The sequence below is a fragment of the Cibotium barometz genome, chromosome 42 (assembly GCF_041138505.1).
Source record: "Cibotium barometz isolate CiBa-2024 chromosome 42, ASM4113850v1, whole genome shotgun sequence".
Taxonomy (NCBI): Eukaryota; Viridiplantae; Streptophyta; class Polypodiopsida; order Cyatheales; family Cibotiaceae; genus Cibotium; species Cibotium barometz.
The window spans coordinates 16469337-16613515 of NC_141087.1; the positions used below are offsets into that span (position 1 = coordinate 16469337).

General features: G+C 42.2%; 2 protein-coding genes across 4 annotated transcripts in view; one reads left to right on the forward strand and one right to left on the reverse strand.

Moving 5' to 3' along the window:
* Positions 1 to 25949: 25949 nt before the first annotated feature.
* LOC147614219 (RIBOSOMAL RNA PROCESSING 5) lies at positions 25950 to 95482 on the forward strand. 3 transcript variants are annotated; one of them, XR_015263091.1, is made up of 40 exons: positions 25950 to 26132; positions 26310 to 26488; positions 27062 to 27238; positions 29541 to 29720; positions 29873 to 29975; positions 31043 to 31158; positions 31255 to 31377; positions 31493 to 31564; positions 32299 to 32391; positions 32485 to 32598; positions 32719 to 32841; positions 32958 to 33143; positions 33245 to 33325; positions 33416 to 33552; positions 33724 to 33858; positions 33999 to 34171; positions 34383 to 34448; positions 34528 to 34631; positions 34727 to 34807; positions 35019 to 35093; positions 35182 to 35283; positions 35405 to 35573; positions 35861 to 36009; positions 66504 to 66575; positions 66747 to 66847; positions 67010 to 67163; positions 67265 to 67339; positions 68058 to 68205; positions 68322 to 68946; positions 69778 to 69838; positions 69930 to 70075; positions 70170 to 70356; positions 70517 to 70615; positions 84269 to 84672; positions 93254 to 93433; positions 93542 to 93638; positions 93759 to 94148; positions 94386 to 94469; positions 94579 to 95159; positions 95324 to 95482. XR_015263091.1 is itself a non-coding variant. In XM_086780763.1 (39 exons), the coding sequence occupies exons 1-39, from the start codon at positions 26045 to 26047 to the stop codon at positions 94684 to 94686; spliced, it is 5757 nt and encodes a 1918-aa protein (XP_086636889.1). In that variant the 5' UTR covers positions 25950 to 26044; the 3' UTR covers positions 94687 to 95272. The 3 variants fall into 3 exon arrangements, 2 of the variants coding, with proteins under 2 accessions (XP_086636889.1, XP_086636890.1); XM_086780763.1 differs by lacking the exon at positions 95324 to 95482 and having other exon boundaries at positions 94579 to 95272; XM_086780764.1 differs by lacking the exons at positions 93254 to 93433; positions 93542 to 93638; positions 93759 to 94148; ... (1 more) ...; positions 94579 to 95159; positions 95324 to 95482 and having other exon boundaries at positions 70170 to 70234; positions 84269 to 84656.
* Positions 95483 to 143049: 47567 nt separating this feature from the next.
* The window catches only part of LOC147614220 (uncharacterized), a 3027-nt gene continuing 1897 nt past the window's right edge, over positions 143050 to 144179 (reverse strand). Inside the window, exon 3 of the mRNA XM_086780765.1 lies at positions 143050 to 143750. Within this exon, the coding sequence (XP_086636891.1) occupies positions 143667 to 143750 (84 nt within the window). The 3' untranslated portion in view covers positions 143050 to 143666. The remainder of the gene's footprint in view (positions 143751 to 144179) is intronic.

The window sequence follows — 144179 nt, forward strand, 5'->3', positions numbered from 1 at the left end:
AATTGAAATTATGGAGACATTTATTTTTAGGGTAGAAATTCACATTAATGATGAATGACCCCAAGAGTCTAAAGGGATTTCTACTTAGAGTTATCTCAAAATGAGTGCCATAAAAGATGGATGAAGACTCTCTAAGAGCCTTGACTTTGAGATCAAGTACATGACAGTAAGGGGAATGTAGTTACAGATGCACTCAGTAGGAAAGCTTCCTTACTTGCTATAACCATGGTCTCAAATCTCTTACTAGGAGAAAATAGAGAGAGGACCAACCAAGGTAGCTCCTTTTCACCCATTATTACTTTACTCTTGCAAAAGAGAAATAATCCTCAAAAAGATAAGGAGGGTACAAATTGGAGGATGGATGCCTATATTTTAATAATCAGTTATGTGTTCCCAATGATGAGGGAACAAAAATGACTATCTTGACTAAAGCTCATGATAGTCCAATTACAAGACATCCTAGTTGTATAAAGACCTATAAGTTAGTAAATAAGAGTTTCTTTTAGCTTAGAATCAAGGTTATACTACCTTGGACATTCCTCAAATAAAATGGGAATACATTAAGTACGGAATTCATCACTAGGTTACCCTTAGTTAAATGTAGGGTTTGACTCAATTTTAGTAGTAATGGATAGATTAACTAGGGTTTCCAATGTGATTCCCATAAAGAAGACTCATACAACCCTTGACGTGGCCAATATCTTCTTAAATAAAGTCTTAAGACTACATGGATTACATTGATAATAAGGACACCAAGTTTACTTCTTAATTTTGGACCACCTTCTTTAAGGTAGTGGGAACTTCATTAGATCTCAGCACTACCTATCACCCAAAGGTTGATGGCTAAAGTGAGAGAGTAAATTAAGTGACCAAAGACATTCTTCAATCATATAATGGCCAAGATTCCTACAGGTGGATGAATTACCTACATTTGGTAAAATTTACCTACAATGCCTCATACCACCATAACATTGGGATGAGGCCCTTTAAAGCATTATATACACACTAGATTCCCTCACATCACTCACATGGTCAAATCTAAAAATTAGGGTTGAGGTGGTATCCAAGCATATGCTAGATGAGATGAACCACCAGCTACTATAAAAAACCATCCGAAAGGAGGTTAAGCCTACTCAAGATAGACAAAACAGTATGTTGACCAAAGGAGATTAAGACTACTCAGGATAGATAAAAGTAATATGTTGACCAAAGGAGATTAAGACTACTCAGGATAGATAAAAGTAATATGTTGACCAAAGGAGATTAAGACTACTCAGGATAGATAAAAGTAATATGTTGACCAAAGGAGATATGGTAGGATATTTGGAGAGGGAGACATGGTATTTCTCAGAGTGCAAGAGAAGTTCTACATCCTTGGGGAAATATAGAAAATCTCTCCTAGATATTGTGTAGTAGATCAAGCTTATAAACTTCTGCTACCGCCTCATTTGAAGGTTCACAATGTATTTCATGTCAACTTGCTTTAAAAATATGTGCCAGACCCCATCCATACCCTAGATGATAAGCAATTAATTTCCCCAATCCAAGGTTAATTAGCAAATAGAACCCACAATAATCCTAGATGCTTGAGAAAACTTCTCAAAAATAGAACGTTAATTGAGTGAGTGCCTACTAGTCCAATGGAATCTTTTCCCTATGAAGAAGATGCCACCTAGGAAAAGGAGAAAGACTTATTACAAGATTTAGAAAACTTCTCAGGAATAGAATGTTGATTGAGTGAGTGCCTACTAGTCCAATGGATGCTTTTCTCTATGAAGAAGATGCCACCTGGGAAAAGGAGAAAGACTTATTACAAGATTTAGAAAACTTCTCAGGAATAGAATGTTGATTGAGTGAGTGCCTACTAGTCCAATGGACGCTTTTCCCTATGGAAGAAGATGCCACCTGGGAAAAGGAGAAAGACTTATTACAAGATTAACATTTACTAACTTTCATCTCCATTCCAATCAAGGTTTGGCCTTCTTGATTGATTTAGTGAGGTTAGGTTTTAAATTGGATCTTATCTTGGACACCCACACCTATTTTATCACTTGATGTGGTAGAGTGGTATTCTTGGGTAGTACCCATTTCAGCCTTCCTTTTCTGTTACCCCTTTTTGTGGCTAGATTGGTTGTGGTGATTGGTGATTGGTGGTAACTTGCAAATAGCCCAAAGCTCCTATGGTTCTTGCATGCACACTTTTAACTCTAGGTGATGTGAGTTCCAACTTGGGTTTGTTTAACTTCACCCAGGTCTCATACAAGAGAAAGTTATGACTTGCCCTCGAGTCAATCATTACGAAGAGATTAGTTGTGGTCTCTCCCACAAAGAGTCCTACTTTAAGCCGTGCAGGCTCTATCTCAGAGTCCTCTTCCTCGATTAAGGTTAGAGTAGCCATGTTTAGCGGAGTGTCTATCCACTTCATTTGGCCTTGGCTTGGGCTTCTATGGACTTAGCCTCATCTTATGCTTCTTTTTTAACCTTTCTTATCTCATTTTTTCTTACTTCTTCTTGTGTTCCTATTCTAGCATGTCTTGGGTTAAGGACCCAAATTATTTCTTGAGTTTACTACCATTTGTGTAGCCTTGCATCTCAATGCCATCAATTGTCTCAATGCAAGTTGCACCTTGGGGGTGAGTTTTGCAACTTTGAATGGCCCTAACCCTTGGTATTTCAGTTTTTTCTGCTTAGAAGAACCAACCCCATACATTAGTACTAAGTTGCCTTCCTGTAGCTCCTTAGATTTTAGGTCATGGGGTTAAACTATCGTTTACATTGGAGCTTTTCGATGATCATGCAATGTAGAGCGATTACTCTAGTCTCATCGAGATTTTTGACAATCATGCAATGTAGACCAATTACTCTAGTCTCATCGAGCTTTTAATAGGTATCCTCAAGATGAGCATTAAATATTCCATAGGCATCACCGCCTCAATTCCATAGAGAGAGCTGAAAGGGGGTTTGTTGTGTGGCTACCTTATAGGAGGTCCTATAGGCCCACATTGCAATTTTTAGCTTATGTTACCAATCATTTTGGCTAGCTTCCATAGTCTTCGTTAGGATACCACAAAGGACTTTATTCATACTTTCTACCTACCCATTAGCTTGAGGGTAGTAGGGTGAAGAATTATGGTGTATCACCATAATTCCCGTTAATAGGTGCTCAATGACCTCATTGATAAAATGGGAGCTCTTATCACCGACGAGCTCTAGGGGACACCCAAATATAGAAATGATGTGCTTGTATAAAAATGTAGCAGTTGCATGAGCGTCTGCCTTTCGTGTATCTTTTACCTCTACTCATTTTGTGAAATAATCTGTAGCCCATAATTATGTACCGATCTTGTATTTATCATGTGGCTAGGGTTATGTGTCAATGAAATCTATTCCTTTTTCTCAAATGGTTGTTGCAAAATGATCGGAACCAATGACATTCTGTCCTATCCATGGGGAATGTGGAAGAGTTAACATTCGTCACACAATGTTTAATGAATTCCATGACATCACCAAACATTGTTGGCCACCATAACCTAGCTTTAAAGATTTTCCTCATTGTTACTTTGCCCACAAAATGCCCTACAGCAATTCTGCTATGGGTTTCTTCCAGGATGGTCAAAAATTCATCCTCCTCCCTGACACACCATCTCAACACGTGATCTTCGCCTAACTTATACAATTGACCAGCGATTGATGGATTAGGGGTGGCTAACTTAATAAGTCATCGCATCCTATCCTTGTTCAATGGCTTGTCCTATGGAAATCCATTGTGGAAATCCATAGGCAAGATATTCAGATACTTCTTTGCTCCATTTCGATACTAGATCCAATTTGTATAGAGATGCATCCGATAATTCATCATCATCAACATCAATGTGGCACTGTTGTCATTAGGTATCCGCGAAACATATGGTCTACCAATACATGTTGTGATCCTTTTCTCACTATGACTATAAAACCAAACTCCATCAATAGTAGTAGCCAATGTGTAATTTAGCCTATCATGCAAGGCTTGTTACAAAGCTTGATGATCCACAAAGAAGATGAACTTATTAGCTAGCAAGTAATGTCTAAAGTTTTTCACTGCACACACCATGGCTTGTCCTTCCCTTTCAGTTTGTGGTATAGTTTATCTCAGCATCACTGAGTTGTCGACTTGCAAAGAAGATTGGGTAATCCAGTTTATGCTCCCTTAGCTGTGCTAAAACACACCCAATTGCAAAGTTTGATGCATCGATATATACATGAAACACAAGGTCTCAATTTGGTGGTCTCAAGATGGGTGTAGTGGCTAATACCTTCTTTAATTCATCATACTCTTGTTGACAATCTTTGGTCCATTTAAATACAATCAAAAGTTTATATAATGGACTGGAAATATCAATATAAAACACAATGAATCTCTAGTAATATCCAACATGTCCCATGAACCATTGTACTCCCTTGTAATTTATGGGTGGTGGTAGGTCTAAGACAAGTTTTACCTTACTATCATTAGTGGAGATCCCATTTTTGCACACAATGTGCCCCAATATTACTCCATGTTTTACCCAAAATTGGCATTTAAAGGATTCAAGGATATGCAATACAATCAACACCTCTCAAACACCTTTTTTAGGCAAGCTAGATGGTCTAACCATTGCAAATGTACACAGAGATCATCAATAAATACCTCTAGCCATTTTTGTAGATAATCCTTGAAGACTGTGCTTATTAATCTTTGGAAGGTTGCGGATGCATTAGTCAATCCAAATGGCATGACCTTATATGCAAAAGTTTCCTAAGTGGTGGGGTGAAGACCATTTTATGTTGGTTCCCTCAAGTGCAATGGATACTTGGTTGTATCTCCTCAAGAACCCATCCAAAAAACTATAAGATTCTATGCTTGCCACTATTCCAGAACTTGCTCTATGTAGTATGACAATGGGTAATAATCCCTATAGGTCATCTCATTTACTTTCTTCAATCCGTGTGCTCAATTTCATAAATGAAATCTACACAACAATGAGTTTATCAATTTCTTTTACAATCAGTGAATATTTTGGATTCATTTGGTATGGATGATGATGGCCTTGATCCTTCCATGATAGGGATGGTGTGTTGCACCACTTCTAGCAGCACTCCCTTCACATCCTTATAACTCCAAGAAAAGCAATCCTTGAACTTTTTTTAATAGAGTTATCACAATGCCTCTTATTCTTGTTGTAAAGTAAGGTCTGTGGGCAATGAAGACAAGTTTTGGGTCCTCACCCAATTTCTACAATATTCACTTCTTTCACCTCTACTGGTCCATCATTTGAGAATCCTGTTTGATCACCCTTCGAACGTTGTGCCTATAGGTGAACTACCTTCCTCTCATCAACATTGAAGTATTTGAAATGGCTAGGAAGATTCCATAAGTTGGGCTCCTCGTCATTCTCCTCCCTTCTTGCCAAAGCTCTCTTTTCTTCTCGTTTCACCTTAGCCAAAGCTTTGTTTTGCTTTCTTCTTTGCTGACCTTGTGAGCTTAGGGCAATCTTGGCTAACTTTTGCCTCTTTTGGGGTTAGTAACATTACCTTGCTTCATTCATTTCCCCAATTCTTAGAAAATTCCTCATCATGAACTTCAATGGCTTCTATGTATCTTAGCCATTCTGCATCAGTGGTTCTTCTTCTTAAAATCTCGTTGTGGTAACGTTCATTCTTCAGTCATTTCTAAAATTTCAATCTTGTGGGGCTGAGATCAAGGTTTCTTTCTCTTCATCAGGTTCAGATTCCTATTCGTCTAAAGATCTCTCCTCAAGGTTCCAATATCTGTATTATTGTGACTGACATCTCATCTTTATCATCAAGTTGTTCCGCAAACTTCATCCCAGTCTTTCCCATGACATCTATCGTAGCCAATATATGCATCCAATTCTCGCAAAAATCATCATTTTGAAGAGAAGCACACAAGATGTCCTCTTCTTATCATGGTTCTAGTGGTTCATGGGTAGTTGCAAACGAGGTATTTCTTTCTATAGTTTTGGCAATAGCCCCCCATCCATGGGCTGCATCTTCTAGGTTTGCACGTCTACTTTCAGAATTTGTGAATCCTTCCATAGATAGATGTGATATGTGGCCTAACCAATTTGGCACTTCTCATGAAAGGCCTTCCGAGAATCACATTGTGTGAATCTACATGTCCAATAAAATTCATCATTGCAAACGTATGGCAAATGAATGTAGAGAAGACTTTTATCTTTAAATTCTAAAGAACTCCCATGGGTTGTGAGATGGTACCATTGGCCATCTTTACAATGAGGCTCATCTACTCTAAGGCTAGCTTTTCCCATTTTTCCCAACATTGTTTTGTGATGATACTCACTCCTTCTCGCCCATCTAGGATATTGCAAGACCTTGATAATTGTTGCGCCTGACAGTGCAATAGCATGACAAAAGGACCAGTGGTAACAAGTGGAGCAGAACCCATGACGCACAATGTGAGCACCACCTCGGTAGCACATGTGTGAAGGTGGGAGATTGTAACCGTCATGGAGCCATTGCTAAGATCAAGAAGGCATTGTTTAAAAAGGGTGACCAACTACTGCCAAAACAGATGTGCCAAAACAGATGATGCTGAGAGTAGAGGAATGTTGAGAGTAGTGTGATCCGACTTACTGTTGTTAGCGTGATGAAGTGTAGTTTTATAAAACCTTCATTGTTAGTTGACGCTTATTTCATTAAGCTTGTAGCATGTAGAATCTGGCAAGTGTTCATCTCTGTTGGGTACCAGTTCTATATGACACTATGTAATCCATCTTAAATGAAATCAAGAACACACTTGCCATTGCTTCCCTCATCTGTGTCACATGTTGTTTTGGGATGTTTGTGTGTGTTATGTTTCTTCTTAACGGTACATCTGAGTAAGAGAGAGAGAGAGTGTGTGAATGTGATGTAGAATAAGAGTTGGGAAACACTATGCATGAGGCTCTCCAGTTGAGCAGAGTCTATAATGTTCCTCACATGACCACGTAAGGGTTGGTGCTTTGAATCCAAAATTTTTGGTGGGACGGGCATTGCTTGACTAGTATAATACACCAGTATTTGATAGATCTACCTTATGGTGGCAAGAAGGCCATTGGTACTAAGTGGGTTTACAAGTTCAAACGCAAAGCAGATTGTAGCATTTATCGTTAAGGCCAGACTTGTTGCAAAGGGGAACGCCCAGCAAAAGGGCATTGATTATGATGAGACCTTTGTACCCACATCTCGTATGACTACCATTAGGAGTCTAATTGCTTTGGCAGCATATTATGGGTGGAATGTACATCATTTGGACATTATGGGTGGAATGTACATCAGTTGGACATTATGGCAGCACATTATGGGTGGAATGTACATCAGTTGGACATTATGACTGCATTCTTGAATGGTGATCTACATGAGGAGGTTTATGTATTGCAGCCTCCTGGTTTTGCTGTGAAAGGAGAAGAGTCTAAAATGCAGGTTGTTGAAAAAGGCCCTTTATGGCCTTAAGCAAGCTCCCAGAGCATGGTATGAGAAGATTCATGCATACTTGGTTACAAATGATTTTTGCAACAGTCCCACAGAGAGTACCCTCTATGTGACGAGGAGTAAGGACACATTTTTGGTCATCCTTCTATACGTGATGACATGCTGCTCATGGGACCTGATGTAGATCAGATTTTAGCCTTTAAGGCTTATTTGCAATCATCATTTGAGATGTCAGATTTGGGGCCCTTGCATTACTATTTGGGGATTCAATTTATGCAACACAATGATGGCATTATTATGATGTAGTCTAAATATATACATAAGCTATTGAAAAGAGGTTTAATCTTGAAGACTATAAACCTGTGTGGCTACACCTATGGAGACAGGTACTCGACTTAGTCTTCAAGATACAAGAGACTCTTTTGATGCTAGTTTGTATTAGCAGGCTGTTGGATCCCTTCTTTATGTGTGCAACATGAGGCCACATATACAATATGCGGTCTCAGAATTGAGCACATTTATGTATAGCCCAGGTACGAAGCAATGGCAGGTTGTTAAGCAGGTTTTCGCTATTTATAAGGCACTTAGTATTTTGGATTATTTTATCCAGAAGGGGGTGCCACAGCTGCATACTTTCAGTGATTCAGATTGGGCTGGACGTTATGACACATGAGTGTCCACTAGTGGGTTTTGCTTTCACCTTGGTGATTCATGTATATCATAGCTTAGCAAGAAGAAGCCTACAATGGCCACTTCTAGATGTGAAGCTGAGTACATGGTAGCTTTTTAGCTATAGTTGAGTGTGTGTGGCTTAGACGTCTTATGGGTATTGGTGTGGACAGTCGTCTAGCATTGCGATTTTCACTGACAGCCAGAGTGCATTAGCAGTTGCGAGGAACCCAGTGTTTCATGCTCGCACTAAGCACATTGAGGTGCATTACCACTATGTTAAGGAAAGATTCTGCATCAGATATCAGCTTGGTCTATGTGCCTACACATGGTAGATTTATTCATGAAGGCTCTTCCTCATGAAAAGTTTGAAGCTTTTCGTAAAGCTTTGGGCTTACTACCTTTTGAGTATTGATCGGCCATACCCTGTACATATTCACATCATCACTCCAGGGGGGATTTGTAGCACTATATGGTAGTGATATGTGTGAACACACCCTAACTAGGAGGTTTTTTCCCCCATGCATATGTACACCCTCTTATCTACTCATTTTGGGGTGTGTACTTATCTTTTGTATCTAGCACACATTTATTAATTCTAATCTAGTGAGTTTGTGTGCTCTGAAGCTTCTCTATCTTGTGTGTGTACACTGTTACAACATTAACCCTAATTCTAATAAACCCAAAAATTTTGATAGGTTGCCCATTACACCCATATTACCATTATCACCATTCACGAAGTGGGGATTGGGTTTTGTGGGACCAATCAAGCCACCCACAAAAGGCAAAAGATGTGAATATGTCATTGTAGCAACAAATTATTTGACCAAGTGGCCGGAAGCTAAGGCTGTGAAAAGTAACTCCACAGAGGAGGTGGTGAAGTTCCTCTTCAAGGACATCATTTCTAGTCATGGGTTGCCAGTGGAAATAATCAGTGATCAAGGGACACATTTCATGAATAAGGTGATGAAGGGATTAATGCCTTCAATGCAATGGCCAAGCGGAATCCACCAACAAAGTGCTAACCAAGATTATAAAGAAAATCATAATTGAAACAAAAATGATTGGGACCAAAAGCTAGATGCTGCCCTATGGGCATTTCGAACATCATTTAAGGTCGCGACGACTGAGCAAACACCATTTAAGGTCGCAAGACTGGGCAAACACCACTCAAGAGCTAGTCGGTGGTTTGGAAGTAGTCATGCCAATGGAGTATGTGGTTCCTAGTTTAAGCGTTGCCATTCACAAGAAGCTTCCAATGGAAGAATCCTGGGAGCATAGGATACAGGAACTCCTAGCCGCCTTAGAGGAATAGAGGAAAATCAACTCTTTAAAAGCGAAGATAGCAACAAAGAAGAAAGGCTTGGATTGATAGGCATCTCAAGCACATAATTTTTGTAAAAGGGGACCTTGTGTTAGTCTACAATGCCAAGTTGTTGGGACCTCATCTCCCGAAGAAAAATTCAAGATCCGACAGATAGGACCATTTATATAGTGAAAGACTTGGTCAGCCAAAATGCTTTCACCTTAGAAAACTTGGATGGCACACCCTTTCCAAAAGCAATCAATGGCTTTAGGATGAGGAAATACAAAGGCCAACTAGTGGAAGTTCCATCGGAAAAAGAAGAAGCGGAAGACCAGGAGCCGGTCCAAAGCATATGTTATGGTATGATCTCACTAGTAGAGGTGGACACGGAAGATGCAAAAAATCACAAAGCCATGGAAGGGTGGCTAGACCGCAAGGATGTCTAGACCACTCAAGCACTGATTTCTTTGACCTATCAAAGCCCGGAAAGCATATGACCAAGCATGCGCCAGCCGAGCCATGTGAACAGTACAAAAGGCCACATAAGCAACCACATGAAAGGCATGAGTCATGACATCATTAAAAATCCACTTGCAATAACAAGAAGGGAAGACGACAAAGATGCTTTAATAGCATTAAACAAAGGTGGCAGGCATGATGTAAATCAAGGGTCACATCAAAATAAAAATGAAGAAGCCAAAAACATCTCAAAAAAGGAAGCTAAAAGGAGAAAACATCATAAAAGAGAACACAAACGCTCACATTCACAATGCTCTCTTGCTCGACACACTCCCTCCATAGTCAGATATTCAGCACGATTTTGGTGATATTTTAGCTATGGAGCAAGCAAAGCTTACTTAAGCTTGGATTAAGCAAGGGAAGTTCTCAATAGCTGCATTTTTTTTCTTGGAGCTTTTTGGAGGTGCATAAAGGCCATGGGAGATGGAAACAAAGGGGGAAACACAGCATCATTCAAGGGCAGCCCTCTTCAACAAAGTCAGCAAATCTTCAAGGTCTTCTATCATTGGTGAGTGCTTCTATCAATCTTTTGATTGATTTGGATGAATCTTGGATCCAACCTCAAGGATTAGGGTTTTGCCTCAACAAGAAACCCTACTTTCTTGAACATTGGTGATTGTTTTCTACCATTGGCATCAAGAATGGGTGGAATATGGTTCACATGTGTTAATCTTGACACTACATGGGCCTATTGTCAAACCCTAGTGCAAGAATTAGGGGTTTAACACATTAAGTTTAAGTTTTTGGGATTCAAGGGTTTAATAGCTTCACCTTATGCTATTGAACACTTTTGGGCCATGTTTACATGCTAGTGGTATGCTTTGGATGCCATTCATACACATGCATTACCATTGGGGTGTCATATGAAGAAGCATATGGATTTTCTTCATGATTCACATGTCTTTTGGCGAGATGATGGCGAGATGACTTGATGTGATTGGAGTCACATGGAGGATAAAGAGGCATGAGTACATGCTAAAAAGATGTTTGAGTAAGCATGAGTTCATGCTACAACTATTGTAAGTGATTCCATCCCTGCATTTTGGATTGTACACCACTCTCACACACACTGTATTTAGTTTGATTCATAGAACCTAGTATGTGTGCAAGTGTACCCTTGGCATTGGTGGAGAGGCCAAGGGGGAGCATGGCATGAACTCTCCTTGTCGCTCGCGAGTGCTTTTGGTAAGCGGGGGATTAGGTACTTGGATGTGAAGACTTGGCCCCAACTTGTGCCTAGAATCGGACTAGGTACAAGGGTGGGAAGGCTTGGCTGGGAGATCAACAAGCATAAAGCTCTTCTCCGACATACAATCGACTATCTTGCAAGCATGCCGAGGCTATGGAAGTCATTGTTCACTTGATTGGATATGCCATGGATGTTTGCTCTACTAGTGGTCAAAGCATAAGGGTTACTTGAGAAAGCCTATGCTTTTGATGATTATCATTTGGGGGCATTACATCATGAGTGGATATTGGGCAATTGCTTTTGCATTTTATTTGAGATTTGGGCCAAATTGCGGGGAAACTATGGCAAAAGTTTTGTGATTTTCTGCACTCTATAGTGGGCAAAGAAGTGCGATTCAATCCCAATTCACTCAAGATCTCTCAAGGGCCTTTATAATTCTTAAAAGGGTGTCATAAGGTAGTCCTAACTAGCCATCAACTGGTTGATTTGGACACCATCTCAGGGTATAAAGTGGACATTTCTGCCTGGCTAAAAACCCTAATTCAGTCATAGACCTTAGGGTTATCTAAAATGTGTTTAGAGTTCTTCATAATACTCTCTTAGAGCTATCTAATGAGCCAAGAACCACTCTATTGATAGGTCAAAACTAACAAGTTGACTTTTTTTTACAAAAAGTCAATTCACTCTTGACTGAAATTTGACTTGGTCAAACCACTTGGATTATAGTTGGTATATCCCTAGTGCTATCCAAAAAGCCAAGAAGTACTTGATTTGGACCCATATTTTGTGTTTGAGGACCATTTTTCCATTCTCTATAGTGTGATAAAAACCATAAAACAGAGAATATTATGGCTATTCGAAAATCTTCTTTTCTTGCATATTTGCATCCTACGTCACACAATAGACCCTAGATCATCAAATTTCGACAGCTTTGAGCCTTTTATAAGCCATTTTCTATTTCCGACCATTATGCCAAGTGGGCGTCCATTCAAGCAAGTGACGGAACTTCAATTCAAGCAAGCGATGTAACTTCAAGAGATGAGGGAAGATACAGAAATGGTGAATGAGGATTTTGTAGAGGATAGTGATGAAGAGGATTTTGGGGACATGCAAGCAAGAAGAAATGCTTTTTCCAAGCAACCTTCTTCAAGCATATTTGGTGTACATGGATAGGACTTCTCTCAAGTAAGGCCAATTGGAGCTTCTTCATTTTCAAAGGCAATGGATGGAAATGCTTATCAAAGGTCTTTATCATTTCACAATCAAAACAAAGGAAAATATGCTTTTGAAGAAGACATAAAAGGTTATAGAACATTATGGCACAAAAGCAAGGCTTAGATTTGCCATGATACATGTACTTGTGCATATACAAGGTTGTTGGAATCAATGAAGGTGCAAGCTTTTCTTGATTATATGGTATCTACTCAAGTGAGTAGTTTATGGTTCAAAAGAGATGAGCCATTTGCATAAATATTATTTGCATTTGATGGTGGCAAAGGAGTCACTTGGATGGGACTCAAGGATTGGACTCATAATTGTGATGCTTATTTTCATGCCTTTCCTTGTGACGAGCTTGCCAAAGTGAAGAAAGTGACTTCTCATTTCAAAGGAAGAGCTAGAGCTTTGTGGTTGAAGGAAATGTACAACTATGATTGGGATTGGCAGAATTTGGCATATGATGTTGTGCAATACTTTGTGATCACTCATGAGCAAAATTGCTTTAGAGATCGATGCATGGTATTCTCACATGAGGACTCTTTATCTAGCTATATGGAAAAATATTAGTACCTTTCCTTCTTCATTCTCAACATCAAAGAGAAGGAAAGTATAGAGAGTTTTGTGCAAAGATTGGAAAAAGATTTCATGCAAGTATCTCAAACTATTTTGCAAATTGATGAGGATATTGGTCTAGATGAGATCATGGTGTTGATGGGACTTGTCCACATGTATGCCCAAAGGGTCAATCATAAGGACAAGTTTGTTGAGCTAAGCAAGATAGAAATGATTCAATTGGTGGTATCCATTCTTGGCTACATTTCATGTTTGAATGGTGAAAGATTTGGATATCAAGATTGATAAAAGAGGTTGCCTACTCACTCAATCTTTTGGTCATTGTATAGAGTATGACTATGCGGACCTTTATGCACACATTGTGGGTGTTGAAGTGGATGAGACACTTGATGTAATTTCTAGATAGCAAGTACAGGAGGAGATCTCGATGCCGATTCTCTCTCAAGACAAGACATCACCAATGTGTTTGTGGCCAATAGGAATACACAAGTTGAAAATGGGAATGCTTGGATTACTTCCATAAGTAATTTGATGGATACATTTTCAGCTTATGATTTGATGCTACAAGATCATAAAGACTTGATCATTGAGGTTATTTTGGGATGTGCATGCAATTGGGTTTGACACAAGGAATCATGATTCATGTGATGATGCACATGCCTATGAGGATGCATTTGACATATGCCTATGAGGATGCATTTGACATATGCCTATGAGGATGCATTTGACATATGCCATGCACATGGGGATGAAGATTATACATATGGTGAAGATATATACATTGTTGGTCATGGTCACATTAGGCATCTTGATGATGATGCTTATGCAAGTGTTGATGATTCATCTACCATCATTATTTGGGATGAGGGGAGCATTTATGTTGATGTGGATGATGGTAGTATGCATACACATGCTACATATGATGAGGATGAGTTTTATGATGCTAGTGTGTGGATGACATTGATGATATGGATGCATCGATGATGAGGTTATTCATGCATCTAGTAGTGAGCAGCTATTGGATATTTCATGGAGGTTCTATGGGAACCCAGTCTATGACCCTTTCTTGAGAGATGAGTGGAGAGTCTATGATTGTGACCTCTACAAGGGTTATATGAATAGTGATGAGAATTATGCCTTAGTACATATGGATTATGCTCAGGTAGTCATTTATGATGTGGGGATCATGCCTATGGACCTATGCATGGTGATGGATGTAATGAGGACATGGATTCACATTTGATGGAGCATGCTATGGAGTATGAGGCATTCTCTTTTGATGATCATGGATGCCTATGCATTGATACATACATAGTCTATCAGTCAGGCATTCACTCTTGGACATGATGTATTCACCTATGATCCAAGTGGGTGGTGTTATATAGGCTATCATGTACCCCCAGTAGGATCCTATGCATGGGTGCATTATCTTTTTGACCCAGAGGGATATTGGATGTATCTCATTGATGGATATGGTGCATTACATCATCCATCTGATCTAGGAGGATACATGATTGATATGGTCATGAGTCAGGCATGTCTTGGATTTCCATTTGATCCAAGCATCATTATCACTAGCCTCACCCCATTGACGACACCCTCCTATCCTTTCCATTCGTTTCGAGTGGGTCGTGGGACATGTTTTGATGGTGGCAGATACATCTAGGTCATGAGTGCATTTTTGGCTTTTGTATATAGCCTCTTGTATATGTTTGTGCACGACCACCCTTCGATTTCGAGAGGATGAAATCATTATAGGAGGGGATGGTTTGTAAACGAAGTAGATTTGGTGTCACATACACATGGGGGATGGGGCTTAGGCACTTGGGTTTAGAGTCATTTACATATGTGCCTTTGGGGGCCTTGGGCTATATGATATATTGGGCTCATGGGCATTGTACACACACATTATTGATCATTTGACTATTATCTTTCTTGGAGCTCTCATGCCCAAGCTTTCATGGTGAACTTCTCCCATATGAGATGTGAGGATGGTGACTCACACCCATGTTGTCACTCCATGCCTTGAGTGGCCAACCCTAGTTTCTTGCACACTTGAGGGAAATAGCCCAAACTATAAGATCGATGGATCAACGGATAGGAGACATCTCTGACAAGCAACAAAACAAAGAAGCTACAGGATCCTTGAGAGTTGCCAAGGTAACCTTTAGTTCATTTAAGAATGATGTGGATGACGACGAAGAATGGCAAAGGATAACCCAAAAAGCCAACAAAAAGAGGAAGAATAGGGTGGACAAAGAAACACTACCCAACCCGGAAGAGGCCAAGAAAAAGAGACCAGAAGAAGAAAAGAAAAGGAAGCAGGAGAAGAGAAAAAGAAACAAGAAGCCGTTATTCACGAAATCTGAGAGGAAAAAGAAATCTAATGAAGCGAAAAAGAAAAAGGAGAAAGAAGAAAAGAAAAGGAAGGAGGAAGAAGAAGAAGAAGAAGAAGAGAGTAGGGGAACAGCAAAAAAAAGAAGCAGCTCAGAAAGGGAAGATGCCCACAATAACAAAAGTGATCATACCAGCGAAATTGTAGCCTTGGGTGGCAGCACTAGCGCAAAAGGCACAAGAAGTTCCGAGTCACAAGGACAAGTTACCTAAAAAAATAGAGGTGGAAATGCCCACCCAACAGCTACACATGGACAAAACACTAATGACCATGGCCCAAAAAATTCTCTCTCACACTCTTTCTTCAATGGAGGAGTATGAAACAAAGGCCCGGAATGCAAATAATCAATTGAGTGCACTAAACCATAAACAGTATGGAATCTTGATGAGTGCCACAACAAAAATGAAGGAGTTGGAATGCAAATCATAGTCGATGGTGCAACTAAATGAGGAATTGCACAAAAGAAGGTGAACATGGCTGAAAGGACCCTAGTAGACCAAAAGGAGCTAAGTGAGGGAAAAATCGGGATTCTCATTAGCGAGAGGCAATTTCTCCAAGCACAGATAGAAAGGCTGCACGCAGAATTGGAAGAAGCTAGGAAGCCAGCAAAAGTCTAGGCGACTGACAAAATCTAGGGATTAAAGGATGAAGTGCTGGACAACACAACGGCCTTGGTAGTCACTCAGTTTGAAATACAAGCCCTAGAAACCTAGGATGAAGAGGAAGTCTTGTGCTTTTTGCTAGATGCAAAAGCAGCAATAATCAATACAGCAAAGGCCAGACTAAGAAAAGTATGGGATCGGGCGTTGCAAGCTCTGGTAGAAATCTAAGTAGTTGTCTTGCAAACCCCAACAAGTAATCCATGACTTGGACGACAATGATGAGGGAGATGGGGAGAAACAACAATAGCAGCAGCAACAACAACTAATGGGACATGGATCTTCCAAGACCAGCACTTTCAGAAAGGAAAAACAAACAGAAAGTGAAGACAAGAGTCTAATGCAGGCATTAAAGGTTGCCTCCTGGAAAGCAGATCATTGGGAAAAAGAAGCAAGAAAGTTATCTAAAAGGAACAAAGTGTTGCAACAATAGGAGTTGTAGGAACCCACACCCACAAAGGAATATGCAAACATATTAAGAGATGCAATCCACAAGAGAGGCAGAGCACAAGACCAGGCAGAGGAATACAAGCAAAAATTTGAAAGGAGCACAAAGTTTGAAGTAGATGCCATCAATGACACATTGGAACTAGAGATGTAAAGATGCATATAAAATGAAAATCAGCTTGAGAAAAGAAGGGCCCAAAGATTGGGAAAATTACAAGGTAGCCCTGTAAGTACAAATAGAAGAAGCACGGAAATTGGCCAAAAAGGTGAAGCAAACCCAAAAAACAAGATTGCAATGGAAGTTGGAGCTAAGGGAAGCAAAAGAGGAAATTGCCAGACTCCAAGTAGAACTTTCAAAAGTAAAAACAAATACAAAGCTAGCCATAGAAAACCCATAGATGCTGATGCCCAGAGTACACAAAAAAGAATGAGGAGAACTGTTGGTTAAGGTCCATAAGCTGTAGGACACCAACCAAGCTTTGCTCAAGGAAAATGAGCGCTTAAAGGACCGACTAGCTTACCAGTTCTTCTCCTCCATGGGCCAGCATGGAAAACCCATTTGTTGAAGCCTCTCATGTCATGTTTTCTGAGTTACTAAAGGCAAACATAGAATTGCCTCAATATTTTAAAAATGCAGAAAGAATAAAGTCCATACTAATCCGGAAACCTCTCCCCCCTGGAGCACCCATGTTGTTCTGAATTTTTGTTTTCATCATAGACATCAAAGGGAAGAAAGATGTTGCCACCCAAAATGCAACCACTCGGAAGCACCAATATGTGGGAATGGGGCACCGGAGAACCAGTTGGCAGCAGAGAGGGCAGAAAGTCCATCAGATAATCTGGGAGAGTATGAAGAAGCGGCCCAGGTGGAATGGAGACCCATAACTATGGCAGAAAAAACAATTTTGGGGCAGACCGGTGGTGAGACTTTTTGATTAGAAAACACCGCAAGCAACAGGGGTTTGGGATGTTCAGAAGAACATGCAGAAAAACTGAAGAGGATCCAAAAAAGAGCCACCTACATCGATGAGGTGTACATCTTGGATCATACACCCCCAAAGATATTGATAAAATTCAAGTAAAGATTTGTCAAGGGTACCGGTTCAGGAATAGAAGCTCAAACATCGAGCATGCCAGGTGTTGCACCTGATAGTGCAATAGCAGTGGAAGGACCAGTGACAGCAGAGCAGGGGCAGAGAAAAACCCACAACACACGATATAAGCACCACCTCAGTAGCACACATGTGAAGGTGGCAGATTGTAACCGTCGTGGAGCTGTTGCCAAGATCAGGAAGGCACTGTTTAAAAAGGGTGACCAACTACTACAGAAACAAATGATGTTGGGAGTAGAGGAATGCTGAGAGTAGTGTGAGCCGACTTATTGTTAGCGTGATGAAGTGTAGTTTTGTAAAACCTTCATTGTTAGTTGACGCTTATTTCATGAAGCTTGTAGCATGTAGAATCTGGCAAGTGTTCATCTGTGTTGGGTACCAATTCTATGACACTGTGTAATTTGTCTTAAATGAAATCAAGAACACACTTGTCACATTGCTTCTCTCATCTGTGTCACATGTTATTCTAGGATGTCTATGTATGATATGTTTCTGCTTAATGGTACATGCTCAATCAGAGAGAGAGAGAGTGTGTGAGTACGATGCAGAATAAGAGTTGGGAAACATTGTGCATGAGCTTGTTCAATTGAGCGGAGTCTATAATGTTCCTCATGAGTGACCACCACGTAAGGGTTGGTGCTTTGAATCCATAATTTTTTGGCGGGAGTCTACTCGGCTCCCACGACATTGCTTGACTAGTCTGATACACTAGACTGTTGTGCCTTGCCATTCCGCTGTTAGGGAAAAGAGCGAGAAATAGTAACCCTTATGCACCATAGTGGAAGTGTTGCATTTATGTCATCACTCTCATAATACTTTCCCATTTAGTTTACTAGAATTTGGACAAGTTCGGGTAGGTTACCTCCCCATTCCTTCATATTTCCATTCTTCCCAAGAGGCAGAGATATTCCTTTGTTGGTTTGAGGATCAGCCTACATGTGGCCATCTAGTCTTTCAAATCAGCCCATAGTCCTGAATTTCCTCTTAGCTAGTTTCTAACTGGCAAAAGGCACAAAAATAAGACTATATTGACAATAATAAGTGAAGAGAGCCTTCTTCTGAAGAGGAAATCCAAAGTACAAAGATAAAGTTCAAGAGTAAAGTCACACATACCACTACTATAGGAAGGTGGAACACACATTTGGCAAAGGATTGTTGGCATAAGAATTGCATTGAGGAGGCTAATATGATGGTCAACAAAGAAAGAGACATCAATGAGGCTTTCTATGAAGGAATCTTGAGTTAAGATGTAAAAGGTCATCACCCTCACCTTCTATAATTGTAACCATATCCCTATCGTTATGTACAATTCCAAATCATATCTTCATGGTGTGTTGTATAAAGGTAACTAGGGTGGTCCATTCATGTCATGCACTTTGAGGTGTAGACTCTAGCACATTGTAGAGATAGGAATTCATCACCTCCTTGGTAATACAAGTGATGAAAGGTGCAATAATTTGGAAATAATGAGGGCATGCAAACTTACGATATAATGGAGCTTATATGCATAAAAAGGAGTGTAATGTGAATAAGAATCAGCCCCAAACTAGTTCAAAAGTAGGTGTCTCTTTCAAGTGGGCTATTGGATGAGTTATATAATTGACACACCTAAAAGTGAAGTGGAGGTGGCCCTTGATTAGTGAGAGCTTGATTAAACATGATTATGAAGCCAAATTAGTGGCTAATGATAATGTACTCACATCCTATTTTAAAGTCACCTAACATATAAGTGTTCTCATATCTCTCTCATATCATTGCCTTATGAATTATGAATTATTATTAGTACTCTATTATGCTAAAACCATGAGTTTAATCCACTTCATATCTTTCTCCCATGTTGGATTCCCACATGGTATCAAAGCCTCCACCATGCCCTCATCAATCTAGAGCATCTAATCTTCTTTATTAGTTATTTATAATTAATTCCTAATTACCCTACTAATGCATTTTTCACTATTCTCTACCCACCTTTAAATCTAGCTCAAAATCTCATCGTTGAAGCATTTGCACTATGCTTTGAGATACTCTTAACCTTTTAACACATTTTGGAGCATCATCTTTGAGTTTCAGAGGTGAATCAAAGCCAAACAAAAGAGCTTGGGGAAGTAGCTTTTAGCACTAACTTTTGCCCTCTTTTTTAGAGAGCTCAAATCTGGCAATATCAAGTGCTTGTGTGTAAACTAAAGATGTAGAAGACTTATTCTTGCTTTGAGTGAAGTTTTCAAAGTCTCATTTACACCCAAACTCCTCCACCTTTGTCTAGAACTTGGCCTCGCTTGATCTCTTTGGTGGGTGATGTTGGTGGTGATGCACTCTGTTGTTTACTTGGGTGAATGGTTTTCTTCCTCCAAACTAATTTCGGTGTTGTCTTGACACATGATACAGCAGGGTCCTGATTCTTCTTGTGTTTGTCTCTATTCTTCTTTTCTTTTGGAGGTAAACCATGTACTGGATTTTTGGTTGTCCCTTGGTACCCATACTTGCACGACTCCTTGATATTATCCCTAGGTTGCTAGTAAGTATTTTCTTACCCACCTCTTTTGATGGTGCTCGGGCTTGTCTGGGTGGCTGATTTTTCTCCATGGCCTGGTTCCCTTGGCTCTCTTGCATGTATCCCTATTTTTCTACTTTGACACCCCTAAGGTGTTGACACTATCATAATAGCCTTGGGCTTTGAGTTGGGACTTGGGAATCCACCGTTGCCTTGCTGGATACATATAGTGCTTTTGCAGCAGTCCTCTTGAGTGGTGAGGTTTGTTAGAGGTCAATGCCTTTTCCATGGATTCTCCTAATTTGCTTGTTATTGGCGTATCCATGTTGCATTCAATTTCTTGCTTTTCTTTATTCAAGGGAATCCATAATGGGATGGTCAGGGGTTCATTGCCATGGTGGAGTTGCACTTTCCTTTCGTCCCATTGGATGATACAGTTGGTGGCGCAAATCTAGGACCTTCCTAGTATCATCTCCTCTTCCATGCATAACAAATACCTTCCCAACCAAGGAATTATTTCTAATGGAGATGTTAACATATTTAAAATCCCCATGGTTTGTGTAACTAACAGATGCACACTATGAACCTTGGTGTTACTTGCCTCTAGGTGTGGTTTGTCCCTGGCACTACCCAACTTTCATAGGAAATCAAGTTGTGACTTGATCCCGTATCAATCAATGCAATGCTCTTTGTTTGACTACCCTTTGTAGAGACATGTACACTTAGGCATGCATGTTCAATATCTAGGTCATCATCTTCTAGCAATGTGAGCGAAGCTGTAGCGTTCTTCCCTGGAGTCTCTATTTTGTTTTGGCTTCCCTAGCCTTGGCTTCCACTTGAGCTTGTATGATTTTTCCTTTTTCTAGCTGTTTCTTTTGTTTTAAAATATGCTCTTGTGTGAGCATTTCTTGGGTTAGGGGTGGGTCCATAATAACTTTTTAGCTTGCTTCTATTGATGTAACCCTCCATTTCTACCCCATCGATAGTCTCGATTCTGACTAACCCTTGCGGGGTGATCTTAGACACTCTAAAGGGTCCTAACTCTCGATATTTCAATTTCTTTTTCCTGGTGCTTCCAACACCATACATTAGGACAAGGTCCCCTTTTTCAAGTTCTTTCTATTTTAGGTTATGGTCAAACCAATGCTTCCTTTGTAGTTTCTCGACCATAAGCCCATGCAATGCAATTAGCCATGTTTTATCAAGTTTCTCCAAGTCAATCAACCTCTCGGCTAACACATTCTTCGTGAGCCCTTCTTATGCCGCAATACATAGGCTTGGAACTAAGAACTCCATAGGCACTACCACATCGATGCCATAAGTTGGGTGAAAGGGAGTATATCCCATCTCGCTACCTTATACGTACAATCTACGATGACCCATAATGATGCAAACAACTTGTGCTCCCAATCTGTTTGACTGGCCTCTAAGGTCTTGGTCAAGATAGCACATAGAATCTTGTTTGTGCTCTCAGCTTGGCCATTTTCTTGTGGATAGTAAGGTGATGATTTATGATGTACCACAAGGAATCCCATGAGTAAATGTTCAATCACCTCATTGATGAAATACAAACCCCGATCACTACAACCAAACCTGGAAATGATTTGTCATATAAGAACTTAGTTATAGTCTGAGCATCAACTTTTTTAGAGGCTCTCATCTTTGCCCACTTGGTGAAATAATCTATGGCCACCACGATCACATATCGAGCTTGTGATGGATGCGCTGGTAGTTTGAGCATCAACTTTTTTAGAGGCTCTCGCCTCTACCCACTTGGTGAAATAATCTATGGGCACGATCACATATCGCGCTTGTGATGGGTGTGCTGCTGGAGTAATGGGTCCAACAAAATCAATGCCCCATTTCTCAAAAGGTTGTCTCACAATTATAGGGGTAAGTGGCATCCTATATTTTTGTTGTAAAATAGCAAATCGTTGATATTCTTCACATCGCTTTACAAATTCTATGGCATCCCAGACAACGTAGGCCACCATAGTCCTTCTTAAAAAACCTTGCAAGCTGTAACTTCTCCAGCAAGACGTCCTCCGACTATTCTCAAGTGTGCTTCTTCCAATACTGTATGAATGTTGTTTTTGAGGAGGCGTACTCATCTTACATGGCCTACATCCAATGGTCATTTCCATGTGCTTTCTCAATGGAAACATGTTCCTCTTCATTGCACATATTGGCAATGAGAGCATGACTCACAAAAGAATAAGATACACGATGAGAACTTGCACGTGTCCTAGTAGGTAAAAGGAGTATCTAATTTTATATCCTGCAATGTCTGCATCAACCATTTTGGCATATGCTTGGATGCCCTTTTCTCATCCACTACATCATCCATAATTGCCTCATCAATAGGCTAACCTATGGGCTATAATTCAAGATAATTTTCAAGCGGGTGTGGGCTGATTTGCAACACCTCTTGTTGAGCAACAAAGATGTCCTCTGAGCATAAATTTTGCTATTTTTTAACTTGTACAAAGGTAGGAGTGTAACAAAGATGTTATGTGAGCATACATTTTGCTATTTTTTTAACTTGTAAGCATGGGGTCAACTGAGTTCTCAACAAAGACAACTATATCCCACAAAATTAAAAATTTTAAACCTTATTATCTACCTTACTGCATTGTTGCTCAAGTATAAGAGCATAAGCAAGACAACTAAAAACATGCAATTGAACCACATAATCATGCTATTCCAAGCTTCATAAGGGGTAATTATTTGCAAAGCCTTGGTGGGGCATCTGCTTTAGCACACAAGTGGTACCTCCAACAAAAAAAAATATGAGGCAAATTCTAGCCTTTAACCATGTAGTGTGCCATCTCCACGAGAGATACGTTCTTCCTCTTAGCCACACCATTTTGGTGACATGTGTAAGGCAATGTGTATTGATGTTTTATACCTCTTTTAGCCATATATGCATGAAACTCCTTTGATATATACGCCCCTCTTGATATGTACAAAGGGTGCTAACTTTAAAACCTTTTACTTTGCCTTTAATGGATACACCTAGGTAGTCATCCTTCAATTGATGGTGTCCTCATAGGACCAAATACATCACTATATATAAGTTGTAATTTATGGAAACCCTTATTGATTCATCTTTCAAGAATGATGCTTGTTGCATCTTACCTAAAATGCATCCCTCAGATACATATTTGATAAAGGGCCTCAAGCTTAGGTAAATCTAACACCATCTCTTGCCTTTTAAGGCACAAGAAATGATCAAAATTCAAGTGGCCAAAGCAGACTATGTCTCCTTGAGAAGCAGACTCAAGAGAGGAAAACAAACCATGCTGAGAAGTAAAGTGCCTGGTAGCACTACTATCAAAAGACCAGACATGCTAATTTGTCATTGGCATGCATACATCATGGAAAAAATGCACAATGAATGTCATCCTATGCATAGTTCGTTGATGACTCCTCCTTTTTAAGCACTTGGTGTGCTGATGCATCAACCACAATGCCAATCTCTTTCTTCTCCTTAGTTCCTGACTCTTTCTTCTTGTCTTTCTCTATCCTTTTTCTACATTCTACATTCATTGATATAATGGTTAGGCATTTAACTTTTTCCTTAGGCTTATCATCCCCCTTCTCGATATCCTTTTGCTAGAAGACTGGGCTGATTTTGCCTTTGGCTTGTAGTTGCCTTGAGAGAAGGCTTTCTCTTTACCTTTTTTGACTCACAGTGAATGCCTGATCGCCCACATGCATACTAGCTTGATTTTGCCAAGATTTATCTTCTTAAAAGATCATTGCAAATCAACTCATCAAACGTAAGGGCATTGGGGTTGTCCTTCATAAGCCAAAGTTTGGATATAATACCATGGTATGAATACCCTACTATGAGAATATTAGACATAAATGAACTACCCAAACATGCCTTATCTCAATACATACAAGTTTCTCTCTTAGATATTTCCTTGTGAGAAATTTATCATCAAGTCTCCCTCATTTATATGATGAGACTCTATCTACTCGTGTAAGTAAGCCACCATGCTTTGTTACACACTTGGTAAAGCACTGCAATCCCTATCTTGCTTGGGAGTTTTACATGAGTAAATATGAAGAATAATGCTCCTTTTCATGGAATGTGTCACCAATGCATCTGCTTGTGCATGCTTGCCATTGTTTTGCTGTGAGAGGTGTGGAGGCAGATGCCACAGTTATAGTATTCTAAAGTACATGCATTAACGAGACATGGCCTGCATCAATAACAACATCCCAAAACCCTTTGGCAACCAATACCATGCATCATATAGTACCACAAACGGGTAGTTGGTCCCATGAAGCTTATCCTCAGTGGAAAGCATCCAAAATATACATCACTATTGCTTGCCATTTCTGCAACGGGACCTTTAATTTTCTTGAAGAGAAATTAATCCAAAAGACTCATAAAAATTATATCAAATATCAAAACCACTATTTGAATTGAATTGAAAAATTAAAGCACAAAACAAAACATAAGATAAGAGAAAGAAATACATCACCATCAACACAAGACTGGGTGCAATCTTCCCCCCCCAACGTGAGTGGCTTCTTCTCGCGTGGGTATTTTTATATATTCCAAAAAGCAGGCTTTAAGCCAAAAATAAAGTATACATCCATATTTGGACTTTGCCATTTAATTAGCCTTTGTCCTCAATTAACCTTTGTCCTCAAACCTTCTAAGGTTTGCACTATTTTTCTAATTCAATAATCTAACTTGTGCACATATGCACATTACAAAATAAATCACTAATGCTCGTACGCACACTGTACAATAAATTGACACGTGCACACACACACACATCACACTGATGTCAAAATAATTTCAAATGCCATAATACAGCCACAAAATATTGTGAGATCAGTCCACACACCATGACTCAGTCCACCATCCGTGCGACACCTAAATCGGTACCCTCGCACTGTGCAACACCTAAATCGGTACCCTTGCACACCTCATCACCTAAACTCATAAACGTAAACCACGTCAGTAGTAACAATCAATTGACATCACATCAATCAATCCTAACGTGTTCATGATGAGAAATAGGCATCATAAAAAATATAAATCAAATATTAAATGACCATGATTATCATTCAAATAACATGGGTCATAACAGTCCTCCCTGTTGGGAATCAACTGTCCTCAGTTGCGTAATCAATGAGTGGATGGCTTCATGGTACAAGTGGAGGACAAAATCATCACATCAAACAATTTCTAAAAATAAAACCAAACAAATGAACGCATGTAAAAGGGATCTAAGTGTCCCATACCACATAGGTACCTTCCACATACAAATTTTGAGGGGTCTTCCCGAAATTTTTTGAGAGGGGTTCTCCCAAAAGGTGCCCAACAACAAGGGAGGATCGCAACGATAGCACTATTAACTTTGGGAAAAAGGGCATTAAACAATCATATCTTTGGGTGAAGCTCTAGTGAAGGATACCTTTGGCTACGAATTTTAAGAGGTGTCCTAAAGAAATTATTGGATAACATTAGGATAGAGAATGTATAGGGGAACGGGCCAAACAAGAAGCTCGGGTCACAACCTTTGGCTACAAATTTTGAGAGGGGTCCTCGCTCGTGAAAATTTCTCATATGTATTTGCAAGTTTGTTTCCTCTTCGTAATTTTGTTGTAGAAGACATGTCCTTAAATTTATTATTAAAAAGTTAGGTTTGGGTTTATAATTTTGCTATTTGTATCTGCAAATTTTCTCTTTATTTGCAAATTTTCTCTTTCTCTGTCTCTATCTCCGTATTTACATGTAAAGATATTGGCAAAAACTCCTCCATTGTAGTATAGTATAAAAAAAAGGTAAAACTGAAAGAGACTATTTAAAAAAAAAATGCCAGTTTTTTTTCTTACTCTTTGTTATATTTGCCAATTTGCCAATTTCCAGCCAAGCCAAAAAATAGAAAATAAAAAAATCATTATTCCAGACGGACTCAAAAACCCTGATAAGCAAACCCTCGACACTTCCTGCTGCTTCAAAAACCATGGCAAAGAGGAAGGCTACACAGGCAACGACCAAGCAAGTCTCAGCAGCTGCGAGCTTCCAAGACGAAGAACCCGATTTCCCAAGAGGTGTGTCTGCTTTCTTCTTCCTCAACAACAGGCAATTTTTCTTCGCCAGCGATGGAAGCTCTTTCTGTGTTTAAATGTTGTTTAATGAGAGAGAGAGAGAGAGAGAGAGAGAGAGAGAGAGAGAGAGAGAGAGAAAATAGCCTCAAAATGTGTGTGCGCACGCACGTGTGTGTTCAGGCGGTGTCCCTGCCCTCACCCCCGCAGAGGTGCACGAGGCGAGGGCGCAGGCCGAGGCCGAATTCGAAAATGAAGGTATAACCAGACGAAAAAAGCAGAAGAAGACGGGAATCAACGATGACCAGGACAGAGCCTTCATCGGCAAAGTCCCCAAATCTGCTGATCTCCTGCGTTTCAAGGTCTTTTTTCAATTTCTAATAATAAATTAACGTCTCTAATTTATTATTAGAGAGGTTAATATTTGTGTACTGTTCAAAAAAAAAAAAAACATTTTGGTGCCACGCATTTTTCTCTCTACCTTGTTTCCGATAAATTTTTTTCCCGGAAATATCATATTAATTTCCTATTTTGGAAGTATCTCATATTTTCTAATATTGGAAAATATCCCGTTAATTTGGAAGTATCTCATATTTTCTAATATAAGAAAATATCCTATTAATTTTTGTCATCAATTGTAAAATATCCCAGTAATTTGCATCTGATTATCACTCTATTTCGTTTCTTATTATTTTCTGTTGATTAATCTCTGTGAATCCAAAGGTTAAATGAAAACATTATTTCTTTTCTTCTCATGCAGGTGAAAGGCATGCTTTTGAATTTGCTAAACCTAACTATCATGTGAATGAGAAGGCTCAAATTTAAGACTTCCTTTCTTGTTTGTGCGCGCGCGCGCGTGTGTGTAAGGAAGGGAGGGGATAATCTCCTTTTATAGATTCGCACAAGCATTTTTTTTTTTGCTTTTCTTTTTGTAGAGTTTGTCTATTGGAATGAAGCTTTGGGGGGTTATCTTAGAGATTGGAAGGAGAGACATGGTCATCAGTCTTCCTGGAGGATTACGTGGTTTTGTCAAAGCAGAAGAGGCTTCGGATTTGCTCTCTAGCACACATGCCAACGAGGCTGCGGACGAGGAAGTATCTACAGAAGAAGAGGTAGTCCACACTCTTTGGATTTTAATGCATTCAAAGCATTTTTTTGAATTTCCAAACTTTCTCATGTATACAATATGTACATTGTCATGTGACATGACTTCATTGAACATGTGTGATCTTGATTGCATGGACTTTTGCATACATTAGAGACTACAACATGGCACATCACTCCATTAGAATTATATCAGGTTGGTCTTTTGTGATCGTGAGAGAGCAATGCATCCCTTGCAAACATTTAGTAATCAAATGTATATATAAATATATGTGTATGTGTACACACACACACACACACACACACACACACACACACACATATGTATGTATGTATGTATATACAAATATACAAATATCTATGTGTGTGTGTTCATATATTTACACACACACACACACACACACACACACACACACACACATATTTGTGTGTGTGTGTTCACCTAGGCCAGCCAATAAATGTGTGGCTTCCCGATTGTCCATGATCAAGCTTGCAGCTATGAGCCGAAAGACGCCCGCTATTGGCCTTGAAGCCTCCTTAACGTATATGTTATCAAAAGAAGAAGTCAAGGTCCGTCCAAGCCTTCCTGAATGTGTCATGCCCTCCTCTCCTAGGATCAATGGGTAACAAGCTCTAGAAATAAAACATACAACATCAAAGCTTTCCTTCTCTTGCTCTCTTTGCTCAATACAACCTATTCCCCATGCAACAATAAGAGCTCGTTAATCACCATTCTCTCTCTCTCTCTCTCTCTCTCTCTCTCACACACACACACACACACACACACACACACACACACACACACACACACGACCACCTCATAAAACAATGGGGCTTCCCTCCTCCATACTTTGCTTCCATTCAAGCTTTTTTCTAAAGAAGAACCAACAATAAATATGAGCTTTTCCACTCTGTCCATCAAGCAAGAAAACCCTCGAGCCACTCCACTCCTTTATGCGTGCTCTGTATTTTTCCCTCCAAAAGACTATGCATGCGAAAGTTGGTTTACTCCCCATGAAAGTCATGAGCATTTTGCATGCAAAGAGATCATGATCCTTCATGGTGGTGAGTCCACCATTCACATGCACCACACTTGATTCGTGGCCCCGGCCCCCTATGCACCATTGCTTTACTCCACCACCATAGATCTAGGAACTCCTCATCTCCCCCCTCTGGCACTGTGGAACACCACCAACAAACCTCCTGGGAGTTCTTCCCGATCTGTGTTCTTGCCTTGGGCTTTGAATCCGTGTACTTTCGTGTACCTTGGACCTGTACACCATCATATGGGACTGAATCAGCGTTTAGCCTTGCTGAGCCTGATGCTCTGATACCAATGTAACGCGCGGAAGCTCTGGGAGTCTTCTTTCAGCCCTAAACACTCTTGGAAACCATCTGATGCAAAAATGCAGATATAGAGAGAGAGTAGAGAGTGAGAGAAGTGCTGGAAATTCAGTATATTTCTATGATACAAAAGGTATCTGAATCTGCAGCCATGGGCTGCCTTACATAAAAGGTGATGACACCTAAATCTGTCCCCTATGGGACCTCTAATGATCCAATCCCCTAGTGGGAGAGAATGATTGAAACAATGAGCAAGTGGGCCTATTTATAGGTCCCTTGGACAATGTAGGAGCTGGCCGACTGCTGGTCGGCCAGTTCTGAATGCATTAAATGATATTTAACTCAGCCGACTTGGTCCTCCTCCTGGATCTTGATGCGCCTGATGCTGCCCCTGTTTGCTGGTTCAGCCGACCACCTCCATGAGCAGACGACAGTCCTTTCTGCAGCACCAATATCCTGCAGCCGACACACTTCTGATCTTCAGCTTGTTCTCCACGCCGGTCTCCAGTCTACACTGCCGCAAGTGCTCTGCACTCTTTCATCTTGGTTCTACTCTTTATCTGGCTGCCTCTTCTGGATCTAGCCCTGAGAATGTCCATGCCATCTATGATGCACATGACACCTCCCGTCTAATCTTTCAGCCTCGACTTGCCACACCAATGCCTCCTTTGCTCATGGTGGTGGAATGGGAACCACTAGTAGCAAGGCACTCACAACCTCGAGTATGGGTGGCGCGCATATCTATCTCCTCTAGCTCTCTATGGAGCTCATATATAGATGGCATTTTCCTCGGTCTCTTCCCTCGGTTCAATGCTTCTAAGGTTTTGTGCAGTGAGTTCGATGTCATCGGGATTTACCTATATTCATATGTTCATATGGTGGTATTTGTGTTATGAGAATGCCGAATTATATGGCTAACAGTGAGAAGGTCTCTCTTTTTGCTGAATGATGGAATTGGTGGTGCAGGGAAAATACAATGTCCCATTGAATGAGTTATTCTCCGAGAGACAGCTAGTGTCATGTGTGGTGACTAAGCTTGACAATTCCAAGTCGAAGAACAAGAAGAAAAGCAAACGAATCGGCTTGTCTTTAAGGCTTAGCTCTTTGCACAATGGTTTGACAATTGATGCCATGCATGAAGGTTTGGTAAGGCTCATAATTACTCAAATAATAAGCTCTATAGATGGACATGCTCTTACGAAAAGGTGGAGGAAAATTTGTTTTGATGTGGCATGCTTGAAAATCAATAAGCGGAACTTATTTTTTGTGCTTTTAAAGATATGCTCATTAATGTGTAGGTGGTTCAAGCTTTTGTTACTAGCATAGAAGATCATGGCTATCTTCTATCATTTGGTGTTCCTGGGATTATGGGATTTTTGCTTTATTCGGCTCATGAGGCAGGTTGGTTCACTATGCCCTTTACCTTATTACACTGCTCCTTCAGGGGCTGCACTCAAAGTTATGTTTAAAGAGAGCTGAGACAGGCCCTAGGTCAAGGGTAAGTTTTGTACGACTAAATGTGGTGTAAATAAGGTCTTATAGGCATTCTGCACTTGGGCAATGAGAGAGAGGACTTCATGCTTGTTGCAGGATTTTCATGAGGCGTTGCTTGGTGTAAGCTGTTTGGTGTCGTATTTGACTCATTAAGCTTTTTGTATGTGAACTTTGATGCTCTCTCTCTCTCTCTCTCTCTCTCTCTCTCTCTCTATGAAGAGTAGAAAACAGAAGCAATGAGGAATTTTGTGACATCATAACCCTAAAAACTTAAGAGAGTCGAACCACAGTGATCAAGAGTTCTCAGATTTCTCCTAATAGGTTTGAGTCTCCTCTTCCCCCCTCTCAGAAGCCACATACATCTACTTGGCAGTAACCCTAGAAAGCATACATCCAGGTCACGATTAATTTTGCTATCCACTTTGACCCCATCACATTCTATAAATGTATTGTTGACATTCATAGGGCTATATTTTTCCCTTTTGAGTTCTAGTTTCTTTTTATGTTTTTCCACGATTCTGTCACTTCATGGATATAGTGTAACACTCTTGGTCTCAGAGACCCTTTGGTTTTTCGTAGATTCTTTCTTTCTTCTTCTATACATGCACGCTTGCACACACACATGCTCTCACACACACATGCGCACACACGCGCGCACACATACCTGTGGGAAGATGGTGCTCAAAGTAACTTCTGCCCAGTAAAAAATAGTGAGAGTTATAAAAAACATATTGAATTCGAGAAATCAGTGGTTAGTTTAATTTAGTGATTTATTGCTCAACCATATGAAATTCTTATTTGTGTGAATATTATGATGCAATTGTAAGACGGCTGGCTTTCAAAAAAAGATAAGAACCAAGGACAATTTGGTTCTGTCCAAAGTTTTTTGATCTGTCATGACTTATAGGTTGTTACTCACAAAATACTAAAAGGAACCATGTTCTGACTAAGCACATTGATACTATGACCATTAGGTGGCCTTCCAAGGTTAAGGAAAGGCCAATTGGTGCAAGGTTTGATTCATTCGATTGACAAGAAGCGTGGCATGGTGATGTTGAAGGCTGATCTTGATCTAGTGGCTTCTAATGTGGTATGCACATCAGCTCCTGATGTGGTTCACATTTATCATGTTGCACGTGCATGCCTGATTGTTAAAGCATCTTTTTGTTTGTTATTTTCAAATCAGACCAAGGAGCTTGAAGGCTTGACTATGGAGCTTCTAGTTCCAGGCACCTTAGTGAATGCCAGAGTTCGAGCAGTCTTAAAGAATGGGCTATTACTTTCTTTCTTGACATATTTTACGGGAATGGTAAGTACTTTCTAGAGTGCCTGTTGCAGCTATGCATACAACTGCCTGAATGCAATCATCACGATCACAGGTAGTGTGTATGCCGTCAAGTGATATGGGTACTTACTTTATGCAGGTGAATATCTTTCATCTTGAGGATCCATTGCCTCACTCCAACTGGCAAAAAAATTATTCTGAAAATCAGCGTGTACATCTCTCTCTCTCTCTCTCCCCCTCTCTCTGTCTTTTTTTTGTCAGTTTTTTCTCACGACTCAGTATTCTCATGGATTCATTGTACTACTTTTTGGTCTCATAGACTGTTGGGGTCTTTTGAAGACATTAATACGACTCTCTCTCTCTCTCTTTCTCTCTCTCCCTCTCTCTCATGTGTCTGCACGCATGCGCACACAATTAAAATGAAACATCCACGTAAAAAATAACAAAAAGGGTATTTATAATATGGATTACTCTATATTTGAATACTGTCTCTTTAGTAAAACAAATAACAGAACAAATTTACTCTATTATTATTATTATTATTTTGATGAGTATATGTGAGCTAATAAGTGAATTATTAGTATATGTACTACTAAGTTATTAAAATGTTGCCAACGGGGTAGCAGTGCAGCGGTGTGGGTTAGTGACTCTTGATGTGGGGGTCATAAATTTGAATTCTCTTGGTGCACCCCTTGGTGCGTGGCCTTGGCCTCGGCATAAACATTGCCTATGGGCAGGCGCTTGGTGCCTAGGTGCAGAGGAAAACTGCTACTATCGAAGGATCTGCTCAAGGGAAAAAAAATAGAAATAAAAAGTTATCTTGATATGAATTTCATTTTAATCGTTGATATTTTTCTCTAAATTTACATTTTTTAAAATCAAAGGCAGGTCCATTGAGGGTATAAATGTGTAACTTTACTAACTAAGCTATTCATCTATCCACAGTTGAAGGCAAGGATTCTGTACGTGGATAACATGACTAAATCAATTGGTTTGACATTAAACACACATCTCATTCAGAACAAGTCTCCTACCATTGTAAGTAGTAATGCAACCACCATGATCTTTTGTGATGTGTTTTTGAAGAGGTTTGGATCAGAAATGGGTTAAAGAGGAAGCCACTGTTTACAGGATGTGAACATAGGTGAAGTTTATGAAAAGGCAATTGTTCGTAGGGTGGATTCTACTATTGGTCTTCTCTTGGAGCTCCCCTCAAAAGAAGCTTCACTAGCGGGTTATGTACATGTAAGATTAAAGTAGTCATGTTTCATGTTGGTAACAATGTTTAATTGCGGTGCTGTTCTTGGTGAACCCATGACTGGTTTTTGCACGGTTTTGATATTGTATGCTTTTGGATGTTCACAGATATCAGATGCATCAGATGACTACATAGAAAGGTTGCAGGAAAAGTTCAAAGAGGGGAAAGTGGTCAAGGGAAGGGTAATTGGAAAGAGACTGATGGATGGGTTAGCAGTGGTTACTTTGAAAGTGAGTATCCTAATTGCATGCACCACCATGTAGAATTATTTATTGGATAGCTTGATAGATTCTGGCCCTGAGAAGGCACACATACTCTTGAAATTCACAAAGAAATGTGTTTTCAGGATTCTAAAGTCAAGCAGCGTCTTTTGAGCTGTGTGGATGTTCAGCCGGGAATGACTGTTCAGGGTGAGATTACCAGTGTGGAGCTCTTTGGTGCATTTGTAAAACTTTCGGATGGTGTAAAGGCTTTATGTCCACTGCAGCACATGTCTGAGTTTCAACGGACAAAACCAAGTGCCAAGTTTAAGGTAAAGAAACGCCCAGAAAGCTTACTCTTTGCACATGTGTTCATCATGAATCATATGCTTTTGGCTTACAGTGGTGTGCAAATCACTCTGAATACAATCAGGTTGGAGCAAAGATGAAGTTCAAAGTGCTAGCCTGTGATGCAGATGCGAAGAAGATCACTGTGACACACAAGAAGACTATGGTTGTTTTTAAGTGCTTTTCAATGCACAACTTACATAGCCTGTTCAAGACAGACTTAATCTAGTGTGCTAACTTGATGGGTGCATGACAGCTCTCTTCTAAGTTGAAGCCTGTGATTACCTATGAGGAGGCTGTTGAAGGCCTTATAACACATGGATGGATTTCGGGCATTGAAGACTATGGATGTTTTGTCTGCTTTTACAACAACGTCAAAGGTCTTGCTCACAGGTAAATATGAAATCTCTGGAGCCAGGATAAAATAAAGCTTCACAAGCCATTTTTGTGTCTGTCTATTTGTGCTCCTTTTTGCGCTTTTTCGTCTAGCTTGCATGATCCAAGAAAAATGTTTCTTTATTTGATTTTTCTCAGATTCTTGGTGGTCTTGATTTTGTCTTACAGAACGGAGCTGGGCCTTGATCCTGGTGTTAAACCCGAGTCTGCATTTCAAAATGGGCAAGTTGTAAAATGCAGGGTCCTCAGAGCAGATCCTGCAGCTCGAAGGCTGTCTCTCAGCTTTATCTTATCTCCGAACAGGTCCAATTTTATTGGTGTTAATACCCACTTTTTGTTTTTGTTTTTGTTTTGACAGTCTTAATTACAATAAATGACACTACCTTCTTGTGTCCATACCCCAAGGGATGAACTCCTTACAATTTGTGCTCTTCATCCTAAAGGTTTCCTGAAATACAGCCATCCAAAAACAGCACTGTGAAGACGGTCTCTGTAGGAGATGAAGTTTGGGGTCTTGTTGCACATATATCAGACACATTGATAACTTTGGATGTCCCCCTATCTCATGGCGTGGCCAGGGCTTTCATGAAAGTGGAGCTTTTGTCAGATAGCCCAGGTTCGTGAGAGTACAGTAACCCTTCTTATACTCTTTTCCGAAGAAAAGGGTGGGGTCCGTGTAGTTTCGTGAAAGCTCAACTTTTGTCAGATAGTCCAGGCTTGAGGAATACAGTGATTGTTTGTGCTTATGCCCTAAGAGGAAGGGTGAGATGAAGTTTGTCTAGGATGGAATCAGGGTGGCTGGTAATGTACATCTGGTCTTGTTGCAGGACATGTTGAGCATCTAAAGTCTGTGCTTTTCCCTGGCTATAAATTTGAACGGCTGCTAGTTCTAGGTGAGTTATGGATATCTGTGGCTTCAAGATTGTGTTGGGCTTAAGTAGTCGATGCGTTATAACGAGTTTGCCATCACAGAACGTGATGAACAGAAGCTAGTCGTCACATCGAAGTTCTCGTTCTTGTCAGCCAAGTCTGTTCCTTCTGACATCTCCCAGTTGAATGCTCAGGAAGTCATCCCGGTAAGTTTATGAGCAGATGCATGTAGTTGCTTTGTTTCAAGCTGAAAATGTGTTACTTCATGCTTAATGTATGATACGGATAAACTTTATTGCAGGGATACATAGCAAGCATCACAGGAGGAGGTTGTTTTGTTCGTTTTTTGGGTGGGCTCACTGGACTTGCCAGTATCCCACAGGTGACTAAGCTGTTGACTCAATAAAAAAACCGTAGTGTTGTGCTTAGAATAAGTTCTTGAGCTGTCATATCAGCAGGATTTGGGACTATATAGGATGGTTTGACTATGAGTTCAACATAGAAGATTGAGTAGTGATCAAGCTCTAGAGTGTCAGGACTGGAAGCAATTGTTTATTTCACTGATGTCCTCTCTCTTAAACTTTTTGTGAAAGTTGTTGGATGGCTTTGTACACGACCCATCCCAGCATTTTTCAATAGGGCAGTCAGTGCGAGCCCAGGTTCTAGAGGTCAGTGATCTGCAGCTACCTTTTGAAACTTCAGCTAAGTTGTCTTATTCTGTGGCATTCAAGAGATGTTTGTTCTTTGATTTACCAGGTGAACTTAGTGTCTGGAAGGTTCACAGTATCTCTGAAGCAATCACAGTGCTTTTCAACAGACGTGTGTTTGTTGCAGGGGTATTTTCTTGAGGAGGAAAAGGTAATGCATGCTTTTCTTAAAAAGATGCACGTGTGCTTCTATTGTTGTGTTTCCGTATCTAACATTTTCGAAGGATGAAGGAAATGATGTAAACCCTAACTGTTTACTTGATTGGAAGCAGATTGCTGAGCTGCAAGCCAAAAATTCAGATGGTGCTGATCTCGATTGGGGAGAAAGTATGGACGTGGGAAAATGTGTAGAAGGGGAGATACAGGATATAAAAGATTATGGCGTTATTGTTAATCTACAAGATCACAAAGATGTGGTTGGATTTGTGACACATCACCAATGTAAGCTGCCTTCATCATCTTTTTGTCCACAATCTGAAGAGTTGTTATCAGGTTTGAAAAAGGTAAGGTAGGCTGGAGCTTCTGAAGCTCTACATATTACAGAGGCTAACTGAATCTGAGGCCCTATATAGCACTGGGGTTTTCATGACACGACTCTTGTATGTCAACATGCCTGCCGCAGAAAACTTCACTGTACTTTTGCAAAAATTTTGTGGTAGCTATATTAGACTGCGCTTTTGACCTGATAGCATTCTGTGTAACATGCTTTGCCTTCTTTATGTTTTCAGTGGGCTCACAAGTTGAAGTGGGAAAACATGTAACTGCCAGAATACTGGATGTTGTTAAGAGTGATGGGATTGTAGACCTGACACTACGTCCTGATCTTGTTGAATGTGGAGCCCTCTCAAAGCCTCAATTAAAGAAAGCTGGCCGCAAGGTACTTTCGTAGACTTTGGCGTTTCTATTCTCTATATTTACTTATTGTACTACACTTACTGATGACTTATTGGAATGATGTGCCATTGAACTAATTTGTGAATCAAACTCAGTTACACAACAATGGCACCAATGGCTAACCCCAAAAGTGATGGCTGAGCATGTTCCACATGGAACAAGTGAATCTGAGAACTTTGTTTGTACTTGATAAACCTTTGCTAAAATTGGCTGATTCAGGCATTCGCCATTGAACAATCTGGTGAGCCTGAGCCCATGCTGTTTTCACTGTGCTGCTGCCCAGCGACCTGCTGCGGACAGGTGAAGTAGCAATATGGTTCAGCTTGTGCATCTGTCTTCCTGTCCTTCCCCTATCCGAGCATAGGCAATGAAATGGAGGCAAGGACAGCTTGGAGGCCATGCAGGAAGCAGTGAGTTAAGCTGGGGGGCTAAGGAGGTGCGGACATGGATGCAGGGCAGTATATGTGGAAAGAGAGTGCGCAGTCTGTCCTATTGCTCTTTGGCACTTCTGCCTTGCTGCCTGCCATCTTCTCTGGTGTACTGTCTGGATTCCCCAATCAACATCATCATCCACCTGGACTTGACTCAGCTTCACACGAGTTGGACATGGGTGTCCCAACAAGGGCTTCCCATTAAGCTCCAGTTCTATAGAGAGGACTTCCTGGGGGTTTCATTGAGACGCCAGAATATCTCCACAGGAACATGTCACATTTGGTGAGGATAGGTGATGGTATCCGCCCACTGTTTTTTTTCGGATTGAGTTTGGGAGAGTTGAGGGCATTCTACTGGAGGCATGTGTGCAGGACTGGATTGATAGAGATGGAGGAGCATCGCACATAAAGATGCCCAGTCTACTATGAGATACCTGGGAGATTTCTTTCTTCCGAGATGGTTTTGGCCCCTTCTCATGGGTGATACATTATAGAGATTAGATATGTTGGGGCTTGTACATGATGGAGCTTCACTGTCATTGAGAGACTTTAATGAGGCAGCACCCAGGGAGGCATGATCAGCAGGACACACCTTGGACCTCCATTACATTCTTTTTTTGGGACCCACAAGGCAACCACAATGATCACCATCTAGGCTTGCTTGGGCAAACAGATACGTTGCAGCCAAGCAGCCTACCCTCTAGCACCATGTCATGTGTATCTTGCACTTGGATGGCACATGGACATATCTGTACGGTAGGTATAGGACCTGGAGTGGTAACTGGTCCCTTGTGAGCCCCAGTCCGGGATGAGTCAGTGAGGGCTCCACTCTACGCATCTAGGGTCAGGTATACAAGTCCCGTACATGGTCTTGGCTAGGTGTGCAAGTCCCATGGTCTTGGTTAGGTATGCAAGTCCCGTACATGGTCTTGGTTAGGTCGCTTGTGCAAAGTGCCGAGATGAAATACAATAATGGAAAATCGAAGACCTTCCACCCTGGAGTAGCCAAGGCACCCATTGCCAATGGCAAGGGCCAGAACCAAACCTAGTTAGGGACCAGGGTCTACCCCGAGAGTCCCTGGCTTCGAGAACTCGAACAATGGACCTCCCCTTACTCCAAACTAGAAGGCTCTGGCCGGCAAGACAGGTGGTAAGCTCAAGCCCGAATAGCACGAACAATATAAGGAGGGGTGATATTTCTTTTGTCATACAAAAGGACATACTTCTAACTTCTAAGGCATGCCCTAAGAAGACCCCTCCACAGACCACCACCCCGGACAACTTTGGTGAGCCAGTCTCCCCCTTTGACCACCAGATTGTCGCTAGTTGAGATCTAAGGAAGTTTCTACTGCTTCGAAGAATGCAGTCCAGAACCTTGATGTGAACTTAGAATCTTTGTCGCTTACTATTTTTCTGAATAATGCCAGATAATCTTTGAAGAAATTCTTGACATCCCCTTTTGCTTAACTTGATCCTTTTGCCTGGGAATGGGCATTTTCAGACTTAGGAATGTTGGGGATGGTAGCATCTTTTCGTTCCCATTCCCGTCCCATGTCACCCTATAGTCACAGGGAATGGGCATTCTCAATCTTTTCCGTCCCCGTTCCCCGTCCCCATTTCACGTCCCATGTGACTATGCTTAACGGAAGCTGCAAAGCCTCCAATTGGTTCGTTAATAATGCTCGGAGAAATTCTTGTCAAGCCACACCGCTTCATGTGTGCCTTGGGCTTGAAACTTTGTGAGAAGATGTCTTTTATTTCGTTTGAAGAAGTTAATAAAACTTGGACATGTTGTTTGACCTAGCATGACAGACTTCATGATTGGACATGTGTTCTTTTCCAAGGAACCATGATTGGACATGCTTCTATTCCGAAATAGGAGAGCATAATATTGCATGCATGAATGGACATGCTTCCATCCCGAAGTGGGGAAGTATGATTGGACATGCTTCATAAGCATGATGGACTATGCACTCTTACCATTATGGGAGAGCGTATAGATGGATACAAGTGTATGGAACGGATGGTACTCATCTTAGGCACATGCACAATAAGCTGTTTGAAGATCTTGCATCGGGTGCTGATTTTGAGAATGCTTGAACATTTAGACATTCATCTTAAAGCATCGAACTTGTGCATAATACTGGTTGCTGATCTAGCGACTTGTATTTTGCAGGAGGTTAACTATGTTTCTTACTTAAACTACTTTCAATTTTGATAGTTTTACAAGATATGTTCCTTTTAAGTTAGAGGTCAATTTTGAGGCCTTTCCCTTCATCTTTTGGGAAAACAAAGGCTGGAATCGGAATCAGAGTAGTCAAAAATCCCCCGGGCAAATTAAAGAAAAAGAGTACTTTTTTTTAATTTTATTTTTCTTTTAAAAAAAATTAATTTTAATTTTATCTTTTTTTTAAAAAAGATTAATTTTTTTTTGAGGTCACGTGGCGACACGCCCAAGTCATCTCAGTAACCGTCTCTTCAGTTGCACATGCAAATTCATTTTAGAACTTGAGTTATAAGCATCTCTTTCTATTTTCCAAAGAGGGAAAGAGAACTAACTCTTTCTATTTGTTGACAAAGGAAAGTTTCCATGCAAAACTAAACATGTGTAAAAGTTTCTCATGTAACCTAACATGTGTAATCTTTTTCTATTTTGAACTAAGAAAGCTTTTTAGAAAGGAATTCACCTATAAAAGGAGGTGATTCCCTTCATTTCGGAAGAGGAGAGTTCATGTAAACTTGTGCATTTTTGAGAGCAAGAAGGCAAGAAGACTAGCTTTTTCTCTACCAAGTGTAGAGAACCATTTTTCAAGAGAAGGCTATTATGTGAAGACGGAGGTGCTACTCAAGAAGAGGCTTTGAAGAGTTGAAGACGAGCTTGCTGATTTTCTTCATCAAAGGACTTCACTCTTGTGAGCATCCTTGCCACAAGAGAACCGGTTGTGTGACCCATTGGTAGGCCATTGGGGTGGCACACAGACGGGTGAGTTTCTCCAACACTTGTGTGTGTGTGGTAGGCCACCACATACAAACTAGGAGATTTCAAAGGCTTTGTTTTCTATCTTGTTTGATGGCGGTACCATGCTGATTCAAATCAGCCCATACACTTGTAAAATTCCGGAGGAATAATTCATATTCTTGTAAAGGGGCCTGGCCATTCCGGGTCTATGCTGTGTCGTCTCTCTCTCTCTCTCTCTCTCTCTCTCTCTCTCTCTCATTTATTCTTCCATCTATTTGGCTCAAGTATTGTTGGCTGAAAATTCACAAGTTTTACTTCAATTTTCAGCCATGGTTAAAAGTGGATTAATGTGGTTTTAGCAGTGATAAGCTTGTTACGCAACCTCAACGAGTTTCAGTCATACTTGAAATGATGCAAGAGGATCCGTTCTGGAACCATAACTCCAGCCTCGCCCACTATGTCTCGTTCTTGTTCATCATGGACATTGGAGAGAGGATGCCTTATATAAGGCTTCAAGACTTAATTAATAAACATAAGACAAATGCTGATAGAAAGATTGAGTTATTTGCATTGAGACAGGGGCCTTTCTTAAATAGAGGCCAAAAGGGTATAAGTGAAGAGACACATCCCTGGGAAGGGGTGTGGCTCTTGAGTCAACGGCTATGTCCTTTGGACTTAGGGGTGTGTCTTTTAATGAATAGACATGTCCTTTGAGAGTGACCCATGTGTAAGGGTGTGACCCTTCACAGGTGTCCTTTCAGTTAACAAGGGATTAAGGAGTAATTAAGGAGAGATTAAGAGTTTTAGTCACAATCGTGACACAAAGGGAGTCATGTTCGGTATTGAAGACGTTGGAGAACGGTTGAGGATATGGACAACCATATCTACAGTCCCTCCCCAAAGTGGACGAGGAAGATCACGATGCTCCAGCATCGTCCTCGCCATCTCCACCACAGTCCTGTTCTTTCATTCAACTACTCCATTCTCTGACGGCGAACCTGTATTGGCCAGCTCCCTCTTGATGCCATGTTCTGCACAAAATCTCACGAAAGCATTAGAAGAAAATTCACCTCCTTTGTCAGCCCAAAGAGTCTTCACCTGCAAGCTAGACTCTTTCTCCACCATCATATGCCACTCCTTGAACTGAGCAAAAGCTTGGTCCTTCTGTGAATGGAAATAAACCCACGTGAATCTGGAACAATCATCAACAAGCAGCATGAAGTACAAAGAACCTCCCAAAGATGCTGTCTGCATGGGTCCACACAAGTTAGTGTGTACCAACTCCAATGGTTTCGAAGCCCGCCTGGAAGCCTGCTTCGGAAAAGATTCCTTGTGCTGCTTACCACGAATGCAAGAACTGCAACGTCCTTGCCTGTTGCCAACATCTGGCAAGCCAACCACCATCTGGTCTCAGAAAGCTCGCCGCAGCGCATCCACAATCAAGTGGCCAAACCGAAAGTGCCACAAGTCACCAACTTGAGAACCTTTGAAAGAGGAGAGTGCGGAGGGTTTATATATACCATTCTCCACGCCGCCTTCCCAAACAACTTGGCCAGTCTCGCGGTCCCGTAGAGCAACAGAATGCTCAAACTCCACCCGGAAGCCAGTCTTGCACACCTCATGCTCTGACAACAGATGAAAACCAAGTGCTGGGACGTAAAGACCGCGAGAGGAATGCTTCCCCCCTCTGCCATCGGGAATGATCTCCATTTGGCCCTCACTGTGTATCGGTATGGTGGACCCGAGTATCCTTTGCCGTGAAGCCAACTGCCTCCTCGCTCGAAGAAGATGAAGCATCCGTGTCCAACATCTCTAAGTGCACAAAGGTTGGAGTCTTTGCAGCTGAAGCTGAAGAATCAGCACTCTTCCCAGTCCTCTTGGGACACTTCCTCCAATAGTGGCCTTTCTCGCCACAATCATTACAGGTCCTCGCGGCCGATCTTCCAAGAGCCTAGAGCTCTGATACCATGTTAGAATATGCAACGGAGATGAAGACAAGATCTGAAAACACCTAGAGCAAGTTCACAACAGAAAAACGTAGAAATGAGAGAGAGAGAGAGAGATGAAATGAAATGAAATGATATATTAACGTCTTCAGAAGGCCAAAATGCCCTATGAGACCAAAAAGGTTACAACAATTGGTGGATCTGATACAATGTCTGTGTAAGGAAAGCTAAAAACAACTAAACAACTAACTGAAACTGAAACAACTATGAGGAAAAGTACGGTGAGGAAAAGTACGGTACTAGGAGCTCCTAATGGATAACATCTGGGAGGAAAACTCCAGCAACAAAGGTAAGCATCATACACATCACTATCCAAAGATGTCTCTCATCGGTCGATGGCGGATATCCTCAATGTCCTCCATGGTGAGTACTCTGGCTGGACGTCTCGCATGCCGTGCTAGTATGGTCCTGATCCTCTATTGTAGTCTCCGCCGGTGTCGAGATGGGCCTCTCATCTTGGGGCACCTGGACCGCCCCAGCTCTATAGCCCGATCAATCAGTGTACCTCTGGTGCGGCTGTACTCTGGGGCTAGCTGCAATGCCTGCTGGCCTGACTGCTCAATCTCTGGTCGAAAGAAGTCTGTAATCTGCCTCTGTAGGTGTCTCTCCCTCTCTGATCCCCTCCCTCTCAGGAGACCCTCTCTATGTCTACGCAGCTCCAGCAAGTACAATCCGAGGCATCTCTGATCCTGGTATGTCATGACTCTAGAAAGTGGTCCGAAGCCCTCTCTGAACAGGCAGTGAAAGTGGCCTCGTATCTCATAATATACTAGACAGTGACATATGTAATGTAACTCTGTCTCTGGCTCCATCGGGCACAACTGACAAATCCTGGCCTCAGCTGGTACTCCTCTGAATCTGCCAGTCTCAATCTCTAGCTGGTGTGAGGATGTGCGCATCTGACCAATAGCACACCGTACCCCATGAGAAAGATGAGTATCCATGTAGCTGGGTCTAATCACAAACCCATCCTCCGTGAGCTGGAGAAGATGATCTCTATAGAAAGCCATCTTCGTACCAAGCTCGTGTGTCGGCTGTATCCATGTCCTCCTAGTGTCCAGCTGAGTCAAGTCCTGCCTGATAAGTCTGGTAATCTCTGCCCGTGTGAGAGAGAGGGAGGGTGCATCCAGGGAGTACTGAAATGGAGGTAGCCTGTCCATACTAAAGCCATGCAGCTGGAACCAAGCTGTCATCTGTGCATACCAACATGATCCGTCTCCCTGTGATGCCAACTGTCGTGAAGACTCCAGGGCTAAGCGAGCATATCTGTCTCTAGGGAGAGCCCAAGTGCTATGTATAAAGGAGACTGATCGAGTGAGTGCCTCTACTACCAATGGGGGGGTAGCCATCTCTGCACAGATAATATCATGTGGTACGGAGGCCTTGGCCCTAATCATCCGGGAAATCGTAGAAACCAAGGATCTCTCCATACGTCTCCATCCATCGGTGCTACCAGCTCGGCTGTGGTGATCCACTGAGGGTCCCCATATCTCCACTCCATACAGCATGGCTGAAGTGACCAAAGTGTCAAAGAGCCAGAGCTTTGTTCGAGGTTCCTGAAACTGAACCTGCGAACACATCCTCTCTAGTCTCCCCAATGCTGCATAAGCTCTGGTCAATCTGGTCTCCGTTGCTGTCCTCAAGGAAAATAGTGGGCCACTAAAAACCACACCAAGGTAAGTATATGCATCTGTATACTCCACTGTCTCCTGACCATATGTAAAGGTGGGTATTGACCTCCTAACCCACTGTGCTGTGGTGTTAAACACCATCACCTTGGTTTTACCAAGGATAACAGACAATCCATTGTCCTCTGCAAACGTGTGCAATGCATCCAAATGACGTTGCATCCCCTCTGGAGAATCTGAGATCAGCACAATATCATCAGCATACAATAACAGCGGAATCCATGTCCCTGCTAGCTGTGCCCCTCTGCACCCTCCCGCTCTACATAGTCCGAAACCTTATCCACATACATCCCAAATAAGGTGGGAGAAAGGGGGCAGCCCTGTTTCACCCCAATAGTGGAGTGAACCATCTCAGATATACCCTGAGTAGTACGTACCTGCCCCACAACTGTCCTGTATAAAGCCATGATTCCCCAAATCAGCTCTGTGGGCACTCCCATCTCCTGTAGTCTACGCATCAGTCTGGCTCTCAGTACAGTGTCCAAAGCTTTGCGGAAATCCACAAAGCAACAATAAATCCTCCTGCCATATAATCTGCCCTCCTCAATAATAGCTCTGAGTGTCAAGATATGGTCAAGAGTGGAGAAACCTCTCCTGAACCCTGCCTGCCCTGATGCACGTATGCCCTCTCTCTCTGCCCATCTACTCAACTCCTGCTCAAGAATAGATGCATATAATCTAGCCAATGTGTGACCAATCATGATGGTACGATAATTCCCAGGAAGCATGGGATCCCTTGTCTTGAAGATAGGCACAATCGTGGACATATTCCAAGTCTCAGGAAAACCCTCACACATGGCTCGGTTAAACATCATAGCAATAAGCTCTGCAAGCATATCTATGGCATGAATAAAGTGGTATGCTACCAAACCATCATGATCATATGCTCTCCCAGTCCTCATCATGTCAATAGCTTTCCTTACCATCTCAGCAATAAAGAAAGCACAGGTCTCTGGGCATGGCTCCGATGGGTCTGGCAAGGGCGGCTGTCCTGGTGCTATGTACAGGGATGCTGCATACTCACCCCAAATCTCTGTGGAGGTAATGGCTGGTGATGGTGAATGCTCATGGAATAGTCTCCATGCCTCGCCTGAGTCCTGACTCATAAATAACTGGTACAAATCCCTCTCTAACTGAGCAAGATAAGCCCTCTTCTTCCGTCGCACTAGGTGCCGGAAGGTAATCCGTGACTGTCTGTGAGTGGTAACACCCATGAGCACCTCTCTCTGTAATCTGATCCTCATCTCTCTGCACTCCTCATCATACCAACTGTTCTGGGGCATGTTCCCAGATCGTCTCCGTGTAGGCTGACTATGGGGATATGCCTCTGATGCTGCAGCACGAAGCGTCTCTATCAATATCTGAGTGAGCTCATCTAATGGCCGTCCCGTCTCCTCGGCACATAAGCGTCTGTATATCTCATCCGTGTACACGGTGTCAGTCTCCCTCGTAAAGGTATAACGAGTGTGTGTGGAGACTTGTCCCAATGGAGCGGTGCTGAACTGAAATGTAAGAGTGAAGGACAAGATAGCATGATCCACTGCTATTCCAACCGGCCTAGTGCCTACCATAAAATCCTGAAAAGAGGGAATGAGACTGGGCTGAGCCATAACATAGTCCACTGTACTAGCACCATGCCGATGTGGAAAGCTAGTGAAACTGCCCGATGCCGGGAATCTCTGTAGGCCATTCAGGATGGCCAATCCATGTGCGACTAGTCCCCATGTCTAGCAAATACCGCCCATAGACTGTATGTTCCTCATCCTGCGAGAGTCTAGATAGGCCCATATCCCTAACATCAAGCTCCCTCAACATCTCCTCTGAGGTATCATAAAATACTGTCTGGCTATGGGCGGTCTTGGCATTGAAGTCCCCCAAGAGAATGATGTCACCATCCCTGGAGAACTCCCAAATGTCATCATCCAAAATAGAAAAGGGCGACTGCCCGCTAGGTGATGCATACACTGATGTACTAGGAGCAAAATAGCATATAGCAATGTAGAGATATCTGCCCGTCTCTGCCCTCAGTCTAACCCACATGTACCTAGCCTGCTCATCTTTGCGGACTATATGTATCAGTGGCTGTAGCTCCTCTCTAACAATACTGCCACTCCTCCTGAGCCCCGTCCTCTATGCTCTGAACGAGTCTCCTGTCTACAAGCTGTCTCCCATCGGTATCCACTAACATGTGGCATGGACTGTCCAGGAGCCTGATACGTCTCACAGTAGAAGATGATGTCCCTCCCAGTGAAACTATCCTCAAAAGCCCCTACATCAAGGCGTAGAGATCCATTACAATTCCAAGTAGCAACTTTGAGTGTACCCCATAGGTCTCGCGCCGTCATGAAGAGCGCCTCTCCATAATCACCACTCTACCATCTCTATAGAAGGCCACTTTCCCTTTCTCTCGGGCTGCCCTTATCTCGGGCATAACTTCTTTCATGTGGGCAAGTTGCAAGAGTGGAGGTCATCTCCAAGAAATATTCCCATCTTCTTGAGTGTAGGACGTCTCTTCAAGAAGTCCTTCTTCGCTTCCATGGAGGGGAAACGAATGATAAGTGCTCTCTCCTTAGAAGATTCGCCACTACCTTCTCTCTTCTTTCCCACTCTCCATGCCTTTGTGTGCGTGGCTTCAATGCCCATCATAGAGAAGAGCTCCTTGGTTTCCCCTTCCGCATCATCACGGTCTTTTAGACCGGACACTCTTACATGTAAGGCCCGGATCTTCCTCCTTTGCTCCTCTTCAAGGGTCATGTTGATGATGGTGGGAGTGGGGATGGGTGGCGATTCTTTACCTTTCCCTTTCTTGGCGACCTGGATCCATTTCTCGGCCTCGTCCATCTTCTTTTGTGTCTTTGTGATCACCTCCACCCATGAAGATGTCTTCTCTTTATGTTGCTCCTCCTCCTCTCGAATGATCCTCATTTGTTCCTTGATGGTATTCAGCTCTTCAATAAAGGAGGGCTGAAATTCTCCATCCTCAAGCTTGCTTTTTGAAGTGGCTCCAATGTACTACAGTTTTGCTGCCCCAAAACAATGATTTTTCTCACTAATCCTTATCTTTGAAGGATTAAACCTTGATTAACATAGTCTAATAATGTGTTCCTCATGTGAATCAACAAATTCTAAATATCTAAAGCCCATTAAAAAAGGCAAAAAGTCAAAAACCAAAAACACAATAGATAAGAAAACCTTGCTACTATCATTATGCCAAAAGTCAAGGTTTTAATGCTTTTTTGTCTTCTAACATCCACCTATATGGTGATGGGGGCTACTAGTTTCTAGCATTTCATCAAATTTCATTGTATGGGTTTAGACACTGTCCTTGGGCTTCCAAAGCCAAGAGGTAAGACTACCCAAAATGATGACTAGTTCAGCTGCCATAGGTCCTGTCTCAATACTCTGTTCCTCTCACTATGAGAGACGGATATGTGGTGCATCCCTGTCATACTGGAATGGTGGTAGATGATCCATGTCTAGGCCATGCTGTGAGAACCAATGTGTGACTTGTGCATACCATGATCCTCTGTCTCCTGCCTCAGCCAGCTGTCTAGATGCCTCAAAAGCTCTGTATGACAATCTGTCCTGTGGCATCTCTCAAAATCTGTCTAGCAGGCATATAGTCTGGAATATGGCCTCTACCATCATAGGAGGCGTAGCAAACTCTGCTCGGATAATGTCATGAGGTACTGACGGTTTGCTGCGTATCATGCGTGCCATCATGAGGGCCTGTGGTCTCTCTATCTGTGTCCACCAATGGGTAGCAAGGCCTGGTGCCCATACCGCTGCTCCATACATGAGTGCCGGTGTAACTAATGTGTCAAATAGCCACCCCTTCGTCCGGGGCTCCTGAAAATGCGCGTGGTGGCATTGTCTCTCTAGCATAGCCAATGTTGCATATCCCCGTGTCAATCTAGCTCTGGCTGCTGAACCCATGGTGAAGCGCGTGGCTGCTGTAGAGAAGGTAACCCCTAGGTACACGTATGATGTCACCACCTCCACCTGGCGTCCTGCGAGAGTGAATGTCAGCTGACTCCTGCCTTGTCTCGATGTATGAAAGACCATAACCTTAGTTTTCCCAAGGTTCACAGTAAGACCCCTCCGTGTGCAGAAGTCATTGAGTGCATGTAGATGCTGCTGTAGACCTCCTGGAGACTCAGACACTAATACAATATCATCAGCATAAAGCATAATATGTACTGAGGTACCTGCTAGATCAATTCCATCTCCGCCTCCCCGTGTAATGAAGTCAGCCACCTCATCAATGTATAACCCAAATAGCGTGGGGGAAAGTGGGCATCCTTGCTTCACACCAATGGTGCTAGCAATAGTCTCGGACATGCCTCTTGGGCATCTGACTCGCCCAAAAACTTGCTCATATAATGCATAGATGCCCCATGTCATATCTGCTGGTATGCCAAGAGACTGCAGGTGCTGAAAGAGCCTCTCTCATGGTACTGTGTCAAATGCCTTGCGGAAATCCACAAAGCAGCAATAGAGCTTTCTCTTACCACTCTGGCATGATCAATCATAGATCTCAAAGTGAATACATGGTCAGTGGTAGAGAAAGCTCTCCTGAAGCCTTCCTGCCCTGGTGAGCGTAAACCTGCTTGCTCAGCATATAAGCTAAGCTCTTGCTCCAAGTTCCAACACTGCACCATAGAGTTTGGCCAACAGGTGGCCAACCATAACCATCTTGTAGTTTCTCGGATCGAGCATATCCCCTGTTTTGTGGATCGGCACAATGGTGTGCATCGTCCACTCCGCAGGCAAACCCTTTGCTAGTGCCCTATTAAGCAGGTGTGCAAGAAAAGGAGCCAAAGAATCTACTGCATATATGAGATGCTCACCCTGTAGGCCCATATGGTCAGCGGCCCGTCCATGCTGTAGGCGAAGCTAGCTGTGGTAGGTTGAGGCTCCTGTGGCTGAGGTATAGGTGGCTGCTGTGGGGCGTGGTGTAGGCCCTCTGCATATGTGTGCCATGTCTGTGGGTCTGCAATGGGTGTCGGTGTCCGGGGCTCTCTGAAGTGCCGCCATGAGATAGGGCTCTCTCTTCTCATGAAGAAATGGAAGATCTCTAGCTCCTATATCTCTGCGAAGGCCCGCCTTTTGCGGCGAGTAAGTCTCCTCATCTCTCTCCTCGACTCCTGCTCTGTGATGGCTCCCAAGGCTCTCTGTATGCGGAGCCGTGAGTATAGGGCTCTGCACTCGTCATCATACCATCTGTTCTGGGGCATAGTCCCAGATCTTGCAGGCTCTTCTGAGTGGACACTATGTAGGAAGCTCTGTAATGCAGCCGTGTGTAGGAGTGATGCCAGCTAGGCTGTAATGGTATCCATAGGTGCCAGGGGATCCATGAGTAAGAGCCCATCCTCTACTCTGCCAGTGTCATGTGTGAAGTAGATGGTAGTGTGTGGCGTCGGTATGTGGGGGGCTGGTGATACTGGTGATCCGGCTAGTGAAAATGCCAAGTATGTATGATCTGCCATGTCATGTGTGAAGTAGATGGTAATGTGTGGCGTCGGTATGTGGGGGGCTGGTGATACTGGTGATCCGGCTAGTGAAAATGCCAAGTATGTATGATCTGCCCCAATAGGACGAGGTGGGATCGAGAATGAGGTGACAAGCTGTGATGCCTCCAAAGACCCCATAATGTAGTCTACCACTGTGCGTCCAGTCCGTGTATGACCCCCAGTGGCGGGGGGAGAGAGAGAGAGAGAGAGAGAGAGAGAGAGAGAGAGAGATGTGTTGGGGTAAAGGCATTATGCCCACCCTTATAGTGTGTACAAGCCCATAAGTTATAGTACATAGTACACTTAGTACTTTTAATGTACTAAGTGCACTATGTGTACTAGTGCAAATACATGTGTGATAGGGGAGTCACACACACACACTTGATGAGTTGACTTATCCCCACAACTCTCTCTCTCTCTCTCTCTCCCTTGTTTCTCTGTGTATGTCTCCCACATGAACTCTAACCCTAATTAACTTTCCCATTCAACTGGTATCAGAGCTTAACTCAGCAGTGGAGCAGTTGTGCTAGTCGTGCTGAATTCTGATCTGAGGGTCGCCTTGCCTTCTTTGGTCGCCTTTCTCTGCCCAGCCAACAGGCGTGGGCTGCTCAACTGCTGCCCAGCAGCTGGGCGTAGGCAGCCAGTAGCGTGGGCTGCCCAGCAGCCACGAGGACTGCCCAGCCATTCAGGCGCAGCCAGGCGTCTACACGCTTAGTGCGAAGGGGAGGCAGGCGAGCGTGGAGCCTTTCGAGCGTAGCTGGAGGAGTCGGGCAGGAGTTTAGCGGCGACTCGTGCGCTTCCATAAACGCGTTAAGCGTTACGGCTGGCTACTAGGCGGAGTCTGCGAAGCAACGCGTTGGGCGGACAGCGCTGGCGGGCGGCGCTCTGCTCCACGTCACCTTCTCCAAGGCGGGCGTCCATCGCTTCGCTCCACGTCACCTTCTCCAAGGCGCCGTCTACGCAGCCCACACGCTGCCTGCATGAGGAGAGCTACGCAGCCCACACGCTGCCTGATGAGGAGAGCTACGCAGCCTAGCCATCCGTACACGCATAGCAACGAGCAGGCGCATCAGCATCAACCTGCGTGCTTCCCAATGCTTAACCGCACGAGCTGCTGCAAAGGAGTCCTTCATTTGCACAGCATCATCACCCCCTTTTCCTGCAACAAAAAAAATCAGAAATTAAGAGGTATCTTGCTTCAAATTTTTTTTGGGATTTGCAATTGAGCAAGTACAATCATCAATTGAGCAGGTACAAGGTGCAGGTGCCGAATTGCTCAATTTTTGAGCAAAATTGGCAAAATTGGGTGACATTGGTCACAATCAGGATCAATTTGCAGGAAATTGGATGTCGAAATTTGGGGCTTTTGATGTAATTGTGCAATTAAGCAGTCATACATGCTGTATGATGTGAGAAATCGCACATTCGGGCAAAATTGTAGCATATTGCAGTGCAAATCAAGGGGCTTTTGTGCCGATTTGGTTGATTTGCATGCAGGCACTCGTATTTGATGCTTTGGGCAATGTGTTGATGCCTGACAAGCACTCAATGTGCCTGTAAATCAAGGGGCTTTCATGTATTGGATGTATATGTGGCCAGGGGGAAGCATCGCGAAGACTCTGGATGCCTTCATGTGCGTCAATGTACCATGTATGATCAGCAATTGATCTTAAATCAAGGGGCTTTTCAAGATCGTATGCTTGTTGAGCTTGGCAAAGCAGCAGGCAAGACATTTATGCCTTGAATCCTCAGAAATCAGCTTGCAGTCAAGGGGCTTTTGCCCAATTTCTGTTCGGGACTGTTGTATGCAGTGTACGGGACTGTAAAAGTCTGATTTTCAATCATTTGGACAGCCAGGAGAGCATTTATTGCTACTGTACCTGTTGGTACAGATTTGGTACAGCTTTGTACAAGTTCTGGCATGGCTGTACACTGATTTGAGTGAGGAAAAGGTTCAATTTCAGCTGCTGTACTTGTCGGTACAGGTTTGGTACATCACAGGTGAGCACTTGGTACTGTTGTACAGTACTTTGGAAGGGCAACAGAGCACATTTAAGGTGCTGTCCTAAATCTGCAGCAACCAGATTTTGGTGATTTCATCACATACAGTGGGAGAAAAGTTGCATTTGTGCTTCCGCAGTGGGAGATAAAGCTTGGGAGAACAACTGTGAGCACTTTGTGTGCTTTTGGTGCAGTGTTTGCACATTTTGCAGGGAGTCAGGCATTGACAGGTTGCATATTGCTATGGCAACCACAGGTGAGAGCTCTTCATTGCTTCACATCAAGAAGCTTGAAGGCTCACATAACTATGATATTTGGCAAACCCAGTGCTATAATGTGTTGCTCCAGAAGAAGCAACACAAGCCTATCAAAGAAAGGGGTGTAAAGCCCGCTTCTCTTACTGCTGAAGAGTGGGAAGATATGGATGAGCTGGCAAGATCTACTATCATGTTGTCTGTGTCAGACTCTTTACTTTTCAGCATTCGTGAAGAGAAGACAGCTTGGGGAATGTGGCAAAGATTGCAGGACTTGTATGCCCAGCAAAGTGTCTCAAGCAAAGTGTATTGGTTGAAGAAACTCATAGGTCTTCAGATGAAGGAAGGGGCGTCTATGGCAGCCCATCTAAATGAGTTTAATGGTATTGTCAGCCAAGTTATAAATCAAAAGTTGGCAATGGACGATGAGTTCAAAGCCACTTTTCTCTTATGCACTTTGCCAGAGAGTTGGGACACATTCAGGACAGCCACTAGCAATTTGAATGCTATGCTATCATATGCAGATGTGGAGGGTGCTCTTCTTCAAGAAGAGATGAACAGGAAGAACAATTCCGTTGGAAAGTCCAATGCAATGAATGCACGTGGGAGATCCCAGCAAAGGGGAAAAAGCCAAGAACGGGGAAGGAGCAAGTCCCGCTCCAAAAAGGACTTGGAATGCCATTATTGTGGCAAGAAGGGACACATCAAAAAGCAATGCTACAAATGGAAAAATGATCAAAAGGAAAAGGGAAAAGGCAAAGACAAAGACAAAGATGTAAAGTCAAAGGGCAAAAGTGGAGGTAAGATTGAAGAAATCAATGTGTCACATGCAGGTGACAGTGAGGATGAGGTCCTATTCACGTCTTCACTTGATGCCCATTCACTTCTTACAGGAGATGGTCATGGTATGCACTCATGGATCATTGATTCAGGTGCCTCCTGTCATGTCACAGGTTGCAGAGACTTGTTTGTTAGGTATACTGCTGGCAATGAAGGAGTAGTTTATTTGGGTGATAACCATGCATGCAAGATTCTTGGCAGAGGTGATGTGAGGCTTGTGTTTTCAGATGGCTCACAGCTTATGCTCCATGATGTCAGGCATGTGCCTGAGATCAAGAAGAACCTGCTTTCTACTGGACAGCTTGATGATGCTGATTATGTTACCACATTTGGTCGTGGAAAGTTGAAAATTAGTAAGGGCTCACTGGTTGTTGCCAGAGGCTCTAAGGTGGACACTCTTTACTTTATGCATGCAGGTGTTTGTCACCATGCTAATGTAAATGCATCCGAGCTGCTGGAAATCTCTATGTGGCATAGCCGGTTGGGACACATGAGTGTCAAAGGAATGGAGCAATTGTCTCGTTTGGGTTACTTGCCTTCTCTAAAGTTTTCAAGTTTTCAGTTTTGTGAGCATTGTATATATGGCAGGCAACTGCAGTGCCCCCACAAGAAAGCTCTTGGACAGAAAGATGCTCAGTTAGAGCTTGTGCATACAGATGTATGTGAGATGCCTCAGCTTTCTTTGGGAGGGGCAAAATATTTTGTGTCTTTTATAGATGATGCCACACGCAAGGTGTGGGTTTATCCTCTTCGTTTGAAGAGTGATACATTCTCAGTGTTTCAGAAGTTTGTTGCTCATGTTGAGAATCAAACTGGCAAAACACTGAAGGCTTTGCGTTCCGACAATGGTGGAGAGTATATGTCTAAACAGTTTCAGGACTTTTGTGATGCTGAAGGCATCAAGAGGGAGCTCTCTACTCCTTATGATCCTGCACAAAACGGGACAGCAGAGAGGATGAACAGGACCATTCAGGAGAAGGTCCGTTCTATGTTGTCACATGCTGCGTTACCTCATGGTTTTTGGGCTGAAGCTGTTATGACAGCCATTCACCTTATAAACAGGTCACCTAACACGAGGCTTGGTGGGAAAGTGCCAGAGGAAGTATGGACAGGGAAGCCTCCGTCATACAAGCACTTGAGAGTGTTTGGTTGCGTTGCGTACGTGCACATACGCAGGGAAATGCGCACCAAACTTGATCCTAAGTCTCACAAATGCATATTCCTAGGATATGGTGACAAAGGTGAAATGGGGTATAGACTTTGGGATCCCGTGAATAGAAAGATTATACGCAGCAATGATGTCATTTTTGATGAAACATGCATGTATAAGGAGCCTGCAAGGCAACAGGAGCCTGGCAGAGTCATCTTTGATGATGATGGACATCATGGACAACAACCAAGGGCTGTAAATCAGCCATTACAGCAGCAAAACCAGCCCTTAAATGATGCTGAAAATGGTCCAAATGGACAGCCAGACATGGCAGAAGATATCCCTATGGATATACCACAGTTAGAGGAGATACCGGGCATGATTTTTCAGCCTTATGGCATGGAACAGGAGCCACCAATAGGTGATATGCAGGCTGGACAGCAACCTGCAAATGATGGTCATTGGGTACGGAGGTCCACAAGACCCTCCAGAGCCCCTGACAGGTTTGTTCCAGGGGTTGACTACTTGATGCTTACTGACTGTGGGGAGCCCTCATGTTATAAGGAGGCTTTACAGAGGGCAGACAAGGCTCTTTGGGAGCGTGCCATGAAGTCAGAGATGGATTCTCTGCACAAAAATGGAACATGGAAGTTGGTGCATTTGCGCAGGCAAGAAGGTTTTGCCATGCAAATGGGTTTACAGGCTCAAAGTTGCACCAGATGCAAAGCCAAGATACAAAGCCAGGTTAGTGGCTAAGGGCTTCAAGCAGGAATATGGTGTGGACTTTGATGAGATCTTCTCTCCAGTGGTCAAAATGACCACACTTAGAGCTGTGTTAGCTTTGGTTGCACATGATGATCTGGATTTGATTCAGATGGATGTGAAGACTGCTTTTCTTCACGGTGATCTCCATGAGGAGATATATATGCAACAGCCAGAGGGTTATGCAGTGAGTGGAAAGGAGAAGCTTGTATGCAAGTTGAAAAAGAGTTTTTATGGGCTCAAACAGGCACCAAGGGAATGGTATCATAAATTTGATACATTCATGAAATCCCAGGATTTCAGGAGAAGTGACATAGATCACTGCTTATACACCAAGAAAGCTTTGGATGGCAGTCTATTGATTCTCATCTTGTATGTTGATGATATGTTGATTGTTGGAAAATCTCGTAAAGAGATGGATGCCTTGAAAAAGAGGCTGCATCAAACCTTTGATATGAAGGATTTGGGTGATGCAAATCACATTTTGGGTATGCGGATACTTCGGGACAGAAATCAGCATGTGTTGTATTTGTCTCAGAAGGAATACATTGGCAAAGTTTTGCAGAGGTTCAATATGGACGGGGGGAAGAAGACTAGTACTCCTTTGCCTCCATATGTGAAACTCAGTGCTATGGACAGCCCACAGTCAGATAGTGGCAGGGCTGATATGGCCAAGATTCCGTATGCTTCAGCTTGTGGCAGTCTCATGTATGCCATGGTTGCTACTAGGCCGGACATTGCATTTGCAGTGGGAGTGGTTAGTAGATATATTGGCCAACCCTGGCAAGAAGCATTGGGAAGCAGTGAAAGGTGTCATGAGATACCTGAAGGGCACACAAAATATGTGCATTTGTTTTGGCAAACAGGATGCATTAGTGCATGGTTACACGGATTCGGATTATGCCGGTCATCCAGATAACCGGAAGTCTACTACCGGTTATGTGTTTACATTCACAGGAGGTGCTGTGTCATGGATATCCAGGATGCAGAAGTGCACAGCCTTATCTACTACAGAGGCCGAGTATATTGCAGCCACAGTGGCTTGCAAGGAGGCATTATGGCTATCTCGGTTAGTGGTTGATTTGGGCTATACAGGGGATATTCCATTGTTGCATTGTGACAGTCAGAGTGCCATCCAGTTGGCAAAGAACCCTGTCTTTCATGCAAAGACGAAGCATGTGGATGTGAAGTATCACTTCATCAGAGAGGTGATAGAGAACAAGCAAATTCAGCTTGTTAAGATTCATACGGATGAGAACCCGGCTGATCTGTTGACAAAGAGTTTGCCTCCGGAGCGGTTTGCTCATTGCAGACACTTGATGGGCATTGGATGAGGCCAGTTTCAGCCTTGATATGGCCTTGTATATTATCATGTACATGCTGATTTTTCTTTTCTTTCATTTAAGGGCACTTTGCCTTTAAGTGGGAGGTTGTTGGGGTAAAGGCATTATGCCCACCCTTATAGTGTGTACAAGCCCATAAGTTATAGTACATAGTACACTTAGTACTTTTAATGTACTAAGTGCACTATGTGTACTAGTGCAATATACATGTGTGATAGGGGAGTCACACACACACACTTGATGAGTTGACTTATCCCCACAACTCTCTCTCTCTCTCTCTCCCCCTTGTTTCTCTGTGTATGTCTCCCACATGAACTCTAACCCTAATTAACTCTCCCATTCAAGAGAGAGAGAGAGAGAGAGAGAGAGAGAGAGAGAGAGAGAGAGCCGCATGCACGTAAGAAACAGAAGAAAAAAAAAACGTGATGTTGACGTGCGTTTGCCCTTCATTTTTTAAACCTATATTAATCAAACTCCCACGTTCACTAAGGTTTCCAAACAATAGTGAACATTTCAATCGATGTAAACGTTTGGATGCTATCCAGACTGTGTTTGGATGCAACCTTGGCTCAAACTTATGCTAACCAACATAGATCTCCTAGAGTGTTGGACGTTGGCTTGTGGGTGTATTTGAGAATCTCGAAAGATTCCAAAACTATGCATATAGGCAAGCATTACAAGTAATCTTTTACGTTTTGTGGACCGTTCAAGTCCACAAAGAAGATTAGGCTTATCGCTTAGAGCTTCCCCAAGGTGTTGCAGTTCATCGAGTCTTTGAGGTCTCTAGATGAAAACAAAACCATCTTGCAAAGTTCTACACATTAGTTCAAAAGCTCACTAGCTTGAAGTGTGAGCCTGATGATGAAGATAAAATGGTTGTTCTTACAAAAAGTATGCAAGATGTTACTTGATTCCAACTATCCCTCAAGGTACTGTGGCTAGCTTGAACGACATTTGAGGACATGGATAGCACTTCTTATTGAAAAAGACTTGAGAATCAAAGATGGCCAAGGATCTAGCAATAGCCTCAAGGACGATAAGGCCTTTGCTGAGGTATAGTACTAGAGGTCCAACAGAAAGATAAAGTTGGGACACAAGGAGACACAATGTTTTAAAATCTTGAGAAAGAGCAGGAGAAGCACCATGTAAATCTAATAGCCGAAGAAGAGGAGCCAATCGAAGAAATGAACACAACCACCACTAAAGCTTCCCTCAGTGCGGAAGACTATGATTGGGCATTTATGTTGTGTGCTACAAGAGATTGTTCATACACTCTTACACACTTACTCACATAAGTGAGTGTTTACACACACATACAAGCGCTTTTTCACACATGAGACTCCGAATACCCAACAAATCCCCCTTCGGAGCGAAGGTGCTACCATGTACCCCATCCATGCTTGCCTTAGAGCAAGACTCACCATGCGTCACCTCCCTTGCTGTCACCAGCCTGGACATTTCCCAGTATGAAAGGGGTCTGGTGGACTCTAGGATGTCTAAATATTTGGAGAGTACAAGCTTTGGGAATGGGGGATTATCCTAGAATACAAAGGACCACACTCCTAAAATTTAGGAGAGTTGCTATTTTAGGCCCGACTCTGATGGAAATTTTGTTCGCGTCATTACATCTGGAATTGAGCAGATACCAAGAGTTGGCGAAGTGTCTATGACAGAATGTCTACCAGTTGGGATATTTTTAGAGGTAAAGATTATGGAAGGACCCATCTCTTAGATTGGGACGTGTGGCAAGAAAGTGGACCAAAGTGAGACAAGTGGCCTGACACTTGTTATAAAGTGGATCAAAGTGAGACAAGTGGCCTCACACTTGTCACTTCAGCTATTGTGTGGCTCTCCACATGTCATTGTAGCCTTCTCTTGCCATTTTAGCTCATGGGAGGCCCAAATCTATAAATTGGAGTCCTCTCTCTTCATTAATAGAGGCTCTCTTGCTGCACACTAGCCTCTACCACCGTTACAGGCTGCCCTAATGATGGCTACTCTCTTTCTCTCTCACTTGAAGGCTGCCCATGAAGAATACCGGCTGTTGGGGACTGTTTTGGAGGCTTTCTTCGCGAAGAAATACTGAAGGCAAGGGTATTTAATCATTTATTATGATTTCTAGCCATTGTACTTGTTGTACCAGTCTTTGTACATGATGTACCAGCCATTGTATTGGCTGTACCAGTCCTTGTACTTGTTGTACCACCCATTGTATCGCTTGTACCAGCTTCTATACTTGCTGTACCAGCCACCGTACCTGTTGTACTAGTCACTCTTGCTGTACCAGCATTTGTACTTGCTGTATCAGCCACCATACCGGCTGTACGAGCCATTGTACTTGTCGTACTAGCCACTGTACCGACTGTACCAGCCATTGTACCTGCTGTGCTGACTGAATGGAGAGTTGTACTTGTTGTACCAGCTCTATTGCATGAAGACCCGTGGTTTTTGGGGAAGAATCAGTATCCACACGGAGGTATACGGATTATGTTGTTGGCTCGACATTTCTACAGCCTATGTTCTGGCTTGGTTGCCTCGTGTTGGGCTGTGTTATGGCATTTGTATATGGATAATCCGGCATCTCCCGTGGGGAGGAGAGTAAGGCCCTATGTGTAGCAGAAATGCCTATAAACTATGTGTAGCAGAAATGCTTATGGAACACCAAGCTATCTATGCCTGTGAGTGATTGTTTTATCTTGTTACTCGAGCCCACCTCTCATCCAAGGTGTGTGGTCAGAGTATCAACATAGAGTGCAAGTGGTAAAGTGGACATGACGCTTGGTTGGCACGGAACTTATGTCTATGCCAAGGGTCATGTGGATTGATGCCTTGTTGGCAGGAGACTTATTTTGTCTCGCCCATTTACTTGGGACATGATTCTGATATCTGTGCATGGCACTTATTTAAGTGTCTTAGCACTTGGTTGGTGATTTTCATTGGCATATGATTATCTCATTGATATTGGTGATTGAGACACAATTGGCTCTTGTGCCTGTGTTTAGCATATCTTCCATGGAATTCTCGCCCATTTATTTTGGGACATGATTTTGATATTGGTATTATGGAGATTTATTTAGTCTCACCGATTTCTTTGGGACATGGATTCTTCAGTTATATTGGATTTTTGAGACTGTCTCGTCTCACCCACTCGATGGGGCATGATTATATCTTGAATATATGGCTTGAAGCTTAAAGTTGCGGACAACTTTTAAGAAGCTCGGGAGGATGTCACCAGCTTGGACATTTCCCAGTATGAAAGGAGTCTGGTGGACTCCAGGATTTCTAAATATTTGGAAAGTACAAGCTTTGGGGATGGGGGATTATCCTAGAATACAAAGGACCACACTCCTAAAATTTAGGAGAGTTGCTATTTTTGGCCCGACTGTGATGGAAATTCTGTTCGCGTCATTACATCTGGAATTGAGCAGATACCAAGAATTGGCGAAGTGTCTATGACAGAATGTCTACCAGTTGGGATATTTTTAGAGGTAAAGATTATGGAAGGACCCATCTCTTAGATTGGGACATGTGGCAAGAAAGTGGACCAAAGTGAGACAAGTGGCCTGACACTTGTTATAAAGTGGATCAAAGTGAGACAAGTGGCCTCACACTTGTCACTTCAGCTATTGTGTGGCTCTCCACTTGTCATTGTAGCCTTCTCTTGCCATTTTAGCTCATGGGAGGTCCAGATCTATGAATTGGAGTCCTCTCTCTTCATTAATAGAGGCTCCTTGCTACACACTAGCCTCTACCACCGTTACAGGCTGCCCTAATGATGGCTACTCTCTTTCTCTCTCACTTGAAGGCTGCCCATGAAGAATACCGGCTGTTGGGGACTGTTTTGGAGGCTTCCTTCGCGAAGAAATACTGAAGGCAAGGGTATTTAATCATTTATTATGATTTCTAGCCATTGTACTTGTTGTACCAGCCTTTGTACCTGATGTACCAGCCATTGTATTGGCTGTACCAGTCCTTGTACTTGTTGTACCACCCATTGTACCGCTTGTACCAGCTTCTGTACTTGCTATACTAGCCACTATACCTGTTGTACTAGTCACTTTACATGATGTACCAGCATTTGTACTTGCTATACCTACTGTACCAGCCATTGTATCGGCTGTACCAGCCATTGTATCGACTGTACCAGCAGCTCCTGTACTGGTTGTACCGGCTGAATGGAGAGTTGTACTTGTTGTACCAGCTCTATTGCATGAAGACCTATGGTTTTTGGGGAAGAATCAGTACCCACACGGAGGTATATGGATTATGTTGTTGGCTCGGCATTTCTACAGCCTATGTTCCGGCTTCGTTGCCTCGTGTTGGGCTGTGTTATGGCATTTGTATATGGATAATCCGGCATCTCCCGTGGGGAGAGTAAGGCCCTCAAAGCTTGTACATGATATTATTCTCCTTGGGTAATAAAATACTCCAGGGGGGGGGGGTCGGCCCATTCCGGCCTCTATGTGATGTCACGTGTGCAAGCTCCATTTTTCAGCATTTGTGGATGTTTTATCGCTTTTATGTTTTATGCAAAGTGATGATGGATATGTGTTAAGGCTGTGGCTATGTTTAAATGTTTTAATATGCATTGATGGTATCAACAAGTGTGTCAAAGGCCCTAGTCCCGCCCACCGCCTGCGAGTTTCACTTGCCATGGTCACAGAATCTCTCTGGTTAGGGTTTTGGACTGAGGTAGGGAGGTCAATAGTTTGTCACAAGATAAGGCTCTAAAAGCCTATAAAGGCATTGTACTCTTTGATGCTTTCCACACGTTAATCAAAGTACCATTGAGTCGTGCAATCAATGTCCCTTTCCTTACAAGTTTGTTATATCTCTCATTCTCACTTAACAAACACCCATCACCGTGGATTTTCTTGATCCACCATAGCCTCACCCTACTTGTGCAGCTCTACAACATATTCCTAAGGAGCAAGAAATGGTTCTTAATCAGTGTACTAAACATTCAAGACGAAGTTCCTATGATGAGTACTTGATTAAGTGGACGGGAAGTGTGATGTTTACAGTGTGTATCTACCGTGTGCTACACACACACAAGACTAGCTTCGAGGTTGGGGAAGCTTGGAGCTAGGCAGGTTGAGTTAGGGATAGACTAACGGGCGGGCACCCAAATATGGACGGGCAGGCGCCCAAGTGTGGCGCCCAATGATCGGCCAAGAGCCTATAAAAGGGTGGCCAAGGTTAGTCATTAGTCATATAGAGTCTCGCGTGTCTTTGTGAGAGCTCTATGGTTAGGAGCCTAGATCTAGTGCAGACGTGCACCTGCTTTATGCAGTCGAGGCCGGCAGCAGTCTCGAGGCCCGCAAGGGTAGGTTCGTGGTGGTATGGGACGTCACGAGGTAGAGATTGGTCGGTACGTCCATCTAGTTAGCTCAGCTCGTGGCTCGGTGGGGACAACCAAGACTTGTGGGCTTGCCCATGGCTGTCAAGGTTGGGAGGTGAGTCAGGCTTGCACCCCCGTTATGTTTGTTTGGTTTGTTTGCAGGTTTCGAGTCTTGTACCAGGAGCGTTCTACGAGGAGATCCTACGGGGATTTGACAGTGGTATCAGAGCAAGCCTCGTGAACGAGCAAGTCGGTAGGTAGAGAAGATGAGGTCAAAGAAAAGGTATGAGTTCGAAAAGCTTGTTGTTTTTTAGAGTATACTGCTGTTTTTTTCAATTTCAGCATGCTGCTTTTGCATCGTAGGAACCCGTGGTCTTGTATGGGTTGTTTGCTTTGCAAGAAGGGCTGTAGGTGTTTGAACTGTGTAAACAGTTTGAAGAGAGAGAAAAAGAAAAAGCCTGTCGGCTTTTAGTAAGAGAGAGAGAGAGAGAGAGAGAGAGAGAAAGAAAAGCTTGTGTGAACATCGCAAGGTATGCGCAGCCGGGTTGGTTTGTGTAGGCAGGCTAACACGTATATGCTTGTACCCTGTACACGCAACCAGGCAAGTAAAACATGTGCACGTGGACTGCTATGCACAGCTAGGCGCAGGCGGTCACCAGTATGCGCAGGCAGGTACTATCGGCCAGGTATATGCGTAGGCGAGTGCAGGCGTGTTTGCGCAGACATGTGAAGCATCTTTGCAGAGAGCATCCTTGCAGACGACTCTTGCACTCGGGCCAGTACGTGCACAAAGGCGCAGGTGTACAAAGGCGCAGGTGCGCAAGTACAGGCGCAGGTGCGCAAGTACAGGCGCAGGTGCGCAAGTACAGGCGACAGCCGGTCATCTGTACGCTCAGGTCGGCCAGGTACGTGTGTAGGCGCTGGTGCGCAGGCAGGCGCATAACCCCGAGCGTATGCACAAGCGGCCAAGCGTATGCGTGGACAGGCGGGTACACACGCACAGGCAGCAGATCATCGCTGTCATGCAGGCGTACGGGTGGCAAACAAGCGGGCGCAGCAAAAAACGTGAAAGGCAGGCGCAGGTTTTTTTTAAGATTTCGTTTTTTTAAAAAAAAGAAGAAGAAGAAAAACCTACGCTACCTTGCTTTCATTTTTTTGCTGAACCTTAGAAAGGGTTTAAAAAACCCATACTTTGCTTTATAAGTGTTTAAAAAAAGAAAAGAAAAAGAAAAAAAGAAAAAGAAAAAATAATAATAATATATATATATATAAAAACACAAAAGCAAAAGCTAAGTTAGCTTTTGGAAAAGCCTATATATTCCCCTTAAGCAGGCTTCTTGGCACACATCTCTCAAGTTCTTAAGCTCTCAAGTCGTCTAGCACTCTTATTTGTGGAAGATCAACCTTTTCTGTCACCTTGCTCTCTTCAAGATTTTGACCCAAGAATCCGAGTTGGAGCTCATTCTCGAACGTGAAGACCTGCCGGCTACGGAAGCCACCGATGCCGATCTTTTCGACGATTTTGTTTCAAAATCAGATTTCCAAGAGTTTAGAGTTGCTCTCGAAGCTTCTTCCTCGGAACGTCAAGCACAAATCGCCGTGCAGATGCAGGCTTTACAGAACTCCATCTCTTTGTTGACCACTACCCTATCTACTCTTTCGAGTATGGATACCTCGGCATCTGCTTTAGGTCCCAATATTACTTTGGAACAGTTTGGGGACGAGCAAAAGCAGTGTACCAAGGAGATAGTGGACACTTGGCTACATAAGTGCCAAGTCCATTTTTCATTTTCATCCATATGACGATGGAAAAAAGATTCAATTAGCAGCAGGTTTCCTCTCAGGCAAAGCTTTGCTCTGGTGGAAAGAACTCAATCCTAAACGAACGACTTGGGCACAGTTCGAAGACGTCTTCAAGAAAGAATTCCTCAAGAAAGAGGATGACTATGATGTTGTTGCCCGGTTTACTAGTTTGACCATGACCTCGCAGAACCTCACTTATGAGGTCTATATCCAAAAATTTAGGGACTTGCATATGAAAGCTACGACAATGGATTCCACAACTCTTTTGGGTTTCTTCGTAGCCGGTTTACCCGACTCATACCGTTTACAGGTTAAAAATAATAAATGCAAAACTTTGGACGAGGCCATTCATTCCGCTTGTATCTATGATAATGCAATGGTCTCTTTCAAGTCTAAACCCGTTACTGAGCAGGGGAACAAGCACAAAAGGAAGTTCTCCGCACCGATGGCTAGCACGGCAGAAGGAAAGTCTTCGGACCAACCTTCGAAGAATTCAACTTCGACATCAGTGAAGAAGAATCGTCTCCTTAAGGCTTTGAAGCTCAAGAAGGAGGGACGTTGCTTCATCTATTGCGAAGAAAAAGGACATATGCGTAACGAATGCCCGAAGCAAAAGGGTGCAAAGACCAACGCATGACCCAAGCCAAGCCAAAGGCAGCTAACCAGTTGTCTTTGACAGGTACGTCAGTTACTGTACTTTCTCGTCCTAGTACATGTTTTGATTGTCTGTTCAACTCTAAAGTTTTTGGCTTTTATGATCTTCTTCGAGTTTATGGAGAAGTGAATGGCCATAGAATCCACATTCTTCTAGACCCTGGCAGCTCACACAACTTTGTTAATTACAAACTTGTGTAGAAATTGGGTCTTGATACAACGCCCAGCGATCATACCTATGAGGTATGCCTACCTGCGGGTCGGCAAGTATGGGATCGAAAGGTGGAGATGCTACCGATTCGGATTCAGGACTACAAAGATACTCTGAAATGCTATATTATGCACCTAGAACATGTAGACTTGTTATTAGGGATTGAGTGGTTTAAGACTCTTTAAGTCCATATAGATTTGTCTAGTCATATTTTTTCTTTTGAACATAGGAGCACCCAGTATAGTATCTTAGGTGATTGTATACATCCCTCTCAGGGACCTCTTGTAAATACAGTTGATTTTGGTAATATAATGGATTCTTCTTTGTATACTGCTTTCCATTGTGTATTGATTCCACTTTCTTCATTTCTCATACCTTCTATGGATGTAAATGAATTAAGTGTATTTGAAAGGAAAGAATTACAGAAGATACTTGATTCGTTTCAAGTTGTATTTCCTAAGGAACTGCCATCGGGCTTACCACCTGAAAGAGCAGTAGATCATCCTATTGACCTGATCCTTGGTGCTCACCCTGTTAGTATTCCACCTTACAGGATGAGCCAAGCTGAGGAAGATGAGTTGGCCAAACAACTCGAAGATTATTTGAGGATGGGTCAGATCCGTCCAAGTAAATCACCTTGGGGTGCACCTGTGTTGTTTAGGATAAAGAAGAACAACATCTGGAGAATGTGTATAGATTACAAGAGATTGAACAAGCTGACAATTAAGAACCGTTATCCTCTCCCTAGATCAGATGACCTAATTGACTGGTTAGCAGGAGCGAAATATTTCATGAAGATAGATTTACGTACTGGCTATCACCAGATACATATTCATGAAAGGCATGTCAAAAGAACCGCCTTTCGGACTAGGTATGGCCATTACGAGTTTCTTGTATTACCTTTTGGGTTAACCAATGCTCCAGCCACTTTTTAGTAGATGATGAACGATCTTTTTCATGAACATTTGGGAAAATTTGTGGTTGATTGGATTTGTCTTCTCATGTGAAAGTTCATCATGTATTTCATGTCAGTAGACTTAAGGAAGTACTGGGTGGAATAGACCAGTTAGTTGCTCCTCAAGAAATCATAGATGTCGAGGACATGACATTTGTTCCACACGAACCTGAAAAGATTCTTTGATTTCGTGAAAGAAGATTGCGTAATACGCTTATCACGGAATACAAGATCAAGTGGAAGGATCGTGTTGAGGAGGACGCTACATGGGAGACATTGACTACTCTTCAGAGAGATTACCCTGGCTTTTTAGTGAGCTCAGGTGTGAGCTCTTAGAGGAAGGGGAGTATGTTATGTATCTACCGTGTGCTACACGCACACAAGACTAGCTTTTCGAGGTTGGGGAAGCTTGGAGCTAGGCAGGCTGATTGGCGAGCTGAGTTAGGGATAGACTAACGGGCGGGCACCCAAATATGGACGGGCAAGCGTCCAAGTGTGGAGGTGTGATGACCGGCCAAGAGCCTATAAAAGGGTGGCCAAGGTTAGTTATTAGTCATATAGAGTCTCTCGTGTCTTTGTGAGAGCTCTATTGTCAGGAGCCTGGATCTAGTGCAGATGTGCACCTGCTTAATGTAGCCGAGGCCGGCAGTAGTCTCGAGGCCCGCAAGGGTAGCTTCGTGGCGGTATGGGACGTCATGAGGTAGAGATTGGTCGGTACGTCCATCTAGGTAGCTCAGATCGTGGCTCGACGGGGACAACCAAGACTTGTGGGCTTGCCCACGCCTGTCAAGGTTGGGAGGTGAGTCAGGCATGCACCGCCGTCATGTTTGTTTGGTTTGTTTGTAGGTTTCGAGTCTTGTACCAGGAGCGTTCTATGAGGAGATCCTACGGGGATTTGACAGGTAGATCTTAGAGAGAAGCTATGTGGGAATCTGTTCCCAGTTCTCCGAGTTCATTGTTGAGGACATCAATGGTCCTTAATGGGGGATGTATGTTACGTCCACATTAGGCACCTAACCTAGGGTGGGTTAATCCGAGGTTAGAGGGGTGCCTAGCTAGGGGGCGGCTTCACACAAAGTGAAGGAATGCTTTAAATAGGAGGCATAGTTATTAAAAGAACTATGGGAATGCACTTATAATAAAATCAAGGTTAAGTTTAGGGCCTAGGCTCCTATATAAGTGAACCCAAGGCATAGCACAATCGTCTAGTGTGATTGGTAGCCTAAGGCCCAACAGGATTGCTCACCGCAAGGACACCTGCAGTGTGTGGCTTGGTGGTATTGGACGCCAAGTCTTTCCAGAGGGGGGGGAGGGGGAGTTAGACGACCTTTGTGCATCCCTTTGTTGCAAAACTTTGTGAGGTACTAACACTTTCTACGGCCGGAGCCATGTTGAAGCGGTGGAGGAATATTCACTCTGGAAGCAGCACCTCTGCTTCATCAATTACCTGTTGTTTGGGTTCATCCAGAACATTCAAAGGACGAAGACCTACACATGGTTTTAGCCAACTAACATGAAAAATATTATGCATAGACCAACTTGGCAGAAGGTCAAGCTGCATTTAGACTTCGTTGATCTTATTCAAAGGGAACTAAGCTTCAAAACAACTACTTTGGGCATCATTCGCCCACTTGTTTTAAACCATTGCTTCGTAATTTGGAGATACACCCAATCTCCTTCAGAATACTTCACAATCTCTATGTTGCTTATTTGCTTGCCTTGCGAAGACATGGCAAGAGAATCTTTTACCGCCTCCAATATGATATGGTAAGAGTTAGAAATCCGGTTGGCTTTAGGCACTTGGGACATCATTGTTGAATCTCATCTAAGCCTGACCAAAGAGCATTTGACATGGAACACTCCTAGAATCAAGGCTTTAGGCTCACCTCCCAACCATAGAGTCCATCTGGACTCACCCCCGAGCTGGAACCCAAGCACTAGCTATTAGGATGCAATGCAGGAGGGGATGTCACGTGCATCTCATACTTTGAAACCACGTGCATCTTGTACTTCAGCTAAGAGAGTATCATTGGCCCTAGCACCCTAGGGACTTCACATGCAATTAGTGTGTGTTGAGCTATAATTGCCACTTAACATTTCTGAGACAGATCAGGCCCTCATGAGTTAGCTTCATGTTAGGTTGCAGCCCATCTAGTGCATCTTTAGAGGTGGTCTCTAGATTCACTACCAAAAGGCTGCTTTTGTAGTGCTGGGTTTGTTATTGTCAGTTGGGTTGATTGTGGGTCAGGTTCTGGATTTGGGTCTCTCTTTAGCTACTTGAGGAGCCAGAGTTGCTAGGGCCATTGGCTTTTTTTGGGATCAAGACACTAAACTTCATGGCAAGAGAAAACCGAAGGTTGATCTAGGTTCTGGTTCCTCTGGGAACCTTCATTAATGAGCCTATATTTAAATTTAACATCAAGTCATCATAGCCCAATTTGCTCACTCCAGACCTCAATGCAAGGTCATGTTGTGTATTTTTTAATGGTTTAGCTGCCTTATTAATAGACGGTAACGTAACTTTTTGTCAGGTTGTCTGTCGTAACTGTGTTTTGCTTCTGTTCAGAGAGCTAGTGCAGGTCTGGAGGTTCAACAGAAGGCATGGGCAGTGGTTGAACTGATAAAGGATGAGTATCTGGTAAGTACTTTAGAAGAGAGTGACTCAGCCATCTTCCATTCAGCTTTCCTTTCTGGTGAAATCTGGGGGGTTCACTAATGTGTTCTTGCCCCTCTAAACACCATAGTTGGTCCTGTGCGTGTTTTAATCTTATGAAATGACGTTATATGAACAGAGATTTTGGTTTCACAGGTCCTGTCTCTGCCAGATCATGGTAATGCTATTGCTTTTGCATCCGCACATGATTACAACCTTAGGGTGGATCCTCATCAGAAGTACACTCTTGGCCAAAGGTGGTGATGAGCATTCATTAATTAGGAGATTTTACTTCCTTAAATTTTCTCAATAATGATTATGATTATTACACAAGACAAAATAATGATTACACAAGGCAACCCAAATTTTCTCATTAATGATTACACAAGACAACCCAAATTAGTTATTTTTTCAAACAGAGTGGAGGTGACTGTCGGAGCTCTACCAGAAACTTCTGGGGTTGGAAGGTTGCTCCTGTTGCTTACAAGCTTTAGTGAGCGAATGGGCAATCCTACAGTGAAACGGATCAAAAGGCCTTCGAAGTATGAACCCCAAACTCTTGTAAATGGAGAGGTATGCTCAATATAAAAAGTTTAATTCATTTGAGTTTTATAGGATCCAAGTTGGATCAAAAGGTTGATTCATATGATGATGTACTACTTGAATCTTTTCAGGTGATATCTGTTGATCCGTTGGAAATGAAAATTAAAGTTGGCAAGAACTTAATTGGCAAAGTGCACGTAACTCAGGCAAGTAATTGCAGCTTTTTTCTTTTTTGTCTTAAATCAAATACAAACCAAAGATGGGGTGAGATTACTTGAGGGAAGCACTGCTCATAGTTACACAAAGACACACTTCTCTCACTTTCACTCATGTTCTTCTCATTACTGCTATTTTATGCTATTTCTCCCTTGGGAGGTGTGATGTACAATGTGCTGCTTAGCACATGCCAAAATCAAAGTGTTTCTCTGGTTCTGCAATAGGATTAAGAGATGAGCTCTTCTAAGTGTTTATCTACTATAGTATTTCGAATTTTGAGCCTTAAAAAAAGATGCTTGGTTTCAGAAGCAAAGTGTTAAAACCTTAGTTTGGAGCAAAGGATGAAAACATCAAGTGATCATGCCAATTTCAAGAGATGAGGGAAGATGATAAGACGTGAGAGAACATGGTGCAAGTGCCATTTTGAACGACATGATCTGATTGTCAATCAATTGAATTGTTGGTCTGCATTTTGTGGGTACTCTCAATAGAACTGCCTATTACTATCCCTTTCATGAATGCCACCATACCTTCCCACTCCAGGCCCACTTTCTCCATTTATACTGCTGCTGACAGAATGTGTGAGCTCAGATGCGTTTTAGCATTATAACCAAAATTAAAGCAAGAAGTTGGGGGCTTGAGGTGAAGCTGTTGGAAGATTTTTGTTTTCATTGCCATATGTTTATTTGCTTTCCTTTCAAATGCCAGGTAAGGGATGAGTTTGCAGAAGAGAATCCCCTGGAGCAGTACACAATTGGGCAAACTATCACAGCAAAGATGCTGGGGAGATTAAAGCAAACTGATGATGGAAGCCTAACCAGATATGTTGATTTGACATTGAGGCCATCTCAGCTAGGTGATATTCCACTTCGCTTAGGCTTGTTTTGAAGCTTTACAAAAATCTCTACGGTACTGATTGAAGTACTGTAGGTTATGATGATTACTGAGAGATTGATGTGTGTATTATTACAGGCCTTGGTGAGAGTCACGAAGAAGCAGGCAGTGCTCATATACTGCCCACATTAGCAACTTTGCAAGTAGGAGAGGTTGTAACAGCTTATGTGAAAGAGGTCCATAACGAGTGGGCTTGGCTCCTCCTTTCTCCTAGCATCATGGGGCGGTTGTTTGTGCTTGACTCCTCTACAGACCCCGTTCAACTGGGGTGTTTCAAGGAACATTATCAGATAGGACAAGCTGTTCGATGTAAAATTGCAAAAATTGATCATGAGAAAAGGAAGCTGGATTTGTCATTACATGATTTGGATCCTACTCTGGGCTGTGGTTGTGTGGGGGAAGCTGAAGGAGTTGAGATCAAGGTGCATGATATACTGGGAGGAAGGGTATCAAAAATTCTTCCTGGAGTTGGTCTCAGTGTGCAAGTTGGTGCACACCTTTTTGGAAGGGTACATATTACTCATCTGCATGACAACTGGAAGGACAATCCAACGACGGATTTCCAGGAGGGGCAGTTTGTGAGGTGTATTGTGTTGGATGTGAACAAAAGTGCCAGTGGAAGTGTTCAAGTTGATCTCTCTTTGAGGGACTCCATTCTCACCGCTCTGGGGAACGCACATACGAACGCTGATAAGATCACAAGGTAACACTTGTTATACATTTCCCTCTCCTTTTCTTTGGCTGAAAAAGACCAACATTTTTATTTTAGCTCAAAAATTTGCAACTGACCATGGTCAGTGTATATAATCAATTTCTGATGTCCTCAGCATGTTTTTTGTTGTAAAAGGCTCAAGCAAGCTGATGTGATATGAACATAGACACTGTGCCCATGTTTCACAGACTGATGTAAAACGTTGTCATGATGTTTCAGTCAGGTTCTCTATAGCGACCTTTTGTCTTCAGTCAAATTGTACAAAAGCAACGCGGGCCACCGGGGGGTGGGGGGGGGCTGGGGGGGTTTGCTTTGGTGGGATCAAGAATGAAGCCTCCACATCCAGTCCACTAGCATAGTTGCACATAAAACGTGCGCTTAACGCCCTATTTTTGTGAAAAACATTTGAGGTGTAACTTGTACTTATGAGAAAGGTTGTAAAACCAACTAGTAGATATCCATTGAATAATGCTGAAGTTTCTCATGAGAACTGACAAAACCAAACCTTAACTGAATAGGATGCATAAACAAGACTAAGGAGCTTGAAAATGTAGCCAATCAAGCATCACTAAGAAGAATGCATTAGAAGAACGTTAAGGATGTTAATGAGCATTGGTGTTGATAACGTGAGTGGGGATGTCATAGAATGTAGTCTATGCATGACGAAGTTGATGATATGAAGCTTTGTGAGTACTCTCTTTGATTTGAGATTGCAATTTTCTTTTGTTAAATAACCTGATCTTTTCCCTGGAATATCTTCATAATTGTAAATGAAGAGTTTGTCTGAACTATATGTACTGGAACCTTTTTTTGAACAACCAGGTTTCCAGCAGTGTTCTCAATTGAGAGTATTGAAGATCTCAAAGTGGGTATGGAAGTACAGGTATGAATCAGCAAGTCAAGTAAAAGAAACTTTTTCTAAGGCTTGAGCACACTCTCACATTGAATGACCAAGTCTTGTTGGTTTTTTGTAGGGTTTTGTGAAGAGCGTCACAAAGAAGGGTTGCTTTGTAACACTTTCACGGCGTGTTGATGCAAGAATCCTTTTATCAAATCTATCTGAGACATTCATTGATGATCCTGGTAGCTTGTTTCCTGTTGGAACCCTGGTGAAGGGAAGGTAGATCGAATCAAGCCATATCCCATTATTGGCGACTGCTTTTCTGTGTTTGTTGTTCACTTGATGAGTAACCTAGCCACTTGATATGATGCAGGATTGTGTCTATGGAACCTCTTTCGGGCTTTGTTGAAATGTCACTTAAAAGCTCTTCGTCAAAGGGTTTGTCAAAAGACTCTAAGCTCCAAGCTTTGAAGGAAATGCATGTCGGGGATGTGGTTTCTGGTGTCGTGTCACGCATTGAAACATATGGGTTATTCATACTCATCGACAACAGTGGCATTGTGAGACTGGATTCTGTTGGTTTTTGGAATATAATAACAGTTCTCAGCACAGATTGAGGATATTAACAACTAACAAACACTTTTTACCTTCCCCTTATTGATCCAATGTGGTATTTGCACAAACTAAATAGCCCACAAATGGTTGCTTCTGTTTTGATAGGTGGGACTCTGCCACATCTCAGAAATATCAGATACTTACATCAAAAATCTGGAAGCACATTACAAAGTCGGTGATAGAGTGCAGGGTAAAATACTCAAGGTAATGCAAAACATATACTACATACCTTTTGAAAGGAGTATCTGCCTATCTGGTGTGCAATTGATCAATGAGTGCTATAATGGTGTGCCATTACTCCCTCTATCTGGATGGCCTGTGGATGGCGGTGACGGAACTGTGAAAGGAAAGCTCTGTTGAGCTATTGTTGGCCGAGAAGGGAGGCTTTCTGTAAGTGTGGGAGGCGTCAAGTAGAGTGGACAGGTTGATGTTGTAACTCAAGTCATTATTACGTTAGAAGAGATAAGCTTGGATAGTGCCGATGATAGGCTGTCTGAATTTTTGTGAGTGAGCGAGAGCTGACTCTGATAAGCCATTGGCATAAGTGGTAAGACATGAAAATCTGGTATAATGGGATGATCAAGCAAGGGGACCGAATAAGGTATTTCACAGTGCTACTCCCATCATCTTGGTCTGCATGGCAGGTGGAGCTGGAGGATCTGGACCAGCACGTCATTACAATCAATATAAACAAGCCATGTGTCGTACCCATTTCTTTAAAATGTTTCCCATATGTCGTGACTATGGTGGCTGAGCTTCTGCTTATGTCCATTTCATATCGCATTGTCTTATGAAGAAATTAATGCACCTCTTGAAAGTCTAGTATCTTTGCTTGTGTCTCTGCTGTGGATGCATTGAGATCCCCCTTTATTAGTAACTCTTCCTGTAAAAATTCCTGTCCTCATATGAGGCATGATATGGGGTCCTGGTTCCATTTTGGAGATGTCTTTTGAGCATGTTGACTTCTCTGACAGAAAGTAGCACCCCCCTATCAATAAATCTTGTGGCTTCCTATTATGTGACCCGGATGTACTTGGCATGAAACGTAAATCATCCTCAAAATTCAGGTATGCAGCTGTGAAACCCTAAATATCAGTAGCTAATTGCACCATGTTGTAACCTATTGGGATGATTGCGGCAAGGCCATCTTGAAATAGTACATTCCGGTGGATTACAACCGCGACTAGGAGAAGCAATAAGAGCGCTTTACTCAGAAATAGAGCGAATCTGTATCCGATTATCTGGCCTGTTTTACAAGCTTTTGCTCATACTACTGAGGACGGTTCTGCGGTCAGACGAGGTTAAGCATTTTGTTGATGGTTTGAATTTGTCCTTGGGCGCAGATGTTGGTGCTACCCTCTCTGGAGGACTTCTAAGCTAAACAGCTGGCCGACTACCTGGCTCCCTCCGGAGGAATTCCTAGCTAAGCGGCTGGCTGGTCAATGTTTCAAGTGTGAATCTGCCGAGTACATCATGAAGGATTGATTGTCCAAGAACATTGAATGAGCAGTCCAAGAAGCCAGAGGATGAGTATGAAGGAGATACATGCTTCAGTGTCTCAGTTCATTTCATTTCTCACATTAGTTGCACATTAGGGGTGCAGGATTGTGTCAGACTTAGTTTGTTTTGGGATCTCACGAGAGTGCTGCATAATCTGGAAAATCAACATCCTGAGTATGTGGAACGCATGCTGGAGCTAACCAGATGGTGGGAGTTTTCCGTCAACGGCTCCATTAGGCCACGGTTGTGGAAGGAGAAAGTTTCCAGCCTGTTTGTTGAGGGAGAGTCTTCACAGCTCTTGAAAGAGTTGGGTGGAGAGTCTTTGGCGTCAGTGGTGGTGGGTTTAGTCCTAAAATATTTGGTGATCCATTTGAGTTCAGCCAATGCATTCTTGTGTTTTCTACTGGAAGCCGTCTTGCCGAAGGAGTACGCTGTATAGGAGTGAGCACTTCTTCAGGATGTGTTGGATGAGGTGGTGCTTGAATTTTGGTAGTGACAGGTGTGGCAAAAATGTCAGCTGAAGAGCGGCCAGAAAGTGATTTCCCGTAGTAGGAACAATTCATACCTCGGAAGAGATTAGACTGTAGTTTCAGCACTTATCTGGAGACAGTTTAGATGAGGGTAGTTGTGGTTTTGGTGGGGGAGAGTGTGATACAACTACCCACGTGGTTGACTTGTTTTATAGGGGATTTGCAAGGGATTTGGCTGTGTTTTAGATTGTGTTAGGACATTGCGTTTGGGGCAGATTTAGGGACGGTTTACCAGCCTAATAGGTCAGATTTAGGGACGGTTTACCAGCCTAATAGGTCTTCAGAAGTGTCAGAGAAGGCATCGATGGATGGGACACATTATCAAAGAATTTGGAATGTTTTGACATTTTTTTTCAGCCTGAAAAAGGGCTGGATGACCTTAATCCGACCTAGCCTGTTTTTCCTTTAAGAAGGTTGGAACCTCATTTATTCAGCTCATATTTTGGAGCTCACAAGTCAAAAACACTCAATTGCAAGGCTAACACCTAGCTATAATTAGTGCCCCAAAAGGTTCTTAATCATAGCCTAAAACTGGGGATTTAGCATGGTGTGCATATGACCTGTTGGGTGGTGAGTTGTTAGCCACAATCCATTGCATTATTGCAATGCATATGATGTTGGGTCGATGAAACCTATATTGAGGTATGTGGGTCTAACCCTAGCCCTCTATGGTTCTATGTCAGTTAGGGTCTATGGAGACCCTACATCCATACACCTTCTCTCCAATTTTGTGCTGGCTCAACTGTAGGTTTTGGTCCATATGCGCACTGGCTCTAGCTCAATCTCCAAGCTCTTTGAGTTGGTCTTCACATGTTTGGCTTTATCTCAATATGTTCTTCATCATATGTAGCCTCCTTCTCCTGGTTACAAACAGGTTTTCAAGAGATCCACCTCCTCAGGAACTGTCGGAGTAATCTCATCCTCCTCCAAACAGGATTAGAAGAGATCCACTTGCTCACTCTACCGTTCTCAGGTTCTGGTTTAGTTTTTGCACGTGCATCGCGGGCAATGGCATCTTGCTGAAGTATCTCCATCTGGGATAGTGTTATCTAGGAGCTCCTATCTTGGAAGCTCTCCCTCACTTGGATCCATGCTCTCGGTCTTGGGCTGCTCCACAACCCTGGGGTGCTCCATCCTTGAACTTTACCAACACACTCATATTTTCTCTTCTTAAATCCCTTCTTCGTGTGCTCCTCATTCCCTCCTTGTATCCGTTTGTCTATGGGTACATTCTTCTCGCCAACTCACAAATCTCCTCTCGGAGGCTCTCTTGCCTTCACCGAAACAACTCCTTGCGAATCTTCTCTTGCCAGTGCCTATCCTTCGTGTGTGAAACAGGGTTTACTTAAAATTGTCACTCAAATACACTTAAACATTAAACCATGAAAATGACTGAAAAGACATGCCATGACACACACTCCTCTAGCACTTGGGACAACCTCTGCCCAAATGACATCAAATGGGGAGAAAACCCCTATCTAATGCCAAATGAAACTTTATGGAGAGGTCAAGGACAGCATCAGGAACCTGTTTGCAACTGGTCGTACATCAGCAGGGTTGGTTGTATAGGCGTGAATCTGAAATTAGGGTTTCTACCCTGTTTCTTGTTCGTACAGAACCTCCACACCCTCCAAAAATCATGGCCCTACTTAAAAAACGTCTTGTGCAAGTGAAAGTAGTGGGGTTAGGTTGAGAGAAGGGCTTCCAAGGATAGAAATTGGCTAAATGTCAGGTTGAGAAGGGTGGACAGCCAACCATTTCTTAATTGGGAGGGTGGACAATCCTGAATTGCCAAAAAAGAGGGTGCCTATGGTTTAAAATTGTACAAACATGTCCAATGTACAAAAGCTGGTATGGTGTCCATTTGGTGGCCACACTTATTACTAAGTGTGTGTGAACACTTCTTATTATAATAATAAGTAAAAATATTACTAAGTTCCAAAGTTAGTGCTCCTTGGCCACACTTCTTGGCCCATTTCATGATCCCTGCAAAAAGCCCACCACCAGCCAACATACAATAACAAGCACACGGTAGTTCCAGGAATCCCAGTAATGCAAGATTGACCCATGGCAGCACATCCAGGACAAGAAAATAGGGCACAAAGCATGCCCCATTTGAAGTCCCCATTGGTCGAACCATTGGGAAGTTTGTGTATAGCATGAATGGAAGTGTCCGTCTTGGTCTAATTGCATTCAAGACTACCAAGTCTATTTGGGAGAGGTGGCCATCCTCTAGTGTGTAGGTGATGTATATATGTGGTCGTATGGAATAAAGCATGTCACTAGGGATGTAAAGCTCTCTCCATAAGATCACCTGATACACAAGCCAAACACACAAGGTTAGAATACATAGAAGGGTGCAGACAAACTCACCTCCCAACCATAGATTCCATTCGGAATCTCTCCTGAGGTAGGGGCTAAGGTTCCATTCCCCACAGACTAGGTCAATCAGTCTTGGCGTCCCATACCACTAGAGCCTGTCCTAAGGGACCCTCGGCAAGACCGCATGTGAACGGCCATGTCCATGGTAGGAGTAAAACTACTTTGGTCTAGGCATAGATCAACTCTCAAGTATGACAATCTATTAACACAATAACCCATAACTATTAATACAATAACCCATAAGTCACTTATATAGTGACTATTATCACTATAAATAACCATCTAGTCATAAATAGCTAGTAACCATGGATTATCAATATGAATGAATCCTAGCCACATGTAACGTGCATGCAGCCTTCCCCCTTATGTGAGGGCTCCCCAACCCTTCCCAAATTAGGACTTAATCCCGAGGATTAGCATTAGGCACATAACATACTTCCCCTCCTAAGTAGGAAACAAAGTCCAAGAATCTCCGCTCTAAACTAGCAACTGTCTCCCAAGTCGAGGCCTCCACGGCCCTGTCTTTCCACTTAATCTTATACTTACGGATCAACTTATTCTTAAGCTTCCTCTCCTTGAAACGTCTTAGAACTCTAGGGGACAACTTCCCGACCTTCCCAGTTTGCAACGTCTTAGAACTCTTGGATATCCTCAGATATACTAGCATTCCCTAGGATAACTCCCTTGACGGACGATTCCTATCATCATAAAACCGAGCTCTATAGTGAGCACTTGTGATAGATTCTTGTGCGCTGACTAGCATCTTGTGCATATCCGCTCAGAAATCTCTAAGCGCATCAATCTTATTACCCTTAAGTCTTGATATAGTTAATAGAGATCTAGGTTGGTAACCGTACATTAGCATAAACGGAATGTAACCATTTGCCAACTACTTAGCACTATTGTAGGCAAACTTGACCATTGGGATGTACCTCTTCCAATTAGATGGTCGCTTGGAAACACATGCATGAAGCATATCCTCCCGAACTTGATTCACCCTCTCTGTCTACCCATCAGATTGAGGATGATCAGAGGAGCTCACACTCAGCCAGTAACCATGGATTATCAACAATAATGAACCCTAGTTACCTGTAACCTGCCTGCAGCCCTCTCCCTAATCTTGGGGCTCCTCAACCATGTCGAGATTAGGACCTAATCTTGATACATGACAAGGGATACTATCCCAAACTCTGCCAAAAAAATCTCATGTGGGACCATTTGTTTGCTTCGAATCATGCGGGACAACATCATGTTGTGTAGATTCTCTGTCTTCTTCCACCCCTCATCTTCCAAGTTTGGTACCCAAAAGGGGGCCCCATAGAGTGTTGCAGGGCATACCAAAGTATCATTAAGTGATACCTTGGTCTGGCCTCACGCAGCTCCCTATTAAAGAGAGTTGCAAGGACAAGAAAGAAGAAAGAAGAAAGCTGTATTACCGTCTACTAGAGGCCGAGCTCGACCTATGAGACAAATCAATGTACAACTGTCAATGTCTTCTAGATGTCCAGAGAAAAAAAAAGGACAAAATGAACATGAAATAAACCATGAAAGTATTGAGCTAGTGGGTGGGTGTGATGGATGGAGCACTACTGCTAGAGGCTCAATATGCAACCTATATGCGTAGGGTATACAAGAATGCAATGCAGATCTGTCTAGCTCCAACCAGTACCATAATGGGGGTGTAATATGTGATACATAGGCGATGGCGAGGCAAAAATACCTCGGAGCATGATCTCCGGGTGTGAGTGTAAGTGAGCTAGCCGCTCCTGGATATGGTGCTGATGTTGAGCCCGTATCTCTGTGATCTCCCTCTGATGTAGTTTGGGAGCCTGGTAGCCTTGTGCTCTCGGTCTCCGTCTGGCTCGGAGGTCCGCAGCGCGCTGAAGTGTAACCCCCTCCTGTGTCAGGGTAGGCACTGGGATAGATCTCTGGAAGAAATCAGTGAGCTGGAGCTGTCGCCTACCTCTCCCTGTGGTATGAGTCCGTTGTCTACAATGAATCTCCCCAGTATGCGCTGGTTTGCTGCCTCAAAGATCTGGCATAGGGAATGTGGCTCTCTGAATAAAATGGGATATCTCTCTCTGATGGCTGTATATGCTCTGCATCTGCATACATAATGCTCCTCACTCTCCACCTCCTCTCTGCACAATCTCCATACCCTCTCCTCTCGGGGGATCCGTGCTGCTTTGCCATTCTCGATCTTCAATTTATGTGATGAGACTCTAAGCTGACCAATAGCTACTTGGGAGCTGTGTGGTAAAAAGCCCTCCATGTATCTAGGCCTCTCTATAAACCCATCATCAGTGATACTCATGAAGTGATCTCTGTAGTACAGCATCTTCGGTGGAAGAGGCTGTGTAGGCGATATCCATGTCTCTCGTGTATAGAGCTGCCATAGGTCCTGTCTCAATACTCTGTTCCTCTCACTATGAGAGAGACGGATATGTGGTGCATCCCTGTCATATTGGAATGGTGGTAGATGATCCGTGTCTAGGCCATGCTGTGAGAACCAATGTGTGACCTGTGCATACCATGATCCTCTGTCTCCTGCCTCAGCCAGCTGTCTAGATGCCTCAAAAGCTCTGTATGACAATCTGTCCTGTGGCATCTCTCAAAATCTGTCTAGCAGGCATATAGTCTGGAATATGGCCTCTACCATCATAGGAGGCGCAACAAACTGTGCTCGGATAATGTCATGAGGTACTGACGGTTTGCTGCGTATCATGCGTGCCATCATGAGGGCCTGTGGTCTGTCTATCTGTGTCCACCAATGGGTAGCAAGGCCTGGCGCCCATACCGCTGCTCCATACATGAGTGCCGGTGTGACTAAAGTGTCAAATAGCCACCCCTTCGTCCGGGGCTCCTGAAAATGCGCCTGGTGGCACTGTCTCTCTAGCATAGCCAATGCTGCATATCCCTAGCTCTGGCTGCTGAACCCATGGTGAAGCGCGTGGCTGCTGCAGAGAAGGTAACCCCTAGGTACACGTATGATGTCACCACCTCCACCTGGCGTCCTGCGAGAGTGAATGTTAGCTGACTCCTGCCCTGTCTCGATGTATGAAAGACCATAACCTTGGTTTTTCCAAGGTTCACAGTAAGACCCCTCTGTGTGCAGAAATCATCGAGTGCATGAGATGCTGCTGTGTAGACCTCCTGGAGACTCAGACACTAATACAATATCATCAGCAAAAAGCATAATATGTATTGAGGTACCTGCTAGATCAACTCCATCTCCGCCTCCCCGTGTAATGAAGTCAGCCACCTCATCAATGTATAACCCAAATAGCGTGGGGGAAAGTGGGCATCCTTGCTTCACACCAATGGTGCTAGCAATAGTCTCGGACATACCTCCTGGGCATCTGACTCGCCCAAAAACCTGCTCATATAGTGCATAGATGCCCCATGTCATATCTGTTGGTATGCCAAGAGACTGCAGGCGTTGAAAGAGCCTCTCTCATGGTACTGTGTCAAATGCCTTGCGGAAATCCACAAAGCAGCAATAGAGCTTTCTCTTCCTCACTCTGGCCTGATCAATCATACATCTCAAAGTGAATACATGGTCAGTGGTAGAGAAAGCTCTCGTGAAGCCTGCTTGCCCTGATGAGCGTAAACCTGCTCGCTCAGCATATAAGCTAAGCTATTGCTTCAACACTGCACCATAGAGTTTGGCCAACACGTGGCCAACCATAACCGTCCTATAGTTGCTCGGATCGAGCATATTCCCTGGTTTGTGGATCGGCATAATGGTGTGCATCGTCCACTCCGCAGGGAAACCCTTTGCTATTGCCCTGTTAAACGGGTGTGCAAGAAAAGGAGCCAAAGAATCTAATGCATATATGAGATGCTCACCTTGTAGGCCCATATGGTCGGCGGCCCGTCCATGCTGTAGGCGGCGGATAGCTTCCTTTACCAGTAAAGAAGCTAGCTGTGGTAGGTCGAGGCTCCTGTGGGCTGAGGTATAGGTGGCTGCTGTGGGGCGTGGTATAGGCCCTCTGCACATGTGTGCCATTTCTGTGGGTCTGCAATGGGTGTCGGTGTCCGGGGCTCTCTGAAGTGCTACCATGAGATAGGGCTATCTCTACTCATGAAGAAATGGAAGCTCTCTAGCTCCTGTATCTTTGCAAAGGCCCGCCTTTTGTGGCGAGTAAGTCTCCTCATCTCTTTCCTCGACTCCTGCTCTGTGATGGCTCCCAAGGCTCTCTGTATGCGGAGACGTGAGTATAGGGCTCTGCACTCGTCATCATACCATCTGTTCTGGGGCATAGTCCCAGATCTCGCAGGCTCTCCTGAGTGGACACGATGTGGGAAGCTCTGTAATGCAGCCGTGTGTAGGAGTGATGCCAGCTGGGCTGTAATTATCCATAGGTGCCAGGGGATCCATGAGTAGGAGCCCATCCTCTACTCTGCCAGTGGATATGTCTGCCATGTCATGTGTGAAGTAGATGGTAGTGTGTGGCGTCGGTATGTGGGGGGTTGGTGATACCGGTGATCCGGCTAGTGAAAATGCCAAGTATGCCCCAGTAGGACGAGGTGGGATGGAGAATGAGGTGACAAGCTGTGATGCCTCCAAAGACCCCATAATGTAGTCTACCACTGTGCCTCCGGTGTCCGTGTATGACCCCCATGTGGGAAGCATGTCAGCCCTCTTGATCCCGGCCACTGTAGCATCCCGTTATAAATAACGAGACGATGCCTGGCTCCCAACTCTAGTAAGTGGTCCCCATAATGTCCTCTGTCTGGTCCAGTGTCCTCTGATGCCCGACTAGCCCCTATCTCTCTGGATCCACAGGGTGGAGGATCTCCATGTCATCATAGTCATACACCTCACACTGTCTGCAGTGTGTGTGGGCATTGAAGTCACCCGTAAGAAATACTTCCCCTAGTGTAGAATAATGCATAATCTCCTCTGACAGACAAGTGTATGGTGAGGCTCATGTCTCCTCCTCCTGTGGCATGTCCTCTGTAATGACATAGGAAGATCGTGATGGAGGAAAGTAATATAGGGCTACGTATATAACCCTGTCCTGTGAGAGCTATAAGCTGATCCACATGTATCTGGCCTCTGGATCTTGTGCTACCACTCTCAGTCTCCCCTATAGCTCCCGTCTGAATAGAACTGCTACTCCCCCCGACCCTCCCGAGGTACCCTGGCGTGTGGTCCTCCTGTATGCTGACTCCCACTGGAATCCCTCTACTTGAGGTAGCCCTCTCTCTGGGCTCTGATGTGTCTCTGTCAGAAGTATGATGTCTCTCCCCAACCATAACATGCTCCAGTCGTCCAGGCTGCACCCATAGTGAACCGTTACAGTTCCATACTGCCTTGTGTATCTCTGTCAGTGGCTTGGTCTATGTCCCATAGGCCCCAAACCGCTAATCCATGGACCGGCCATCAATGATGACCCGACCATCTTGCTAGAAGGCCTTCTTGCCTTCTCTCCTCGTGTGTAAGACTCGTGGCATGCAAGCTCTCCTATGCTCTAGCTGCATCCTCGTGAGATCATCATCCAAGAAAATAGGAGCTCCCTCTAAGCCTCGTAGTATGACCCTCCTCCTCATGAAGGTGGGTGGGTAAAGGGGCACATGGCCTACCGGACAGGCAGGCGGGCCAGCATAGCGCCACAGCGAGGTGGAAGGGCTACTGGGTGGCAGTAGCGAACAGGGAACAGAAGCGGCGGCGGTGGGCGGCTACGCATAGAGGCGCACAGGGAACAGGGAACAGAAGCGGTGAAGCGAACAGCGAACAGAAGCGGCGGAAGGTCTACTGGGCGACAGTGGGCGGCTACGCACAGAGGCGCGAAGCGAACAGGGAACACAGTCGAGAGAGAGAGAGAGAGAGAGAGTGCGAGAGAAAGAAAGAAAGAAAGAAAGATATATTAACGTCTACGAGAGGCCAAAGTCGGCCTATGAGACAAAAAATACAATTGTGTTCTTCCGGTCATCGGAAGAAAAGGAAAAGAAAGAAAAGAAAAAAGTGTGCATGTGTCTGGATACAACTGTGAATCATCATGGATCGGTGGAGCCCATATACAAACAATATAAAGGGGGGTGGGGATGTGGATGGAGTGCTAAGGCAAGATGCATCTCTATATGCTGAAGGGGTAGTACAAGCATGCTATGCAGGTCTATGTCTAACTCCATCCAGTGCCATAAGAGGGATATAAGATATCATACATCGTCGATGCTGAGGCTGTGAATGGCGTGAACATGTACCCTGAGTCTGAATGAAAGTGAGCTAGCTTCTCCTGTGTCTCCATTTGGTGTCTCATCCGGATAGCTGCTCTCTCTCGGTGACGGAGTCCGGGTGCTCTATGTCCAGTCTGTCTAGGTCTCCTCTTGGCTCTCAATTCCTCTGCTCTTTGTGCGGTCACCCCACGTGGTACATCAGTTGGCACTGGCATAGCTCTCTGGAAGAAATCTGTGAGTTGGGATTGTCTCCCACCCCTAGTGGGAGCGGGTGTCTAGAGGAGTCTCTGTCGAGAACTATGAAGCTCTAGTAGTAGTCTGCCAAGCTGTCCTCGCTGGTCGGAGGCCTCCATCAACTGATGTAGTGAAGAGTGCTCCTCAAACAATCCTGCATAACTATCTCTGATCCCCTGGTGGGCTCTACATCTACATACAAAGTGATCCTCAGTCTCCACCTCCTCGCGGCACAATCTGCATATCCGCTTGGCTCTGGGAACCCGTGCCGCTCTCCCAGCCTCTATCTCTAGCTGATGTGATGAGACTCGTAGTTGTTCAATAGCAACGCGAGAGCTGTGTGGCATGTATACATCCATATACCGCAGCGGTCGCTGTATAAACCCATCCCTTGAGATGCTCATAAAGTGGTCTCTGTAATACAGCATCTTCGGTGGTAGTGGGCTCTCTGGTGCTGTCCATGTCTCCTGTATGTAGCGCTGCCATATGTCTTGTCTGATCACTCTGTTCCTCTCATTGAGAGAGAGGTAACCCCATGGAGCAGACTGATCATACTGAAAAGGTGGCAACCGCTCAATGTCTATCCCATGATGTGAGAACCACTGTAGCATCTGTGCATACCAAGATCCAGTGTGTCCAGCCTCGGCGAGCTGTCGGGATGCCTCAAAAGCTCGGCAGGATAATCTCTTTGTGGGCATCTCCCGCATCCTGTATATAAAGGAGATCGTCTGGAACAATGCCTCCACTGCCATAGGTGGTGCAGCAAACTCAGCTCGAACAATGTCGTGCGGGACGGATGGTTTGCTGCGTACCATCCTCGAGAGCATCAAGATGTGTGGTCTCTCCAGTTGTACCCATGTGGAGGCTGCAAGCCCTGGTGCCCAAACCGCTGCTGCATACATCAAGGCTGGTGTCACTAATGTATCAAAGAGCCACCCCTTCGTGCGAGGTTCTTGAAAATGTGCCTGATGACACTGACGCTCAAGGCCAGCAAGAGCTGCATACCCCCGGGTCATTCTGTCTTGGACTGCTTGCGCCATGGAGAAGCGTCCAGCTGAGCTAGTAAATGTGATGCCAAGGTAAACATAAGAGCTCACCACCTCGACCTGCCCTCCTGCTAATGTGAGAGTAGTGTGGCTCTTGACTGTAGGTGAGGTGTGGAAGATCATAACCTTGGTTTTCCCAAGGTTCACTGTGAGACCCTGCTGTGCGCAAAAGTCATCAAGAGCCACAAGGTGTCTTTGAAGCCCAACTTGTGTGTCGGATACCAAGGCGATGTCATCAGCATAAAGCATAACATGGACAGTAATACCTGATAGCTCAACCCCAGAGCCTCCTCCCTGTGTGATGTAATCGACAACCTCATCAATATAGAGCCCAAAGAGCGTGGGGGAGAGCGGGCACCCCTGCTTCACACCAATGGTGCTAGCAACTGTGTCGGACAAGCCTCCTGGGCATCGGACTCTCCCAAAGACCTTCTCATATAGCCTGTATATGCCCTACATCATGTCTGAGGGTATGCCTAGTGTCTGCAGTCGCCGAAAGAGGCGCTCTCTGGGCATAGTATCAAATGCCTTGCGGAAATCTACAAAGCAACAATAGAGCCGTTGCCTCCGTGCCTTGGCCTGATCAATGAGGCACCTCAATGTAAAAATGTGGTTGATGGTCGAGAAGGCTCGTCGGAAGCCTGCCTGGCCTGCTGCTCTCAATCCCCCAACCTCTGCATGAGTGCTCAGCTCTGCCTCCAAAACTGCCCCGTATAGTTTGGCCAATATATGGCCAATCATGATGGTCCTGTAGTTCCCGGGGTCTAGTACATCTCCCGCTTTATGGATCGGCACAATAGTGTGCATCGTCCACTCAGCCGGAAACCCCTCTGACAGAGCTCTGTTGAAGAGATGAGCAAGAAATGGTGCCAATGTATCAATAGCATAGATGAGATGCTCTCCCTGTAATCCTGTATGATCTGTTGCCCGTCCATGTTGGAGTCGGCATATGGCCCTCCTAACCATAGGTGGGGTGAAGAAGGTGGAGACTATGGAGCATGGCTCTGTGGGCTGTGGTATAGGGTGCTGTGCAGGCACATCATAGAGTCTCTCTGCATATCTGCCAGGTCTCAGGATCGGTAATAGGTGTGGGAGGACGGGGCTCTCTGAGTCTCCTCCAAGCAGGAGCAGCATCTCTGCTCATGAGCATGTGATATGTGTCCCAGTACTGAGCCTCCTCATAAGCTCGCCGCTTACGGCTTGTGAGAGTATGCATCCTCCTGCGTGCCTGTCTCTGGGTGATCTCCCCGCGAGCCCTCTGCACTCGGAGACTGCGGTAAAGGTTTCTGCACTCATCATCATACCATCGGTTCTGGGGCATGCTCCCAGATGTAGGTGGCTGTCCTGTCTGTATGTGGTATGGGACACTCCTCGCGGCTGCGGAGTGCAGTACATGTGAGAGCTGGGAGGTGAGCATAGCCATGGGTGCCGATGGGTCTAAGGCAAATAGTTGATCATGAACATGATAGTCATACACATCGGCTAGGTCCTGAGTGAAGTGGAAAATAGTGCGTGGTGGCTGTATGATGGGTGGGTGGGTCTCGAGTAAGCTCCTGAAAGTGAGGGATAGATATGTATGATCCGCCCCAATGGGGCATGGTGGTACGGTAAAGTGAGACACCATATCTGCTGCCTCCCTGGATCCCATCACATAGTCCACTGTACTGCTGCCGCCCCCACTGGAAAGCAAGTCAACCCACCTGAATCTGGCCACTGAGTCATCCTGTTATAAATAACGAGATGGTGTCGGGCCCCAAGCTCCAGCAAATGTTGCCCATATCCAGTGCTGTTAGCTCCTCCGTCAGCGGAGATCCGAGTGGTCCCTGTATCCTCTGTAGCTAGCGGCTCTAGTCTCAAGGGATCCTCAAAGTCATAGATCTTGCACTGTCTGCTCTGAGTCCGTGCATAGAGAGAGAGAGAGAGAGAGAGAGAGAGAGAGAGAGAGAGAGAGATTCTTACTATGTGGGCAATCTGGTGGACAGATCGATGAGGATAAAAACCAAATTTCTCTAGGAATGAAGGAAACCTATTTGAGGAATTCACAGTCCGAGGCTGAAAATTTCAAAGAAGACAATACGAATTCTGAATATGAAGGGGAACAAGTGCTAGAAGAAAATTCAAATTCAGATTTTTCGAGTGAGAGATTTGATAATAGATGTGAAGACAGGAACATGGATCATGCTTCAAGTGTATTGGTCCCTCCAATGCCTGAGGCTCCACAAGTCGGCTCCTCTGTACCTCCTTTGGAGGTAGTGCTGGAGAGAGAGGAGGACATGACTTTGGATGACGTGAACATGCAAGAAAAACAGAATGGTGTCTCTGGTACAACTTTCGACGATCTGGAGAAACAGAGCAAGAGAGGAAAGAAAATATTAAAAGAATTGAGGTGATTTATTTTATCCCCTTTGTGTTTTATGTTGTAGTTGTTTGTTTTTACATTTTGTTGCAAGTTTATGTCTTCATTCTTTTATATATAGGTGACGCAGCTGCACACATACGGGTGTCGGTTTGTGTGGGTGTGCTTGTGCATGTTGTGCTTCTCAGCATGTTGCTGGGAAACAATGAAGACTGTGCAGTTGCTGTGAAACAATGAAGATTGCTAAAAACTGCCTTGGTTTTATTCATGTATGAAATGATGTTTGAGAAACAGTCTCGTGTGGGGACTTTTGTTGTGGTTGTTTCTCTGCATCCCTGAATGAGATACTACGCTTTGTGTAGAACACTTGTGCCTATGTGCTAGGGTTTGAGAGTGAAGTGCAGCAGAATCAACACATAGCACACACACAAGTCATAAAATTATTGTTCTGTATTATGTGGTGGAAAACTGCATGTTTAGGTTTGCTCTGATACAATAACCACCTCCCTTGTAGATTCATTGGAACATGGGGCTAGGGGAAGATTTAAGGTCAGTAATTGCCAAGTTCGTGCGCTTGCTATCAGAATACATCTATGATTTTTGACATTTCGTTTCAGAGCACATGTGCTCAATACCAATGCTCCCACCCTCATATTGTATTGTCCAAGCACCAACTAGCTTATGTATGTACAGTCCCTATCATGAGGAGTAGCTACGGTTGAGCAGCCTGGGCATCTTGGCGCTTCATGTCTAGATAGGATGTTGTCCAGGAGGCCAAAGATGATTCAATTACATTTGGCACAGTTCCAAATAGGCTACATGCTTGCGTGATAATGGTCCATACATGGCGTTGGTGGACTTCACTTTTGGACACCATGTTCAGATGCTGAGGGGCCATAATTTGCTCCGAGATGGTTTTGGATGGGCATGGAAGCATTATTGGTTAGTCAACACGGAGCATCACATTGACCTAGTCTGCACCTACCACAAGGTGACCATGGAGGGCAACGTGGTTTACACATGATTATTTGAACAATCATGATCCAGCATGTAGACATTCAGAGCAGACCGCCTTCCTGTGCCTACATCCACCTCTGCCTGCCATTCAGCAGTGTGCCATCTAGCTTGTACAGTCCGGACAGTCAGTGCACAGTCAACGTCAGCAAATTGTACAATAGTGCCACATCAGCAGCACGCTGTCATACAGCCTCCCACCACCTTTGTCCGATATTTAGAGCAGCCCACCACCAAAAAAAGGGGGCATCAAATTTTTGACAGGAAAAATAAATTTGGGGCTTTTCTGATGTTTTGGGAAAATAAAAAATATTGGACCACCATTGGTGCGTACAATTTGGGGCAGCTTCAAAAGTTGACATCGGATTTTGGGCCACAATCGAGCTCCGATGCCTTCAATTTTGACATCTGACTAGTACTTTCTATTCCTACACTTGTCATTTTCATACATTTGCAGATTTACAGGCACCAGTGGGCCACTTCGCAGCCATACAGATTGCATTCAGTGGATATTACCTTTGCAATTTATTAGTCATGTGTGGTGTGGTACAGAGAGCCTTTTGCAGGTTAGAACAGCACACAAATTGGATGGGACTAACTACTCACTGTGGGCATACATGATAAGGCACCTGTGAGTTGTCAAGGGCCTATAGGCCTTTGGTTTCAGGAGAGGAGGCCTGTCCTTCCTCGCTACTTTTGCAGCAGCCAGAGGCTACTGCTTCTATAGGTGGCTAGGGCACATCTGCATTTGGCACTCCGGGATCTTTCAGGCACTCACACCTCCTATTGCGGATCAACAACGGTGGGATTCCGGAGATGCAAGGACACATGCACCCATTTGCCTCTTAGCATCGTTCCTCATATCTGTTCTTGTGTCACTGCTAAGTTAGTGTGGGATGCCCTTGCAACGCTCTATGAGGTGGGCAATGATGCAGGTGTTGCCTGAAAAAGCAGATGGACTTGCCTCATATGGATGAGGGTGGCTCTATGGATGTGTATTTGACAAGGGTGAAAGATGCGGATAAGAGTGACGAGATGAGAAGCCCAAGAAAAAGAACAAATGCAATGACTTGTGCAAACCATGTCACTATATCAATGATTGCATGGAGAGGCTTGGTGAAGAGAAGAGAAGAAAGACTCTTGGTATGGTTTTGGTAGCTATGCGCAAGACGAATGGGCATTCTAGGTTCAATGTACCTATGATCCTTCTTTACATGATGCATGCATGTCAATGGAAGATTCTCATGTATGGTATTTTGGGTGCTATCAAGCACATTACGTCACAACGTGATTTGCTGACTTCTTTGGGAGATGCACCCAAGGGGGTTGCTGTTACATGTGCTAGCAACTCCACCTATGCTATCACGAGGAGTTCATAAGATTGCGCTCAGTGCTACTAATGGTCGGATAATCACATGCTCTAAAGAATATCTTGTCAATTTTGGTCATTGTTGGGTCTGGCCTAGTGGTTCGCTTTGTTGATGACAGATGCACTGTACATGGTTGGAGTGATGGAGATATTATTGTTGCATCTAATACTGTGTTTTGGCCTCTGCAAGCTTGATGGTTGCACACGAAGCACTTGTAGTCACTGCCACATCCAGTGTGACAGATGCTGAGCTATGGCAGGCTCGTTTGGCCATTTGACCTTTGGTAGTCTGCGTCGCCTTCAAAGGCATGATATACTATCCTCTTTGCCACCACTTGATGTACTTGTCAAGCATGTATGTGAGGGTTGTATATTGGCAAAATCGGACACCTTTCCCAAAGATGGTTCAATGGGGGCTTCTTGGTAATTGGAGCTCATACATAGTGATGGATGTGGTCAATGCGGACACCATCTATTGGTGGTTACTTCTATTTTGTCACGTTCATTGATGACCTTTCTTGATTCAATTGGGTCAATGCTATGAAGCAAAAATCAGAGGTGTTTGTGTTTCAAGCACCTTCATCACATGGCTGAAAATGTGTCAGGATGCAAAGTGCAAACTCTATGTAGAGCTAGAGGGGGGGAATACATGCTCAAAGAATTCAATGTCTGAAAGGGGCATTCAGCACCAATGTATCGTGCCATACACACCTCAACAGAATGGTGTATTGGAAAGAAAAAGTAGGTCTCTCATGGAGGTGGCACGATGTATGGTTAGAGGCCAAAGTTCGCCTTAGAGGTTTTGGATGGAAGTTGTTATTTGTGTAGCATTTGTACTTAACAGGGGTCCAACAAAAGCCTTACAAACTATCACTCCTTAGGAAGCATGGCTTTACAAAAAGCCAATAGTGGCTCATATGCATGTCTTTGGTTGCTTGGCTTATGCTCTTATGTTGAGGAGCACCGTTCTAAGCTTGATGAGAAGGTAGTGAAGTGCATTTTTGTGGGCTATAGTTCGGAGAGTAAAGGGTACCACCTCTACCATCCCATTGCACAACGGATTATGGTTAGTCCAAATGTGGTCTTTCTGGAGAATTCATCTCAGCCCTTGCTTTAATGCAACAAAAGCCAATTGTTGGCTCACTGGATTTGTTTGATACTCTTCTCCCCCTTGTACGGTACACACATTCCAGGTGTTGGGCATTTGGACACTCATCCTATGGCTGGAAATCAGCCAATACTTGTTGAAAAACAGCATATAGCAGCTGAAAATCAGCAAAACAATACCCATTGGTCCGGCAGACATCGATGATGTGGTGGAGAGGACATCCATTCAACAAGCTAAATCGGTGCCTCATTGGTTGTTGCAAACTTTGCGGGACAACAATGTAGTGCCTCCTTGGCAGGTTGAACACATGCTAGTTGTCGCACGATGCATTTGGGCATTTATGTTGATCATTTTTTTATGAGCAGCTTGTACGATGAAGAAGAGCTAGTTCCATTTGATGAAGTGTCACCATTTGGCCACCCGAATGGTTCACTCTTGCTTTCACACTATGTACATATTGGATTGGTGTCCATGGCTTATGGAATGTGCCTATGCATGTGATTGACACGTATCATGCTGTATAGTTGGATATGATATTCCGCTGGGACTTGACGTTATCATGCCCGGAATATCTGGACGACTTGGCTTTCCGCTGGGACTTGTGCCTTTGTGTACATGCCCGGAAACGCCTGGAGGATTGGCTTTCCACTGGGTCTGGTATCGCATATACTTGCCTGGAAACCCCTGGTCTTATATGGTTTCATGAACGGAAATTGCTCATGCCAATGCTGCATTGCATAGCATCTTTATGTGCTTGCCTGCAAATGCTGTTTTCATGTCTGCATGACCTATGTGTAGTTCCGGGCTAGGAGATGTCCGCCCGTGAACCGTGCGTGTGAAACTGTCTGCTGACATGGTTGTGTGGCATGTGAACAGGTGGTAAGTATTACCCAATCTAGGCTCAAATAGCTCTTAGGACTTAGCCAATATTTATAAGTGAGTGCTTTCCACTTCATTAAAGTTTGGGCGCCCAAAAGTCACTTATAAGTTCACACTCACTGAAGTCCCGAGGCGGACAAGACTCAATGTCCAGGACCTGATCCTCCCCTTTTACTCATAAATGGGCATCTCCCCATGTCCCTTCATCTAATTGGACCTCAATTCACTTACTTATTAAGAGAAAATTCGTGTTTTCTCTTCATGAAGATTTTTGGAGGCTGAAAACTCTGTTTTTTCACCATTTCTCTCCATTTCCAAGCTCTCCATAGCCATACCCAACTTGCTAGGGTGTTTTCCAAGCTTCCAAGAGTGTTTCCAAGTGCTAATCACTCTCCTACTCACTCCCAATGACTGAAATTCAGCAAAACAGCTCTCATTTTTACTGTAATTTCTGGTCTTTTTACTGAAAACCCTAATTTCAGCCTTCCTTTCTCAAATTGAACCATAGGGGAAACTTTTCCAGGGTTCCCTTCTTCCTCTTGAAGACTTTTGTTGCAAAGGATTGCGGCAAATCGAAGATATCAACACTTCTAAAGCTTCCAACGCGAAGGCTTTCGCTTGCAACAACTTCTATGAAGACTGGTAAGCTAATTGGACAATGTGTTGTCATTACTTATTCAGTAGAAGTACAGGACTTCTTGTTTAGCCGCCCTGTGTAGTATTTCTCTTGTCCTATGTGCTCTTGAAGATGTTGCTACCTTGCTTGGTAGAACATAGAGCCAATGGTAGAGAATATGGGCACTGAAGTCGGGCTAGGCATCAAGGCAGCTCCTTGGTGATCTACATCGACATACCATTGTTTTCTAAATGCTGAATTTCATATGCATTGGCATGGAGAGGGAGGGGTCGGCCGTTCCGGCTCATTGTGTGTCTCTTGTCAATTCAGCAATTTACTTCATGTATATGAGCAAGTGTCCTTCAAATCTTAGTGTATTTAAGTGTATTGATTAGCATTGTGTTCAACCAAGTTACATGAAGCGCAAGAGGATCAAAAATTGGATGCATGTTTCATATGATTCCATTTTGAAGAATGGCACTTGGGATCTAGTTGACTTGCCTTTCAGCAAGAAAGCTATTGACACGAAGTGGGTCCAAAAGATGAAACAAAAGTATGATGGTAGCATTGATCGCTAAAAAGCCAAACTTGTGGTAAAGGGCTATGCACAACAGAAAGGGATAGATTATGATCAATGAATATAAAACAAACAGATATATCGATGTAGGATATCCAAGTTGATGTCGATGTCAAGGCACAAGATCTCTAATGTCGAGTACACCACGGGGATGACCCACAAGTATCTCTCACAGGGCTAGTACCAGATCCGAAATCCAAATCCAAATCCAAGTCCAATTCCAAGTCCAAGTCCAAGTTTCAAGTCCAAGTTCCAAATCCAAGTCCAAGTCCAAGTCCAAGCTCATCCCATGAGTAATCTCCACAACTCCTACAGCCTTGTCGATGAAGAAAACCATGTAAAAGCTCTCTTTGGCAAGAAAACTGATCTAAAACTTGTTTTAATGGTTTTCGGGTGATAAAAACCTCTTAAAAACAGTTTTTAGGGTTTTTGGAGTAGTTTTAGGGTTTTGTAAATTTTTAGGGTTTTTGAAATTTTCAGTTCGTCTAGCTCTGCACATGTCCGTACAACTCCATACACGCATTTGTATCGCCCATGCATATGCTAATCCAAGTCTAGGGTTGTGACCGTACATCTGAAAAGCAAGTTGGAGAAGGTGTTGATGGCTAAGAAGAAGCTCTCAATGATCATAATACCACAATCTCCTTCATGATGCTACAAGAGAGGTTCAAGCTTAACCAAGCTTATACTTGAAGAGAGCTTTGCTTTTTGCCAAAAGCTTAACCAAGCTTTTGCTTTTGCCTTTTTCCCTTTGCTTTCCACTTTATAATAAAATATTACTCCCTTTTGTTGAAGTTCTTTAACTTTGCTTTTTTAACTTTTGGGCCTTGCTTTTTGGAAAAGCGGGCTTTAGCTTTTTGGTTCGGCTCACTCTCCTCTTTTTAATGGTGCGCTTGACTCGTGGTCAACTCAGTTTGACTTTTTTGCTTTTCCTTGCTTTTGACTAAAATTCGTGCTTTTTCTTGTGCCAATTTCATCAACCTTGTTTCCATGCTTTCAATCTGTCCATGTGTTTGGGCATAAGTTCCATTATGTGAAAAAGAGCTAGGAGGGCCAAATGGTTACATGGTAGCACATGGGTTTTGTAACAATCCAACAGAGAGCACCCTCTATGTCAGGAAGACTAAAGAGGATTTGCTGGTCATCGTTTTATGCGTTGATGACATGCTATGCATAGACCCCGATGTTGAGAAGATTTCAGCCTTTAAGGCTAAACTATAGGCTTCTTATGAGATGTCACATTTGGACTCCTTGCATTACTATTTGGGCATTTAGTTTCCATAGGGTGATGATGGGATTGTCATGATGCAGTCAAAGTATATACAAAGACTGCAAAAAAGGTTTAGTCTTGAGGATTGTAAGCCTGTGGCTATAGCAGTTGAGAGAGATGCCATGCTCACCATTCAGGATTCTGGAGAGCTTCTCAGTTGAGTAGATTTATGCATTGCCTAGATAGCTGGCATTGGCAGACTACCAAGCAAGTTTTCCGCTACTTACAGGGCACGAAGCGGAGTACAAGGCAACGACCATTGAGTGTATGGCTCAAACGACTTTTGGTAGATCTTAGTGCTTGCCACAAGAGTTCTCCGCTCCTATCTACACTGGCTCTCAGAGTGCATTGGTAGTTGTGAGAAATCCCGTGTTTCATGCTCGCACGAATCACATTGAGGTGCACTACCATTATGCCAGTCCAAGGCTCTATGCAAGAGTGGTACATTTATTCATGAAGGCCCTTGTGAAAAGCTCAAAGCTTTTTGCAAAGCTTTAAGCTTATTGGCTTTTAGGGATTGATCAGCCATATTCGTTTATATGTTCACACCATCACTCCAGGGGGGTTTGTAGACATTATATGTCAGGTAGTGGTGTGTGAACACTCTAGGACTAGTGGGGGAACTTTTCCTTCTTTAGGTCGTCTTTTCCTCGTGCATAGGAACACCCTCTTATCCACTTATGAGGGTGTACTTTATCCTTTGTACTTGGCACCACTCATACTACTTGATCAACATAGAGTATTGTCCCCCCTCCCTCTTGCTCACGGCTGCTTCACTGTGTGTGTGTGTGTGTGTGTGGTGCATTGCTGCAAACCCGAATCCTAATTCCAACACAGCCCATCCATGCACTAGTTGTTTGCCTTGCACCCGAGCTTCTATTATCATATAACGTACGATGCGAGCAGTTTTCAATCAGCTATGGAAGCTCCTTTCAACAAAGCATATGGGTGTGGAGCATATAGTCATATTTTGCATCACATCAGTATTACAATATTGTTTGCCATCTCTGTGCTTGTGTAATTTTAGTTGAGTTTTGTACTGTTAAAAATCCTACCTGTGAGTGTTCTGTGCATATACTTCATGTTGTATCCTCTTACTTAAAGAGGGAGCCACCTACATCAGTATTACAATATTGTTTGTCATCTCTGTGCTTGTGTAATTTTAGTTGAGTTTTGTACTGTTAAAAATCCTACCTGTGAGTGTTCTGTGCATATACTTCATGTTGTATCCTCTTACTTAAAGAGGGAGCCACCTACCTGTGGTCCTTATTCTCGATGGCTTTTCATAGAACACGGCATGTTTTGTTGGAGAGATGATGATAGTTACGGTGAATCTTGTACGATGAACAATGGTGCGAATTATGCTCCTGTGTCTCCACATGCCTGAAGGCCCTTGCGGTCCTTGTGAGATCCACTTGTCTTGACATGGAACCAATGTGAGAAACACAGCTGCCTCATATAAATCCTCAATGCATGTGATGAGTGAACCCAGATGTGTGGAATAAGAAAAATTTCATGGGATAAGAAAATCCTTTTACTATTTTTTAATGGGAGCATGCCAGGTTGAACCCATGTCAAGTGAATGTAGAGCCACAAGTCATGTTTGTCTCCTCCGTTTGTGTTTGTTCAAGTCAGCTGCCTCTGGACCTGTGTATATAACAGTTAGTCCACTAAGCAGATGAGCATAGAGGAAGATAAGGCAGACTTCCTAGACAGGGAGAGAGGAAGGGAAGGATAATGCAGATACTGACTTGTTTTGTAACGTGGAAAATTTGAAGGGAGGATGCAATCAGAGCAGCTGAGCAGAAGCGCCTGGAAGGTGATGAAGCTCCTGAAAGTGCTGAGGATTTTGAGAAGCTAGCACATGCTTCTCCTAATAGCAGCTTTATATGGATTAAGTACATGGCTTTCTTACTTTCTCTTGGAGATGTTGACAAAGCCCGGGGCATTGCCGAAAGGTAAGCATCATTCACAATTAGTTCTAGATATTTGTATGGTGTGCTCTAACGATGCTTTATGTTTTGTTGAATTGGTGACTTACTCCTCAATTCTTGGGCGAATGCCAGGGCTTTGCAGACAATAAACTTCCGGGAGGAGGGGGAGAAACTGAATGTCTGGGTTGCCTTCCTGAATTTAGAAAATGTTTATGGAAATCCTGCTAAGGTCAAAGAGGGCTATCCGTCAACCTTTCTTCTTTATTTCTTAAATACGGCACATATTGATAGACTGGAGAAGCATGTGACTTGAATATTGTCCTGAGTCATGGTTTCACATTGTGTGCAGGAAGCAACCTTGGGAGTTTTCCAGAGAGCCTTGCAGTATTGTGATCCTAAAAAGCTTTACTTGGCACTTCTTGGAATTTATGAACGTAGCGAGCAGCATGATATGGCAGATGAACTGCTGAAGACTATGCTCCAGAAGTTCAAAACGTCTTCAAAGGTGTGGCTGAGGAGAATGCAGTATCTACTGAAGCAGGGCATGCCTGAGGCCACCCACAAGGCATTGGACCGGGCGTTGTTGAGTTTGCCTCACCGTAAACACATCAAAGTCATCTCACAAGCTGCTATAACAGAATTCAAAATTGGGTCACCAGAGCGTGCCCGTAACCTTTTTGAAGGAATTCTTCGCAATTATCCAAAGAGGGTGGATTTGTGGAGTGTCTACCTTGACCAGGCAAGTAAGAAAGATCCTTTTGAGCTAAGGGTCTTAATAGACTTACCACTGCCCATGGAATGGGGAGATCTCACCTGCTCATTCCTCGTGGTGGGGGATCTCCCTGTCCACCATCCAATTGGTGGTGGTGCTGTCTATAATATCTCTAATGCCTGGTGCTAGGTAAACTAATGGTTTATGTTTGTGGGCAGAATTTGCTCTGACTATTTTTTGGGGGGATGATATTGTCTATTTTAGGAAATTGGTCTTGGAGATGTGTTCGTTGTCCGGGCCCTCTTTGAGAGGGCAACATCTTTAGAGTTGCCGCCCAAAAAAATGAAGGTAACACTCCTTTTGATATTAGCTCATTATTTGTCTTTTTTATGATATAGTAATGTGCCAGAAGCTCACTAGCTCAATGCTAACATAAGGGAGTTCATTTTAAATGCAGTTTTTGTTCAAGAAGTATCTAGACTATGAAAAGTCTCATGGCAATGAAGAGCGGATAGTTTATGTCAAAGGAAAGGCTATGCAGTATGTGGAATCAAGGCTTGGATAGAATTGTGACAAAATAGAGGCATTCTTTTATCAGGGGTCGGTGTCTATGACCTATTATTTTACCATTAAATTATGAAAGCTAGGCATGTAACAAGGAGCAGGGATTTGGGGATGGGTTTTCAGTCCTGGGCATAAGAAGTGAACCTACTGGATGGCAAACAGGGTCATCCATGCAAGTGAAATGTGCCAGTTGAGACTTAAATCAGGGCTGCTCAATTGGCACTAAGGTGCCCTTTTATCAATCTTGGTAATTTCAGGGTCCAGGCGTTTCTTGAAGTACTCAGCCAATGTGTGTGGGGTGTAGGTTTTTGAGACTAGCGTGGAATTCTCTTTGGTTAAGTTATCGCGTCTACACTTGCTCTTGTGATGCTGCAATTTAGCCTTGAGGTTGATGTGCAATTTGCCATAGCTCACCCAGCAGAGGCAGATATGCCATAACTCACCCCCAGCAGAGGCCTGACCTACAACTACAAGGTCAAAAATCTAGCAATTTTGTATATTATGCAAGCCCTGCTTGAGGACCTGCATGCCTTCATGCGTTTGTGCAATTGGATTATTATTATTTTTTGATAAATTTACTTTGAAAATCACAATGATGTTCATGGTTACTATTTCCATATACCGAACTGTACGTGCAGCTGTCTCCCCCTTATCTCTATTGACAGTCCTGTGAGAGTTGATGGGGAGAAGCAAAGACTAGAAACAAGAACTAGTTGCAAACAAATGCAACCAATCACGGAGAAGCAACCCTGCCAACTTGGATTAGGAGAATTTACTGCCAAAGATAATATTCCTGACAATGGAGATGCATCTATGTAACATGTTTTTGAGGATTTGATTGTTTGCTAAATTTTGGTTCTCTTGTAAGTAGCTGCCTAGTTATCATCAATAGAATCGAGTGAAAGTGCCTGGTCGGCTTGAAACTTCTGTTACACTGTTTTACTCTATGGCTTGAAAGTGCTTCAGTGCAAGGGCATCCAAACAAAGACAGGGTGGATGTTTTGCATGTGATAAGCGTGTAGCAAATACAATTTCCCTTCTGTTCAATTTCCACATCTTCCAAGTATGATAAAGAGAAAGGGGTCTGCAGTGTTTTCATATTTTTAGCGTGTCAGCTCCAAGGGGGACCCTCTAACTATAGTGAGGTGTGCACTCGCTGTTTTGATGCAGTGGTCATTGGAATTTCTTTGAAATTCGGAAATGGATTTAAATTTGGGGAGTTCATTTTTTCCATTTTTTCTGGAAGATGTGGTAATGTTTGGAACTGTATGTTTGCTTATGGTACAACCCCACCGATCAGAAAACACGAGTGATTAGTACAAACCCCCTAAGAAGGCTGTAGACTCGTTCACATCCCAACCATAGGTTCTATGCTTTAAACCACCCCCAAACCAAGGGCTAAGGCTTCCAGTCCTAGCGCATGCGGACCTATGCTTTGCCACACGTGTAGTTGGAGTCTGCTAAAACTCACCGATAACGAGGTTATGACAACAGTAACCCATGTTTCAATTATATAGTGTCCGTTGCTAAATTGTTATACATAGTAAGTACACATGGATTGATTAATAATAGCCTTAGTCGCCCATATTAGCATACTTTATCCTAATGCTAGGGCTTGCCTAATTTTGTCAGATTAGGCCACTAAATCTTGAGAATTATCACTAGTTACATATCAAACTTCACCTTCTTAGATGTTAATCTGATTGTAGTGCACAAGATCTCAGAGATGGTTTATTCAGTCATCTCTTGATAGAGGGGTTCCGGCTTTAAGCTGGGGATAGAGTGTAGCTTTATGTGGGTAGGTATTTTTTGATGAATTTGTCTATGTCTTGACTCACGTCGAGAAGATTACATTAATGAGGTTTCTTTGTGACCATGGATAATTTATTGTTATCAGCATGGTGAGGATGGGTTGTCGTCATATTTTCCTTGAGGTGAACTAGGTTCATTAGTGATACTTTCGGGAATATGTAGCTTTGCATTTTGCAGATTAGAGATCCTTTTATAGACCTAGATTCAGGTTTATCTTACGGAGTTGGATCAATACTAGGCTTTAGTACCAAAGATGTTACTTGAGAGTGACATGATATGTAGAGTGTAATGTACACGGCATTGATGGTATAACTTATACTTGATTTTAAGATGCCTTTGGCTCACATATATGCTCTATCCCAAGATCATAGAAAATGGTGGATGGCATTTGTTTTGGAGTTCGTGCATGCTATTATGGTAGTGGGTTTTCCTTGGGGAGCATTTTGGGATGCACTTTTTTTTCATGTTGGTTATCGAGATGAGAAAGTTTACCTTTGTTTCATCTCATCCATCCTTATTGCATGCAAGATGGGGTTCTTGGAAGAACTTGATTGTCCAAGGATTTTATTTATTGGACTAGAAGGCAACCCGTGCTTTGCACATCTTTTGAGACTCCAAATTCAAATTCTACCCAAACCTTCTCCTCTCCTTCTCGAACTTCCAAATTCTTGCCACATGGCAGCTTTGTAAAACTCTTCCTTAAGATAATACTAGTACATCTTTTGAGGCTTTCAAAATCAAATTCTATCCAAACCTCCTCTCCTTCCCGAACCTCCAAATTCTTGCCACGTGGGAGCTTTGTGAAACTCTTCCTTAAGATAATATAGAGATAGAGATGGGGGTTGAGTTTTCTTTCTTTTTTGTGCTAGATACATGTCATAATAGTTGGAGTCTTAGTGGTGTGAAAGGTCATTTAGGTCTTTTGGTGTGAACTCATTAGGTATGAACCACTTCTTATTAAGTAACATAAGATAGGGCCTTAGTGCCTATAAAGGCATGTGCTTGGGTTGTATTTCATTATAATCACAAGTAATGAGTATCACTTGAGTTGTGCAATCTTGCATCTATTGTATCTCTCCCTTGATCTCTTTTTCTTTCTCTTCCATTCATCCATGTGTATGCTCCCACACACCATAGATTGATGTCTTTGTCTCTCCGTACACACACTCCTCTTGGGCCTGGCACCATGTTTTCCCACATGGTGTCAGAGCTAGGCTAAATCCATTGCCATGCTTCTTGCCATTCACACTTGTTTTTTAAGGATTTATGTTTTTAAGGTTTTTTTTTTGTGGCTTTTTTAAGGATTTCCTTAGTGTCACGAGACCGGCGAAAACGGTCCCGCGACGCCTTTTCCGCACGCAGCCTTCCACAGTCCATGCTTCATGAAACGACTCCATTGGCTTTGTCGCACGCGGCCTTCCACAGTCTGCCACACGTGGCCTTCCATAGTCTCACGCGTTTTCCTTGCGGGTCTCACCGATCACTTGCGTTCATGCTCGGCTTGGCTCCCTCGGCCTCGTCTCGGGTCTTGCCTTCCATCCATGATCCGCCGGCCCGGTCGCGTCTCGCCGTGCCGTCCTGACGACGACGGCACGGCACGGCTCGCCGGTCCGTTGGTCGGCCGTTTTTCTACTGTTTTCCATCCGATCACCGTTTTCGGTCTGATCACCGTCAAGGCGGGGAGGGCAACCCCCGGGGCACTTGGCACCCACGGAACCTCGCCGGTACCCGGGAAGGCCTAACATGCATACCCGGTGCGTGAGTGCTTTCCTAGGGTGCCTACCATGGGTCCGTGCTTTGCCTCTCCTTGCACCTCCTCCCCATATAGATGCATACTATTCGGGGCGGGCTAGCATACCCTCAAGGCACCAAGTCCCTTCGGATAGAAATCCCACCTCACATACACCCCCCCTTTATAGAATTGACGCCCTCGTCAATTACTTTTGAAACGAAAGGTTGAGTGCATGCACCTCATAGAATGCTCTATGTACATAGTGATAGATAGTAAATACTCGCGGGAGGTCTTTATCCTGCTTTATAGCCATCAGCAAGGTTAGTGTCTAACTCGTTTACAAATGAAAAACGATGCATATTCTTGTATTTTTCTTCTTTTCAACTACATGGCCCGGACTTCAAGCCCCTGCTTGAGAGTCCCCCAATCCCCACAAAACTGGCGAGGTGACTGCGTGGTCTCGTCGTGGCTCCTGTCTGAGCTGAGTAAGAGTTATTACCTGAGGCAATGTAGTGTTGCCCGAAATGCATAAGGCTTCAAGGAAGTCGAGACTTGTCTGTCGAGTTGACACCAACTTGGTTGCAACATCTTTACTTCAAATTTGACTTCACATTCCGAGCGTTGTATTGAGCCTTGTTGCTCGCCGATGCCCCTTGAGCTCTTTTGTGCAAAATCTTTATGGACAAGAGTTGCCCACCTCACTGACTCCAGCTTGGTTTGCCTCTTCTTGTGCCACTTCCAACTCTGCACTTGGTTGTCGTGGACCTTGATGCCCTGCTTCAACATGTTCGGTACATAAGTGCATTGATTCTCTGTGACAAAGTGCCTTTGGTCCCCACCTGACACCAAGTGAAAACCACCGCGAACCTTTGGCATTCAAACCTTTGCACTTCTTCGGCTTTGGTTCACCTGACTTGAGTGCTCTAGCTTGCCTTGGCACCAAGACTTGCTTTGCCATGCTCCAGCCAAACTGTTTCGAAACCTGTTCAGGCGGTCTCGACCTTTACGCTAGAATCTGCCTGTTCCTGTTCACCAAGGCACAAAGTCCCTCCACTTCGTCCTGCTTAGGTCCCCATGACACCATGACGACCTTCACAATGGCTTTGTTTCCTGACTCTGCACCATCACCTTGAACCTTGGCGTTCAGAATGTGTCTTGCCGTACTGCGAAGAGCCAGTCTTCTTAGACGTCATCCCAAGAAGCTATGCTTGGACGGCTAGGTCCCAAGTTTTACCTGCTTGAACTTCGTCTCAGGTCGAACCTTCTGTTTTGCACCCTCTTTGTCCTTTGGCTAGATCTGAGTGCTTTCCACATCCAAGTTACCGTCGAACTTCAGTGAGCCAGGTGCCACTCTGCCCCACCCAACTGCATGCACAATGCCACTTGCACATCCAGCTGTTTCCATCTTCTGGTAACCTGGTCCAAGTCGCCTTCGAACTTCAGTGAGCCAGCTGCCACTCTGCCCCACCCAACTGTATGCACACTGCCACTTGCACATCCAGCTGTTACCGTCTTCTGGTGACCTGGAGAGCCAAACGACTCGGGTCCACTTGCCCAATTCCAGTTGTACAAGTTCACGCCCTCACCCAGAGTGCTATGTGCCCGGCACTACGGTTCCATGTCTTGTGCTTGAGCGCTCGCAAGTAGTCACCTTCATCAAACTTGTTGCTTTCCAAAGCCATTTAACTCGTGAGCCGTACAACTCGAGTCCACCTGTTCGAGTCCAGCTATACCCGTTTGCTCCTCCATACAGAGTGCTATCTGCCCGGCACCACGGTCCTTAGGCTGCAATCGAGAGCTCCCAAGTAGTCCCCTTCTTTAAACCTGTTTTCCCAAGTCACGCAACTCTGTGCCCCTGCAGCCCTTGCCGGCCTGATTTGGCACGTTCTCGGTCAAAGAAACTTCACCCTCCCCGGATTGCTCCAATTCGGGCCATCACAAGCCCTAAAGCGCTTGTGGCACCTTAGAACCCACAGGAGAAGTCGGTGGTGAAACTGACGTGCGCCGCTTGACGGCCCGCACGGTGACCTTGTGCTCCGCTTGACGGCCAACACGGCCACTTCCTTGGACCACTGCAAGGCCCGCTTCTCTTTATTGGAGTCGAAGAACCTGAGGCTCTTGGTGCCGTCGCAGACTTACCCTCACCCAGGTTCGGTTTTATTGGGTGTTGCTTTATTCGGGCAGCGCGTGCACCACTTCGGGCTACACCGCCACATGGGGACCCTTCTTGGTCCAGCTTGCTTCGGTTGCCCAGGGCTCTTGGTGCCGTCGCGCGGCCTTACCCTCACCTAGGCGAGTCTTCGGAGTTGCGGGTGATGCGTGCACCTCGGTGGGCTACACGGCCACAAGGGGGACCGCTCCCGGTCCGGAAGCCCAGGGCTCTTGGTGCCTCTTCTTAAGACTTACCCTCATCTAGGCGGAGACTTCGGTGTTGCCGTTGGGGGTCATGGGTCTGTTGGTGCCTTCTTTGGCCTTACCCTCACCCGCATGCCCGATGTGTGCCACCATCATTAGATCTTCCGGGTTGGTTACCGTACCGTAGCTCGGTGGTCTTTGTGAAGGTTGATTGCTTGGCTCTTGGAAACCTGAAAGGGATGTTGACACCTTCTGTCTCACCCTGCTTTGGCACTGCGAAGGAGTGCGAGCTCGGCTTTGCTGCCTCGCCCGAGTTGACCCTGGGTTGATCTGAAAAAGGCCTCGGCTCCTTCGGCCTAGCCCTTGTTCTGCACCTGCGGGGAAGTTGGGGCTTCTGCTTTGCTGCATCTGCCCAAGACGTAATCCTTGTTGATCTGGAAGGGCGTCGGTTCCTCCTGCCTAGCCCGTTTGCATCGTGATGAGGGGAGTGGCTCCATTGCCACAAGGCACACCATGGTCTTAGCGAACGCCTTTGCCGCTTGCGTTTTTCCCAAATGATTGGCCGACGGCTTGCATTCTGCTCTGTCTTCCTGGGCACCACACCAACACGACGTCCCATTCCATCGCATCAAGTTTCTTAGCATAAGCAAACCCGGTCCCATTCCCGGCGCTGTCTCTGCATGCGTGGCCCCTTTGTTCTCTTCCTTTGCTTGACCTTTGAGTGGCTACCAGCCCGCGGTCCCTATCTAAGGTGCTGTCGGTCCATGAAGTGCCAGCCTGGCCGTTTTCTTCAAAGCATCATCTTCCCTTGGTGGTAACTCTGAAAGATCCCCAAGCCCGCTGATCTTCTTTTCGGAAGTGCTGGCGGCCCCACAAGGATCCAGTTGTGTGCTTCTCTGCTCAGCTCATGTGCCAACATCTTTTGCTGGACTTGCACCCAGACCCAGGACCACACCTCACTTGGAACCCCAACTATCCAAGCATGTCAGCCAACTTTGGAATTTCTTCCAACGGACCGCGCGGTTGCGATCCCCTCGGAAAACTGATCATCTTTCATATATAGCACGTCCCCAAATTCCATCGTTCAGGCCCCCGTCGGGAGCTGCGTTGTTTCGGGGCACCTCGCGTCGGCAGCTCGGGGTCCGCCGGCAGGTTCGGTGGACCACGCCATCCTCTGCCTTGCATCCCACTGCTCGAGATAGGTAATGGTCACCAAACGGGCAAATTCCTTCATCTTGATGCTCAAATCTCAGTCGGCAACTTTTGTGCCGTTTTCGGCTTGTGGCCGTCACTTGGTCCAACCCGACTTGCCGTTTTTGCCGTTCTTTCCAACTTGGCATCACACGCCCCTCATAGGCTTCCAAAATGAACTTTGCTTTGATACCAAGTGTCACGAGACCGGCGGAAACGGTCCCGCGCCGCCTTTGCCGCACGCGGCCTTCCTCAGTCCATGCTTCATGAAATGGCTCCATCGGCCCGTCGAGCTCGTCTCGTGCGTTTTGCTTGCGGGTCTCACGGATCACTTGCGTTCATGCCCGGCTCGGCTCCCTCGGCCTCGTCTCGGGTCTTGCCTTCCATCCATGATCCGTCGGCCCTCGGCACGGCACGGCTCGCCAGTCCGCCGGTCGGCGGTCCGATCACCGTCAAGGCGGGGAGGGCAACCCCCGGGGCACTCGGCACCTACGGAACCTCGCCGGCACCCGGGAAGGCCTAACGTGCCTAAGTGCGTTCCTAGGGTGCCTACCATGGGTCCGTGCTTTGCCTCTCCTTGCACCTCCTCCCGATATAGATGCATACTATTCGGGGCGGGCCTAGCATACCCTCAAGGCACCAAGTCCCTTTGGATAGAAATCCCACCTCACATACAATCTTTTTTTAGCTGTGAAAGTGTTCTTTTCATGATGATCAACTACGTTTTTCAGATGTTTGCTACTGTGTCATGCTGAATCTCCATCAAGGAAAAAGCAGCAATGAATCTCTCTTCCAGAACTCGTAAAGAAGATTTGTCTGAAGCCTCTAGTGCCTGAAACCAAGCAAGGGCCTTTTCCTCAAGAGTGAGCCCAAATCCTTCAATTTGAGTATGCTTGTCACTTGCTCAGCTCGAACTGCTTGCCTAAATGCTGCTACATGGTCATATGGATCCCCCGACCCTTTGTACTTCTTTACCAGTTTCTGAAGAGTTGATGGCCTTACTTGTCTTGAATACTCATCATAGGGCCTACGACCTCTCACTCTCAGTGGGAATTATTCCTCTCTTTGGTGAGATGGTCCACATGCATCCCAAATTGGTGTGGGTTCCCTATTACCTGCCTCACCAACCCCCTCCAAAGATCTTGTTACCCGCATTTCAGGAGGTGCATTTATGGGAGGCCGAGTTGGCTCCCCTACCCTCTGATTGTCATAGTGAGAGAAACGTTGTTGTGGTGTGACCTGTGGTCGCACTTTTGGTGTAGGATAATATCTTGGTGCTAGAGTTGGGCTACTTGCAGTGGTCCACTTTGATGTTGAGGGTCCCTCTCTAATGAACTGTCGTAGGGGAGGAGCAGCAGTTTCTCCATGAAAGGCTGTCTCTCCTGGTTTAGCTGTATTTGTTGAGAACACTTCCATGAATAATGGTTATCCTTTCCACGTGAGCTCCCGAATCTCCTTCCAATAAAAGGTTCGGTATTCATTGGCCCATTTATCAACGATTCGGTTCTTGTATTCTGCAAGCTTCTCGACTACCACCACAAGTGCTAGAGGAAGATCTAGCTCTGGCAATCTAGTTGTGGCATAATATCCTTCTAAAGAGTCCTTATAGACCTCTTGAAGTGGGTCATCCTGTAAGACCTTTGTCACTGGTATTTGTCGTACAAACTCCCATTGGTTCTCAGCCGCCTGATCCATTTTGCTCTTGCCTTTCCTATCCCTTTCCAAATTTAGATCTACAAGAAGTAAATCATTTATGGATGGCTTTGAGGACTGGGCATTGGATGGTCCTGGAATGTCCGGCTCAATGAGCCAATCATCTCTAGACTCCCTTGCTCTGGAAAGCTTTGATAAGTCTAAGAACTCGCTTTTAGAGAGCTCCCCTAATTTGTCTACATTCTCTGGATGATAGGTGACTTTGTAGCGAACACCATCTCCACCCATGTACATGTTACCCTGGTCATTTACTAGAGGTGCTCTATCAAGTTCTGAGAAAAAGTCTGCGATCTTAACAAGATACCGTTGTTGTGGATCCCTAAAGATCTCAGCTCCTTGAGCGTTCGTGTAGACATATTGAAGTCTCACATTGAGTGGTAACCCCATGGTGTCGGCTTCAAATGGATTAAAAGATCTTGTGGGTGTCCTATTTGGGGCTAAGGGATGACTATTTGACAGCCCTAGATTGTCCATGGACAATGAGCTAGTTGTTCTGGAAAGGGTATCAGATTGGGATTCGGAAAAGGTTTCAGCAATATCTGCCAAATTTCCTACCGATTGGGTCCCATTTTCTTGCGTAGGTACTCTAGAAGGTGTCCTAGGCCCTATGGCAGTGTCTATATGACATCCCGACCGCAAGTGCATAAGGTCAAATTTTAAGGTTTTTTTTAACATATATATATATATGTGTGTGTGTGTGTGTGTGTGTGTGTGTGTGTGTATTTTTATTATTTTTTATAAATCCTACCTAACCACTAAATGCATCTAACATGAATATGTGTGTAACTATCTATTTTTATTTTTATTATTATTTTATTATTATTTATTTTTTTTATTTTTATTTTTTTTCTATTCTTTACTAATTACACAAAAATACTAATTATGCACAAAATTACAAAAAAAAATAAAAAAATACAAGTTACACTAATTATGCAAAAAATTATAAAAATTTAAAAAAAATAAAAAATTACAGAATATGCAAGGAATATGGACTCCTAAAAAAAACACATAATTTATTTAAAAAAATTATTTTTTTTCTTTTTTTAAAATTATTTTTATTATTTTTATTATTTTTTAATTTTATTATTATTATTATTATTTTTTAAAATGCAACGAATACGGAAATTTTATTTTTAATTTTTTTATATTTTTTTTAAAAAAATGCAAAGAATATGAAAATTAACAAAAAAAATAAAAAAATAAAAAAATAAAAAAATACTAACCTTTTTTCGGCGCTTTCTCTGCGGATTCGCTGGCCACCTCTGCTCCTTCACGTGCCTCCGCGCCTTCTTTAATGGCCAGCTCACCACCGCCTGACACCTTCTTCACCGCAGTCAACGCTCTTCGCAGCTGCCTCTCGCCGCTTTCGCTTCTCAGCTGCAGCCGCCTGGGCTGCCAACTTCTTCACCGCCTTTCGCTTTTCAGGCCTTCACCACCTTCTTCTACTCTCCGTTCATCGCCGGCCACCTCTTCACCGTCTGAGTCGCCTAGGCCTTGCTCTCCTTCGCCAGCTCCTTCACAGCTGCAGCCACCGCTTCGTCTCCTACGTTGGCCACTGCAGCGGCCACTTCACACCGGCCTCTCCTCGCCTTCCCTTCTTCTCGTCTGCTTGCAGCCAGCCCTACACAGCTGCAGCCGGCCAGTCACCACCACCTTCTCTGTCCGCTTAGCAGCTGCCCGGCCTTCGCTGCCCGGCCACTTCCTTCTTGCGGCTGCCTTACCACAGGCGAGGACACAGGCCACTTCGCTTTGCCTCCCCACCTTCTCCACAGCCTCCTCGCCTTGGCTCCAAGCACCCCGCCAGCACCGCCTTGGCCACTTCCTCTTCTACGGCCAGCCCTTCAGCACCTCGCTACCCCTCTGCTCTTTCTTCTGCAGCCACCGCTTCCGCTTTCTTTTGCTTTCGCTGACGCACACTAGAAGCCCTCGCTCTTAACTAGCACTCGACCGAGAACATGACTGAATTGCAATTAGTTACAGTTCAAACGAGTTCTTGCCGGTGAATTTGACGGCAATGGGATTGACGTTCTTGCCGATGGTCCGGAGGTTGAGGCCGACACCTTTGCGGCCGCTTCACACTTGCCAGGCCTTTGGCTTCTTTTTTTTGTTTTTTTACCTCCTTGCGGCCACTTCACACCGGCCTCTCCTTCACGCCTTAGCTGTAGCGGGTAGTGCATTATGCATTATGGAATATTGCCTTAAGCACAAGTTTAATGCACACTAAATAAGCTCACACATAATGCATTGAGCTTATTGTATTATTCAGATTTTCGTTTCTAATCTATGAACAAAAAATGAACACAACGATGAAAACAACAATGGAAAGCATATACATGAATGAGAAAACATTAGCGGGAGTAGATCTCAACCGCACAAGTAAGTACTAATCTATTTTTTTTTTCTTCTAATCACTAGCTCCGAGATTCCACTCATGCTAACCCTAAACCTAAAAACAAGAAGAAATAGTGGTAGTAATGCAAGCTTCTCAACCGGTTTTGAGTCTTCTCCCCGGCAGCGGCGCCAATGGAGAGACGGAAAACTCTCACTTGTAGCAAGAGTAGTATGATCCACGTGTAGCTCAATCCAATGGGATTTGCATCCCTTTCGGAGCTAGGGATTCAACCCGTACCGGTGCACAAAAGCTTATCCACAAATGGAGAGAATGCTTATGGTTACTATCACATGACACTAGACTAAGCACACACACAAGCTCAACTTGTCCTCATTCCTACACACCCATTCATTCACAAATACAAGTAAGAGGAACACAATCACTATGCACTCAAGCAAAGAGAAAGACCTCACTCCACTCCTATCTTCCTACAAGCATGCACACACTCAAGCATCAAGCTTCCATGAAAGCTTCAAATCAGCCCACATACATAAAAATGAAATACTAAAAGCATGCATAAGAGTAAAATGATTAGAGAAGAGGATGAGAAAGACTCATAACATTGCTATTGATTCAATGAAGAGATTTATCTCATACAAAGATGTAGATGGGGTGAGAGAAGAGTCTTCACCTCTATGGAGAAGAGGGAGAGTAACTCTCTCAAAGGAGCTCTTGCATGAACTTAGCCCAAAGTGTACCTAAGCTCTCAAATGAGCCACTTTTTATACAAAAACTCTAAAACTCCCAAAACTTCCCATGTGGGATTATTCTTAAGCCCACTCCCACACTCATCTACAACTTGGAACTCTTTACAAGAGCCCTAAATAAGAATGTCACTTGTTTTCCTGCTTGCATCTTTTTGTTACATCCTTGCATTGATCTCCACTCCTCACGCAACAGATGCCTTCTAAGTCATCAACAAAGCTGCGTCTACGAAAATATGGCATACAAGAGCAACACATCCATGGAGAAGTTACAGATCAACAAGACGTAAGTCAGCTACATCATTTGCGTTATATTTCTGATCCTCTAGTAAGAGCTTCAATGGATCAATCGCTTTTTCAATGTTTTTCTTCCTTTGAAAAGGAGGCACATGGTGCACAAATAGGTGCTTTAATCAATATTGTTGGATTTATCAATGACATCTCTTAGCTATCTGGTGACTGTGTCATAAAAGAGGGTATATTCTGTGCAATCGATGACTCAACCTTGAGTATGTTTGATGTGATAGAAAGTTTGCTACTTAACCATGACATATCGCGAGAACACGATAACTGTTTGATCTATGTAGCTAAGACTAACATGGACTACATGTTATGCCTCTTTAATGGAGCTATGCATACGAGATCTTGAGAAGTCAACATTGATGCCTATTTCTTTGCACATGTGTTTTTACTTCTTCATTGACGACACACGTCTACCTAAGGGTTTGTTGTATTGGCCTGGATGCCCATTTCTTAGAAACGACGATGCAAAAGGATCTTCATGGGAATTGAGGGGGGTTCTTCTTCAATTTCTAGTCCTATTTATGCTTGAGTCAAGGATTCTTTGCCCAGGTTGTTCCCTAAAATCTCGATATTTTGGATTTTTTTTTGAGTTGTTGTAAAGACTTGATGCTATAAAAGGCAAAGATGAATTCTTATCTTAGCTAGGAGTCAGAGATGACTAAGCATTGATCTTAGTTTTGGTTATAAGCCACTTGAAAGAATAGCATGGCATGAGAAGTGCACATGGCTAGGTCTCCTCTCTGTAGTGATGTGATGGAGTTTTGGAGGTTGGGTGCTTTTTTTGCATTGGAGTCTCACCATCTTTGCTCCAAGGGGGGGTGTCGGAATAATCGGAGTCTCAGTGGTGTGAAAGGTTATTAAGGTCTTTGGTGTGAACACATTAGGTGTAAACCACATCTTATTAAGGGACAAAAGATAGGACCTTAGTGTTTATAAAAGCATGTACTTGGGTTGTATTTCATTATAATCACAAGTAATGAGTATCACTTGAGTTGTGTAATCTTGTGTTTATTGTATCTCTCTCTCTCTCTCTCTCTCTCTCTCTCTCTCTCTCTCTCTCTCTCTCTCTCTTCCATCCATCCATGTCTATGCTCCCACACACAATGGCTTGACCTATCCATCTCTCCTTCCACTCTCACTCCTCTTGGGCTTGGTACCATGTTTTCCTATAATACAAAGGTAGCAATGGGTATTATGATCGGTCCCTTGGATGAGATCAGCAACTTCGTATGGGATTTATAGTTTAAAGAAAAGGTACTATTCAAGGTAAAGGTAGCATTATGTGAGACTATCTTCTTGGGTTTTGAGCTCAAGTTCTTAGGGTTTACATGTGGTAGCATAATCAAGATTTGGCCAACCTTATGTAGGTATGATTTAGGTTAGTGAGTTGCTACATACATAGTTTTACTTGAGGCAAGTTTGTCGTGGATGAATGCTCTACACTTATGATAGTCTCATGATATCTGTTTGGGGCAAGATTGCTATATTTATGGTAGCCCCATAATTATGAGAGGAAGTAAGAGGGTATATAATATAGGATAGATTCATGTGGTGGGCTAACCAAAAAGTCATCATTTGGTTGTGTTGAATGCTCTACACTTATGATAGTCTCATGATATCTGTTTGGGGCAAGATTGCTATATTTATGGTAGCCCCATAATTATGAGAGGAAGTAAGAGGGTATATAATATAGGATAGATTCATGTGGTGGGCTAACCAAAAATTCATCATTTGGTTGTGTGAAGGTAGGATCGAGAAGGAATTGATCACTCTTGACTAATCTTTTGTCTAAAGGGAGTCTTGTATGAAGTGTATCTTTGTGGTATGGTATGCTAGGATTTGCTACATGGAGGGATTTTGGATACATCCATATTCCTATTTGGTGGAATTCTGGACTGAGAGGAAGTGGCAGGTTGATTTGAGAAATCAATTACATGAAGGAAGGAAGAATGAGGCTGTGGATTGCACATGATCGAAGAGAATGTTATGTTGTTTTGCTTAGCATTTGCAACTATGATTAGGTCTATATGTGTTAGGTAAAGCAATTATGGGGTAAAGCAATTATGCTTTGCCAAATGTGAAGTGCAACCTATCTAGCTTTGCAGAGATGGTTCTAATGGAACTTGATGTATACACATATATTTTTCAAAGATCTAGATTCATACTAGATTATGCTGACATTGAAGCAATAGGTTTCTTGCGTAGATTTATTCTACTGAGAAGTTTCAGTTTGTATGTCAAAAGACATTGCTAATAACTTAGCGAAATCTTTTGGAAGACTTGCAAGCTGAGGAGTGATGGATTGTAAGACGTATATGGAGTAGGTTCTAGTGGTATGGGATGCTAGGATGTACCTCATGTGCGGGTTTACAAGGTTCTGTTGAGGTAGATGTTTTAGCTTATGATAGAATGGTTATCTAGAACTCAGGATTGCTAGATGCCTAGTTCATGAGGTGAGTGTACTAGCCTCTAGATGTGTAGTTCATTAGCCACACCCTTGATGTGGAAAATGCACGATTTATGAACTATGTCTCTAACAAGGCACAGTGGTCTAGATTATCAATTTTTATTATGGCTGAGATACAGGGCAGAGAATTGACTAGTGGGGTTACTCTAGATGAACTCGGTTCTAGTAGAGTGTTGATGTTGGAAGATTACGCTTACATCTTAATTATCTTGACACAATAGGTTAAGTTGGGACTTGAAGTTTCTGGATGCTTTAGGTAGTTAGAGTTTGGATGAGATATGTTCTTTCTCATGATGATTGTTCTCAGTCTATCACCAGGGGTAGCAGAGAGGATACGTCAGTTATGGAAAAACGTCACACATGTTTAGCACTGAGAGATCATTTGATTGGTCATGATTTGCCTATGACAATACCAAAATGCTTATATTTGGTATGGGTGTCAACCCAAGTTTCGCTTGAGAATCAGACCTTGAAGATGTAGTTCTAGAAAGAACGACCTAATGTACACAAGACCTTGAAGATGTAGTTCTAGAAAAAATCGACCTAATGTACAGCCAATTCCACACTTGTGCATTTGGCAGAGGATATGGTATAGTAGGAGAGTTGTTTTGTTTGTACTCTGTCTTGGACACAGTCTTGATATAGGAACACTTTCAGAGGTCATTTAGGTGAGAGTGTTTAGATATTTGATAGTTCTGTTGTTCTCAAAGAGGGATGGTATTTTTTTATATCTCCTAGGTACGATAAATTACCCAATCCTAATAGGATAGGTAATTTGATTGGCTATGATAATCGTCTTTGTGATGTCAGATTATTTGATTCCTCAGGAACCGGATTGAGGGATTGTTTTGTTTCTCATGACTCTTGTTCGAGTTACTCTATTTTTGGTTCCATTAAGATAGTTGTATAGGAACAATGCAGTTCCTTTGGCAAAGTTATGAATGGAAAGTACATGAATGGTGAACCCGATTATGGAATCATTAATATGATGTAGTTTTAATTTCCCCTATTTATTTCCAAGACTGGCAATGTCTGACTTGGAAGACAATTGCTAGTTTACAGCATAGGTTTCTCAATTTTCTTTCTTAAACAGATTTTGTTTCCAAGAGTGGAAACATCTAAGGAGGGGAAGTATGTTACATACCTAGTACTAATATTTAAGATTAGTGGTTTACAGCATAGGTTTCTCAATTTTCTTTCTTAAACAGATTTTGTTTCCAAGAGTGGAAACATCTAATGAGGGGAAGTATGTTACATACCTAGTACTAATATTTAAGATTAGTGGTTTAATTTATTAAGGTTAGGAGAGCCCTAGGATTAGAGCAAGCAAGCAGATATAGGTGACTAAGGCTCATGGTTAATAATACCAAGTATACTGGCTATTTATGATCGAACAATTATTTATAATAACAGCAATAGCCACTATATAGGGTTATTATTCATAGAGAGTTATTCACTCTATGGTCTATGATGGACTACAATTACTGTTGGGAACGTGATTGGATTCGACGGATCATGAACGGCCATGCTAAAGGCCTCAGTATAGTAGGTGGGCGCTGATGGTATACCAATGCTAACTGGCATTGTTCGTGGGATTGGAGCCTTAACCTCTGGCTTGGGGGAGGTTTGCGAACACAAATCTACGGTTGAGTGGTGAGCTAGCATGCACCCTTCTTAGGGGGTTTATACTAATCACTCCTATTTTTTGTTTAGGAGATCTGTCATGGGGTTGTAAACTGCTTAGGATATAAATAATGTTGATGCATACTCTTAGATTTAGAACGGTTGTCCAAACTTGGAGAAGTGTATATTCTTAGAATATGCATAATGTCCCTTGTGCTATTGCCCAATGGTAGCACTCATGCCTCCCAAACTTGGATAAGTGTACAATAATGGAAATGAGGAGGAAATTATAGTTTAGTGGTGGTTGCTTCTTATGATTTAAAATATACTTTGTTTTCAATATGCCTTAGGGATTACTTCCACTGTAATCCTCAAATGTAAGTTTTAGAAAACAAAGTTGACAAGGGTTTCTTATTTTTAACCTAACATGTGTAGGGCTATTTTTAAAAATCTAGGGAGAGCTTCATGAAGGTGTATGACCTAAACTATGAAGTTCAGAGGGAGACTCCTAATACCTAGTGACAACAATTGTAAGGTCAAGCCTCTTTGTACTGAGCATGTGTAGGCAATTTGCAAGGGTAGATAATCTCTTGATACATAGCATCTCAAATAATATAGATTAGCTTGTGAATGCATCATTGAGACTATGGGTGCATACTTACATTTAAAGTAGAGACCTTTTCCAAGTGAAAGACGGGATAATTGTTTCAATATATTTATTTGTGGGGAGTTGACAAGTTGCGTAAATAGTAGAAAATAGGTTGAAAATATTAGTCAATATGTTGAAAGGAGTTGAATCATTAAGGTAGTAGTGGATGGGACATGCTAAACTGAAGAATAGCAGTGTAGTTGATGTGATAGGTTTCACTTACAAATCGTACAAATGAGTAGGTAAGGAATGGGCTTTGATGATGTAGATGAGGTAAGTTTCCATCAATGATTTAGAAAAAATAAAGTTGCTTGATTCTCCCTCTGATGAACCATGACCATGATGGTTAATATGATGAAATTGATATAAGTGATCAGCATGGTTGATGATGATTTCATTGAGGGAGCCCTTGAGTGTGAGTATTCAACTTGAAAGTGTTGGCCTTGCTGAGACATACTACAAAGGAGACTTAACACCCTCCATTTGGGCTTAAATTTTGGTTTAAAGTTACATACATTGGTGCCTCACTAGAAGTTTCTTGTCCATAAAGTTCACATATACAACTTGTTAACTTGATATTTGAGGGTTTTTTAAAAAATAAAAAATGTTCATAACTACATGCTTTTTTATAGTTTCACTAAACTTGCTAGTTGAGGAAGCTATGGCAATTGAATAGAGGATATCCTCTTGAATAACATTAATATATTTTGAGGTAAGCATGTGACAAGAGGTAAACCAATAAAAGTTATCACTCACTACTGCGATCACATCATAGCAAGATATTATGTGAACAATGATATTTATATCTTATTTTTGTATTGCTAAATCAATAGCTATTGGATTGTTGCAAAAACCATTTGCAACCAAGTATGCGTAGATGGATGGAATTGCTGTATCAATAGTATTTTTTGCAATATAATTCTAAAATTTATAATCAAGTTCTACACTTATGGCTCGAATTATAGGTCACGTTTTGAATGGACGGGCTAGTTAATTAGAGGAGCTTAAGTAGAAGGTGATGAGTATGGCTTGCTATGTGTATTCTGTATTAAACTATGCAAGTAATCATGTATTGGTGATTAAGTACGATTTATTATGTTTAGTCTATATTTAACTATGATAGTGTGAATCATGCATTGGCCATTCCGTAGATGTGTAGGAAAGAAAATCCAAAATCAAACAAGTGGTTAAACTTTCAAAGAAGGGGGTGGTCAACTAGTATGAATTTCCCTTGATTTTTTAATGCTCTATGAGAAAGATGAAAAGGATGATGATTTTGGAGATCATTTAATATAAATAAAATCTAGATTATATGATTTGTCAAGGAAAGAAGTTACTTTGTGTGATGGGCCACACAAATAGAATGATAATAAGTACATCAAATTTATAAGCTTGTTTTTTGATGGGTTCCTTGCCCTTCAAAATTGATGGGTGTGGTGAAATATAGCGAGTTTTTTTAAATTTTAGTGTAAATTTTGACAAGAATTTTAAAATTTTGTAATTATTTTACGGCCAAAATGTAAAAAAACGATCATGAAGTTTGTCAAAAAGCAACTATGAATGGAAATGTCAAGGGGAATCTTTACCCCCTAAGAAAATTGGTCGCCCAGTGGTGTGGGGGAAAAGAGGACTCTTGTTCTTTCCCAAGTGTCATAATTTTGGGGAGTGGGTTGGTTGGGTTTGAAAGGGACAACAAGATATTGCCAAGTTTTTTGACATCTTAGAGTAGATGGAATTCTACCCAATGATAAGACCCTTGAAACGATGATGGCTTGCAAAACCTACCTACTTGGAATTTGTTTTTTGAGTATTGAAGATTTTTCCATCATTTTTTAAAAGGTCATCTAATTGTACGTTTGTGATCTTGCCTCCTCCAACTCGGGACCATGGCCCCTATGTGTTCAAATTGCCACTCCTTTTGAGGTGTAGAATTTACAAGAAATCAAAGATTTGTGGTGGTCTTTGCATGTTCTTTTTGAGGTTTAAGGGGAGATTTTACATCTTGAATTATCCACCTAATCCCTCTTAGAGTAGCCCTCTTAGAGAATATGATAAAGCATGTCCAACAAAAGCTTAGGTGTATGCTTGAGAAAATGCACATCAAGGTTTATAATAGCCTTTACAAATTACTTAAAAATAGGGATGCACATCATATTAGTCTAATATAAACCTTGATGCGCATCCCTATTTTAAAGTAATGTGTAAAGTCTTATATAAACCTTGATGTGCATTTTCTCAAGCATGCACATCAAGGTTTTTCTTTGGGATAAAAATCATAAGAAAGCAAGACTTGACAAAAAATAAGTCCTATTTTTAAGTTTTGGTTTTAGGAAACTAAATCAATGACTATTATCCTTTTCTCTTTATTCAAAAAAACTTTGTTTATTAGTTAGCAAGGAGATTTAGTGAAGTTGTCCTCAGAGCTCCTCATAGATCTACACATGGGACATGTTTACATCTAAAACTAACAATAAGACTCTTCACACATGCACGTGTGATGTTGCAACTAGTATAACGGGATCCGTTAGGAATATACTCTTGTGGGAAAGGTTGTAACACCTCATGTAATAGGAAGGATTGTTTAATACAATATACAATAAAAGTATTTGGCCATCTTGTTCGTAGTTTGCACTCTATATTTATATTGCATGCAACCATTTTTGTTATGTTTCTTCACTCCATCCAAAAGCTCACCACCAAAAACACCCCCACTTAGATGATTTGCATGATGGCAAATGTACTACATCAATACCAAGAAGCTAGAAACATACATAAAATTAATGGCATAACATATACACTATAGGAGCGAAGAACAAAAATGATTTTGTAAAACAAAGGGCTTTTGGAGATCATCATAGGGGAAGTGGTGAGATAACTTATGAGCACTTGGCTCTAATCCAAGCTACAAGAGAAAAATAGAATCTCTAAACAAGAATAAAGCGAAAGCCATACCCTGAAAGCATCTATCAAGCTAAGTAAGAATCAACATAAAGCATGCAAGGGAGTGAGAGAGGGGAAGGAGATCTCACACACAATGTATTATCAAGGCCAATAACTTGTTCTAGCGCTTAATGTTTAAAATTTCTTATACAAGAAGCTAGTGTTCACATTTTCTTGGCCAAGACTAAAAATATTATTTAGCCCTATAGTATAGCTTTAAATAAGTATGTGCATGAAGTCCTAGACCTTCCTAATCTATTTAAACATAATAACCACCTCACTAACCCTTTTTAGGATTTGATAAGGTCCACAATACTTAGGGGACAACTTCCCAACCTTCCCCATCTGCAACATCTTAGAACTCTTGGATATCCTTAGATATACTAGCATTCCCTAGGATAACTCCCTTGGCGAACGCTTCCTATCATCATAAAATCGAGCTCTATAGTGAGCACTTATGATAGATTCATGTGCATTAACTAGCATCTCGTGCATATCCACTCAGAAATCTCTAAGTGCATCAATCTTATTACCCGTAAGTCTTGATATAGTTACCAGAGATCTAGGTTGGTAACTGTACATTAGCACAAATGGAATGTAACCATTTGCCGAATGCTTAGCACTATTGTAGGTAAACTTGTTCATTGGGATGTGCCTTAGATGGTCACTTGGAGGCACATGCATAAAGCATATCCTCAGATGGTCGCATGGAGACACATGCATGAAGCATATCCTCTAGAACTCGATTCACCCTCTCTCTGTCTACCCATCAGATTGAGGATGATCAGAGAAACTCGTACTTAGCCAGTAACCATGGATTATCAGTAATAATGAACCTTAGTGATTTGGCTATCCAATGTCTAATATCTCAAAAATGTTGGAGTGTCATAGCCTCTTTCTTTCTTTTTAATTGCCATAGTGGGTACATAAATCAAATGCCACTAAGGTAGATTCAAATTGCATGCCACAAGAAGGTTCAAAGCTAGTACCTCCATTTTGGGAGATGTAGACACTATTGCTATGCTACTACTAAAATAGGTAATATTTCTTGAAAACGAGAAACATTTGGCATCATTTGCCATAAAAAAGGTTCACTTTTTGCCTCTTTTTGAAAAGTAGTCTATGCATGCGTACAACACTCCTGAAAAAATGATAATATTTTGGGTACTTTACATGTTTCTTACAAAAATTAACATAAAAAAAAGACTTGTTTTTTATTACTTTTTGAGATTATAATTAAAAATCTAACAATAAGTTTTCAAAAAACATGCCAATATAGAGACTGTTTATCATTGCCATCTTCAATTCAGAAAAAATTGATACAACTATAAAAAGAAGCTATTTTCTAGACATATATAGCTCATGGCATAGTTATGGTTCCTCATGATCATTGCTATCCATCACTAGTTGATGTACCTTTCTCTGAGAAGGTAGACGAGGCATCCTTTTCTTCACTATCCAATACATTTTTGTGTACACTTGAAGCTTAGACCCCTTGGGTCATCTACCATGCTAGCACGATTGAGGATATGTTACAGAGAGTAACTATAAAAAATTATTTATTTATATAAATATATCACAAAAGTATTACCTTGATACAACTATTATCTTAATTATAAAATCCTATTTTGGCTCTTGATGAGAGTAGTACTAAAATTCATTTTGAAGCTCTTGAGGATCACAATTTATTAATTGATAGTATATACATTTTTTGGAAGACTTTGTTACGTATGGATGAATTTATTTTTAAAGAAGATGTGGTCTTGATGTAAGAAAAAGGGATTAAAATGGTAATTTTAGTTATTAAATGAGTTTAGAAAGCATGAAAAAGCTTGCTTTAAGAAAAAAATATTTATACTTTTCAAATTACTTTTTTATAAAATATTACGCAGGGACTTGGGTTTGAATCCTGTTGGTTACTACACATGGTAATGATCTTTTAGTTACAACATTTGCACAGCAGCCAATTTAATGCAGAGTAACAACTTCTTAGATAAGAGTTTATGTTTTGCATCAAGTTGATGACATCAACTTTCTACGCAAAACATCAACTTTTTTATATTTGCATCAACTTCATGTAAGATATCAACTTTTCCATAAAATATGATGTTTTGTATCATTGATGCAAAACATCAAGTTTTGTAGAAAAGTTGATAATTTGCATCAACTTTGATATAAACATCAAGTTTTGTGGAATGGTTTACATCAAAGTTGATGCAAAACATCAACTTTTTCATAAAACTTGATGGTTTACATCTAAGTTGATGCAAAACATCAACTTTTCTACAAAACTTAATGTTTTGCAAAGTTGATACAAAACATCACCTCTACCACAAAACTTAATGTTTTGCAAAGTTGATACAAAACATCACCTCTACCACAAAACTTTGATGTTTTGCATTAAGTTTCAGATGCTCCAGAGAAGAAAGTTCGGGAAAAGGGCATAGATTATGAGACCTTCATCCCCACATCTCGTAATGACTACAATCCAGTGTATTATTACATTGACAACGCATCACAAATGGAATGTACATCAGTTGGATATTAAGATTGCCTTCTTGAATGAGGAGGTATATGTATCTCAGTCTCATGGTCTTGTTTAGAAGGAACATGAATCTGAAGTATTCAGGCTAAGAAAAGCTTCATGTGGCCTTAAGCAAGCTCATAGTACAAGAAAATAAATGCATGCTTGGTTACAAATGGTCTTTGCAATAATCCAATTGAGTCTATGTAAAGATGAGTAAGAATTGCTTATGGTTTTATACATCGATGACATGCTACTCACATGCCCTCATGAGGCAAAGATTTCAGCCTTCAAGGGTGAATTTCATGTGTCATTTGAGATGACATATTTGGGCTCGTTGCATTACTATTTGGGTATGCAATTTATGTAGCGTGATGATGGTATTATAGAGACTGCTTATACAATTTGGTCTTGAAGTCTGTTGCTACACCAGTAGAGACAAGTGATAGGCTCGGCCTTTATGATGTAGGTGAACCATTTAATAGATCACTTTATTAGTAGGTTGTTAGGTGCGTCATCTATCTATGTAGTACGAGGCCAAATATTCAATTTGGGGTCTCCCAATTGGAGCAAATTTATGCACAATCCTGGGAATAAGCTTGGCAGGCTTCCACGTGAGTATTCCAATACTTGTAGGGCACTTAATCCCTTGGGCTATTCCATGCTAAGATGAGTGATATTCATATGCATTCTTTTAGAGACTTAGATTGGGCTAGATGTTATGACATGAAGGTGTCCACTAGTGGCTTTTGCTTTCGCCTTCGTGATTCATGTATATCATGGCACAATAAGAGGTAACCGCCCGTCGATGATGGCCACTTTGATTTGTGTAGCTAAGTACATGGCAGATTTTATAGCGACCGTGGAATGTGCATAGCTTATATAATTTTTTGCAACCCCCCACCTCAATCTTCATTGACAACTAGGGTGCATTGGCAGATTTTATAGCGACTGTGGAATGTGCATGGCTTAGATAGTTTTTCACAACCCCCCACCTCCATCTTCACTAACATCCAAGGTGCATTGGCAGTGTGAGAAACTAGTGTTTCATGCTCACACAAAGCACATTATCATTATGTCAGGGAGAGGCTCATTTTGTAGGAGAGATTAGCATGGCTTATGTCTCTCTACACATGACAATGTGGTAGATATGTTCATGAAGGCTTTCTCATGAGAGATGTTAAAAGCTTTTCATAAAGCTTTCGGCTTATTGCCATTTAGGGATTAATTAGCCACATGATCCTTGTACGTGTTCACATCATCAATATAAGGAAGGATTTGTAGTCATTTATATGGTAGTGATATGTTGACGTAGGCTAATGATGGGCTCAACCACTTTTTCCCTCCTTGACAAGTTTTTCCCCTCGAGCATATGTATACACTCTTATGAGTGACTTCTCTTATACTTCACTCATTCTCATCAATCTACTTTGATGAGAATGAGTGAGAGTGCGTAAGTGACCTTATCATGTCACTTTACTTGTACTTCACTCATTCTCATCGATCTACTTTGAGTGTTGTGCTTCTCTATATTTGTGCTTGCTTGCTACATCTGTATGTGTGTTGCTACCTTTGACTCCACTCCAATAGCATATTCCCTTTGAAAAGCCATATTTTAGGTAAAGATCCATCTCCTAGGCAATCCCTATTGAGGGCGATTACCATATGCCACAAGTGTGACTCGAAATTTCAAAGAATATTCCCTCTAGATTTTTTTGATTACCTTTTTTTTTCTAAATTTAAAAACATTGTTGTAAACCTTGCCTCTCAAGGGAAAATAGAAGATCCACATAGTACAAATCATGCACTCTAGACATCTTTATCTAAACAAGCATACAATCAAGATAAATAAACTTGCAAGAGATTAAGAGAGAAAGAGTAAAGACTACGATGATTGCGATAGAGGGTTGCTTATCCCAATCGGGAGTGCTAGATTATCACAAAACTTGAGAAGCATCATCAAAGCTCTACAAAATTGTCTTACATACATTAAGCTATTTTCATATTTGACTAGCTAGATTCAAAATAGTCCTTGGTTTGCTTATACTAACTCCTTTTTAAATCACAACAAAGTTATCTTACTTCCCCATTTGCATTTTAGCATAATGGGAGGCTGCTTTATAGCTATAGCATCGTGACATACAAAGATATATTTAGATTACAAAATATGTATGCAAGCACCTTACAAAGAGATATAGGAGATGCTAACCATTGTGGCTAACATACTCCCCTTTCTAATTGTGATCATGTTCTTGCATCATGAAGATGTCGACTAGGTGCCTCCTAAATGAGCGGTGGTGGTAGAGGTTAACAACATCTTGGTGAGAGAGCCACTTGCATGTTTCTCGAAAGAGTGTCTATGGGGGCCATCAGCCAATGTCTACCATGTCTTCAAAGGTAACGAGATGATGACCATGCATGTCTTATGCCATTTGTTGCACATGTTGGGGCCCTGGTTGAGATCATAGATTAAGTGCTCCCATCTGTCCCATATTGATAGTAACCTTTTTTAGGAGAAGGATGATTAACTAGAAAAACATGCAACTTGAAAATATATTTAAATCTAGTACATAGCCATGGTATTTGTCATTAAAATAAGTCATATAGTTCACTATAGTGGGTGGTTAGTGAGGCTACAGATCCTTGAAATGTGGAAAGTTTAAGAATGGCAGAAACTCCCATGTTGGGAGTTCTTTGAAGTTTGTCCAATGGGCACAAACATAGATCTATCCTTTGAGCTCTTTTGTGCCACATCATAATGTACATGACATGCCATGTTGGCTACCATGTAAGTTGAAGAATGGCAAATACTCCCATGTTGGTAGTTCTTTGAAGTTTGTCCATAGGGCACAAACATAGGATCTATCCTTTGAGCTCTTGCAATCTCCTTTTATGTAGCAACAATGGGAGTGAAATTCTCGCATAATGCTTCTTATAAGGAATACTCCAATGACATAAACGACAAGCAAGTGATTGTCAAAAAATGGTGAGCAAAATTGAAAAGTCTCTCCAACATACATACATTTATTATGTATGCTCTCTCCAACATACATACATTTATTATGCATGCTCTCTCTCTCTCTCTCTCTATCTCTCTCTCTCTCTCTCTCTCTCTCACACACACACACACACACACACACACACACACACACACACAGTGTGGATATGCAAGGTATGAACCATAGGGGAGGTAGAGCACAAGGTTCACTGTAAGTTCAAATGTCCAATGCATTATGAGATACTGGGGGAGATTTCCATGCCTCTTTTGAGAGGGGTTATGACCACTACTAGAGATGTCTCAAGATGAAGCAGAGTATTGAGAAGACATGATGCTAAGAGACGTTGCCTAGAGATCCATCATTGGTTTCTCATGACACAAGCATCCACATCACCCAAGGCAAGACATACAAGATGTTTCCCAAAGATCCATCACTGATTTCTCATAGCATGAGCATCCACATCCATCAACCACATCTTGACACCGCTGCATCGACATCAGCTCTCATAAGCCATACAGAGGATCCATATTCACGTCCCAAAGGAGTCTTAAGTGAGCAAGCCTGCTTTAGGTGCCCCAAACCTCAAGGCATTGAGGATATCAATTGATCTCCACCACACAGCACACTGGACAGAGAACATCCACGAGAATCTCACATGACATGATGTTCCCTCACCATAGCCACATCTACCATGAGGAGGATCGCAATGGATCTCCATGAGATCCTCAGATGACATGATGTGGCCTCACCATAGCCACATATGCCCATGACTAGGCTTATATAGTGATGATTTAATTTTCTATTTTCATGATCTTTTTAGTACCCACGGTATTATTGTACTATTCATCATCTCATAGGCCCTTCGCATCTTTTGTAGACATTAATCTCTCTCTCTCTCTCTCTCTCTCACACACACACACACACACACACACACACACACACACACACGCTCTCCTTAATGTCATTGTAGAGGAAGAAGAGGTATGCCAAGAATCTAAAAATTTATAAAAAAGTGTCCTTTGTGACTTTGTATAATTTTCCTTAAAGCTAGCCTATGGATTTCTCAATTTACTCTCCATAAAACGTGCTTCCATTTGCTAGGGATGGATAGATCTAAACTACCTTTCTTCTTGACAAAATAGGTAGAATGTTGGATTAATAAGGATCTATCGATGAAATTAAAGAATGGGGTGAAGAGAAAAAGAATCCACCTAATTTTAACCTCAGGGATTAGTCAACTACAAAGTTTCCTTTCCCTGAATTCAAGTACCTTATCAGGTTCATGTGGAACATAGGATAATTCTTCGACTTCAACGAGTTCTTGAGGAGTAACTGTGTTATCCTCACCTCCCAATTTCCCTTTCAAACTATTGATATGAAAGATTGGATGAACTCTAACATGTGGAGGTAGTTTAAGTTCATACGCAACCGTGCCAATCCGATGTATAACTCGAAATGGACCACAATATCTAGGAGATAAATTCAAGCATTTTCCTTTTAACAAAGTCTAAAAATCTTTAGGAACTTTTAAATAAACCAATGCTCCTAGTTCAAAAGAACAAATTGAGCGTCCTCTATCAGCATAGAACCGTGCCCTATCCTGAGCATTCTTGATAGAATCCCGAGCTTCAGTCAGCATTTCTTGCATATCAAACAAGAAATCCCTCGATGTCCTTAAGACCGACATCAATAGAACAGACTAAAACCAATAACCATATGTTTAAAACTATTATAGGCAAATTCCATCATTGGAAGATATTTTTCCAATTTAATGCTTGTCCAGAGACACATGCACGGAGCATATCCTCTACAATCTGATTCATGCGCTCTGTTTCCCCATCAGAGTGCGGATAATCAGAGGAATTCATACTCAAAGTAGTTTTCTCGTTATAAACCATTCGAAATAAAGTAGAAAAACATGGAATTATAATAGCAGTAACCAGGGATTCATTGGTGCCCCGACATACCCACATCTGCACATGGAATTATCGGTGTCCCGAGTTACCCATATCAACATAGAGAGTCATCAATGTCTCGATGAGTCACATATGTCCATCCGTAAACCATCAGGTTGATTGTATAAATCACCTAAAGTACGGAACTAGAGAAAGAAATGCCAACAAAGAAAGAATCCAAATTTCCTTAATCTGAACACAACAAGATAAACTCGTTGAACTCTAAAGAAAGAGATTTCAACAAATGAAAATGCTGAGGAGATTACACTCATCAAAACATGCAGGCTATAGATAAAATAAGTTTATCTAGAGAGAATGCCTACACTATAACTTCTAGTAAATTCAGAAAATGAGATTGTCTTTGAATGTTGAGGTCAACATGCTAAGTGATGTAAGCAAAGCAACAATCTTGAGCCCAAATTATCCCATAAGATAATATATGTGAGGGATCACTAGCGTCCCATACCACCATGATACCACCCATACATACCTTACCAATCTGAAACTCCCTAGTATGCCGTCTAGGAAATATGAATAAAATCCTGTATAAAAGGAATAAAATGGCCTTATCCTAGACTTTCACATACTAAAACCTGTCTCTATATATCTGAGACTACATCAAGGAATAACTCTTTCCAAGTGCATCATTAGAAAAGAAATTGAATTATTGGCGCCTTTCTAATGATAACTACCCAATAAATAATAAAGTTAGGGTAGAAAAATAACTCACCTAGATACATAAGTAACTAGGTATCCGAGTTGGAATATGTACAAGAGTACAAGGAACATAGTCCAAAATTACGTGTAAAAAACGAAGGCAAATGCTACCTTCAAAGCACATGAAATTATCCAAAAGATCAAAACCTTATAAAACCATGGATAAAAGCATAGAAGCTCCTTGAATCCATAAAAACCATAGTTGATCATAAAAATCAATGCATGCCATCTAATGGTCATTAATCATGCAAAAAAAAGCATTAAAATTGGTGTGGCCAACTCATCAATCTGGAGTATATGAACGTGGTGTTGTTCAAGCAAAACTCCAAAGTAAGCAAGTGAAACACATGTGTGTAACACTCAATAAAAAACCCCTAGACACAAGTGATCTAGGTAAAACCCGATGAGTCCAAATAAAAGTTAAAAAATATCCAATAAAATCCACCAAAACAAACAGATCAACTAACCCGTGATAGAATTTGTATTAGGCTTAGGAAATTAAGCATAGACCACACTTAAACAAGTGCAAAATAAATTATCATGGAAAAGTGTCAAAGGTGAAACACACTTTCAACATAGATTATAGCCATCAAAAGTAGGAACTTGTCCAAAAAAGAATGGCTAAACAATGGCAAAAAATCATGAAAACATCGTTTAAAATAAATCAAAAAACAGAAATCTTTACTAATATGAAGTATAATCGTATTAATAATATGCGAATAACCCGCATCTATATAATGTCAGCACGAGAAAACGTACTTCAACATTAAATAACCCTAAAAAATATTAAATCCTAGAGAAAAAGAATTATCATATTTTTTTTTCAAACTTTTTCTAATTTTATAGGGCCTTAAAATACAATAATTTTGAATTCCCCCAAACTTATCTTATGGCATTCCAAACCTATATTTTTTCAAAAAAAATTAGCAATTAAATTTATCAAAATACCATTGATATTTTAAAAAATACCAATTTTTAGGATTTCTAAAAATAATTTCTAGAATATCCCTAAATTTTTCTAAGAATTCCATCATTCACGAAATTTCCAATTCCGCTCGACAATTCTCAAATCCAATGAAAATTTATAATTTTCATGGATTTTTTAATTTTTTGGATCAAAAAATATATGTTTAAAGGAATCTGAATGGTCACGGGTGCCCGAATGGACACACCACATGCCAAACACCAACCCCACATTTTCCAAAAATTTAAAATAACCTTTGTCTAATTTTTCACTAATTTCTTAGAATTTTTTAGAATTTTTAATTTACCCCGAATGCATTTAGAATACGAACGGTCAAAAAATTTTGGAATCCCAACGGTTTTCCTAGAATACGGAAAGCCAATAGTTTCGGGAAAATGAAAAGACAAAAAAAAAAACGGAATGTGAAAGGTCAAAACTTTTCGGAATCCGAAAGGTCAAAAGATTTTCCGGAATTTGGAAAGCCAAAAGGTTTCTGGGGAATGCGGAAAGCCAAGAGATTCCAAGAAAAAAAAATTCAAAAAATTCTAGAGTTTTTTTTCTCAATTCTCATATTTTCTCGTCTTTTTCAGGCATTTTTCAAAGCTTTTTTGAATAGATTTCAAAAGCTTTTATTTATTGGAATTTAAAAACTCATTTTTAAAAAAATAAAAAAGTAAAAAAAAACTTAATAAGCTTTAAAGCTTATATAATCAATTTTATGGGGGGGGTGCGATTTTCGCCCGGCGAGTTGCAGTGCAGCCCCCCCTGTTGAAAATAAGGGAGAGGGAGTCCTCTCTCCTCTCTCCTCTCCTTCTCCATTCAACTCTCTTTCCACCCCCTCCTTCTCTATTAACAGAGAGGAGGTTTAATCTTTTGATTAAAGTTTTTAATTAAACTAAGCTTAATCATAATTAAATATTAATTATGATTAATGTTTAATTAAAAAAATCCCTATTAATAAGAGAAGTTTACACGAGCAGGAGAAAAATAGACGAGAAAAATCAGAGTTGAGAGGCGAAGAGGGTCCCACACACACGGGAGAGCGTTTCATGCATCAACATGCTGCCTCCTACTGCATTTTAGCAGAAAATTGAAATTTAATAGAATACACATGGAAAACTCAATAAATGTATAAAAAATACATTTTAAACCATAAAAAATGCTCAAAAAATTCTAAAAATTTAGGAAAAAAATTCAAAAAATTCTAGAAATGTAGGGAATCCATTCCACCAAAAATATCCATAGTAAAATATGTGGTATTTTTGTAAAAATTTCCATTAATGCTTATTTTAAACCATAAAAAATAGCATTAAACTCACATAACTCCCCCACAACGTCGATTCGTCCATTGAATAGTAGTAACACACGTTCCAATCGCCATATCGACAATCCACATGCAAATCATCAACACAAATCAACAAAATAATATTTTTATTAGTAAATATTAAAATTTACTTCAAAAAAATACCAAAAATTATAATTTAAAAAAAACAACAATTAACTAGAGATTGCTCTAATACCACTGTCAAAAATTACAATTTAAAAAAAACAACAATTAACTAGAGATTGCTCTGATACCACTGTCAAAATCCTAAGATCTCTCTAGATAATTGTTATGCATAAACATGCATAAATCAGGCATAAACTCATCCACCCGACCATCCCTAAGCCCAAGGGATGTACACATGAATTATAAAGAAGTACATCATACCTTTACCTTGATGTCCCATACCATCAAGAGGTATAACTCCAATCCAATAGCATGTAGCTATAGTGTGAAATGGAAGGTGAGTAGATATGATCCTCTACACAAGAGACCATAGCCTAAGCCTCTAAGCCTCCAAGCTTACCTTGAGTGTGCCCCATACCCCTATTATATAGGAAGGCCTTCAAGTGACTCTTGACTCTCCATTTCCCATGTGTGACGCTTGGATGCGTGACCCTAATATTAACCCTTAAGGTTAGTCCTAACCCATGCTCCACTAGAGCTTTGTTCCCATGCTTCCATGCTCACAAGCCTAGTGTGGGTTAGCCTCCTAGTATATGCACACATAATGTGCATATAACAATATTAATCACCATCTAGTGTAAACTTTGATTTTTCATCATTGTGATTCTTCAATAATCACGACTGTGATTTTTAACATCTGCACAATCATGGAGGCTAAAACTCACTCAATTGTGCAACCACATGGTCATAGTGTTTTCTCATCATATTTCCAATCAAAGAAACCATTCTTCAGCAATTTCATGAAGTTTCACCACCGTGATTCTTAAAATTGTGCCAATGGTTCATTCATAATAACGAAGAATATTCTTTAACTAGCCAATTGTCCTTGTCTACTACAATCAAAGGAAGTAGTTGCTCAGTGAGTAAACTTTTACTCACCCACAACCTCATCATTGACACATTCCAAGTACATCTTTGCATGGGAGGACCATGGTGGGTGTATGCTCGGTCGACCCATGGTATGACTTATCACCTAGAATTCCATATAGTTTAGTTTCACCAATCGTTTCAACCAGTAATGATCTCGCCCAAATATCCTTTGACTCTTTACAACAAAAGGCTCCAAATGTTTTGACTAAATCGTTTCAATCCTCTCCAAATGTTGACTAAATCGTTTCAATCCTCTCCAAATGTTTCGACTGTAATAGCTCCAACAAGAGTTTAAGGACTCACTCCTTGTGAACTTCATCGTGTATCAGCTTGACCAATGCTCAAAGAGCACCTAATTGTTAATGGATAAAAAAACACATGGGAAGAAAAGCAGGTTAGGTCACTACTGACAGTCTATAAAGGTACACATTAAACCAAAAAGATATGTTAATAGGGCTAGATTGTCAATTCTCCTTTGTATAAACAAGCCATGAAGCAATGGTGTCCAAATCTCAAACTTGGATGGGCGCCCATAAAGGTTCTATGGATAATTAATGGTATTTTCCACTCTAAGAGCATGTGGTAGTGAGGCACCCCCTAGTGTTGTAATGCATTAATGTATTATGAGACGAAGGAATGTACAAGCAATAGACTAAATAAAAGCTTTGGGCACTTGCTTGACCATAATTTAAGTGTGTGTGAATGATGATGGCCATGTATATAAGGTAATTTCTCCCACAATGCAAGTAAACTCTCCCATTGTGCAATTAAGCTTTCCCTCTTGATAAATCTCTCTCTAATATTCTCTCTAATGCATGCTAGTGAGTGTGTGTAAGTGATTTGAGGTGAGGGAAGGGAGTAGTGCCTGTAGTGCAACGCGTGGTGCAACAATGCTCAACGAGAGAGAAGGCGAACGGTAACCTACCCATGGCAATATTGAGCTTGGAGACCTCAAGGGTCATGAGCTCGGCCATCAAAAAGATCCCTATGACAGGTTGAGTTGAGTGGTTCTCTGTTGTAAAAGTGTCAAGCCTTACCAACACAATATTAGATGGTATTGAAGAGGAAGAAGTACAAAGTCAAACTTGACTAAGTTTTGGGATCATTGCCACTTTTCCTCCTAGGGTGCTACAATAATTAAAGCCTTCAAGTAGAAGAGATTTATAGCTTTGTCACCATCCTCTCTCAGATGAATATGAAGAAGAGAATGCCTCTTATCAGAAGGAGGATGAACCTATGTCGGTTCTTGTGAAAGCTAAGACAAAGACAATAACTTATTATGTATCCCCTAGGCTAAATGCACCATTAGATAGAACTCAACTATTGTGGTGACGGGTACATTAATTAAAACTCTTGCTTATCTTGAACATGAGTGGAGTCTTTTTGAGGTCGCTAGTGGTCTTTGTTTCATTATTACTATAGGCATTCTAGCAAGGGTAATCTTGTGGCAGAGTGTTAAGGGTGGATTATATCGGGGAAGAGAGAGATGATGTTATTTCTTTTATTGTTGATGATACGAACAACATTAGTAAAGAGTTTATAGTGAGCCAAAATAATGTTCTAGTAGGTCTTTATGGTCTTGTGCAACTCACTTGTGCCTTGGAAAAATGGTAATTTGTTAGTAAGCTTAGGACCTTTCTTGGCTCCAGCTAGTGCAACCTCTAATGTTCCTAGCTTAGAGGTCATCCCCCAAGAGGCTCCAAGCTCTTTTGCTTTACGATTCTTATGGGAGAAAGGCAGGCAACAAAGAGAAGTTAAAAGGACTTCTATGTCTACAAGCTCTTGGGGTGAGAGGCCATCTCATAAAAAATAACAATTCATCAAGCGAGGAGGATTTAGATTCTTTAGATGACAATGACATCATCACTCCTGGTGGTGAGCTTGACACTTTAAAATCCAAAAAATAAAATAAGGGAGAAATTAAACAAAATAAACTTGTGCTCAATGGTAGGAATTTAAACTTTCTAATGGAAAATATACATCGACTACCTATTGATACACCATCTGGTAGAAGATGGAAGGAGATTAGAGAACCTCACACATTACATGATGTCAACAATCTTAAGAAGAAAAGAAGGTAAATCTCCATGTCATATTCGTTTCATTTATTATTTTGGATTGTCTCTAATCTCCTTCCATCTGGTAGAAGATGGAAGGAGATTAGAGAACCTCACACATTACATGATGTCAACAATCTTAAGAAGAAAAGAAGGTAAATCTCCATGTCATATTTGTTTCATTTATTATTTTGGATTGTCCTAATAAAATTAGCTTTTAAAAAATGGCATAATATCAGAAGTATAAGTATTATGCCATTGGGGTTCACACTCTGTTAAAGTAGGTACATACTTGTGCAGGCAATGTGACCGTAGTTGTGGATCATTATCAAACTAAGAACACATTGTTTTTAGGTTACGAGACTCATTGTTCTCAGGTCTCACATGGCCATGGCACAAAAGTCTATATGGGATTAGGTTATAGTCGAATATGGTCCTAGTCATATGATATGGTCAGTTGGTCATTTGGACCAAGTCGTGGGTTGGTTAATATGGCCCGACATACATCCATGCTAACAATGGGAACTATATATAGACTGGTTTGGCAGCCTTTGTTCATCATCGAGTTCATTGGTTCTTGTAAGCAAGACATCCTTGAAGAGAATGCAAGGGAGAGGGAGAGCTTGAGTTCTTTGCAAGCAAATACACACACATAAGAGAAATCAAATGACACAAGAGAGAGATGGATGGCTGAATTTTCTTCTATCTTCTCTTCTCATAACCATTAACATACAGAGATAAGAGTACATACTATAAGGGAAAGTACTCTCTTTTTCTCTTCTCTATAACCATTACCATACAAAGATAAGAGTACATACTATAAGGGAAAGTACTCTCTTACTATAACAAACTTACAATGGTCGGTCCATAGTGAATTGACTACATGAATTGGCACTATAAGGGAAAGTAATCTCTTACTATAACTTACAACGGTTGGTCCATAGTGTGAACTCGACTATACGAGCTATTGCTACAAATATGCCATTACCCTAGTATTCCAAATCGGCTATCACATAGCCTGTCGTCCATTGGCAGTATAACCATATCTTACCAACCATGCTAGTGACATAAGTGTTGATGCTATTACCTAGGTGGGTCATCAATGTCCGCAGCACTAGTTGATCTCAATATCTTAACACTCTCCCTCGATATCAACTCCGGATAGTGTGCTCCAAGTAAGCTCCTAAACTTGCGAAGCTTCTTTGTACACCAAATTCCTTCGTGATGTTAACTACCTAATACCTGTTGAAATATATACCAAATCTACATAACTTATTAGAATCTTCTCCCTTACAAAGTGAGCATGCAACTCAATGTGCTTCATCCTAGCATGATAGACTGGGTTATTGGTCAGTTGTATATTACTTATATTGTCACAATAAATGATAATGGCCCTATCCATGAGCTCACCCATATCACCACAAGTAGCTTCTAAAACCAGGCTACCTCACAAGCTGGCATGTTGGACCCTATACTTTACCTTTATACTTGATAGATTGTTTCTTGCTACACCAACTCACAGCAATATTTACACCCAAAATAAAACATAAAGCCATTAGTAGATCTCTTGTCTATGACACTTCCAACCCAATCAACATTTGTGTATCCATGTAGCTATATCTCTACGCTAACCTCATGGAAAAGTCCATAATCAAATGTGGACTTTATGTATAAAGAATCCGTCTAGCCTCATCCAAGTTTGGCTTTATGTCCCTAAGAATCCATCTAGCCACATCAAAGTGTGGCTTCCTACGGGCTTGCATAAACTGACTCACAAGTCCAATAGCATAGCTCAAGTCTGCTGGCCTAGTAATGGTCATGTAGATCAAGTTGCCCACTATGCGCCTATACATAGTGGGGTCCTCCAAAATCTCACCTCAAGTTTGGACTAGTAATGGTCATGTAGATCAAGTTGCCCACTATGCGCCTATACATAGTGGGGTCCTCTAAAATCTCACCTCAAGTTTGGACTAGTAATAGTCATGTAAAGATCAAGCTACCCACTATGCGCTTGTACATAGTGGGATCCTCCAAAAGCTCACCTCTATCTACGGAAAGCTTTGTGTTTTGCTCCAATGGCATTGAAATAGGCTTACAGCTTGTCATACCATACTTGGACAACATATCCAAGCCATACTACCTTTGTAACAAAAAAATGCCATAAGGTGGTCTAACCATCTCTATACCCAAGAAATACTACAACTCACCCAAATCCTTCATCTCAAACGTCTACTCCAAAAGCATCTTGACATCATGGATGCCAACATTACTATTACCGATGTAATCAAGTCGTCCACATAAATGACTAATAGCATGATCTCTTTATCTGTCTTTTTCGCATAAAGTGAAAAATCTACATTGGATATCTGAAATTTAATGGCAACAAGGTACTCCTCGATCTTGTTTGACCATGCTCTAGGTGCCTACTTCAAGCCATATAAGGCTTTGCGTAACCTACACATGAAATCTAGGTGTGCATCATTTTCATAACCTGATGGACATCATGTATCCTTCTTCTTGCAAATCACTATGTAAGAAAGCAATCTTTACATCCATCTAATGTAAATACTAACACTTCCACTAGAATCATAGTAATGACAACCCTCATAGTTTTGCCATTCTCATTAAATGAGCTGAATGTCTCCTCATAGTCAATTCCATAAGTCAGTGCATAACCCTTGGCAAACCAATCTTGCCTTATACCTACACACACTGATCCCTATGCTTGACCTTGTACACCCACTTATATCTAATTAGCTTCTTTTTCCTAAGCAACGGCACTTAGTCCCATGTTGTATTTGTATCTAAATGCTACCATCATCTCCTCATTCATAGCATCTTCTCATTTTTTATTTCCAAGTGGCTGCTCAAAACAAGTGGGCTCCAACTCTTGTATTACTTTAATAATGTAAGCATAATTGATGGGCTATATACCCAGTATATCTCAACATGTCAATATGGTATCTAACCCTTCTAGACTTGCGTACACTTGGATCACTGGTGTCCTCAAAACAGCCTTGGTTCGCCTTGCACCAGGAGTAACCATTGATAGAATGCCAAGCTCCTTAATGCTCTACTCAAAGCCACTAGAGTCACCATCCACATATGAGTGACTTGTTAAGACAGATTAAGTATAAAAGGTTGATCTACCTTTTCCTTTCCTTTGCATGATGTATGTGTACCTACATCTGTCCTCCTCAACTTGCCTGACCATGGACTAACATTGGATCCACTGCTAGAGGACTCTCCAAGTCCACTAGGAGCCTTTGATTGGTTGTGGGACAACTTCGTTATTTCTTAGATCTACATCTTTTGTTGCCTTCACCAGTGCATACGAGCTATTCATCTCATCAAAGATAACATCTTTTCTTACTCACATCTTACGATTGGAAGGGTTATAGCATCTATAAGCTTTCTACTCCAAAACATAACTAATAAAAATATATTCATGTGCCTTTGGATCCAACTTTATTCTCACTTCATTGGGAACATGCATATATGCAATACATCTAAATACTTTGAAGTGAGACACATCTGGTTTTATGCTTGTAAATTGGCTCATATCATGAACAACTATTACGCTAGGGGTCTTGTTTATAATGTAAATAGCAATTGCTACTACTTCTACCCAAAAATAGTATAGCATATTCTTTTTAGACATCAAGACACATGCCACTTCTACAATGTGACTATTTTTCCTTTCTGCAACTTGCAAAGTGTGACTATTTTTCCTTTTTGTAACACCATTCTGTTGCAGAGTGTACCTAAATGTAAATTGCCTCTTGATTCCCTGCTTTCTCAAGAAATCATTGAACTCATTAGAGAAATACTCTCCCCCACCATCTGATCTTAGGCATTTTATTTGCATGCCTTTTTTCTCTCGACCAAGGCTTCAAATCTCTGAAAGTAAGCAAACACCTCACTTTTCTCCTTTATGAAATAAACCCACAATTTTCTAGTGTGATCATGAATGTAACATAATACCTGCAACCTCCTATAATTATTGCAATCTTGGTCGGTCCCCATACAACCGAATGTATAACATCCATTGCCTTGCACTACCATGCTTTTCATGTGAGACAGCATGTTTGGACTGCTTTTACTAAGCTAGCAAGCTTCATATACTTTATGCATACCATCAACCTTAAACTTCAACAAAATTGCAATAATATTTTAGGCTTGCATAGACTTTAGTTGCCCACATCACTGTATATTCACATGACCAATGAGTTTATGCGATATGTCAATATTTATAATGACACCTATCCCATGCATAAATAGTATGCCTTCAGCTCATGCATGTTAATAAGAGTATATCCTATAAGGGAAACCACTCTCCTACTATAACTTACATTGGTCAGTCCATAGTGTGAAACTGACTACATAAACTTGCGCTATAACTATGCCATAACTTTACTAATCCAAAGTGGTTGCCACATAGTCTATCATTCACTAGCAAATATCAACCATGATCTCACCAACCATTCCAGTGATATAAGTGCAGATGCTATCATCGAGGCGGGTCATCAATGTCTGCAGCACTAGTTAAGCTCGATATCTCAATAATCCTTTGTACAAAGTCTATCTAGATCACCATCAATGCTACATACCCAAAGCAGAGGTGGGTAGAAAACCATCAATTTTGTAATCAAAGTTTGTAAGTAGTAATTTTTTTTAACTCTTCACATCTTTTTGTAATCCAATGCTTTATATTATGAAGATTATGCTATTGTTATTTCTTACACTATTTGGCATGGTGCCAAACCTTGAAGGTAAAGTTTATGCTCTAGGTTCAAGGAGTGCAACGATCATACCTTAACCAACAACTAGAAATATAAGGGAAAGTATTCAAAATAATAACAATAGAAAATATTCAAAGCGGTCAAAATGTAAAGATTTTTACGAGTAAATATATAAAAGAATTCACAATTTCTTAATAGAGAGCCTTGTCATCATTTTAAAGTTTGGTTTGACCTATATCTTTTTAAATAGGGAGACTAATTTACAAATAATAATAGATGAGAAGAATAACACTTATGTACCACTTGAAAGGACCATTATCACCAATTTGCAAAGGGAACATCATGTTTTTATGCAAGAAGAAGTCTTTCAAAATTGGAGGTTTTGTGCTAATGCTTATGAGCTCTTTATAATGAGTCGTCTATGTTATTTGTTGGCTCTAGTTGACTAAAGGAATTTAGGAGCCATTCCTTGATCGATCCCTTTAGTGCTAAAATTTTGAATCTTCAATGGGCATCATTGCACTCTAAAGCTTCACAAGAAGCATTCAATTTCGAAGAAGGCTAATCCAAGTTACAAATATTTGTAAGTAATGGGAAGGCCAAGGTACCTTATAGAGGGGATGGTCACTGAGCAATCTTGGTGGAGGGAGCTTTTCTTGGCTGCCCTCTCTCTCTACTTGAACAATCTCTCTCTAACTATTGCCACCACCACCATCGTCGCCCAACACAGTCTACACCACCCTCTCTCTCCTTCTCCCACCCTCTTTCCTCCCCCTCTCTCTCTTTGCTCCCTTTCCCTCTCTCACTCTCTCTAGGAGTGTGGTGTGGGCTATATCCATCTCTATATCCTCCTCTCTCCTTCTCTCACCCTCCCTCTCTCTCTCTCTCTCTCTCCCCTTTCACTCTCCCACCCTCCCTCTCTCTCCTTCTCCCACCCTTCCTCTCTCTCCTCTCTCTCCCTCCCTTTCACTCTCCCACCCACCCTCCCTCTCTCTCCTCTCCACCTTCTTCCCTCTCTTTCTCTCCTTGTCCCACCACCGCCTAGCCCACACCACCCTCTTCTCTCCCCCTCTCTCTTCCCTTCCTTTCACCCCTCTCTCTCCTTCTCTCACCCTCCCTCTCTCTCCTCTCTCTCCCTCCCTTTCACTCTCCCACCCTCCCTCTTTATCCTCCTTCCCTCTCTCGCTCTCTATATCCTCCTCTCCCTCTCTATCCTTCTCTTACCTCTTATTCCCCTTCCCTCTCTCGCTCTCTATATCCTCCTCTCTCTCTCTCTCTCTCTCTCTCTCTCTCTCTCTACCCATCTCTTTACTTACTCTCTCTATCCTTCTCTTTACTCTCTCTATCCTCCCCCCTCTCTCTCTATCCTTCTCTCTCTCTCTCTCTCTCTCTCTCTCTCTCTCTCTCTCTCTCTCTCCTTCGCTAACTCTCTCTATCCTTCTCTCTTTTGTATATCCTTATCTCTCTCTCTCTCTCTCTCTCTCTCTCTCTCTCTCTCTCTCTCTCTCTCTCTCTCTATCCTTCTCTTACCTCCTATCCTTCTCTTGGCTCTCCTTCTCTCTCTCTCTCTCTCTCTCTCTCTCTCTCTCTCTCTATCCTTCTCTTACCTCCTATCCTTCTCTTGGCTCTCCTTCTCTCTCTCTCTCTCTCTCTCTCTCTCTCTCTCTCTCTCTCTCTCTCTCTCTATCCTTCTCGTTGCTAACTCTTCAGTCCATCTCTTTGCTCACTCTCACCTCTCTCTCTCTCTCTCTACCCTTCTCTTTGCTCTCTCTCTCTCTCTCTCTCTCTCTCTCTCTCTCTCTCTTTCAGTCTCTTTTTTTTACTCACTCTCTATCTTTCTCTCTCTCTCTCTCTCTCTCTCTCTCTCTCTCTTTCAGTCTTTTTTTTTACTCACACTCTCTATCTTTCCTCTCTACCCTTCTCTCCACTCTCAGTCCCTTTCTTTGCTCAAGCTCTTTATCCTCCCTCTCTCTCTTCCCTTCTCTTTGCTAACTCTCTCTATCCTTCTCTCTTTTGTATCTCCTTCTCCTACCTCCTACCCTTCTTTTGTATCTCCTTCTCCTACCTCCTATCCTTCTCTCTCTCTCTCTCTCTCTCTCTCTCTCTCTCTCTCTCTCTCTCTCTCTATCCTTCTCTTTGCTACCTCTTTAGTCCATCTCTTTGCTTACCCTCACCTCCCTCCCACCTCCCTCCCTCTCTCTCTCTCTCTCTCTCTCTCTCTCTCTCTCTCTCTCTCTCTCTCTCTCTCAGTACTTTTTTTAGCTCACTCTATCTTTTCTCTCTCACTCTTTGAGTCCCTTTCTTTGCTCAAGCTCTTTATCCTCCCTCTCTCTCTTCCCTTCTCTTTGCTCTCGCTCCCTCTCTCGCTTTCTCTCTCACTCACTCTTTCTGTCCTCTTTGCTCACTCTCTCTATATTTCTTTCTCATTTCTCAACAAAGCTTAGCTTACTTAACTCATGTTTTGTGTACAGATCATTGACTTTACAAATGCTTCACTACCTTATTCATCCACACAATATAGAAAATATCGATTGTTTATTGGTTTGTACTTATATAACATCGTTGCACAGGGGAATGATGTCTTATTGCAAAATCCCAACATGCGTTGCTCTCACCCTCTTTCTTTTTTAATATGAAAAATAAGATCATGACACAATCATAAACAATTGCTACAAATAAGATCATGACCCAGTCAATTGAATATTCACAAATAAATATGTTTACTGCACTACAATGAAATCTTCATCAAGACACCCTCCACTACATTCTCTTCTAGATCAATACAAACAATGTTCACACCTAATTTTTATGCTACCATAGCACAATCTCCACATCAAGCATAAAGCTCTACTAACACTTGTCCTTGCTTTACATGATGGCTCAACAAGCTATCCCAAAAGTCATGTCCACCTACAAAGAAAACATCTCTCTTACTTCCACCAAAAAATGTAAGGCCCTTATTTAGGAGCACATGAAGAGTTAACTCCATACCTCGCCATACTGTCCCATCTGAGCGTTTGCCTCACTACATCATGTTGCAAGGATCAATGATATAATCAGGTGAGAAAGGTTGTGTATGATTTTGTCCAACTATGCTCATGAAGGTAGCAATGATGAGGGTATATATCTACACAAGAGTATGAGATGATTTTTTATAGCAAAAAGTGATGCTCAATGGAAACCTCTATGGTTAGTGTTGCTTACCTCTTGTCCAAAGGCCTAAGGCCTTTCCAATCTGTGTTGTACATTGCACATTCACCAAGGTGCACCAAGGTGTCCAAGGAGAAGTCAGAATGCTCGGCGTGAGAGCTATAATGGTTACCACATAATACCGATGATAATAATAGAGCCATTATTGTCCAATATGGTCTCACAAATTTGAAGCAATGCATGCTCCTCTCCATCTACATGGCATTAATTAGAATGACATATACAAAAAACGTAAGCATGACATACACACACACAACAACACACAACGTCTTAATCAAGGGAAAATAATCTCATTACTCACATGTGCAGAGATTCCATGGTGGGACAATGTCATTAGGGAAACTATAAACAGAACCTCCTATGGGCAACTTCACTACAATATAATCACACGCTATATTTGTATTGACACCTTTAACAGTAAAGGTCTTATCTCCCACATGTTGACCTTCAACAACATATCAAAGACATGTTCTAGCTTCGGTGGACACTGCTGGTTCAGAAGTGCATGCCCTATCTTTAAAGGATCCCCAACACATGCCATCATCTTTGTAGAATGATGTCCTGCCACACCATGTTGACTAGAGTTACATATCAATTGTTATTATAGGATATAGAAGACACACCTTTACAATCATTTCACATGTGGTCACAATTGATTATTACACTTGTTAATGCTAAGGCTTCTATAATGATAGAGGAACTAGCACTTTGATGTTCGCTGGGGGAGCAGTGAGGATTACTGTCATGGTACGATGAGACACTTCTATAAAGCGTACATTTTAGAAGTGCATGCACCACACAAATACTTTACATTATCATTACCAATGAATAAAATCATACCTGGCAAATTCATTTAGATTGGAGTCAGGTCACCTAGGCTACATGGATAAATTGGTCGCAATGGTGCATTTGGCGCTTCACATCTTGTTGCTAAGCTTATTTGAATCTATAATTTAATTTATGTTAGTATGCAAACAATGTAACAATAATACCAATGAACCACAAGTAAAAGAGTGCCTTGCCTGTGTTGCTACATGATCAACTTCTTCAATGTTTGGGGTTACCTCAATCTTGTGTGTGCTATCATCAGAATCACTTTCGTCATATTCTTATGGAGAGGTATTCGTCCTCTTCCTGTAGTGACTTTTCTTTTCCCTTTTCCTTTATTGCATCCTTTTCTGGCACTTTTTCATGTAGTGACTTCCCTTTCCCTTTCCCTTCGTTGCATCCTTTTCTGGCACTTTTTCCCCTTCATCATTATCATCCTCTTCATCTTCATCATCCCCTTCATCTTTCATAAAACCTTTACCTTTGCCTTGAACATGTGATTTGTCATGTAGACTTCTAGGCTTCATAATAGAATTCACTATTCGAAAAGATATAAGAAATAATTTTTAAATTAAACTGAAATATCTAATTATATAGTTCATACCATGATTGATTACTTTGCTTTACAAGCCCGAGTATACATCTCCTTCTCGCTCTTGGGGAATTTCCCACTTGGAAAGTTAAGGAACAATGGGCATCTCTTGTATATCTTTGCATCCCAAAGGTCTCGAAGTTACTGCTGTGCTTTTATGTTTTGGATTGCGCCATTCTTTTAAGATTGCAGGCACATTTGCAATAGATCGCTCTGCATGGCACTTACAAATCCATCTACAAATTATTGCATCCGTTCAGTTTATAAATATAAGAGTAGAACCAAGTAGTAAGTACGGTTTATAAAATTTTATGCACCTGAACACAATACGCTTTTGGTAGCCTCACGATAACAGGGTTCGAAGCTACCACACCCTGTTTCTTTAGGGATCCCACCATTTCCTTGAACAGCTTCCAAAATACATTCTCTTAAGATCGGCGAGGTCATTCAAGAATGTATATGGAAAAATTACCTTGTACTTTTTTGATATTTTTGTAAGGACGGCTACACTTTTGCACATGACTCCTCTTCGAAGCCAATCCCTAAATATACTTGCATTTGCTGCATTGCCATTGAAATTGTTATTAAAAAAAATAGAATACGTTGTAAATATCAAGAAGATAAGAAAAGTAATTATTACATAATTTTAGGGATTTGTGAATCCTTGAGTCTTTGCAAATCACCATTAATCAAGATATCCAAAATCTGTGCTTTATGGTCATTTGGTAATGAGCTAGCTGCCAAGATGTATAGCCTATAACAACCCGGTTTTAAAATATCCAAAATCTATGCTTTGTGGTCATTTGGTAATGACCTAGCTGCCAAGATGTATAGCCTATCCTCTTTCAAACAACCCGGTTTCTTGTCCCAATTAACTTTCATTAGTCGTCTACAACACAGCACCATAATTAAATCGCAACATTAAAACCATAAAATGTTGTTGCCTATGAAATAGATAGAGGAAATAGTGTAGGATTTCTTTTACTGAAAGAAACCTTCCTGTTGTGCAGGGTTTGCAATCCCCGCAAGCCACCTTGTAGCATGCCTCCACTTTCTTTCATCTTTATAAAATGCCATTCTCCATCTCTCTTCAAACTCTTGTGTAGGCAAACTATCTACTAGGGGGGGTAAATATCTTGGGTGGCTGCTGTGAGGCACTCATCCTATTATTCACGAATTACAACATTAGTGGATGATATGCAAATGTTTATCATATATTGCAAGTGTTTAAAGATTGAAGGTTTACCTGGAATACTATTTGGGAAAGTTCCAAAAGCTCACATAGTTATACCAAGATGGGTGGCCCTTTTTTTAATGTGTCGAGGCATGCTTGTCCATCCATGCCTTGGTCATCTCTCTAGTGTGCTTCATAATTATTTCTTTATTTGCTAGCCCAAGCATCCTAATAATGAGGCACACTTTTTCCATAAGGGAAGAAGAAACATAGCCCACTTCATTCATCCTATGGCAACAAAATTTAAGGTTATGATCAAGCGTCCTAAAATGAGGCACACTTTGTCCATAAGGGAAGAAGAAACATAGCCCACTTCATTCATCCTATGACAACAAAATTTTAGGTTATGATGAAAGATTGAAACATAGTACGTCGAATATTCCTAATTCAAACAGTCTTAAAACATATATTCTCTTACCTATTTAAGCAAGCGATCACTCTGTGAGAACCTCCCCCTCACTATCCTCATTGAATTGAACAAGGATAACATCAACATAAGGATGTCTTGATGCGACATTCTTGCATGCTACAGTTAGATAGTGCAAATCTAATTAGTCCCAAAACTATTTTATAAAACAAAAGATCGCATTAAAAAAAGTAGGTAGTTTAAATAGACTCACATTTATTAATCTTCTCCATCCATGCCACAACTTGATGATTGACGTCCCACACATACATCTTGTTGCTCATGAATTCTCACTCTGTGCCTTTGATCATATTCTCGAACTCCTCATTTTTCAATCAATAGATGTCATCCCATGCAATAACATCATCTTGAGACACTTCTCTAACAGGATTATGGGATGAGGAGATGGAGCAAATGAACGTGTATCTATCGACAACATAGCCATTCGTATAAAATTCCCTTGCCAGCTTCTTGTACCTAAACTGCACTCTTCATATAGAGGGGTTAGGCACAAGTCTGCACAAGGGAATAGGTGGCAAAGGAGTGGATTTCACCACCTACAATGCACACACACACACACACACACACACACACATTATGCTTGATAATGCTTTTGATAATCCAAAAGATACGTTATGTAAGATTTGATAAAAAGTGGTTAACAATTACCTTCACTCTATTAAGACTGTCTTGTAGGAGTTCTAATTTGCAAGTGAGTTGTAGGACTCACCATGAAACCCTCTTCATTCTTGCCTTCTTTTTCAAATCCCTCGTACACCTCTCCTACTTCCTTCGTTTCTTTAATGGTTTTTGAAGAAGAACCTTTCTTTGAAGACTTAGCAACTCGACTTGGATTCCTTTGAGGAGGACTCCAATCATCGTCTTCCTCTTGCACTTTTTTCCTCTTCTTGCTACTTGTCACTTCTTGGCTTGCTTGCTTGGCAGGTGTGCTCTTTACATGTTTTACACAAAAAAGTGGATAGACATGCATCTACTTTTCTAAATTTAGTGGGTAACCATGCAGAATAGCTTTTTGCTTTTTTCTTTATGTATCTATAAATTTGATCCATGCCTCTTACTCTAATGCTCACTTCCAAATCTTGTTGCCTCCCTCGCCCTCTCATTGTATTTCTCTCCCTCTCTATCGTTCTCTTCCTTACAACCCTCACGACTATCAACTACCTTTGTTCATCTCTAATGGCTTCTTCTAATGGCCCTAGCTATACTCTAAAGGAAACCTTGGAAAGGGTTTGCAAAGATTTATGCAACAAAATGGGCGGAGATGCAAAAGAACATCTCAGAATCACGGCAGCAGAGGCCCCCAATCTTTGGACAAAGATGCTAGCAGATGAGCCTATTGATTTTGGAGATTTGTTCGTATGGAACATGAAGATTGGAAGCACCATCGGTACTTGGTGAAGTTTCGGATATATTGCTGAAGAGACGGAGGAGCCCTTACGGGAGGAGTTAAAGAATAAAGTAGCTGAAAAAAGTGTACAGGTGTAGGTAGTTATAGTATGTTTTCAATTTTAAACAATGTTAGATTGTTGTAGCCCATGTAATAACCTTTTTTGGAATAAAGTGGTTTCAACTATAGATCGCTATGTCTTTTGTATTAATTGTGGGTTTGTTGTTGTTATGATTAATTATGTCAAATTCTTGGTTTATTGTATGTTTTGAATAGCAGCGTCATGTTCTTATCTCTCTCACTCCCTCTTCCTCTCAAATAATTAGGCCATGATCTCAATCATAATTGAAAAATTATTGACCTTAATAAATTTACATTCTTTATTGCTTCTTAAGCAAGGCATAGTAGATAGCTTGTATTTATAAATCTTGAAATTATTTCCTTTGTTAATTGTAATCACATGCAATGATATGCCGTTACATGCAAAGGCTTTAGATTCTATGAAATCACATGCAGAGGGCATGGAGTACCATGCAATCACATGCACATATAATAACATCCAAATGCAATAAGATCCACATGTAATAACGTCTGGATGAAGAGATTATGTATAGGGAGGGTGGGACAAGGAGAGAGAGGGAGGGAGCGAGGGAGGGTGAGAGAAGGAGTGAGAGGGAGGGTGGGAGAGTGAAAGGGAGGGAAGAGAGAGGGGGAGGGAAGAGAGAGGGGGAGGGAAGAGTGAAAGGGAGGGTGGGAGAGTGAAAGGGAGGGAAGAGAGAGGGGAGTGAAGAGTGTGGGAGAAGGAGAGAGAGGGTAGTATGGGTTGGGCGGTGGTGGGACAAGGAGAGAGAGAGAGGGAAGAGGATGGGAGAAGGAGGAGTGACGGAGGGTGAGAGGAGAGAGAGGGAGGGTGGGAGAGAGAAAGGAAGGGAGAGAGAGAGGTGAGAGAGGGAGGGTGAGATAAGGAGAGAGAGGGAGAGTGGGAGAGAGAAAGGGAGGGAGGGAGAGGAGAGAGGGAAGAGGGTGGGAGAAGGAGAGGAGGGAGGGAAGGGTGGGAGAGCAAAAGGGAGGGAGAGAGAGGAGAGAGAGGGAGGGTGGGAGATAGAAAGGAAGGGAGAGAGAGGATAAAGAGGGAGGGTGGGAGAAGGAGAGAGAGGGAGGTTGGGAGAGAGGGAGAGGAGAGAGAGGGGGTGTGAGAGAAGGAGAGAGAGAGAGGGTGGGAGAGTGAAAGGGAGGGAAGAGAGAGGGGGAGGGAAGAGGGGGGGAGAAGGACATAGAGGGTAGTATGGGCTGGGCGGTGGTGGGACAAGGGGAGAGAGAGAGGGAAGAGGGTGGAGAGGAGAGAGAGGGAGGGTGGGCTGGGTTGGGCAGTGGTGGACGGAGATGGTGGTGGCAATAGTTAGAGAGAGATAGTTCAAGTAGAGAGAGAGGACAACCAAGAAAAGCTCCCTCCACCAAGCTCCCTTAAAAATCACACTCCCTTGTAGACCTTGCAAAGTTATCCCTAATGTCACCATCTACCCCATAGAGTTATGAGAAGTTATGTGTATTTGGCAACATCACACATGAGTTTATTATAAGTGAGTATACCTCGTGATGCACACACTTTGTATTTTTTATATCGTCTTGTAAGATAAGGTATTCTTTTTCCAAATACTTTAGTCCTTAAGAGTGGCATAATCAAGCCTAAAACACCTATTCATATCTAAAGTGAGGTGTGGCATCCCACACACTTTTGAAGTAGTCGTCGTGAGAAATGTGGTGTTTATAGGATCATCCATATAATTTGAAGGTAGGGTTGTACAAAATGTGGTGTTTGGTAGGATCATCAATATAATTTGAAGGTAGGGAGATTTAGTATTAGCCATAGATTTAAATATTAGTTGTGTAATTTATCATAATAGCATTAGTACTGTGATGTGACCAATAACAATGGCCAATGAGAAAAAGTAAAGTAATATCACATAATATGAATCAAATTAGACATGATTATCTCAAATAAATGGAGAGTCTATCTAGAGCAAAGGTCAAAGGCTTACAAGAGCTTGTATAACTTTGAAACTAAAAGTGAAATTATAAAAGAATAGGATAAAGTTCTTGCCAGCAACTAGCTATGTAGATGTTGAGAAGGGAAAAAAGTACAGCATGATTATAACCACCCAAGTTTTGTGAGTTGACACTCAAAGATCAAATTTTGCTATCATTTGAGGATCCTTTGTGCTTGTGTATATACATGCACGTTTTTGAATTTTTGATGGGTGAGTTAGCGTGAGTAGGGTGGGCAACCATTCTACTACAACAACAACAACAAATTCTTCGCACATGCTAGTAGTTTGTATGAAATCGATCACAACTTCGCACATGCTACTAGTTTGTAAGAAATGGATCAAGATATATATTTCCTCTCTTTTGTTTTCAACATACAACATAACTGAATGGGGGTTGGACTAACTTTTTGCCTTAGCTCGAGTAGGGTGGGACACCATTCTTCCACAACAACAAATCCTTTGCACATGCTAGTAGTTTGTACGGAATGATCAAGGTATAATTTCCCTCTCTTTTTGACTTAGCTTGAGTAGGGTGGGCAACCATTCTACCACAACAACAAATTCTTCGCACGTGCTAGTAGTTTACAACAAATCCTTCACATATGCTAGTAGTTTGTACAAAATGGATCAAGGTATAATTTTCCTCTCTTTTGTTTTCAACATACAACATAACATAATGGGGGCTAAGCCTTACTTTTTGCCTCAGGTTGGGCAACCATCTACCACAACAACAAATCCTTCGCACATGTTAGTAGTTTGTACAGAACGATCAAGGTATAATTTTCCTCTCTTATTGACTTAGCTTGAGTAGGGTGGGCACCATTCTACAACAAATCTTTCTCACATGCTAGTAGTTTGTACAGAACAATCAAGATGTAATTTTCCTCTCTTTTTGACTTAGCTTGAGTAGGGTGAGCAACCATTTTACCACAACAACAAATTCTTTGCACATGCTAGTAGTTTGTATATAATGGATCAAGAGTATATATTTTATACTCTTTTATTTTCAACATACAACATAACACAATGTTTCAAGTCATGCCTTGCTCAATGATGTGAATACACTTGAGAGATGATCTTTTAAATGTTGATGATTGTAGTCCAGCATTGTACCTGGAATCTGTAAATGGTAAGCCATAAGGTAAGAGTGTTAAGTTACAACTCTAGATTATTGTTTTATTCTTATCGAGCGGTATTGCAAATCTTCAATCCAATGAGGAACATTATATTACTCATTTTGATTAAGCCATCAAATGTGTGGACTTTAGCCAATCATTTGACAAAAGTGCATTTTATCGATTACTTTAATAAACACTCTGGTTGACTTTTTTTTTTGGGAACTTAATTATAATTATATTTATAAACTGCGCAAAAACATATATAGTAGTCTACTTTTTATAGCGGCCACTCAAATCCATCACAGTTCACTATTAAGTAAACCACCAAATCACAATTGAAGAGGTAGTGGAGGCTCTAAAGTTTGGGATAGGATGATTGCAGATACTAGGGCAATTTAACACTATGGTTAACGTTAAGCTATATCGTATAG

Bases quoted from the DNA above. Each gene is read 5' to 3' on its own strand.
- LOC147614219 (XM_086780763.1), top strand. From the start codon at position 26,045: ATGGCAAAGAGGAAGGCTACACAGGCAACGACCAAGCAAGTCTCAGCA. The intron at 35,094-35,181 runs GTCAGTGATCTG...TTGATTTACCAG, and splicing joins TGCGAGCCCAGGTTCTAGAG to GTGAACTTAGTGTCTGGAAG. The intron at 67,164-67,264 runs GTATGCTCAATA...GAATCTTTTCAG, and splicing joins AAACTCTTGTAAATGGAGAG to GTGATATCTGTTGATCCGTT.